Source organism: Pseudonaja textilis, chromosome Z (genome assembly GCF_049901715.1).
Source record: "Pseudonaja textilis isolate UNSWEBS1 chromosome Z, rPseTex1.2, whole genome shotgun sequence".
NCBI lineage: Eukaryota > Metazoa > Chordata > Lepidosauria > Squamata > Elapidae > Pseudonaja > Pseudonaja textilis.
Window position 1 is genome coordinate 104,881,569 of NC_142008.1, and position 133,421 is coordinate 105,014,989.

The 133,421-nt window shown below is 36.6% G+C and overlaps 10 protein-coding genes and 2 pseudogenes across 10 annotated transcripts; 5 read left to right on the forward strand and 7 right to left on the reverse strand.

Moving 5' to 3' along the window:
- Positions 1–11,199: 11,199 nt before the first annotated feature.
- LOC113452030 (olfactory receptor 6Y1-like) lies at positions 11,200–12,123 on the forward strand. The gene has a single exon (XM_026723436.1). It carries the CDS (start codon positions 11,200–11,202, stop codon positions 12,121–12,123), a length of 924 nt encoding a protein of 307 aa, XP_026579221.1.
- Positions 12,124–18,798: 6,675 nt separating this feature from the next.
- LOC113452029 (olfactory receptor OR9H1-like) lies at positions 18,799–19,770 on the forward strand. The gene has a single exon (XM_026723435.2). It carries the CDS (start codon positions 18,799–18,801, stop codon positions 19,768–19,770), a length of 972 nt encoding a protein of 323 aa, XP_026579220.2.
- Positions 19,771–26,430: 6,660 nt separating this feature from the next.
- LOC113452028 (olfactory receptor OR9H1-like) lies at positions 26,431–27,357 on the forward strand. The gene has a single exon (XM_026723434.1). The coding sequence runs from the start codon at positions 26,431–26,433 to the stop codon at positions 27,355–27,357; it is 927 nt and encodes a 308-aa protein (XP_026579219.1).
- Positions 27,358–32,571: 5,214 nt separating this feature from the next.
- Positions 32,572–33,459, forward strand: LOC113452027 (olfactory receptor OR9H1-like; annotated as a pseudogene).
- Positions 33,460–38,038: 4,579 nt separating this feature from the next.
- On the reverse strand, positions 38,039–74,318 carry LOC113452026 (olfactory receptor 5AR1-like). The gene is made up of 2 exons (XM_087915941.1): positions 73,981–74,318; positions 38,039–38,968 (listed from the first exon to the last, which is right to left on the reverse strand). The coding sequence occupies exon 2, from the start codon at positions 38,867–38,869 to the stop codon at positions 38,039–38,041; it is 831 nt and encodes a 276-aa protein (XP_087772067.1). The 5' UTR covers positions 38,870–38,968; positions 73,981–74,318.
- Positions 45,109–46,056, reverse strand: LOC113452025 (olfactory receptor 12D1-like). Its single transcript, XM_026723432.1, has one exon. It carries the CDS (start codon positions 46,054–46,056, stop codon positions 45,109–45,111), a length of 948 nt encoding a protein of 315 aa, XP_026579217.1.
- Positions 62,594–63,483, reverse strand: LOC113452024 (olfactory receptor 12D1-like; annotated as a pseudogene).
- LOC113452032 (olfactory receptor 12D1-like) lies at positions 68,350–69,279 on the reverse strand. Its single transcript, XM_026723439.2, is given in 1 exon segment — positions 68,350–69,279. A coding segment is annotated over 1 exon segment (930 nt).
- Positions 74,319–89,237: 14,919 nt separating the features above from the next.
- On the reverse strand, positions 89,238–90,179 carry LOC113452023 (olfactory receptor 11L1-like). The gene has a single exon (XM_026723429.1). It carries the CDS (start codon positions 90,177–90,179, stop codon positions 89,238–89,240), a length of 942 nt encoding a protein of 313 aa, XP_026579214.1.
- An 8,025-nt stretch (positions 90,180–98,204) lies between these two features.
- Positions 98,205–100,235, reverse strand: LOC113452022 (olfactory receptor 6C4-like). Its single transcript, XM_026723428.2, has 2 exons — positions 99,334–100,235; positions 98,205–98,235 (listed from the first exon to the last, which is right to left on the reverse strand). Exons 1-2 carry the CDS (start codon positions 100,233–100,235, stop codon positions 98,205–98,207), a joined length of 933 nt encoding a protein of 310 aa, XP_026579213.2.
- Positions 100,236–110,595: 10,360 nt separating this feature from the next.
- On the reverse strand, positions 110,596–111,603 carry LOC113452031 (olfactory receptor 6B1-like). The gene has a single exon (XM_026723437.2). The coding sequence runs from the start codon at positions 111,499–111,501 to the stop codon at positions 110,596–110,598; it is 906 nt and encodes a 301-aa protein (XP_026579222.2). The 5' UTR covers positions 111,502–111,603.
- Positions 111,604–127,528: 15,925 nt separating this feature from the next.
- LOC113454994 (olfactory receptor 2AP1-like) lies at positions 127,529–128,494 on the forward strand. Its single transcript, XM_026726301.2, has one exon. It carries the CDS (start codon positions 127,529–127,531, stop codon positions 128,492–128,494), a length of 966 nt encoding a protein of 321 aa, XP_026582086.2.
- The last annotated feature ends 4,927 nt before the right edge of the window (positions 128,495–133,421 follow it).

Consider the following 133,421-nt stretch of genomic DNA (forward strand, 5'->3'; position numbering starts at 1 on the left):
TAACATAAAAAATATTTTCTAGAAAGACCAATAGAACATCTTATTTAAAAACAAAATAAATCAAATTATCACATACAAACACAAATATATATATATATATATATATATATATATATATATATATATATATTTACATTATTTGTTCAACTTCATATCTTATCCCAGCTTCTCTTTGTTTATCCCTTTCATTCTATTATTCAAATTCTATTTCTTACTAAAAAAATAATAATATTGCTTTTCAAGGACAATACGCAAACAAGCAAAACATAAAACATAAAAAACATAAAACATCTTTTCTGAAAGTTGCTTGATCCCGGGTTAAATCTCTTCGTGCAGACACAAATTCAAAAATCATATTCATTTTATATACCATTCCATATCTTATTACCATTTTCAATTTTCTATATAGCTTCTTCCCTCTTTTAACTTTCTTAGTTTTATTTTATTTATCTCATCTCAGTTCAAATCATAATACTTGTCATTCTTTGTCTGTTCTATTTCCAGCTATCCATTCATCTTTTCTCTTTAAACAAAACTTCTCCTGTACACTGATTGGAGTATGATGCCTTTAACTCTTTCCCCTAGCTTAATAATACTTAATATAACACATAACTTGTATTGGGATTCTGTTTAGTACATTCTAAAATTACACAATGTATTTTATAAGAAAACAACAACAACAACAAGGGAACAGGTTTATAGATATATAATGTAACTAGGACCACTATCAATACCATTAAAAAATTAATCATACATATTAATGCTCATTTATATCTTAAGCATTTTATTCTAAAGACACATATAAAAACACAGTCTTATGTACCTTACAGAATCCCTTTTTCAATTAAATTTACCCATTGTCTCTAAATGAATTTTGTTTCTTTAAATCTTGCTTCCCATCATTAAGGCTTCTCATCCCTTCCTTTCTCCTTTGCTTATTCTTCTCCTTACCTTTTTTACCCCTTTGTCTCTCCACCTCCCTTTTCTTCTTCTGCTTTCCCCCTTTCTGTTGTTTTCTAACCTTGTATCCACCTTTCAACTCATTTTTGTCTTTTTTGGTTGTTTTTTCAAGTCTTAAAGTCCCCTTTTTCTTTTCCTCTTTCTCCTCCTCCCCAAATAGAATCACTTGTTCATCAAAGATGGCTTCTTCTTTATCCCAATCGTCCGGCTGTGCAGTCAATTTTACATAAGTACATACTGCCATTTCTAGAAATTGAAAAAGAGTGTCCAAAGTATCTTTCCATTCTTGTTCTTCTTTTTTATATTTTTGATATTCAATTTTTAATTCATCCACAGATAATGCCATTATAAAGGGAAAAAAAATTTTCCAAAACAACCACCCAAGCGCTTTTGATCAAGAATAATTCCCAAAGGTTCCAAAGTCACCAAACAATCCATATAAACTATTTCTTTTAACACTTTTTTCTTTCTTCCATTTCTTTTTCAGGGGTTGCTGTTTAATCACAAAGTTCCAATTAAGATATATCTTTTTGAAGTCTTATTAATGTTCAAATAGCTCTTTAAAATTCTAGGCAGTCTCCTCCTTGTTTTCAAATTCTAATCCAATTTTTTCCTCTCCCTTCCCACTTACAACAAAAAAGATTTTTCTTTAAATATTCAGAAATCCATATCCCTTTAGCATTAGCATAGCCTTTAGCATTTAGCATACCTCCAATGCGGGTATTCCAATTTCTCATAAAGTTCTATCGCTGTTACGTTTGGAAGGAGAGTGAAAAGAAAAAAAAGTTTTCCCTTTAATTTCTATTCGCCGCTTAACACAGTCTGGGAACGATGTATCTTTACTAAGTTTTAAGTTCCAGGGTACTTTCACTGTTACTTTGTCCCGGTCAGCAAAGATCACTTTCATTTCTTCACAGCTTCTCCTGCACTTTCTTTTTCCAGCTGAGTTCTTCTATGTGGCAGCCATTGCTGACCGCCGCTCAGCTGCCTTTGGAAAAGGGGGTTTAGCCGGCTAGGGAAGAGAGGTGCGATGTCTCTCGACCCTGCTAGAGCCCCCCTGTCTTCGCCACCTTCTACGGAGGTGGCTTAGCCCCGAAGCCAGATGGCTCGGGGCACTTGGGCATTGAACACAGGCAGAAACCGCGTACAGTTGCGGATTCCTGCCTGCTCCAAAGCGCTGCAGACTGGAAATGCCTGGCTGGGTCTTCTTTTGTTGTCCTGCACAGGAGAATAGAGCTGAAAAGCAGGTTAGTGGGATTTTACAGTATCCTTCCCCTGCCATGCCCAACAAGCCATGCCCAACAAGCCATGCCACCCCAACAAGCCACACCCACAGAACAGGTAGTAAAAAATTTTTAATCCCACCACTAGTGGCAACACAAAATCTAATTTTGATTTTCAAGTTTTAATCCACACTCTGGAGTTACATGTGAATAATCTATATGCAATTAAACATCTGTCATTGTCTATGTTGGAAAATACATTCCAAAAGTTCAAATAATTTGCTTTTAATAGAATACAGGTAGTCCTCAACTTACGGCCTCTGTTGAGCCCAAAATTTCTGTTGTTAAGCAAGATATTTGTTAAGCAAGCTTTGTCCCATTTTACAACTTGTCTTATCATAGTTGTTAGGTGAATCACTGCAGTTGTTAAATTAGTAACACACAGTTGTTAAGTGAATCTAGCTTCCCCATTGATTTTGCTTGACAGAAATTTACAAAAGTGATCACATGACTCTGAGGCACTGCAACCTGTTATAAAGGTGAATCAAGCAACATTGTGTAAATAATGTTCCTTAATAGGAAAAAAAGAGATCTATATTTCTCTGCCAAGATCATCTGCTAAGAATTAGGCAATGTTTCCTTAAGGAGCAGCTTTCTGATTCCACACCCCATCTGTCTTTGCAAACAGGGAGGAGATTCTAACTAATTCCATGGTTCTTTAGATTGCAACAAAGAAAGCAAAAAAGTGGCAGTGCCAAAAAAGGAGACGACGTAAACAAGTGGAAATTTTGAACAGACTAAGGAATAGGGGAAAAAAAAACTCATCTCCCTTAAATCTTTCTGACTAATTTATGCTCACTTACTAACAAGATGGATGAAATTCATCTCTTAAATAGATGGAATTCTGATTTTTACAATTCAGTTGTTCTTTGTTTTACTGAAACCTGGTTTAATCCACAAATTCATGGGGACAACACCATATACATCCCATGATTTCAGACATTTAGATCTGACAGAATTGAAGAGACATCAGGTAAACAAAGGGTGGAGGATTATGTTTATATATCAACAACAGCTGGTTTTAGGATATAACTATAATATATAAGTTCTGTGATAAAAGCTTAGAGTCTTTACATAACAACTGCAAGCCATTTAATTCTCCACATGAGTTTTCTCCTCATTTCTCCTAATAGCTGTGTATGTTCCTCCACAAGCCTGTGTAAACAAGGCATTATGAACTCTAGTGGATCAGATTATAGAGGCTGAAGCCAAACATCCAAGTTCCCTTCCCCATCACTTTAGGAGATTTCAATCAATCAAATTTAAGGAAAGAGCTCCTAAAGTATTTCCAACATGTCAATTGTCCCACCAGAGGCAAAAATATTTTAGACCACTACTACACAACAACAAAAGATACTTATAGATCTTTAGCATGAGCAGCTGTGGGACACTCTGACCACTGCATGATTCACCTTGTACCTGCCTACAGACAAAGATTAAAACCATGAAACCAACAATTAAAATAGGAAGGACTTGGTCAGATGAGGCAAAGCTGAAACTCCAGGCTTGCCTTGATTGCACTGATTGGAATGTTTTTGAAGATGTCTCTGCAGACCTAGATGAGCTCACAGATACTGTAACATCACATGTCAGCTTCTTCGAAGGCTTATGTATACCATCAAGGAACCTGCAAATATATGTTAACAATAAACCTTGGTTCACAGCTAAACTTAAGCAGCTACATCGTTCCAAAGTGGAAGCCTATAGAAAAGGTGACAGAATGCTATACAACCAGGCCAGAAACATATTAACAAGAGAGATCAGAGAAGCAAAAATAAGCTATTCTGAAAAGTTAAAGAATCAATTCTCAACAAATGAACCAACAAACATGTGGAAAACTCTTAAAAACATCACTGGCTACAGCAAACCTCCTTCTCAGGCAGAAGGAAATCAACAACTAGCAGATGACCTGAATGTGTTTTACTGCAGGTTTGAAAAGAAACTACAGCCAGCTATCTCCACAACCCACATCTCAAACACACCAACAACAGCCAAGCCTCCTACAACTGGCCCCAATCCATTGGGTTCACAACCTCTGGGGATTACAGAAAAAGATGTGCAAGATTTATTTCACAGACAAAAGCCAGGGAAAGCACCAGGGCCAGACAAGATAACTCCTTCTTGCTTAAAAGTCTGTGCTGACCAATTGGCCCCCATCTTCACCTGAATTCCTCAATAGATCACTAGAAATGTGCTATGTTCCTTCCTGCTTCAAAGAACTGAATGACTACAGACCAGTTACTCTAACATCTGTAGTTATGAAAATCTTTGAAAGGCTTGTGCTGTCCCACCTGAAAACCATCACGGATCCGCTGTTAGATCCCATGCAGTTTGCATACCAAGCAAATAGATCGATAGATGATGGCATTCCCAATCCGGATCAAGAAATAGATGATCGACACACTCTCACTAACATACTAACAGCCAATGGATTCCAAAGAAAGAACATTACCCACCTAATTCAAAAACAAACCCCAACCAAAATCCAAGACAGAGAACAAGACTACGGCAAAGCCCTCCCCCCATATATAAAAGGCACTACAGACAAAATCAGCAAGATCCTCCAAAAACACAACATTAAAACAGCATTCTGCACAAACAGAAAAATATCCACCATCCTAAGAAACCCTAAAGACAAAAATCGAGTTAGAAAACCAAGGAGTATACGAAATCCCTTGCACCGCCTGCCCCACCACATACATCAGACAAACTAACAGAAGAATAAGTGCACACATTGAAGAACACAAGAACTCAATCAAAAAAGAAGAACCGACCTCTTCCCTGGTCCAACACCTCAAAGCCACAGGACATGAGATTGACTTTAAAAATACCAGAACTATCACCAAAATCAAACACTTCAACAACAGAATAATCAGAGAAGCCATAGAGATAGAAAAACGCCCACACAGCATGAATAAATGAGATGATACCTCCCGCCTACCAGCCATTTGGAAACCCGCCCTCATGAACAGACAAGTACCTACATGAAGAATGACACCAGACCCACACCCACGAGGGCCACACACAGACTCACAAACACACAGAAGATGAGACACGACCATGGACCAGAAGTTGCACTGCAGCTGCATCACTACCCGCTCAAACCCCTCTGACCCATACATGAAGCGAACTGACACCTACCATGAAAATGCCGCATGACCACGAACATGAAGCCAAACAGCAGGATCACAGCTCACCAGCTCAAATCCCGCAGCAACTAAGACTAACCTGAGCACAACCAAGCCCCCACCTGAACAGTACACCCCCAGTCAATCAGAACACAGCCAACCCCCAACCAATCAGAACATAGACAAACCCCCAACCAATGAGAACACACCCCACCCAATCAGAACACAGCCAACCCCCACCCAATCAAGTCCCACCCCACTAGCAGTTAAAAGGAAGAAGCAGCTGCAAGCTCACATTACTCTGAGAAGCACAGAGTCAAAGACACCAGCCTGAAGATGATGAATGAAACTTCATCGAAACGTTGCCTACTTCCAATTTTACACGGGAGAAAACCCTACATACATATATATGGTATTCAGCTTTGTTCAGGTATCTTCCCACATCATTATAGTTGTGCTTTTAAAGTTGTAGCAACGTTTCAGCAGAATCTCATCTGCCATCATCAGGCTTCTGTATAGTGTTCATTTGTGAGTCAGGCTTTTATAGTGGTTTCAGATTTAAATATGGGGCAGCCTATTGCTGTGCCAGAATGGTTTTTTCTTCATCTTGATTGGTTGGGAGTCTTGGTCTGTGTTTATTGGTCTTGGAGTTTGCTGTGTTCTGCTTGATTGGTGTTTCTAATATCTCCTGTCTGTTTTTTTGGCTCTTTTTGTATCTTGATTGGCTGGCAACGTTGTGTTACTTTATTGGAGGCCTTTAGTGCAGCTTGGCTCCGGGTAAATGGACGGCTATCATTTGATAGGAAGCTAGGTTTCATCTGGGTGCCTGGTTGGGGTGTGCTTGAGCTGGAGGTATCAGGGGGGATCTGTCTGTGCCCAGGTGTTTGCCTGGCTTGTGATGTGGAGATTTGTTTGTTTGTGAGCGCAGGCTTCCAAATGATTGACAGTCTGGTGGAATCATCTCTTCTATTCATGCTTTCTGGTCTTTTTTCAATGATGATTCTGTGGCTGGGGTTTTCTATAGTGGCTAGGGTTTTGGTGCCATTGAAGTTGATGCTATGTTCTGTGGCTTCCATGTGTTGGACTAGTGAGGAAGTGTGTTCCAGCTTCTTGACTGCATTTTTGTGTTCATCCAGGCGGGTGCTTATTCTTCTATTGGTCTGTCCAATGTATGTGGCCGGGCATGATGCACAGGGGACTTTGTATATGCCTTGGTTTTTCAGGTCAATTTTATCTTTGGGGTTTCTAAGGATGGCTGCTATTTTTCTATCTGTTTTGAAGGCAGTCTTGATGTGATGTCTGTGCAGTATCTTACTAATTTTGTTTGTAGTACCTCTTATGTAGGGTAGGACAGCTGTTCCATAGGTCTGTTCATCTTCTGGGTCTCTATTATGTCTCAGTGTGTTTTTGTGGATCAAGCCGATGATTTTGCTTTTGTGGAAGCCATTGGCTGTCAGTACTTTAGTCAGGGTGCATAGTTCAGTCTTAATGTGTGTCTTGTCTGCCAGGCGTTTGGTTCTAGTAATTAGTGTTTTAGCCACGGGTTTATCTGTGCTGGGTGGTGGTGGGATTGGGCGTTGAGGTAGCGGTTAGTGTGTGTGTTTTCTTCTGGTATACGTTGTGTCCTAGTGTGCCATCTGTTTTTGTAGATTAGTACATCTAGGAATGGTAGTTGTTTGTTTGTTTCCGTTTCCATGGTGAACTTGATTTTGGGGTGTGTGCTGTTTAGGTGTGTTAGGAAATTATTTAGGTTTTCTTTTTCATGGGGCCAAATCACAAATGTGTCATCGATGTATCTTAACCATAGTTTGGGTTTCTGGATGGCATTGGCCAGGGCTTTGGATTCGAATTCTTCCATGAACAGGTTTGCAATGACAGGTGACAGTGGTGATTCCATAGGGGCTCCTTCAATTTGTTTGTATGTTTGTCCTTTGTATATGAAATATGTGTTGGTTAAGCAGTGTTTTGTTAGTTCCACGAGGTGTTTAGCTGGTTGGTATTTATTTTTGATGATTTCAAGGGTCTCTTTTATCAGGACTTGAGTGAATAGTGAAACCACATCGAAACTTACAAGCAGATCTTCTTGCTCCACATATAGATCTTTGATCAGTTCCAAGAAGTGGTATGAGTTTTGTACATGTGAAGCTGCTGTTTCAGCATGGGGCTGTAGCTGTTTTGCTAAGTATTTGGCTAGGTTTTGTAGTGGTGCTCCTCTGGAGCTGACTATGGGTCTGAGAGGTATGCCTTCTTTGTGTATTCTTGGGCAGCCGTATAGTTTGGGGCATCTGGAAGATTTTTCTCTTGGGATGATTGTCTGTTGGATCTCTTTGCTCATGTGGCTGGTTATAATTTTCTTCTTGGTTAATTTTTCCATGTATGTGTTTGGGTCTGTGTTTATGGGTTTGTATGTGGAGTCTTGGAGTAGATCTGTCAATTTTGTTTCATAGTCTTTTCTGTCCATTACTACTGAGATTCTGCCAAAACGTCGCTACAACTTTAAAAGCACAACTACAACGACGTGGGAAAATACCCAGACAAAGCTGAATGCCATACATGTAAGTACCCGCGAAAACTTAAGAAGGTTCTCGCAGAATAATCAGAGAAGCCATAGAGATAGAAAAACGCCCACACAGCATGAACAAACGAGATGACACCTCCCGCCTTCCAGCTTCCAGGTTCTCGCGGGTATTTGTATGTGGATCTTTGGTTGTTCGGGTTTTCTCCCGCGTAAGATTCGAAGTGTCTAGGCAACGTTTCAATGAAGTCTCATTCATCATCTTCAGGCTTCTGTCTCCGGCTCTGTGCTTCTCAGAGTAATGTGAGATTGCAGCTGCTTCTTTCTTTTAACTGCTAGTGGGGGTGGGACTTGATTGGGTGGGGGCTTGGCTGTGTTCTGATTGGGTGGGGTGTGTTCTCATTGGTAGGGGTTTGGCTGTGTTCTGATTGGTTGGGGGTTAGCCATGTTCTGATTGGTTGGAGGCGTGTTCTGTTCAGGTGGGGGCTTGGTTGTGCTCAGGTTAGTCTTAGTTGCTGGGGATTTGAGTTGGTGAGCTGTGATCTTGCTGTTTGGCTTCGAGTTCGTGGTTGTGCTGCATCTTCATAGTGGGTGTTGGTTTGCTTCATGTATGGCTCGGAGGGGTTTGAAGTGGGTAGTGATGCAGCTGCAGTGCAGCTTCTGGTCCATGGTCGTGTCTCATCTTCTGAGTGGGTGGGAGTCTGTTTTCTACATGGAAGTGTGGTGGTGGCATCTTGTGTGGCTCTCATGGGTGTGGGTCTGGTGTCCTTCTTCATGTTAGGTACTCGTCTGTTCATGAGGGCGGGTTTCCAAATGGCTGGAAGGCGGGAGGTGTCATCTCGTTTGTTCATGCTGTGTAGGCGTTTTTCTATCTCTATGGCTTCTCTGATTATTCTGCTGTTGAAGTGTTCGGTTTTGCGATAGTTCTGGTATTTTTAAAATCAATTTCATGTCCTGTGGCTTTTAGGTGTTGGACCAGGGGGGAAGAGGTCGTTTCTTCTTTTTGATTGAGTTCTTATGTTCTTCAATGCGTGCACTTATTCTTCTGTTAGTTTGTCCAATGTATGTGGTAGGGCAGGCAGTGCAGGGGATTTCGTATACTCCTTGGTTTTCTAATTCGATTTTGTCTTTGGGGTTTCTTAGGATGGTGGATATTTTTCTGTTTGTGCAGAATGCTGTTTTGATGTTGTGTTTTTGGAGGATCTTGCTGATTTTGTCTGTAGTGCCTTTTATATATGGGAGGAGGGCTTTGCCGTTTTCTTGTTCTCTGTCTTGGATTTTGGTTGGGGTTTCTTTTTGGATTAGGTGGGTAATCTCTTTCTTTGGAATCCATTGGCTGTAAGTACATTGGTGAGAGTGTGTAGTTCGGTTTTTTGGTGTTGTTCATCGGCTAAGCATTTTGTTCTGGAGATGAGTGTCTTGGCTATGGAATTGATCTGTGCTGGGTGGTGGTGTGAGAGTGCATGTAGATAGCGGAAACACAAGCTCTAGAAAAATACGACAACAAACCCAAACTCTGGCTCAGATACGTAGATGACACCTTCATAATCTGGCCACACTGGAAAGAAAAACTGAACAACTTCCTCACACATCTCAACAGCCTACACCCCAAAATACAATTCACCATGGAAACAGAAGCCAACAATCAACTTCCCTTCCTATATGTCTTGGTATACAAAAGATCCAATGGCTCCCTAGGACACACCATCTACCAGAAGAAAACACATACAAACCGCTATCTACATGCACTCTCACACCGCACAAAATTGAATACCATACATACATACTTACATACATGCCTGTATGTATGTATGTATGGTATTCAGCTTTGTTTGGGTATTTTCCCACATCATTATAGTTGTGCTTTTAAAGTTATAGCAACATTTCAGCAGACTCTCATCTGTCATAATCAGGCTTCTGTATTGTGTTCATCTGATGATGATGGCAAATGAGATTCTGCCGAAACATTGCTACAAATTTAAAAGCACAACTATAATGATGTGGGAAAATACCCAAACAACGCTGAATGCCATACATATAAATACTTGCAAAAAACTTAAGAAAATATATATATATATATATATATATATATATATATATATATATATATATATATATATATATATATCTGTTGAGAATGAAGTGGCAGCATAAAACAAGTACTACTGTTAGATAACCAGCTGTAAATCTTTATTTTAAAAATAATGAACATGGACTGCAGAAGAAAATGAGGAATTTAGGCAGCAGTACCTGCCAATAATTTTCTCACTTTTAATTTGCATTTTTCCCTAAAAAGCAGCTTATAGCTTGGTCTTTGTTTTCTGCTAGAAGTCTTTAAAACATACAGCTCAATGGGTGAAGGAATTAAAATATCTTCTGAGGCTACAGTCCTTGAGAGAATTGTAATAATTGTCATGGATAGTCCCAAGAAGGAGGGATGAGAACATAAAAAGCATTATTATAGAAACAAGGGAAAAAATCCACTCCATAAAAAGACTGAACAAAAAAAGAAAAGAAAATCAGCCTGGATAAAACTGAGGTGACTATCCTTATTTCTTTTCTACACAACTTTGCAAGTGGCATTCAGCTGAATAGATAATACAATATATAGGAAATTTTAATATATAGAAAAGAAACTGGTGATATAATATTTCTTAAGGAGATCTAAAGGAAGTTGATGACAATGTGTCCTAAACTTTGATTGAACAGAATTCCTTTTGCTTTCATAGGTATGCAATGGGAAAACTAAAAGCACTGAATTGTGAATTTTACTGAGCGGTCCCTTCATGTGTTTTGCAAGGAAGCCAAAAATTGGTGAATATATTTTGCCCTTTTTTGTCAAATTGGCTGACAAACTGACAGAATTATATTTTCTTTAATTAACTTTATCTAGTATTCAAGGATGAATTATAATTCCAAGGACAGTATATCTATGACAATAAATATCTGTCTCTCACGGACATAAACAGAAATGTTGCAATTAATTTAAATATCACTGCTTTAAAACGGTTTGATGCCCTTGAATCTGGTACAATTCAATATGCATATTTCAGGATTGCAACACAGGTTTGTTGATTATTCATTTTGAATATGTAGGGTTCTTTTTTAAAAAATAAAATATTTTTCACTGCCTTATTGTTCAGCCTTTATATTTTCAACCTAATGAATCATAGTAATGAAGTAGATTTCTCAGATAGATATTTTTTTTGTCCTGAACTTCAAAAATGGAAAAGCAATGTAACAAAGCATAGGTTAATTGATGTTGCATTACATATTTCTCTCTTGTTCTTGTAAATCCCAGATTCCATGCAGCATGGAAGAAGTCAACCAGACAAATGTCAGCTACTTCATCCTACTAGGATTCATTACCACTTCAGAGCTTCAGATTTTTCTCTTTGTCCTATTCCTCATTGCATACTTGATGATCCTCATGGAGAATTTGATCGTCATTTCAGTGATTTGGGTTAATAATAATCTTCATAAGCCGATGTACCTCTTCTTGTGTAACCTCTCTTTTCTTGAAGTCTGGTACATCACTGTCATTGTTCCTAAAATGTTGGGAGATTTTCTATCACAAGACAAACGCATCTCCTTCCACGGTTGTCTAACACAGCTATATTTTTTTGTTACTTTTGTGTGCAGTGAATATATTCTTCTAGCTGTGATGTCTTATGATCGGTACTTAGCTATATGTTATCCACTTCGCTACTCAGTTCTTATGAACAATAATTTCTGTATTCAACTTTCAGCAGGATGCTGGATATGTGGTTTACTCACCTCCATGATCAAACTTAGCTTTATTGGCCGGCTGAAATACTGTAGCACTTACAAGATCAATCACTATTTTTGTGATATTTCTCCTCTCTTGAATATTTCCTGCACTGATTCTTCCACAGCTGAATTGGTAGATTTCATCCTGGCTCTAATGGTTATATTGGTTCCCCTCTGTATAGTAGTTACATCATACATCTATATCATTTCAACAGTTATGAAGATTCCTTCAGCTCAGGGAAGAAAGAAGGCTTTCTCTACATGCAGTTCTCACCTCACAGTGGTTGTACTCTTTTACTCCACCACACTCTTCACCTATGCACGCCCAAAAGCTATGTATGCCTACAATTCCAACAAACTTGTATCAGTGCTCTACACTGTGATAGTTCCTCTTTTGAACCCTGTAATATATTGTCTCAGAAATAAAGAGATAAATTGTGCCTTGAGGAAGACATTTTTTGGCTAATATTTAGTCAAAGAAGTTACTTAGTGTCACAGAATAATTCTACAAACTAAACAAAATTTCAGTAAAAATAGCCTTGTAATTGCTGTAACTTAAAATCCCTTTTCATTTTATTTGTTTGCACAGAAATTCTTTCATGTGTCAATTTTCTGGGGGAAGATTCACTGATATACCATTTTTTTAAAAAAGAAATCACAATTAAAACACATGCAATGGATATTAACACTTTTAAAATTGCAAAATGTTCAATATATCACACTTCATTTTGGTCATTTTTCAATGTGATATATATGGAATTATATCCAATTAAGAATAATAATTAAAAATATAAAATAAGTTATTAATAGTGTAATTGTAGAGATTACTAACATAGAACTGTAGAACTTTTTAACTTAAGATCTATCTATAAGAATTTTTCATTCTATTCTATTATTGAAAATAAATATTATAGACTGTTGTCTTAACTTTTTAAACATGTGCTTTCACTCTTTGATAGTTTGTTACTTGCCTTTTAGTGAAAACCATAAATTGTACACATCTGAAACAAATATTCAGGTTTATAGTTTAACTTGTTTGTTTTACTAGCTCAGATGTAAAGATTCATTCAGTAATTCTTTTCAAACTGGTCACTGTGTTTTTTTTTAAACAACTGCATTCTCAAATGCTATTTAATACTTCATTTGCTGGTTAAGAAAACTTGATTAAAAAAAACCATCTGTTGTTAATTTAATTTAAAGTTCATTTTTGGGTAGGTGTTTAGTGACTGTACTTGATAGTCATGAGCAACAGTTTCCTTTGTGTTCTCTCTCTCTCTCTCTCTCTCTCCTCCACCCCCCATCTCTCTATCTTCTATCTCTATCTCCCTATCTCTCCATTTCCATCTTCATCTCTTTTTGTTTCTATTTGTATGTGTATTACAATATATGTCAGTCACTTCACCAAATTCCAGATTTCTCATAATAAGGTAAAGGTAAAGGTTCCCCTCATACATATGTGCTACTTGTTCCCAACTCTAGGGGATGGGGACTATTCATTTCAAAGCTAAAGAGCCAGTGCTGTCTGTAGATGTTTTTGTGGTCATGTGACTGGTATGACTAAATGCCAAAGGCACATGGAACACTGTTACCTTCCCACCAAAGATGGTTCCTATTTTTCTACTTGCATTTTTACATGCTTTTGAACTGCTAGGTTGGCAGAAGCTTGAACAAGTAATGGGAGCTCACTCTGTTACACAGTGCTACAGATTGGAACAAGCTTAGTGTCTTAGCTACTCAGCCACCATGTCCCTTTCTCATAATAATAAAACTTCATTAAAACTAGCTTTAAAATAATAAAAACTTCATTAATAATAAAATAATAAAAACAAAATAATTATTTTTGCTGCTGAAATATTATTGAGAAGTGCCTAGCATTTCCATAAAGTTGTATATCCTTATGAAAAGGTGGCATAAGGTATTCTGCAAGGAGTAGAGGAGTGGAGAACTCTTCTTGTAAAATATTTCTGGAATTTCTCAACTGTGTTAATATCAGATATGTAATGTGGGTTCCAGACTGATGAGCTGTATTTGAGTATTGATCTAGCAAATGTTTTGTATGCTCTAGTTATTAGTGTGATATTACCAGAGAAAAAGCTACGTAAGATTAGGTTAACAACTCTTAGTGCCTTTTTGGCTATGTAGTTACAGTGGGCTCTAGCACTTAGGTCATAAGAGATGAGTACTCCAACATCCTTGACAGAGTTTGGATCATCAACAAGGTCTTGACTATTCAGATTGTATTTTATTTTCTGATTTTTTTGCCAATATGTAAGACAGAGCATTTATTTGTTGAGATTTGAAGTTGCCATTTGTTTGACCATTCTGATACATAGTCAAGGTCTTTTTGAAAGGTAGCAATATTGTCTGTGGTGATGAATAGCTTTACATCATCAGCAAAAAGAATGCAGTTGCTCTTGATATGATCACAGAGGTCATTTATGTAGAGTATGAAGAGAGTTAGTCCTAGAATATTGCCTTGGGGGATACCACTGTTGACAGGTACAGAATTTGATAGGAGGTTCCCAATTTTGACCATTTGTTGTTTGTTTGACAGGAATGCTTCTAACCAGTTATGCAGGTGTCCAGAGATACTATAAGATTTTAGTTTTAGGAGTAGTTTGTCATGTACCACTGAATCAAAGGCTTTACAGATGTCTAAGTAAATTGCATCTATTGCTTTGCCCTGATCGAGTTATGTAGTCCATATGTTTTTGCAGTGTAAGAGTTGTAGATTACATGATAGTTTTTTTCTGAAACCAAATTGTTTATTAGAGAGTAGGTTGTTTGTTTCTAAGTGGAGGATGATGAATTGGTTAATAATTGATTCCATGACTTTACAGGAGACGAAGCATAAAGAGATTGTTCTGCAATTTTCAACTCAGCTGGGGTCTCCCTTTGAAAGATGGGGATGACCGTGGCTTGTGACCATAGTTTTGGCAAGGAACTGGTCCTGAAAGATTTTTCAAAAATTATGCTTAGAGGTTCAGCTATGGCAGTGGATATGCTTTTTTAAGAAGTAGGCACATATTCAGTCTTGTCCAATAGATAGAGATCATTTTAGATTGCATAATGCCTTTTCAACATTGTCTTCTGTAAAATTGATATGTATTAGATCATTGTAGTTGTCTGTGGTAGTTGTATGACATTATAGCTGATTGCATGAGGTAGTACTTTGAGAGTAATGTATCTTTCTGTCTAGAGAAGGGGTGGGCAAACTACGGCCCACAGGCCCGTTGGTCTTGTTAATCCAGCCCGCCGAAGATTGGTCCGTATGTAATCGCGGCCACTTTTCGGCTGCTTTCAGAGGCATCGAGAGGAGATGATTGAGGCGGAGGGCAGGTGGCGGAGAGCGAGAAGGGCGCCTGGCGGGCTTGTCAGGCGGAGCAGGAAAAGGGGGCAGGAGCCCGGTGGAGCGAAGAGAGCTGAAACCTGTTGAGGTCTCACCGCAGTCCCTTCATGGGGAGAGAAGCCGCCGTGCCGGGAGGAGCGCGGGATGCTGCCGGCTTGCCTCCCTGCCCCTCCATCGTGACTGCAGGAGAAGGATCCCCGAGCACTGCCCTTGCGGCCGCCACTGATGGAGCCCTGCTTGATTTCGCCTGAGCCGCATTTGATTTGGAAGGGGGCGCGGGAGGCGGCACCAAAGGAGCACTCTGGGGTTTGGCCAACTGCCCGCTGAGCAGCTCCGGGCTCCCCATCATGGCCGGCAGACCTTGGGGCTGCGCTCCGGAACCCAGCGCCACAGGACGGCAAAGTCGAGTGGCGGGAAGAGGCGCGTCGAAGCTGCAGCGGCTGGCTCAGATCTCTTGGTCTCGGGAATCCCCAGGGACCAAGAGATCTGAGCTCGCCGCTGCAGCTCGGCGTGGCTCTTCCCACCGCTCGGCTCAGGCGGAGCCCCGAGCACCACCGGCGGTGAGAAGCACGAGAAGCGCAACGGGCCACAGGAAGAGCTGCGCCCCAAGGAGCAACTGGCGGCCAGAGCGGCCAGGACTGGCAGTGGCAGTGAGGGCCTGACCTGCACGGGGGGGGCTGGGGCGGTTTTCTCCCGCGCCTGGCTTCAGAGCAGCCTGCCGTGCGCTCTTGGGCATCTGTCTTGCTGCACCCTGGGCATGCCTTTCCCTCGCCTCTCAGCCAGCAGCAGCAGCAGCAACAGCAGCAGCTCCGCCACCACCACCACCACCTCCTTCCTCCCCTAACGCCTGCTGATAGACCCAAGCACCAGCAGGCACTTCACATCTCCCTCCACGGCCTTCCCCTGTGGTAAGATGGGAGAGAACAGTGGCGCCCTCAGTGCGCCGGTGCCAGGACCTCGCAGCCGGACCGAGGTGCGCTTGGTGGTGGATGTCCTGGCTGGGTGGAGCAGGCAGGTCCTGGGAGAGGCGCACAGATGTTTTCTGCTGAGCGGGCTTCCCAAGCGCCCAGGAGGACTCGATAGTTTCATTTCACTGACCCTTCAACCTGTTATTGTAGATATTATAGTAACATTTTTGATTGCTCAGAGCTATCAAATGAATGAATAAATTTATAAATAAATAAGCAAGCCAAATTAACACCATAAGAAACATATATAAAGTAATGTCTCAATTGTAGTTTCATGTGGCTTAAGTATTCTATCTGCATCCAGAGATGGATGGATCTATGCATCAGACATTGTCTGGGAGTAATATTTAAGAAGAATAAGAGAAGTTTCACTGAACATATAACCAGTATATATGTTCAATATATGTATAACATATTTAGTGCATAGAATCAGGGTAACAGAATAACTTTCTAAGAACTACTTTCTAAGACCTGCCCAGAGTTGTTTGCTGAGGTGGCTGGTTATAGAAATTAATAAACTGGTCAATCAATCGATCAATCAATCAAATGAATGAATGAATGAATGGAGTAGAAGCTAAACCTTCAGTTTTAATGTTAAATTAATTGTAGCTATAAGATATTGTATCTTAAAAAACTGGAAGTAATGAACAAACAGAATCTTAAAATAAAAATATTTCATAACTAATTCTGAGTTTCTGAGACTAATCTTGAAGAACAAACCATGATGCACACATGCTATTTGCAGTTAAGAAAGTTGTCTCCCCATTAGGTGCCACAACTCTAGGGGATATAATTGAAATGAGCAATTGCTACCTTTAAAGAGAGAGAATTATTGTGGAAAGAGATAACAATGCTTATTTAATGTTTGTTGATGGAGATACAGGAGTTGTATTGCTTTGAGAAACTTTCATCCATTTCAGCAAAATTTTCTGGTTATTTTTATACAATTATGAATATAATATGTGCAGTGCTTTGAAATAGTCTTCACATAAGCTGAAATTGTGCATCCTATTCTTCAGTTACTGAATAACAAGGTGAAAAATTATTCTTTTTGATGTATCATACCAGAAAGAAAACCTGTTTCTGCAGATGTTATTTTGTATGTGTAACATTTTTTACACATTTTTGTTAATTAGTCAATATGTTTTGATATATAAAGTTCTCTTTCATTATTTTGAACTTTTGATCCTTGTACTAAGAAATAGAACATTAAAACAAGTGATTAGGGCATGCCGTTGCTGCTATTACATATCTCCTGTTCATAGTTAAAAATAGAAATAGCCTGAGAGATTTTTTGGAGATGGGAAATGATGATATGGAAATTTTTTGAGGGGGGAAAGGGTGTTCATCTGTGTAAGAATGAAACCACTTCTGAGTTAATGTAAATAAAACAATATGTGATTTGACTTGAGGGAAAGACTACCTACCTACCTACCTATCTTCCTTCCTTGTCTCCCTTTTCTTCCCTTTCTCTCTTTCTCCTCCTTTCTTTCCTCATCAGATAATTGTGGAAAAAATAGTTTTCCTAATTTCCCTTCAGATAAATGTACAATTCTAGCTGATTCCTTCTCTGTAAAATCTTTCCAAATCCTGAGTTGTATTGCACTCATTTTAATCTAAGGATGTGATATTTCACTGGATACATTGCATAATGACAGACTTTCTAAGATGACATTGATAGGCATTCCTCTCCTATCAAATTCATAAATAAGCTAAATGGAGAGCCACAGAGGAGTGTAAGTTAACATTTTAAACAATATTTATTTATTCAAAATAATCACAAATAATAATTATTCATTACCTGCTAATAATGGAAATGTTTTGATATCTCATAGACCTAAATATATTTCAGTATAAGTTTTGGTATGGGGAAGGGGAAATCTGCTAAAAATGGCAGTAGATTTCAATAGAATGCAGAAGAACACAAAAAGAAATGGTTAGTAATTTCTATAGTAGCCCCACATTTTTATAATATGGGTCTACTTTGGAAATGATAAAATTTAAGAAATTTTCATTTCTCATTTTACAGTTGTTTTCTGTATTTGTATGAATGAATGCAGATTGTTTGTGATTGGGATTAGTATTTTGGCTACAATAAATAGAAATTGGAATTTTTCAAGTTCAAAATTGAAATATAAAATATATCACAGAAATTGATCTGACTATAAATTTTAAAACATTTGGGGAATGAATCTTATGGTGAAGTAAAAATAAAGGCTTTACAGTACTTACTATATAAAGGAAAACAAATATATCAGGAAATTCTCAGATAAACACATATTTGATATTAGTTTAGTGTGGTTGTATCCAAAATATTTAAATTAAATAGTAAATTGAGTATTCAAACAGTTATTTGCTACTCAGTATATGATGCATTATGCAAATACATAAGAGAAAGCTCTAAAGTTATTTATGAACTTGTACTTTAAAAGTTTATTTGTGGTATCTGAAGAAATCCATAATGTCAATCCCAGCAATGATTATGATCAAAGCTGATTTACTTTTTCAGGGTTGAATGATTTCAATGTTTTATTGTATTCATGTATAAATAAGATACTTAAAATGGACTGGACTAGGAAATGTGTAAAACATTTAGGGAACCTTGACTTGGTAACTTATTGTCATTTGAGTCCAACTATAAAAAGGCCACTCTTGTATTATTATTCATTTTTTATTTATTTATTTTGTCAAGCGATTATAAGATAACAGGTATAAGTATAAACATAGTTATGAATACATGAAATGGATACATATAAGAAAAATAAGAAGAAACAATAGGACAGGGACGGTAGGCGCATTGGTGCGCTTAAGCACCCCCCCAATTATGCTTTTATGTCACATGTTCTATCTTTCAGAAAATAAAATGGGAAACCACTCCAAAATCACACAATTCATTTTGGAAGGATTCTCAGGTCCTGTAGAGCTACAGCTGGGTTTGTTTTTTCTTTTCATGCTGCTGTACATCATAACGTTGATGGGGAATATTGGAATGATCATTATTATTACTCTTGATCCTCAACTCCAAAGTCCTATGTATTTCTTTCTGAAGAATTTATCTTTCTTAGATATCTGCTATTCCTCAGTTATAACTCCCAGAGCCATGGTGAGCTTTGCAACAGGGGATAAAGGCATTTACTATAATGCATGTGCCATACAAATGTTCTGTTTCTCTCTTTTTGGAACAACTGAATGTTTCTTCCTAGCTGTGATGGCATATGATCGATTTGCTGCCATCTGCAATCCCCTGCTTTATAACATCACCATGTCTAGGAAAACCTGTATACTTCAAATAATTGTTTGTTATTTTTTTGGCTTCATCAACTGTTGCACACAGACAAGCCTTACTTTCAGCTTATCCTATTGTGAACCAGGGAAAATTAACCAGTTCTTCTGTGATGTTCTAGCTGTAATGGAAGCAGCTTGCTCAGACACTTTTGTAAATGAGATTGTGCTTCTAGTATTGTGTGGGTTTATCATAATGATAACATCCACCATAGTTTTGATTTCCTATGTCTATATTGTGGCCACAATTCTCCACATGGCTTCTGCAGAGGGGAGACGCAAAGCTTTTTCAACCTGTACTTCTCATATCATGGCTGTTACCTTGTTCTTTGGAACAGCTTTCTTCATGTATGGTCAGCCTGGAGCAATGGCTTCTCTGAATCAAGGCAAAATCGTTTCTATTTTTTATACTGTTGTAATTCCTATGTTGAATCCATTAATCTACAGCCTAAGGAACAAGGAGGTCAAAGATGCATTGGGCAGACAGCTAAAAAAGATGACTTTCTTCAAATGAGTACCAAGAATATAAAGATAAAAATTATTATGAATACATTTAGTTTGAAGCATTCTTAAACTGAATGTACAATAAAGTCAGAAACTTTTTTCTAGGTCTGAAGGACAAACAGATTGAAAAAAAAACCCCATGGAACTTTGTTCTTCTATAGGACAACAGCAGCAAGACTCCTCGATATGCAGAGTGGAAAGGACTTACATATATTCACAAAGGAAGGATGGAGGGTGAAATTAATGCAGTTGGTGAAGATCAGATTGACTGCTTTGATAAAATAAAATTTTCATTTAATGCTGTTTCTATTTGGAAAACACTCCACAACTTTGTGTTGAAATTAAATGAAATTTTAATCCTGAATTTCAATTATTAGAATTGTTTGTGATGATAGAAACCCTGCTTGTTATTCTAGTTCAGGGGTGTCAAACTCATGGCCCACAAGCTAGATGCATCATGTGCTGGTCCTGATATGTCACATGATGCCACCATGATGACACGCATTTGTTAATCTGCCAGCTATTACAATTTGTTGCTTTGCTCATGACACAACTGCTTATTCAAAGGGTCACTGATTTTAAGGATTGCATCTGTATCAAAGAAAGTTAGAAGTTAACTTTTTCCTTCTTCTTATTATAACTGAAGTTTTTACCTTACTTTATCATACATTATTTCATTTGCTTTTCATTTACTTCCAATTTCAGTAAAAGTTTATATATGTAATGAATCAGTCTTAGAATGTTCAAAACCATAAATTATTTTGTCTATTTAAAATATTTCCAGTAATTCTAAATGAGAGAAATGTTTGCAACTATATCTACTCTGCCACCAGTTTATTGCTTTCTTTTGCCACAATATTTTTAGTTCTATTTTCAGGTCTTTGTATTCTATTTTATTTTTTACATTTTTTCTCTTCTCTTCTGCTGTCTCCAGCTACTAAAATGTCCACTATGCAGACTTCTTTTGTGTTTCTTTTTTACAATTATTAATCTCGGGTGTTGTGTGGTAGGCACTTGCCTGTTTGAATTCTAATGTCCCAGAGCAATTTAGCTTTCTTAATTTCTATTATGTTGTCTATTTTGAGACTCACCAGTTCTTGCTTGTAGATTATTATGGTTAGATTGAAATGTATTGATGCTTAATAAAATAAAACTTGTTTTATATTTTATCCAAGGTGCTTTTGCAACATACTTGTGTGAAACATAAAAAGATCAATAATAGTAATCATAATCAGAAAAATGAAAACAATAAGCAGTTGTGTCATGAGCAAAGCAACAAATTGTAATAGCTGGCAGATTAACATAACTTCTTAGAGATAAGCAGGCTGGATCTAACAAGGGAGGAAACAACAAGAGTTAAACCTTCAACTACCAACATGACTGAAGCAAAAACAACAGAGTTAATTATAGGTGGGAGGTGGTTGGAAGGGCTTATTATGCATGCAAGGGCTAAATTGATTAATAATATATAAAGGCATAGATCTCTGTAATGGTAGCTTAATACTTGGACGATGTCAGCAAAGGCTGATGAAAGCTTAGTAAGTATAATAAAATATAATTTTAGTTCTGGAGATCACAAGATCTCCGTTTCTTCTCTTACACACATACACACACACACACACACACACACACACACACACACACTCCATCTCTTACAATTGCATTTTCAATCTCACCTTTTGTATCAATGGTTAACTGGCTGCTATAATCACCGGCTTGATCCACAAAAACACACTGAGACATAATAGAGACCCAGAAGATGAACAGACCTATGGAACAGCTGTCCTGCCCTACATAAGAGGCACTACAGACAAAATTAGTAAGATACTACACAGACATCACATCAAGACTGCCTTCAAAACAGACAGAAAAATAGCAACCATCCTTAGAAACCCCAAAGATAAAATTGACCTGGAAAACCAAGGCATATACGAAGTCCCCTGTGCATCATGCCCGGCCACATACATTGGACAGACCAATAGAAGAATAAGGATGAACACAAACATGCAGTCAAAAAGCTGGAACACACTTCCTCACTAGTCCAACACATGGAAGCCACAGGTCATAGCATCAACTTCAATGGCACCAAAACCCTAGCCACTATAGAAAACCCCAGCCACAGAATCACCAGAGAAGCCATAGAGATTGAAAAAAGACCAGAAAGCATGAATAGAAGAGATGATTCCACCAGATTGTCAATCATTTGGAAGCCTGCACTTACAAACAAAAAAATCTCCACACCACAACCCAGGCAAACACCTGGGCACAAACAGATCCCCCCGATACCTCCAGCTCAAACACATCCCAACCAGGCACCCAGATGAAACCTAGCTTCCTAACTAATGATAGCCGTCCATTTACCCAGAGCCAAGCTGCACTAAAGGCCTCCAATAAAGTAACACAATGTTGCCAGCCAATCAAGAGACAAAAAGAGCCACAAAACAGACAGAAGATATTAGAAACACCAATCAAGCAGAACACAGCAAACTCCAAGACCAATAAACACACACCAAGACTCCCAACCAATCAAGATGAAGAAAAAACCATTCTGGCACAGCAATAGGCTGCCCCAAATTTAAATCTGAAACCACTGTAAAAGTCTGACTCACAGATGAACACTGTACAGAAGCCTGATGATGGCAGATGAGATTATGCCGAAACATTGCTACAACTTTAAAAGCACAACTACAACGACGTGGGAAAATATCCAAACAAAGCTGAATGCCATACATGTAAGTACCCGCGAAAACTTAAGAAAACAAACCTCTACGGGGAGGGAATAAACAGCCAGATCAAAACCTACGAGAAACTGGAAATTAAAAGAGCAGGGATACTATGTGACCTCCAATTCCTACGCAGTTGCAGAGACAACAATACAACACCAACCTGCTTCAAATTAACATTTCATCAAAGCACAGCAGCCACTAAACGTATCCTGAAAAGAACTGAAATGGCTCTACTAAAGAACGAGCTCCACAGCAAGAGATTCCAATTAGATCAGTTAAACAAAGATTTGCTAGCACTACACCTGGAATTGAGCAGCAAAATCCACCCTCTACTTTGGGACAAGATAAAACAACTTACAATTTGGAGAGCTGAATCTGAAACCACTTACAAAAATGATAATCTCTTGAAAAAATTAAAGAAATTAGAACATGACAAGAAAACCCCCAACAACTCACAACAACACCTGAAACAATTAGTATACAACATTTCCAACAGAGAACTCACCAAAACAGAAACAGATGTCCTAACCAAAGGATTCAATTATGCTATAGCACCCAAAAAATCCCCACACAATCCATCATATGTGCAGTAGAATCCAGCCTAATCAAATTAAATTAGCAATACAAATTAGTATACAACATTTCCAACAGAGAACTCACCAAAACAGAAACAGATGTCCTAACCAAAGGATTCAATTATGCTATAGCACCCAAAAAATCCCCACACAATCCATCATATGTGCAGTAGAATCCAGCCTAATCAAATTAAATACAGATGAAGCTGATAGAATAAGACACCAAGTTACCAACATCCTATGCACAAGCAAACCATCCAAAAGCAACTTGCAGAAAGGAGAAATTAAAGCACTACAAATCCTGAAAAGAGATAGCAGCATAATCATACTTCCAGCAGACAAAGGGAATGCTACAGTAGTAATGGACAGAAAAGACTATGAAACAAAATTGACAGACCTACTCCAAGACAAGCCCATAAACACAGACCCAACCACATATCTGGAAAAATTAACCAAGAAGAAAATTATAACCAGCCACAGGAGCAAAGAGATCCAACAGACGATCATCCCAAGAGAAAAATCTTCCAGATGCCCCAAACTATACGGCCTCCCAAAAATACACAAAAAAGGCATACCTCTCAGACCCATAGTCAGCTCCAGAGGAGCACCACTACAAAACCTAGCTAAACACTTAGCAAAACAGCTACAGCCCCATGCTGAAACAGCAGCTTCACATATACAAAACTCATACCACTTCTTGGAAATGATCAAAGATCTACATGTGGAGCAAGAAGATCTGCTTATAAGTTTCGATGTGGTTTCACTATTCACACAAGTCCCAATAAGAGAGACCCTTGAAATCATCAAAAATAAATACCAACCAGCTAAACACCTCATGGAACTAACAGAACACTGCTTAACCAACACATATTTCATATACAAAGGACAAAGATACAAATTGAAGGAGCCCCTATGGGATCACCACTGTCACCCGTCATTGCAAACCTGTTCATGGAAGAATTCGAATCCAGAGCCCCGGCCAATGCCTTCCAGAAACCCAAACTATGGTTAAGATAAATCGATGACACATTTGTGATTTGGCCCCATGGAAAAGAAAACCTAAACAATTTCCTAACACACCTAAACAGCACACACCCCAAAATCAAGTTCACCATGCTTGGCTCTATGAAACCTAGCTTCCTAACTAATGATAGTCATCCATTTTCCCAGAGCCAAGCTGCACTAAAGGCCTCCAATAAAGTAACACAATGTTGCCAGCTAATCAAGATACAAAAAGAGCCACAAAACAGACAGAAGATATTAGAAACACCAATCAAGCAGAACACAGCAAACTCCAAGACCAATAAACACAGACCAAGACTCCCAACCAATCAGGATGAAGAAAAATTTAAATCTGAAACCACTGTAAAAGTCTGACTCACAGATGAACACTATACAGAAGCCTGATGATGGCAGATGAGATTCTGCCAAAACATTGCTACAACTTTAAAAGCACAGCTTTAAAAAATATACTGCTGCTTAACATGTAATTTGCTGTTTTAAGTACATAAATTCAACATGGAATAAACTGTGTATTCTTTTGGTTTGGGTCCTTTTTGAACAGATAAATTGCTGAATAAGTTTCATTGTTTGCTAGATTTGAAAAATTCTTTCATGCAAATGCTAGTTTATGAATCAGAAACCTCACTTCTGATTGGGATAACTAAAAAAAAATATTCACAGTAGATTCTTTTCCAAGAATATGTTCTTTTTCTTGGAATCCAAAATATGCCAAAAATAATCTCTATTTAGATTTGTATAAATAGATTATACCCAAGAGATCATATGTCTAACATTGGGCCTCAGGTGTAAAATGATTGTTTATAAATGTGTTAAATCTGAACACAGAAAAGAAAAAAAAAGATTGGCAGAGTGCATTTGCTTCATAGACTGGTGTGGAAATAATGTTAGATAGAAAAACAACATTGCAAGTTTCTTCCATTTCCAGTTCTAATGAGAGGTGAGTAAAAATGCTGAAGCTGAAAATTGCTCTTAAGTTCTAGATGAGTTAATTTAGCTCAGTATCCAAAATGTGTGCAAAAACTAGAAACTTAGCAAAAATTTGACCAGATAAATGGTTTAAGATGCCCAGCATAAAACATACTATAACAAATCACAAGAAGATTTTGGGGTTTATTCCATTAGGTTTGTGTAATATAATTTGCATATATTCACATGAGATTTCTCTTTGACATTGCTTACACATATCAGTGACCTGGAATACCAATAGCTAATACTAATTTCATTTTTTGCACATTTCTTACTGTCAGCTGTGTTGATATTAGGAGTGAGTGAGTGAGTGAGTGAGTGAGTGAGTGAGTGAAGCAGGAAGGAAGGAAGGAAGGAAGGAGTCCATAAGTAATTGCATCACTCCCTACATTCTGACAAACAATATTTCTTGCTTTCACTAGAAACTGACATTTATCTTCTGTAGCTAGAGAGAAGGAAGTGTACCAGTTTATGCAAATATGTGAGATATGAATGTTTATAAAACACTGCATAACTCTTATATATGCTGTTATTATTATTACATTTACAACAATTTGAAATTACAGCTTCCGGTTCTTTAGCTAGGGTTGGATTTCATTCATATAAAATTCTTCCAAAAAGAATAGGATATTATAATATATCTATGTGGATTCAAGCAATATGGTTTTTGCAGTTTAGCAACATAGCTTTTTGAAATTGAATCATAGTTGGTCAAACAATCAGCCAAATGTTTAGCATTTTTATCCACTTACCAAATATTTCCTAAGGACCTGGGATTGATAGAAGTTGCTGTTTGATTGTGTTAAAGGCATCAGTTCAGGAGGTAAGCTGTTCCAAACAAAAGACAAGTTTATCTGAAATGGTTTACAACCTGTGATGATACCTTTAATATTTTTAAAGTTTTGTACTTTATCACAGTACAAAATAAGTTTCTTTACTTTTAAATATTATATCTCTCTTCTAACTCTCTGGTCTAGTTATTTGTAATATACATTCTAGTAATACAGCTCCGATCACTTTGTTATATTTTTCCATTTTTTATTTAGAATGTCTAACATTGTCACAGTTATATTTTTATCTTCTAAGAAATTCTAAAAAAAAGTTTAATTCTTTTTTGCTTCCCCATACTGGAAGCATTTTTTTTAGTATTTGACAAGGAAATCCATTTATCTGTATAGCACTTTTAATTTCAAGTTTAATTTCAGATTTGTATCCATTCTTGTTCTGTATCTTTATCAGGTTTCTTTACTTTCAGCTCCAGAAACTTTGAATGGCTTGAATGCCACCAAAACATTAATGGGATATTATCAAGATAGATGTATCTTTTCTACATGATGGGCTTTCAGATTCTTATGTATTATGCTCTAGTATAAATAAGCAATGGAAAATCATACTGAAGTGATAGAATTTATATTAAGTGGCTTTAAGGATCAACCAAATGTGCGCATATCACTCTTCTTTCTCTTTTTGGTAATATACATCGTCACCCTAGGGGGGAACATGGGCCTGATCATAATTACAACTGCTGATGCACAACTTCGTAGCCCAATGTATTTCTTCCTGAAAAACCTGTCTTTTTTGGATATTTGCTACTCTTCAGTCATCACTCCAAAAGCTATGTTGAGTTTTATAACTGGAAATAAGACCATTTCCTACAGAGGTTGTGCAACTCAGATGTTTTTCTTTTCTCTATTTGGAACCACAGAGGCTTTTTTCTTGGCTGTAATGGCATATGACCGATTCATTGCCATCTGTAGTCCATTGCTGTATCATATCATCATGTCAAAGAAAAGGTGTGCTTGTCTCCTATCCATTTCTTACTTTTTTGGCTGTATCAACTGCTGCATCCAGACTGGTTTTACATTCAGTCTGTCATTTTGTGACTCACTTGTAATTGACCACTTCTTTTGTGATGTTCCAGCTGTCATGAAGATCTCCTGTTCTGTCACCTTTGTGAATGAACTTATGCTCCTTTCAGTGTGTGGCTTTATCATTGTGACGACAGCTATAGTAGTCCTAGTATCCTATGTTTATATTATTAGTACTATAATAAATATACCATCTGTCAAAGGAAAACAAAAAGCTTTCTCAACTTGTACTTCCCATTTGATGGCAGTGAGCTTATTTTTTGGGACAGTTTTTTTTATGTATGCACAACCTGGGGCTTTGTCTTCTCCCGATCAAGGAAAAATTGTATCAATGTTTTATACAGTTGTGATCCCAATGTTGAACCCCATAATCTACAGCTTAAGAAACAGAGAGGTTAAAGAAGCTCTGAGCCGACAATTAAGAAAAATTGATACCTAGTTTCTAAAGTATCTTTTATTAACTACTGACATTTGAATTGCTGTTGAAGTTTATGTCTACATATATGACACTGTTTCATTTCATTTATCAGATGCTGATTTTTCTGAAATAGTTATTACACAGGCATACACACCTTAAACATGTATTTTAATCAAATTTAATTCTGAGTTTCATTTAAAAGAAGTAAGTCTGGTAGACTTCCAAGGTTGTTTTCAGTTGGTAGGGATTGGGAGTGAGAAGTCTGAGCTGCAACCCCTGCTTTTCATACTTCTTCAGGGTTCAATGTTTTCTACACCTGTGTTTAGCATGAAGCTACTGTGTAAGATCATTTGTCAATACTGAATGAAATATTGTCAGTTTGCTAATGATACTTGGTTGTGCTTCTCTAATCATGGTGAGTTAAGTGATACTATATCTGCCCTTTCTTTGTACCTGGAAGTTGCTGAGGTCAAAAGGAGGAGTAATATGATGAAACTGAACCTTGGCAACATGGAATAGTTCTGGATTAGGGACTCTTTGGTTCTTAAATAATTGTTATCTTTGGTCTTGGATGGGATAACATTGCCCCAGAACTGCGTGGAGTCTGATCTGGCTATTCTTCTGGATTCATAACTCCTGCTCAAGGAACAACTGGCAGTCATGGCCAGGAGAGCCTTTGCACAAATTTGAGTTGTGGACTAGTTACACTCATTCCAGGTTGCTGCAGAGTTGATCAAGTGATTAGCTTAAAAGCACATTTTGCCACCATGGGAGTGGGGGATTTATGGGCTTCTGTATTATGAAGTTTTAATTTTCTAAACTTCTCCAAGTCATTGTATATGAGTTGGGAAGCCATATAAATTAGTTTAATAAATAAATAAAACAAATGCCTCCTGAATATTCATGGAAAGGTATAGAAAGCATTGAAATATAAGAGAGACATATTCTGGAAGGGGAAGAAAAAAAACCAAGCAATTAGCCTGACTAATTGTCTGGAAAAGAAGATTAAAAGAAAAAAAATGAAAGGATTGAACTAAAGAAACAAAGAAATAAAAAGACCATTATAAATAAGAATGAAGTAAAAGTGAGAAAGGAAAAAGCTTTAAGTTCTTCCTAGCTAAGATTTCATTTGCTGACAGAAAAAATTGAATGTTTTGGGAAGGACCAAAGAAACCACAGTTTTATCACAGAGATAAAAGCTAAAATAACAATAGCAATAGCACTTGGACTTAGACTATACCACTTCACAGTGCTGTATATCCCTTTTCAGTGATGGGATTCAACCAGTTTGCACCTGTTCAGGAGAACCGGCTGTTAACTTTCTGAGCAGTTTGGTGAATCATTTGTTGGAAGACCTCATTAGGGCACAGAACTGGTTGTTAAATTATTTGAATCCCACCACTGGACCTCTCAAAGCAGTTTACAGAGTCAGCATATTGCCCCTAACAGTCTGGATTCTCATTTTATTGACCTCAGAATGATGGAAGGCTGAATCAACCTTGACCTGGTGCTGGCAGTTGGAAGTCAACCGGATTAGCCTGCAATACTGCATTCTAATCACTGCACACTATTGTTCTAAAAGCTTCACCATTAAGAAAATCACCCACTGAATCAGCAGCTTTGCTACAGCAGAATTAATAATAATTATATTAAGGCATGGTGTATATTTTTTAAAATATAATCTAAAAGGACCAGAAAATAATCATGCTGCTGTGACTATTTTTGATATTGCTGTAAAAGTTGAGTGAAATAAGCCCAACATGTTTTAAGGTGAAAATTCTGAAACTTAGCAAGACATTGATTGAATGATTGATTGATTGATTGATTTGTGTCATCATCAAGTCAGTGCTGACTTTCTGCAGCTCCAATAAACCTTCTCCAGGATTATCTATTTCCAACTTTTATCTTTGGTAATTGAAACCACTTGTGTTGAATGTTCTGTTCTCTTTCCACTTCCAGCATTATAAACTTTTCAAGAGAGATAGATTTTCATAGAATTGGTCTAAAATATGAGAACTTGATTTGTAGCTTTTATTTTCAATGGATTATTGTTCCTCTGAGGATAAAACTTTTACATTTCTTCCCAAAGGGTTTTGCTGCGTTTTTGGCTGTTTTGGGACATATAACATAGAATAATAGAGTTGGAAGAGACCTTGGAAGTCTTATAGTCCAATCCCTTGCTCAAGCAGGAAAGCCATTTTGAACAAATGGTTGTCCAGTCCCTTTTTGAAAGCTTCCTGTGATGCATCAAGATTAACTGATCAACTGACCCATTGCTTTCCAGTCAGTGCTGACTTTTTACATCCATATAAACTTTTTCGAAGATTATCAATTCCCAGTTTATTCTCCCAGTGATATACTCATATCCACTGTAATATTTACTTTCTAATACCATTTTTCTTCAATTTAGCAGAAAAGAGACAAAAATTTACTTTTTCTTCAATGCTTATGACAATATATTGGGTATATTTTCAAAATTATGGTAGCGGTTAGAAATACCTATCTGAAGTTCCTAGTATACCTATCATGCACTATATATTTTTTTTTAATAGTTAGTAGACAATGAATGTAATAATGGAGAATAAACTATTCCCCTGCCTTAGAATATTTCTATCATAAATCCTTGCTAAATGTATGATAGGGCTGGACTTATCCACACGTTGTCGTAAGTTAATTTCATTTTTATAGCTCTACCTAAGCATATCTTTCTCTGTAGTGTTACAGTTGTAACATATGTGCTGCCAAAAAGAACACCATATAAATATCTGGCCTGCTAATTTACATATTGCACTGGAATCTGATTCATTTCCAACCACAAACAAACTTTTTTATACTAGAAAAAAGCAAAATAGCTCCTAAATATTATTACAAAATAGGAAAAATGATCTTTAAAAAATAACAGCATTAAAGTTGATTTAGGGTGACTTAAGAATAGTGATATTTTAAGTACTTCTTTCAACCATTTATAGTACATATGTGTCTAAATGAACCTTTATAATTTAATATCTTTTTTTGAACTTCAAAATATCTAACAATGATAAAAACAACAATAATAACAGTGGCTGTACCAATAGTAATAAGAGCCCTTGGAGCAATACCCAAAGGGTTACCTAGATATTTGGAAATTTTGAATTTATTAGATCTGAATATTCTGACTTTGCAAAAAAACCATCTTACTTGGAACTGCCTATGTACTCAGACATTACGTTAACAGCAATTAGTTCCCTGTTTAGAACTTGAAATGTTAAGTTTTTACTAGTCTCAGACTATGAATGAAATTGAAGATTAAATATTAAATAATAATAGCAGTTGTAGTAAACTGGAAGTTGTGACTTCATACTGTTTTATATATATATATATATAAAATCATAATAATGATAATAATACAATAATAAATGTAATAGTTTCCATTATGATGAGTGACAAAGTTCATCAAATTTCCATGACAAAACAAATTGGCAGTTAAATTAAATATTTTAAGTGTTTCTACACAAATTGCCCAGAATAAAAAAAAGTAGGCTTACTAGGTGGAAATATTAGACTAAAGGAGAAGATGAATTGAAAAGGCTACAAATTTGACATGATTAAATAATTAAATGAAGACAGCCCTTTAATGTTCAATGGTAAAATTCTAGGATACTAAATTTCATAACTGTTAAAGTATTCATATATTTGACAAAGAACTCTATCCTATACTATTGTGATGCACTGAACTCATTCAAAATATCTCCTAAAACTCACTGGAGGATCGGAATGATTTAATTTCAGGTTGCCCCTTGATTTGGAATATGGAATAGCTCTATCCTAATATCACAAATCAGAACATTGAAGCAGTCTGACCAGATTTTACCTATTAATTTTCTTTGATAAAAAGGTTTATGTTCATTTATATAATGCATAGACTATTGAACCAATGGTGAGATTCAATTTTTTTTACTACTGGTTCTGTGGGCTTGTTGGGTGTGGCAGGGGAAGGATACTGTAAATCTCCAGTTAGAGGTGGTATTTGCCGGTTCTCCAAACTACTCAAAATTTCTGCTCCTGGTTCTCCAGAACTGGTCAGGATCCACTGAATACTACTTCTTTATTGAACCTTCAGTGGGAGGAATAAGGTCACTGATGTATTTTTTATCATAGTCCTATTATATAAAAGACCATCAGTTTTGAATTTAAGATGAGTGTGATGATGCAATCTGGCAGCCATATGAAAAAAAAAAAAAACTTTTGTTGTCTTCTTAATAGTCAAATTTCTGTCAAAGCTGCATTTATTTCCAGCCTATTGAATGTTTTGACTTTTAGAAACAGTATTAAAACCCTTAATTTTATTTTGCTTTGTTAGACATTATAGTTTGTTTCTGTGTGGACAGGTAGCTGAATTACTTTTTTTTATCAATATTTAATGGGACTGTCTTTACACCTGTGCAGAAAGGTAATTTAAAAATAATAAAAAGTAAATTGAAATAAAATAGAATAGAATAGAATAGAATAGAATAGAATAGAATAGAATAGAATAGAATAGAATAGAATAGAATAGAATAGAATAGAATAGAAATTGGCCAAGTGTGATTGGACACACAAGGAATTAATATCTGGTGCATGAGCTTTCAATGTACATATAAACAACAAATAATGTAATCATGTAATGTAGTCAATAGGAGAAGTAGTAGAAAAGATGAGAAGGGTAATGAAATACAGCTATTATAAACAATATTTTAAAATACGCAATTTTTTTTTAAAAAGGAAACATGTTAAAATTTGGAGAAAATACAATATTTTAAAAGTTTTGGGCTTTTTTTGTTTTAAACAAACTAGTATTAAATTAATGAAACAGGGAAAGGATACTAAGTTTCTACAATTGCATTTAAAGAGAATTTGCATAACAGACATTCCAAAGAAATAATAAAAAAAATAAGGTGACTTAACCAGCCAAATGAGAACTTGATAATTTATATTTAAAAAGTGAGTCAGCCTCAAAGAATAAATCTTGGGGAAAGGATAGCTATATGTTTGTGTTTAAGTAAACAACATAAGAGCAATTAACTTAATGTGCAATCTCATTGAATGCCCCATGCCAAAATGATATATAGAAACTCAAGTTAATTCTGAATTTAACTCTTTTTTAAGGTGCTTTTATGTATCAATTTAAAGATTGAGTCCACGCATTTTTGTTAATACCTCTAGGAAATTGTAAGCATGGCATGCTTATTATGTGTCTTTTTATTTTATAAACGTATCATGGAGAATTGTAGCACAGTTATTGAGTTCATTCTGGTGGGTTTCAGAGACCAACCAAAGTTGGAAATTACATTTTTTTTTACTGTTTTTCTGGTATTATACATCACCATTCTGGTTGGAAATGGTGGTATGATCACAATCATAAATAGCTTCATACACCTATGTACTGCTTCATCGGGAACCTATCCTTCTTGGACCTCTGTTATTCTTCTGCCATTGCTCCGAAAGCTCTAGCAAATTTCCTTGAGAAGAAAAATATCATTTCATATTAGGGCTGTGTGGCCTAGTTGATGCTCTTCACCATCTTTGTTACCACAGAATGTTTTCTTTTAGCTGCCATTTGCTATCCACTCGTTTATCATTAAAGATGTCAAAGACTTCTTGTCATCATTTGGTGGCACCTTCTTATATGTGTGGTTGTTCCAATGGTGTGATACAGACTACTGATTCTTTTCATCTCAAGTTTTGCAATCACAACAAGGTCAACAATTTCTTCTGTGATGTCCCTGCTGTCATGAATGCCACTATGACAAATAAGCACATCAATTAAGTTGTGATGTTCTCTCTCTGCGGTGTTATCATTTCCATTACTACAGGTGTGATATTCACCTCCTATGCTTATATCATTTCCACCATCCTCAAGATGCATTCAGCAGGTGGCAGGCAGAAAGCTTTTTCTCCCTGTGCATCTCACATAACACCTGTAGCCATCTTTTACGGACTGTTTTCTTCATTTATGCTCAGCCAGCATCCATATCTTCCCCTTTTCAGAGTAAAATTGTGTCAATGCTCTAAACTTTAGTTATCCCAATGTTGAAGTCCTTCATCTATAGACTTAGAAACAAAGATGTCAAAAAAAGTTCTGAGAAGGACTTTAGACAAAAGTAGTTTTGTTTTCATGAGTTGATGTGTAAACTGACCAAGCTCTGTTGCTTTGAAACTGGTCTCCACATTGTATGTGACTTTTGAGAGGAGAAATTAAGAACATTGCCTGTTTTGATGGAATCTAGAAAAGTATCTTCTCAACAATTATTCAAGTGTTATCTGCATATCAGTGAGATAGTAAAAGTTGTATTAGTTATTTGGACATTGAAATTTGTCTTTGGTTTCTCCAGATATGTATTATCTGTGTTTCTTTTTTCTCATATTTTAATAAAAAGGAAGTATTGTTTTCAATCTTTTCCCCTGTAAATTGCTTTAGAAAATAACATTATTTTGTACATATTTTTCTTGTACATTGTGTTTGCAAAGACATATTTATTTTATAATCAAATAAGAATTTCCCTCGAGAATTGTAATGAAATACAACATGGTTCAGAATGCCAAATTCAAGACCATATTTTGCATTCAGGTAATAGTGAATTAGAGTGTGCTTCTTTGTAATCAACTCTGTGTCAGCTGCCACGTATTTTTTTTAGAGAGTTAGAGGAGTTGAAAAGTTCAAGATTTTGCATAACGCACGAAAAAGCTGTCACTTGGGAAATTGCTTTTCAACGTGCCAGATCTGTTCCTAATAAATCTATTGGAGAGATAACATCTTGGAGTGATTGATATCATGGATAGTGTCTGGATGCTTGACACTCTTCTTTAAAGGAAGGTTCTAGACCATATAGAATCACATCTTTATGATATAATGATGCAATTCTCCCCCCCCCCCGCTTAATTTAGTGATCCAACATTGTCATGCAGATAATGAATAATTGTGATTTCAATGAACTTCTCTACACATGTTCTACATAGAATGTTTTATATATAATCATCAGAATGGGTTGGACAATTCCACATGACAGTCTTTAGCTGTTTGTCTCTCAGGCTCTGTCACCTGGAATTATCCCATTTAACAGACCCCACTCCTTCTTTGAATCCCTGACATACTTGGCACATTATCATTTCATCTATTAAAGCGACACTGTGAAAGAAAATGTGTAGTGAAAATGTGTGTTACTTTCATATATATTATTTTTGATTTTATATTAAACACTGGTTCTATACTTACCTTTCTTTTTGTGTTTTGGGGAATGGAATTTCTATTTATGTTATTTGCCCTTTTTTGTGCTAATTTTTTTTTTTTTAATATTCTAGGCTAATTGACAACCTGGACCAGGGAGTTGCCATTCAATGATGCTGTTTTATCATATTTAGTATTTTAACAGGAAGGAATGATACTGATAGTGCAATTATCTTGCTCAGTAATAAGTATGTGATAGATGATAAATAGATAGATAGATAGATAGATAGATAGATAGATAGATAGATAGATAGATAGATAGATAGATAGAATATGTGCCATTTAATGTGTGTTAACTTTTAGTGACTACATAGAGTTTCTGTGATCCTTAAAGTCCTCCAATTATGCACTTTTTGTCATTGTAACAAACTCCACCAACCTTCTTCTCATTATCCTCTTCTTTTTTTTCCTTCTTATGATAGATAATATTTCTATTTGAATTTCAAAATTATACATATATAATTATTATTACTAATAACTAATTATAATAGAGTATATGTTAGCCTTTAAAATAATCTCAAACAGTGTATCTCAGCATAACAAAATGTCCTCAAAAATCTATATACAGGTAAATTCCAAAATCCATCTACTGGTATATTTAGTTATTGGCTAGAAGAGATGTGATATATCATTTCTTTTCAAAATGTCATTGGCTGAACTCATGGACTTTTTACTAGCTTTGCTCATTCTCCTTGTTCCATTCTCTCTAACAATTGTTTCCCATTTTTATATCATCTCAACAGTTCTTCATATTCCTTCAGCCAAAGGAAAGTAGAAAATGTTTTTTCATATGTCATAAAGATGCTTTTTCAAAAGGCAACTGTACTGTTTTTCTCCTTGAGGAAGAAAAAGAAGATGTTTCACTTCTCATCCAAAACCTTCATCAGTTGTGACTCATCAGTCACAACTGATAAAGCTTCTTGGATGAGAAGTGAAATGTCTCTTCTTCTTCCCCAAGGGAAAAAAAAAACAGTATGGTTGCCTTTTGAAAAAAGCATCTTCGAGACAACTATGACCCGGATGACAGAAAATCTCCACAGATATTTTCCATATTTGTGAGATTCCTTTTGATAGTCACTATTTTCTACTGTGCTTCCCTTTTTATCTATGCACATCCAAGGACCCTCACATCTGTTGATTCTGTTGATCCCAACAAACATTTATACTGTTCTAACACCACTTGTTAATTGAGTCAATTACTGTCTAAGAAACTCAGAATTCAAAGATACCCTCATCAAAATCATTCCTGGGATTTCACTTATGGGATCTCAATCAAATGGATTACTACACATCTTTCTTGTCCTGACATGAAAACATCCCAAAACAATTTGCGGAAAACATGTACCCACAATGTCATCCTCAAACCATTTGTCAGTCACAGCTTTCATATGTATTTTCTTGCTCTGGGTCAAAAGTGCTATATCCTTCCTCTGAAATGCTTCATTTTGTTATAGGCAATTTCTCTAATTTTATACCAAGCACTCACTGAGGTTATCAATGAAGATTCTCAGTTATACAAGTAGAGTTGTCTGGAATTTAAATCTTGGCAACTGGACTTTATTTTTGGTGGTTCTATACTTTAATAAGTTCTGTAGTTTTCTTTACAGCAGTGCTAAAATATAATAATGTCTGTGATGTTGTCTAAACTCAAATCTATTGCTATTTTTTAACCACAAAAGAAATACAAAATTATATTATCTTACATGTAAAGGACTCTCATTCATACAATATTTTGAGAGCTCTATCATCACTGAGCCCATTAGTGAATGAGCTCTATATTTTACTAATATTGTATTGTTTTAGAAACTATTTTTATTAATAGCTCTTAAAGTTTATAAATACTAATACTAATGCTACTACCACTAATAATAATGTTACAAATACATCAGACAATTGAAGAAGAATAAGAGAAAGCATTGGAAGATTATCTGAAGGACACTGAAGAAGATGCACTGAAATCAGTATACCAGGAAGGCTTCCTGAATACTGGAAAGATCAAAGTGGCCTACAAGAAAGACCAACTGAAGAAGAGAGAACAGACATGGGAAGATGAAGCATTACATGGCATACACATTTTTAAAAAATAGCAGAGAAAATGGATAGCAACAAGATCTGGCAATGGCTAAGAGCAGAAAAATTGAAGAAAGAGACAGAGGAAGTAATTCTGGCTGCACAAGAAGACCAAAACTTAAGAAAGAAATGCATACAAAACCAGAACTGAGAAGACATTGACATATAGCAAGTGTCACATCTGCAAATAAAAAAATTGAAAAAAAGACACCTGGAAAAGGTTATATACTATATCACTCACTTTATTTTAAAAATCTAAAGGATAAAATTAATTGAGAAAGGGTAATCTCAGTTACAAAAGTCATCATCATCATCAACAACAGTAATAGTACCAATAAGCTTTTAAATATTCAAGAAGAGCAGATTAATGGAATATAGATAAAATGTAAAGGTCTTGACATATAAAACAAATATATATATATATATATATGCAATCTCCATTACTCTGAGAAGCACAGAGCCGGAGACAGAAGCCTGAAGATGATGAATGAGACTTCATCGAAACGTTGCCTAGATACTTCGAATCTTACGTGGGAGAAAACCCGAACAACCAAAGATCCACATACAAATACCCATGAGAACCTCAGAAAACATATATATATATATATATATATATATATATATATATATATATATATATATATATATATATATATTCTTAAGTTTTTGTGGGTACCATGTAGCATTCAGCTTTGTTGGAGTATTTTCCCACATCATTGTAGTTGTGCTTTTAAAGTCTGAACACTTTTTAAAGTCATCTGAACACTATACAGAAGCCTGATGATGGCAGATGAGATTCTGCCGAAACGTTGCTACAACTTTAAAGCACAACTACAATGACATGGGAAAATACCTGAACAAAGCCAAATGCCATATATATATATATATATATATATATATATATATATATATATATATATATATGTATATATATGTATATGTATATGTATATATATATGTATGTATATTGTCAAACTATAAATTCATCTAACTGTAGTTGAATAAAATCATAAGTATCATTTGCATCCAAAACATTTCTTTTTAATAATTTTAAATTTTCTGCAAAACAGACTTTTATATTTGAAATACAATATATATAAATACTTAGAATTTAGATACTTCATATAAAAGGATCTAATCTAAGAATCATATATCTGGGTGCAGCTCCTTTATGGTAATATTCTTAAGCCAATCATTGTCCACTGAGATATATTTTTTAAGATTCAAATGTGAAACGCTCTCTGAAATGTTCTGTTGAATAAATTAGCCTGTCACTTTTGTCAGTCTTCCTGAATTTTTCTCCTAAAGTCACATAATCTCTCCCTATTGGACAAGATATTACCATTAATAGCAGACACATTCAGAGACACTCAGCTTGAGAAACTGTAGTCATAAGTCTAGCAGTAATATCTGTGGTAGTCTTTTCAAAGCCTCTTTCACTTCCTTGTTCCTCAGACTGTATATGAGGGGATTGACCATAGGAATGAGAATGGTATAGAATAGAGAGAAAAGTTTGGTTGAACCTCTTATTAGTGAGTCATCTGGCAGGAGGTAAACAATCATTAATGATCCATAGAAAATGGTGACAACAATTAGATGAGAAGAACAAGTGGAAAATGCCTTTTGCCTCCCAAATGTTGAAGGGATCCTCCAAATGGCCAAGATAATGAAAATATAAGATGCAATTGTCAACATAAATAAAGGAAATGTAAATACAGTACATAACAGAAAGGCTATTTCGATAAACAGTGAAGTATCACCACAAATTAACTTACTCAGAGGGACAAAATCACAATAAAAATGGTCAATATAATTGAAGCCACAATATGTTAACTGTGCCATCCATGTGACCACTATTGAGACAGAAAAACCACCACCTAACCAAGAGCCAATTGCTAAAGAGATACACACCTTCTTATTCATACAGAAATGATAGTGTAGTGGTTGGCAAATTGCTAAATACCTATCATAAGACATTACAGACAGAAGACATGTTTCTGTAGTCACCAGGAACCCAAATACATACAATTGAGTAAAACAACCAGAAAATGTTATATTTCTGTTCCCTGTTATGAAGCTGAACAGCATTCTGGGCATGATGGTTGAGGTATAGCAGATCTCCAGACAGGATAGGTTTCCCAGGAAAAAATACATGGGGTTATGAAGATGCCTATCAGTCACTACCAAAATAACAAGGAGAAGATTCCCAGTCATGGTCATAAAATAAATGATAAGAAACAGTAAAAAAAATAGAATCTGTAGTTCAGACTGATCTCCAAATCCCAACAATATGAAGCCTGTGATGATGGTTTTGTTTTCCTAAAGGAAAAAGTTTTTATATAAATATTAAAAAGTATATCAAAATGCAAAATTGCAATGCATGCATGAGGAAAATTATTTACATAATTTACATAATCTTATATATACAGTATGTACATTTCATCAGTTGGAGTTGAATAAGAAAATATCAATCTAGATGGATGTCTTTTTGACTCCTTTGACTCTCACTGTAGACATATAGAACGATATTACCTGTATCTAAATTGTACAGCAGTATGAAATATAGGAATATCTGTAAACATAATGCTAATATTACCATATCTAATCTTCCAGAAGCTATGGGTAATTTTATAATATTGTGGTCATATTGTTGACCTAAGTTTCTGAATTCTTACCAAATTCATTGATAAGGTAGTTCAGTATGTATCTGAACAACAAAGTTACCTGCTTCCTCAGAAATATGCAATATATCTAATTTGTTCATAACTGATTGTTTTTTTCTCTAAAGAGAATTTTAGGCTCCTGAGCCAATATTCTTATGGGTATTCTTTTAATATGTCATAGGGATTTCTTGGCACATTTACTTATTCAATATTTCCATTTTCTTGGAAATATTTGGTAGGAAATGAATAATGAAATAAAGATAACTTCTTCCATTTGAGTTGATCTATTATTTTCTTGAGAAGTAAAGAAATGTCACTACCTTTTCACATAAACATTGGAACAGCACATTAAACAAAGTGACATATTGGAAAGAATTTTAGAACCTTGTCTCTCTCTATGCCTAATTCCCTGACTCTTTCTTCTTCAAATATAAGTTCTTATCTATGTGTGATAACAGATATGTGACAAATTAATGATTGTTCTATTCATTAAAACAAAGGACACATATGGAGAGGGACACAAAGCACACATAAAGATTCATCCTAGTGATTTGGAGATCATATACAATTAAGAAAATAAACAATTATTAAATGAAACCATAATAGAAAGTGGATATAATCAACGGCAATCATACTAAATTTTCATAAAGCTTGTATTAGGAGATTTGCATATATCTTCATATTCATATTATTTTTCTACTTTCTACTTACTATCTTTGAAATGGATTGATGCAATGGGGTCTAGAACACATGAATAATAATTTCAAAGGCATATCCAAAATTTCCAGATTAGTAATAAGATATGTAATGAAATTTGATCTGTTTTTTATATCAGTATTATATTAATTGCTATTTTCTTCATATAAGAAATAAAACTACCATAACCTTACTAGGTAAAAATTACAATGCATAATGCATTTATTGGGAACTAACCATTTAAAATCTATATCATTAACTTCCAAGTAGACATATACAGAATTGCATTCAGAAATAAAGTTACATAGTAGCAAAGTATTTCTTGCAATTTGTTCCTGCAATTTGTTTCTGACACATGAGATTGTCATGTTTGCATTTCTTTTATTAATCATTTTCTTTATTTGAAAATAGTGGGATATAGATACATTGTTTTAATCTTGTTTTTATATATTTCTCTTTTTTGTATTTCAATTAAACTATCATAATTAAAATTGAAAAAAAATTATAATAAAAAGAAAGCAAATATTGATTAAATAAGATTGATTAAACATTGATTAAATAAGACTAAGATTATTTCTCTTTTCACTTTAATTAAAGCCACTATTTGTCTGGCTTGTTCTTTGCCATGTTGCCATTCTAACTAAATATCTCAAGGACTAGAGGAGGAGGGAAGATAGGAAATAATTTAGATCATATTTATCCAGAAATGTTAAAAAAATTAAAAGGGTTAATACATTTTTAAGCATCATCAAAATTGCAAATCTTTTTGCATCCCTGGTATGAAATTTCCCAATTTCATTAAGGGTAGAAAAACTCATTTTAGTGATATCAGTAGAAGAGGAAGACTAATACATTCACTATTTTCCTCTTTCATTTCTAACCATAAAATTGTTAGATTGATCAAACAACCAGAACATATGTTTTATTTCTAATATAGACATTTGCTACTGAATTTCAAAAGGTATTGAAAGCTAAGAAAAATATGCAAGGGATATGAATATGCTTTATTGGCTGCACAAAGCTCACCCTTGAACAAAACAGGCAAACAATGCTTTTCTTGCCAAGTAGCTCATAAAAGCAAACCTAATGTTTTAAGCAAAACAATCATAGGCCTTTTGCAATGATTAACTCTATTTGCACAACTCACAAGTATCCAGAGTTGTATAGGCATCTTGACTTCCATTGACAGGGCCAGGAGTGGGATTCTATCGTTTTGGACTGGTTCTATTGGAACCGGTTGTTATGATTCTGTGCAGTTCAGAGAACTGGTAAATCATGTCCCTGGCTGACCCCTCTCCTCCCCATCCAGTCAATCCTTATCATGCATGTGTGACATTGTGCAAATGCCCGACATCGTTGACTGCATTCTCCCCCACTCAGTCACTCCTTAAGGTATTTTTTTTTTCCTTTTGACAATCAGCTGTTCCGATGATCAGCTGTGCTGGGACCCCCCTTGATGTCTTACTGCTTCACCCAGGAAACTTTCCTGAGGCCCAGGAGGCAAATAGGGGTGCACGGGGAGGTGCTGCAAAAAGAAGAAGAAGAAGAAGAAGAAGAAGAAGAAGAAGAAGAAGAAGAAGAAGAAGAAGAAGAAGAAGAAGAAGAAGAAGAAGAAGAAGAAGAAGAAGAAGAAGAAGAAGAAGAAGAAGAAGAAGAAGAAGAAGAAGAAGAAGAAGAAGAGAGGAGGAGGCAGCCATGCCTACTCAGTCACATGGCCACTCCCACCTAGCCAACCCCACAGAACCGATAGTAAAAATATTTGCATCCCATCCCTGGACAGGACATGGACTTTATGCAAAAATATATTTTGTACTTGCCCTCCATGGGAAGGAGTAGCATACATCCTGGTGAAAGGAAAATTAATTAATTGATAGGTTGATTGATAGGTTTATATATGACATATATTTGTTTACAATAGGATCGAGTAGCTGGGTATACCTGGTCTTTTTTCAAACACCATGAACTACTCTAAAAACTCATTATTTACATGTACGATTGGAGGGAATCTAGGCAAGAAATTGTACCAAATCATGTGGGATAGATGTGGAACTCTGTCAAACTCTTCCATTTACATCAATATTACTTAAAAGTTTGAAATTCTGCTGGATCATATACTTCTTAAAACATCTCAAAAATTCATGTAGATTATCAAAATATTACAAATAAGCCCTCCTATGTTATGCTGCAATATTGATCCTGCCCCCCAAGATATGGCTGTTGAAGTTGTATACTTTACATGATCTTTTTTATCCGACATAAGTATATGGATTTTTCACTTAGGAAGGAATTATTTAATGTTATAAAGCATATGTTGGTCTCAAGAGTCAGGTGATTTTTAAACCAATAATTAATGGTAAGAGGTCAACCCTAAACATAATTTATATATAAATCTGAGAGAATAAAAAAAATGGCATAATACTAAGCATGGGCCTACCTGTTCTATTTCTAGCTTGATTAGGAAACTTATCTCATTATTTAATTAATAATGATTGGGATATCTTAACTAATAAGATACAAGTCTGTAACAAATAATAGACAAAATTAATAGAAAGATGAGGCATGTTATAGGGTATTATTGTTCATCTCCTTTGAGGTGGATGTTTTTCTGAATGTACCTCTATATTTAAATGTGGAATCTCTGAATATATATAAAAAATTCACAACTATTATAAATTATTGGTGCTATGACCATTTTGGGAAACTATTGTTGCTGGTGTTGAACAAGTACACCTTCACTTAGTAATAAAGGAGAAACAAATTTGAACCTGAATGTCACATCAATCCCACTTAGCCTCTTCATTTTATCCATGCACTTATTTATTCCTTGTGGTGGTATATATCTTACCTGGTTACTTATATATTTTTTTAAAAAGTCTTTTTCTAGGAAGAAGAAAAACTCAGCAATGGCTTCTGCTTTCAGTGTTTGTCTGAATGATTTTGATTCTACCTGAAGTAAAGATGAGAGCTAATCTGAGAACAAGAGAGAAAGGTGCAGTTTTCCTGATTAAACTCTGTTTTATACTTCCTATTCACGTGCACTACTTTTTGATGAACTTTTCTCTGTTGGATATTTGTTCCATCACAGCAGTTGTTCCCCAAATGCTGAGAAATTTAATGGAAGAAAAAAAGTCTGTATCCTTTCAAGTTTTCTTAACACAGCCATACTCATCTTCTTGGGCACTGATTTACTACTACTGGCTATAATGGTTATGGATCTCTCTGTGGCCATATGTCATCCTTTGCACTCTCAAATTCCTTGTGTTCATCTAGCAAAAATAGGCATGTGGGCGAAATGCATATTTAGATATCTGAAAATAATTCAAAGGGAGAAAAATATTACTTCAGGTTTAAAGTTTGAATATTTCTATTAGCAATTAATATTTTGAAACGGGGGAGTAGAAAATCATAACAGATGCCCTACTTCCACTTTATATATGAAGTTCCATAGCATGTTGCAAGAGAGGAGGGGAGAGATATAGTAGCCCAGAGTCACCTCCTTAACTAAAGTCTGGTCTAAATATTTTGAATCCTAGTCTAAATTTGTAAAACTGGAACAACTGTTTACATCAGTGGTCGCCAACCAGTGGGCCAGGGACCACTAGTAGTCTGTGAGAAAATTTTGGTGGTCTGCAGAGAAATATCACCCACAAAACACTCCCAAAGAAATTAATTCAGGCTGCATGGGAACACAAGGCTGTGCCACCCACATGGCCTGCAGGAATACAAGGCTTGCATTGCTTACATTGTAAACATGAGGTAGTGTGGGGAGCAGTGGTGGAATTCAAAAATGATACTTGCAGCATCCATGGGGAATCCTTGGAGAAGTTTTTAAAAGACCTGCTTCCAAAATGCATTTCTTTTACATTGCAAAAGTGCTCCAAGGCTCGATTCACCCCCTTTGTCAGACCAAACTCTTTCTCACTCCAGACACTTTACTCACACAGGGAAAGTGATACTTGCAGCATCCATGCCTTTCTTCCTTTTCCCTGGGGAGAAAGAGGATGTGGGCAACGGAAAGCTAAGAGAGCAATCGCAAGTGAACGACCAGGCGACTGGGTTGGGGCATGGCCAGACAGAAATTGCCACCGGTTCGGTGACCCATGCCAAATAACCGCTACCGGTTTGCCTGAATAGGTGCGAACCAGTTGAATAGCACCTCTAGAGGGGAGTGAGGAAAGGACAGAGGCAGGGAACTTGCCGCACTCAACCCACGCACCTGACCTGGCCACTGGGCTGCTTCTTTCTTCTTCTGCTTTTGGCTGCACACAAGCACAGCAGTAGACTAGCCCCAAATTTAAAACTGAAACAACTATAAAAGTCTGACTCATAGACAAACACAATACAGAAGCCTGATGATGGCAGATGAGATTCTGCCGAAATGTTGCTACAACTTTAAAAGCACAAGTATAATGACGTGGGAAAATACCGAAACAAAGCTGAATACCATACATGTAAGTACCCGCAAAAACTTAAGAATATATAAATGTTGCTACAACTTTAAAAGCACAACTATTATGATGTGGGAAAATACCGAGCAAAGCCGAATGGCATTGGCTTTGTTGGGTATTTTCCTCAACGCTCATTATACTTGTGCTTTTAAAGTTGTAGCAACATTGTAGCAACGTTGTAAAGTTGTAGCAATATATATATACACATATAACAAAATGTATGGAAACTGAAATGTATACTGATATTGAAGCATTGAAAAAAAATGAAAATTGTATTATAAAATGAGCAAAATTGTTCAATAAAATATAAAAAATCTTATTAGTCTCATTCAATATGGAAATTGAGAAAGCAAATATTCAAAAACAATCAAGAATGTTCTAGTAATGAATAAGGTAAGGTAAGACTGGGGAGGCTGATGATCCAATCCACACCAAAATATAAAAAAATATGTTGGTGGCTTTGTATTTTCAGTGTATTCCTTTCAGCATAAATAACCTTTCAAGGTTATTCTGTTAGGAATAAATTGAAATGTTATCCACCTGTGGTATAAAAAGTGGTATATAAATATAGGGAAAGAAATGAAAAAGGCAATATATTTGAGAATGAAAAGGTTCCATTAGTGACAATGAATCATAACGGGTGAATATATTTTCAACATTTATACTTCAAAATATGTGTCATTTTAATCCAAATCTTTTTCAGTGCTCTTTTAACTTCTTGATTTCTCAGTGTATAAATAAGTGGGTTCAAAACAGGGGTGATTGCACTGTACATAAGAGTCAGTATCATGTCTCGCTGAGATGAGGTACCCACTGTAGGAATAATGTAATTAAGCAGCACAGGGACATAAAGTAAAGCCACCACAGACAGGTGAGATCCACAAGTGGAGAAAGCTTTCTGCCACCCACTTTGGGATTGCATTTTGAAGAAGAGGAAAATAATAATGTAGAAATAGGAGAAGACTGTTATAAGAAAAGGGCCAATTGCAATGCAGCTGGTCACAGTATTGAGAAGCATAAGGCTGAGTTCTGCGCTACCACAAGCCAGTTTTAACAATGGTTTTGTATCACATACAAAATGTTCAATGTGATTTGGTCCACAAAAAGGTAGATGAGCAGTCAGTACTGCATGCATCAAAGCATGAAAAAAACCAGTGGACAGGGAAGCTGTTGCCATCAGGATGCAAATCTCTTTCCTCATGATGATGGTATAATGCAAAGGCTTGCATATAGCGACATAGCGGTCATAGGCCATGACACCAAGAAGAATAGCTTCACTGCTGCCTAAGAAGTAGAAGAAGAACAGTTGGATCATGCAGTTATTGAATGAAATGATCTGCAGTTCTGACAGAAAGCCAGAGAGCATATTTGGTACTGTTGTTGAGGCATGGAAGATATCAAGGCAGGAAAGATTTCCAAGGAAAAAGTACATGGGGCTATGAAGGCTTTGTTCAGTTAATACTACAATAAAAATAGCTCCATTCCCAAGTAAAGTTGCCAAATACAACATCAAAAAGATTACAAAGAGTATATTCTTAAATTCCATGACTTTGTTCAAGCCTAATAAGATGAATTCACTAACTTCTGTTTCGTTTTCCATCACTAAAAAGAAAGCAGAAGGTGATACTAGTAGGTAGAAATAATTGTTCACTTTTACAAAAAATACCTTTGCAAGTCAAACATAATAAATGTAACTAATAAGATACAAGTTTGTAACAAATAACAGATAAAATGAAAAATAATGAAGCATGGAATTTTTTTTATACATTAGGACCATTAGGACATTTACACTAGAGAAAGGACACTATTTGTGTTTCTTAATCAGAATAAACCTATCCAATGCAGCATGTAGTTATAGTGTAATATTCTTTGTCATCTCTGAAAAGGATGGTTTTCTGAATGTACCTTTATATTGTAACTATCTCTAACTATACATCCCAAAATTGGATAAAACTTTTTTTTTGTTTTTAAATTCACAACAACTACTATAACTTATTGTTGCCATTGTCCTTTCTGAGAAAATATTGTTCATGGTGTTGAACAGGTACACCTTTAGTTAGTAATAAAGGAGAAACAAATTTGTACCTGAATTTCAAATCAATCCTCTTTAGCCTCTTTATTTGATCCATGCACTTATTCATTCCTTTCTGGGTAATCAATATGTATCTTCTCTAGTTACTTGTATGTTTTAAAGATTTTTTCTGGGTTAGTTTATTGCCATTGGATGTAAGGATTACATTTATTTATATTTATTTATTTATATTAAATGTTTAAATTTGTATGCCACCTATCTTGCCTACAGACCACTCTAGGTAGTTTACAGCATTTATAATTTCAGACAATTATAAAAACATTCAAAGCTAATAGAAAGGTAAAGTGCATTTTAAAAGATACCACTCAGGTCATATATCATACAATACTTTTATACTTACTCTTTTGCCAAGAAATTATATATATCAAGTGTGAAGTAATATTAAGTTCATAAAACATGCTGGAGTAAGGTAAAACGGGATTGTATAATTTTAGAATTGATCCATGTTGGGTATATTGATATAAAATGATTATCTTGTGTGAATTTGATCATTTGTCTTTTTTCTTTTCGGGTTTGTATTATTAGTAATTGTATTCTGTTTTTGTGCAGAGTTCTGGTTCTCAAAAGTCAGAGTTAACTGAGATGGTGAAATTAGGAGAAGATATTTAAATAATAGCATTACTAATTTTCTTTGGGTAGGTTTGCCCATTGTATTTCTTGACTTCCTGAAACTGTGGAATTGGGGACTTAGACAAATACAAAATATAAATATTATTATATTGGCTCTTTATCTGATTTTAGATTTAGCTAATCAGATGAAAACAGCTGGCTTTTCCAAGCAAAAACCAAAACAAAATAAAATAGTTGTTCTTTGTACTTCTTCTGAATGGTTTCAATTCTAGCTAGATAAAAGATGAGAGCTAACATCAGAACAAGAGAGAAAGGTGGAGTTTTCCTTCTTATTTTATAAAAAAATCATTGAAATAATTTGCCTATTGATCTGATAATAAAGAGAATGGACTAAGATGAATTCATAGGTTCTGGCAATATTTATTTCTATATAATTATTAGCATCATTGCCCATTGTTTTTCTAAGATCAGCAATCAATGTGGCAGATATGAAGGTTAAAGGAGATGTTTGAATAATCTTAATCTGTAAAAATGATTGAATTAGTTTTAATATTTTTATTTGCTGTAGTTACTAGAAATACCATATACAAAAGACTGTAGGAGGGACAATTGATGACACCAAAGCTTTTTTTTTTCCAAACTGGACTCCTTTTCCCAACTAAATATGCTCACCAAATACATTTTAATGCATGTGACTATATTTTTGAGTATTGTTTCCTGCAATTAGTTGTTCCACTCCATTCTATCTATCTTGATTTTGGTATAGTATTATGTTTGAGCAAACATTGAGCCAAATTGAAATACAATATTGAAAGCAAATCACATACACTTTATTTTGTACCACAGATATTCCAAGATCCTACGGCTTTCATTAAATGGTGACAGCATTGCACATCATGCCACAAGTTCTGGGAGATTTTTTTGTATGTGTGTGAAATATCATGAACCAAGAAATACATTTTATGTCAAGATGACTCAGTGCTACTCAGTCAGATTGATACTCCCATATCCTTTAAACAATGCTAATATGAACCCCAAGTGAGTAAAGAATATGTTTCAGCATATTTAAAAAAGAATACAGAAAGTAAAAATGGAAAGTCTACATAGGTTTATCATCTAGGCATATGACATAACCAAATCTCTTTTAGAGTCAATAATGATCATTATTGACTCTAAAAGAGATTTGGTTATGTCATATGCCTAGATGATAAACCTATGTAGACTACTATGAACTTTCCAAGGAATGATGGATTACTACTAACTAGTTATATTTAGATGATTTAGATTTAATTGTATTCCAAATTTTTTTATTAGGTCAGCAACTAAACAACAGTTGAATGTATTGTTATATTTATAATCTTCAATTATTCTAAGATTTGTCATGACATTTTTGAACCACAAAGGGTTGTTGTTGTTGTTGTTGTTATTATTATTATTATTATTATTATTATTATTATTATTATTTAATAATGCAAAACCCTTCAGAAAAGGCACCAAATTTAGAGTACTTCACAGATTATCAAGCAATGTCCTACAATTTTGACAACAGCTGAAATATTGATAATATATACAGCTTCACAGAAAACTATAAAGCGCATGAAGAGTTGGCATTAATATATTTAAATAAAGAAACCCACAGAGAAAGAGCTTGATAATATTAATCTATTTAAATACATAAAGCCAATAACAAACCTTGTAAGAATTGGGCAAAAGTGTTATTTGACATATAGAAAGACATATACATAGATATGTGAGTAGCCAACAACATTATATGATTTTAGAGTTCTGTTTTGATATTTTTGTTTGTTATTTTTAACCTGATATTACCATATAGAGTCACATTTGAAAGTCAGGTGGTCATATATGGGGAGAGGCAGGGTTTATTCTGCCTAGAATAAAGCATCCAAAAGACAGTCCAATTAGATTTATTGATAGTATTAGTTTGAATCAAGCTATTAGTATACTCCATAGATATAGTTCGTGATTTTGTTTCTCCTTCCTGCCCTTCCTTCTCTATTTGATCTATTTTGTTATACAACTAGATTGATCTGATATTCACATACCTGTAAACTGTACAGAATACCTATAAACTATAAAGGTGATTGAAGGAAAAAAATATTTAGAATGGAAATCCCTGGAATAAAAGACACACATATATGTTTTTACTAAATATTCAGACAAGTCATACCTTCATGAAATTTCTTGCTCAATTATGTAAAGTTGATAATTAGAGATGAGAATGCCTTAAGAGGAAATAAATGCATTTTCATGAAATATAAAAAATAAATCATCAGAGCAGAATATATCTTCAACAATTTTTAACTTTGCTTCTGTATTTGGTTTAAATATAGTATTTATTGTACCTGGAAGAAATACAACCTATGCACAAAGCAGTAGGCTCCTATGGGGATAAATCTACAGAATTTAAGAACATAAACAACTAATTCAATCAATTAATGCTACTTAATAGTTTTAATGGGCAACTCCATTTTTCTAAGTTACTTGAAAAAAAATCACTTTCCTACCTTTAATACTGTCTAAAGTTAAGGGGTAAGCAAACAAACAAACAAAGTACTAATTGAGGTTGATGCCTCATATCTTCTGGAAAAAAAATATGGAAATTATACAGCTCAGAATGGAAAGCACTGGTATCGTGTTATAATATAATCTCCAGGGATAGTGGGGCTAGTGCTTGCAAGAACCAGTGTCTAGCAGACGTTGGAAAAATAGTTTAGACTTACATGCTTTTTCTATTTGGTCTTTCTCCAAATTATTTCTCCAATCTCTTCTTAAAAACTTCCAGTGTTGGAGAATTCATAACTTCTAGAGGCATCTGATTAATTATTATGTCAGTAAATTCCTCCTTAGTTCTAGGTGCTTCTCTCCTTGATTAGTTTCCATCCTTTGCTTCTTATACTGACCTCAGGTGCTTGGGAGAATAGATTGACCCTCTCTTCTTTGTGGCAACCCCTATTGGAACATGGCTATTATGTCATCCCTAGTCCTTCTTTTCATTAAATTAGATATATCAAATTCAGCAACTGTTCTTTATATGTTTTATCCCCCAATCCTCTAATTATCTTTGTTACTCTCTCTGCACTCTTTCTAGAGTCTCAAACATCTTTTTTTACATTGTGGTGACCAAAACTGGGTGCAGTACTCCAAGTGTGGCCTTATCAAGGCATTATAAAGTGTTATTAACAATTCACATGATTTTGATTCTATCCTTCTGTTAATGTAACCTAGAACTGTCCAATAGGACTCCAAGAATCATTTCACAGTTATTGACTGAGGTACCACCTATATTGTACCTGTGTATTTTGTTTTTCTTGCCAAAATGTAGCACCTTACTTTTTTACCATTGAACTTCATTTTGTTAGGTAGCACCCAATGTTCAAGTCTGTCAAGATAATTCTGTATCTTAAGCCTATCTTCTGAAGAATTGGCTATTCCTGCCAGTTTAGTGTCATAAGCAAATTTATCATCCCCTTAATCACTCAAAGAGCCATTTGGGTCCATTTTCCACAGAAAATAAAACACTGGGAGCCAAGAATTTAACAACCAGCATGACTAGGTGGATGTAGCCAACCCAATGTCACTCACTCCCATCTAGTCACCTCCTGCTCTGGAATATGGAGCGAGTCTCCATTCCCCCACCATCACCCTTATATTCTCAGGCCAGGAGAGGAGTGATGGGAAGGTGAGGAGCCAGCCAGTAGTGAGATCAGCTGACAGGGAGCCACAGCAGAGGGCCAAAAGAGCTGTATGTGGCTCCAGAGTTGCAGGGTGCAGACCCTTGCCATTGTCCAAATCATTGATGAAGATGTTGAAGAAGATGGGCCTAAAATAGAGCCTTCGGTATTCACTGAATACTTCTCTCCATGTAGATGCAGTTCCATTGAGGAATCCATAGCTAAAAAGGGAGCAGACATTTGTAAATGTAGATAGAAATAATAAATAAGTGTTGATTAATACTTTGTCAGTTTCTTATGGTCAAAAACAGAGAGGCATACACAAGCTTGGCAACATAATAATAATGAAATATGAAGAATATAATATGACTAAGAAAGAAAAAATATAGAACAAGCTACTTATCTAAAGCAAAACCCACTTCTCTCTATGGTAGAAATTAAGAGATGAGGCATTACGTATTTAGATAAATGATGCAATAGAAATACTTAAAGCTCCACAATGGCAAAACCCATGCAGGCATTACCAAACCTTATTAGTAAGACTTAACCTATCAGTCCACTAAAAAATTGGTCATAGAACATTGTTTGTTCTATATGAGAAAGAAGGATGCTAGTCTAAATTATGTGCCCTGGGTCTGAAAGATGAATTTATACAATATTTCACATGGAAAACTCAATCCCATAATCCCATAATTCTTCCAATCTAGTTTGTGGAATTTTATTTAATCTAAAACATGTTTCAATCTGCTCATTATAGAACTATCACATAAACATTTCAACAAACACTTTCTGCTTGCACATTGGATATGATATAACTTTTATTATTTTCATTTGCTAGAAATTATGGAGGTAAATGATTAGAAATCACTATTGTCCATTTCAAAGAAATAAACTTGCTCACACAAAGCTAAAAAATGTTTCTTTCTTCAGACCTGGGGATCCCAAAGCAACAAGGAGCCTGCACATGTGTAATATTCTAATCTTGACCCTTTTACAATATTGTTTTATTCATGTTTAATTAGTTTTTTTTAAGTAAAGTTTAAATATATTTTTAGTGTATACTGCTAAATCATTGTGTGATATCAGCAGCCATACGAACATGATAGATACATACAAACATACAGACATACATACACATTATAAGAGAAAATAATCCAACAATAGAGGATAATTAACATCCATCTTGCTTTATTAAAGCAGAGTGGTTATTGATAAACTATGTTTATTTAGTGTGTCTTAGAGCTTATTCTTGATCATTTCTTGTTTCCTAGGTAGTACTACCAGCAATTACATATGCAGACAATTTCAGAACCATTCCATAGTAGCACAAGGAAAATCATGATTGCATCTATGTGCTCCCTATTTCTTCGATGCTGGTCCATGAAGTTGTAATATATCACAGATCTGACATTATTTACCAAGTGTGAAATAATATTTGTTCATACAGATTAAGTTCATGCAAGTAGGTAATACTAGTGTAGAATGAATATAGTTCTGACTGACCTTTCCCTAGACTCATGCTTCTTGCCAAAATTTTATTTTGGGTCTGGGTACAGTCTGGGTACTGTTAACAGTCTGGGTACTGTTATCAGTGCCTTGGGCATGGGTAATGAGGGTGGTTGCCAGAGGTGGTACTCAGCAGGTTCTGGAGAACTGGTAGCAGAAATTTTGAATAGTTCGGAGAACCTGTAAATACTACCTCTGACTGGAGATTTTACAGTATTCTTCCCCTGCCATGCTTACCAAGCCACTCCCACAGAACCAATAGTAAAAAAATTTGAATCCCATCACTGGGGTTGCCTATTTATATGAAGCTGCTTCTCCAAATATCATTTTATGGATTTGGGTAGGATTTCTTGATTTCTTCCTTGATTGCCATACTATTATCTGTGCTTATTGTGATGATTAGAATCTCCCACTTACCTCAAAGCGGGGAATACCCACATAATTTTACAAAAAGATAGCTATTCATTTACCTAACCAAAGCACAATTCATACAATTCACACATAGTAACAAGAGAGAAGTACTTTGGTAAGATGGTTAAAATACCAGGCTAAAAATTGAGAGACTACTTTAGACATAAAACCAACTGTGTGATTTTGGGTCAGTTACTCTCTCTCAGACCTAACAATGGCAAACATTTTTGAAAAACCTTGCCAAGAAAACAGTAGGGGCTTGTTGAGATAGTCATCAGAAATTTTAAAAAAACTGACTAGAAGACACCAAATTTCAGCCTACATTAACACATCTCAGAAGCCACCAATAGGACACTAATTTCAGCAGTTTTGATATGAGGAAGTGAATTTTTTTGTTTTTTATATGTAGTTGTCCTATCAGGCTTTTGACCTGTTTTTGGAGTTTTGACAGCCATGCACTCAAACTCTCTCTAAAACTTTTCTTCCTTCCCTTCACAGCGGAGCTACTTGGGATGCAGCTCCTGTGGCCTGGCTGTCCCTTTATGGTCCCCCCTCACACACACCCACATCAAAGTACCTTAAAGGTACAGGCTGCGGTGGCTGCCTTTGTGCTGCGAAGGGAGGAAGAAAAGTTCAGCAACTCTTCTCCTCATTCTCGGGCATACACACACAGAGAGCATGCACACATGGCACTGGAGGGACTCACCCACATGTCGATTCCTAGCAGAAGATGCTCCCAGTGCCGTGTATGTATGCTCTACAGAAGAAGGAGAAGAGTTGCTAAACTTTTGTTCCTCCCTTCCCTTCACAGCAGATACAGGTACAGGCTGCGGCGACTGCCTTCATGCTGTGAAGTGAGAAAGAAAGTTTGCCAACTCTTCTCCTCCTTCTCAGGCATACACACAGAATGTGCCATGCACATATTGTGTGTGCACAGTGCCAGAGGGACTCACCCATGCACAGAAGGTCTCAGCCTCACATATCCATGCTCTATGTGAATGCCCAAGAAGGAGGAGAAATTTGCCAAGTTTTTCTTCCTCCCTCTATTCTGATACACACTGGCCAGGCAGGTGAGTAGTGTCATGTGGGGCAAGTGTCCTCCCAACCAGCACAGCCATGGGCTCCAACCTCATACAAATGCAAGTTTTCAGATACTCCAGGATTCCAGGCTTTGGCTGCAAGAACTGCAGGCAGCCTTTCCCACCACACACTTCCTCCCCCCACCACCCCATGTGAGGCAGGAGGCCTGACAGAAAGCACCTGGTCTAAAGACACAACCCTCCATGATGAAACCCTTCCCAGGGAACAAAGCAAGAACTTACTGATCTATCCTGAAGGGGAGCTTCAGAGTGGCGGTGGCAGCGTTTCAGGAGGATGGCCCTCGGGGCCCTAGGAAACCGTCTTGTGCAGCCCAGCAAAATTTACTTTAGCAACCATGAGTTGCTGCTTTGGGTTCTGCAAGTCCCCCTTCCTTCGGGAAATGGCTCTGAGTGGTAAAGAGGAACAGGATTCAGCCTGTCTGCTTCTCTGCTGCCCAGAGCCATTTCCTGATGGGCACCTACAGGATCCAAAGCTAAATTTTGCTGTGCTGGGAAAGAGAATCTTGCTCTCCCAGTTAGACCAGCAGGGAGAGAAGCAGCTGCTGACCCCACCAGAGGCAACATGAGTCTCTCCACATGTTCTCCTGCTGCTTTTGCTGGGAGAGTGACATAGTCCTTCTTGTGCAGTGATAAGCTAAATTTTGCTATGCCAAGAAAGACTTTTTTGCTCTCCCAGCTAGACCAGCAAGGGAGAGAAGCAGATGGTCATTCCTGTTTCCACCTCAAAATGGCTGAAGAATTGATTTAGCTGCCCAGCCAAAGAATCACTACTGCTAAATAAATTATTTTTGTTACTCTGCCCCCAGTGGTGGGATTCAAATTTCTTAACAACTGGTTTTTTGGGAGTGGCCTAATTTGTGGGTGTGGCTTGGTGGTCATGTGACTGGGGTGGGCATGGCTAAGTGGTCATGTGACTGGGGTGGGTATGGCCATGTGGCCATGTGATTGGCAAACCAAATATAAGTGGTCCTGGCTTAATGGCCAGTTGCTTAGCAAGTGTTCTAATTTATGACTGACCTCCACAGAGCTACTTCACCTGTTTTTGGTGTTTTGACAGCGATGCATGCACACACACACACACACACACACACACACACACATGCACACACACTTATGACCAGTTACAACATCCCACACCGTCTTGTGACTGAGGTTTTCTGTTTTTTGCCAGTTTCCAAGGCCTGGGGAGTTAGGGTTGCCCCATAATTTGTCGCAGACCTTTCCATACTCAATGAAAGTCTGAGCTCTTAAAATAATGTTCAATCCTCCATCTGTACATAGCTTTAGCATCCCTGATGCCCTTTTTAAATTTAGCTCTTGCCTCACTGTACTATAGCATATCACCAGAATGGAAAGCAGCATTTCTAGCTCTTAATAAAAGGCACACTTCTCTATTTATCCAGGGCTTGTTATTAGAAAACACTGATATTTGTCTGGTGGTAATGACAACATCAATCTAGCTTTTGATATAAAACAGTACTGTTGAGGTGTAAGTATCAATATTGTCCTCCTCAAGCAGTCCCATTCAGTACTCTTAAAGTAATCTTGAAGTTGCTCAGATGCACCCACTGGCCACTTGTATTTCTCTAATTGATGATCTGATTCTGTTGACAATAGGTCTGTATGATGGACTCAAGAACAGAGATATATGATCTGATTGTCCCAGATGAGGTAAAGGCATAGACCTGTATCCAAGAAGTTTTTCCCTCCAGTGGGACAGTCTATGTACTGATAGAACTTAGGGAGGAACTTAGACAGTCTTTAAATTGGCTTGATTGACATCACCTACAGCCACCAGCACTCCTTCTGGGTAGGCCTGTTGCTGTTTGCTAATAGCAGTTAACAGGTGACTCATAACTAGTCGTATTAGCATCAGGAGGTATATATTACTAGAATTCCCATTAATTTTCTGGAATCCTGAACAGCAATCAGACTACACCATGCTGTGATGCATGTTAAATCTTTATTTTCTTTATATTCCTTTTATAGTTAAGTCATATCCAACAACTTGTAATAATTATTGCAGTGCACAAAATGTGTGTGTGTGTGTGTGTGTGCAACCTCCTGCTCAGTAAAGAGATCCTATACCATTTCAGATAAAAGGCTGTCCAGTTTCTTCTTTAAAGCCCCAATGATGGAGCACAACTTCTGAATGGAAATAAGTCCAGTGGATACTGTACTTTAACTGGTTAGACTTTGAACATCCCGAAGAAGAAACTATTTAGCTGACATCCTGTCCTACATGCTGCAATACAATAATAGCAGGGAGAAAGTGGTAAACTCGATCATTCCCCCAACCCAGAAAGTGGCACAGGTGACCACGAGGCAGAAGGCTAGGAGGTAGCCATCGGACCACGGCAGCGAGCTGATGCAAGAACTAAAAAGGGAGTTGCCATCTGATCCATGGTTCAGAGACCATGGAGGAAAGCTGACATTGAGAAAGGGAGTAGCATGGAAATTGTATGTCCCTCGCATGCTATGAGTCACAACACCAAGCAAGCTTTCATGTTCTTAAAGATTCTACACTTAGTGAAGAAACATTTTTGGTAGCCAGGAATGAAAAAGGACATTGAAAGCTATGTGAAGAATTGTACCATGTGTGCGGCAATGAAAAACAGACCAGGGAAGAGCCCAGGGCTGCTGCAGCAAGTGGCAGAGCTAACCCAGCCCTGGGAGGAAATAGTGATGGATTTTATAATTTAACTCCCAGAAAGTAGGGGGAACACTATGATCTGGACAGTGATAGTCCCCTTTTCCAAACAAGCCCACTTAATAGCCTGCCCAAGCCTCTCATCTGCCCAGAGACTAGACAAGGTTCCTGCAGCATATCTATCAACTGCACAGGGTGCCAAAGCGAATATCCTGGATCTTGGGATCCAATTCACTGCCATATTTTGGGGGAGTTTCTAAAATTGATAGGATCCTTCCAAGGGCTTAATTCTGCATTTCATCTGAGTACAAATGGAGTAATGGAATTTTGAGATGCTATGCTAATGGAATACTTGAGATGCTATGTCAACTTCCTGCAGTCTAACTGGGCAGATCTCCTGCTGTTTGCTGAGGTTGCATACAATGATGTTGATAGCAGCATGGGATGTACCCCATTCAAAGTAGCCATGGGGTGGAATTTGTCCCCATGCCAGAATTCCCTCAGGAACCCTGCTCCTCAGCGAGATTGACAGAATGGGTGGGTTCTTTGCAGATTGCTTAGAGAAATGTAAAACAAGTGCTAGTCAAAGCTACAGAGACTTAGAAAGTATCTGAAGCTGAAACTGCCCTGCTGAAAGCTGGGTTGAAATTTATAGGGCCTTTCCCCCTAATGAAAATCATAAACCCAGTGACTGTGGAATTAAAACTGCCATGCCTAATAAGAAAAGTGCATCCTGTGTTCCATTGCAATTTGCTTAAGCTGCTGGTGAGGTCAAAACTGAGGCCAATAGCCAGGATAGCTCCAGGTCCAATCATAGTGGAATGTGAGACACATTACAAGATTAAAAGGATCCTGTATTCCAGGTTATATAAAGACAAACTTCAATACCTAGTCCAGTGGAAGGGATATCCAATGTCAAAAGCTAGATGGGTGAAAGTGCAGAATATAAGGGCAGATCAATGGATCAGGAAGTTTCATGAGAAATACCCACAGAAACTGGATCTCCCAGGGGAGATAGGGGAGCCTAGCTTTTATTAATTTATGTGTATACTTGATGTTTTTCCAGGTGCTTCTCACTTCTTGGGGGATCCGACTGTCAAGTTTGAAATTGATCAGGCCTGCTGCAGCCATCTTTCCATTTCTCAACTTGCCACACAGAATGGGGTGGGGAGATGCAATAACAATAGATCATCCCATGGGAAACAAGATCATCCCAACAGGTGCTATCCAGGGACTAGAAGAAGTTGCCAAGGAGACACAAGAACATCTAATTAGACAATGTGACTTGTGATAATGAGGGAGGAAATTTTCTATTATTTAATTATACTAAACCATGTGGAATACTTAGACATGGTTTTGTTTTCATTGGTGCCAAATGATGCACTCAATAAAATAGTTCTTTGAGAAAGTTGCAAGTCTTGGAGTGCTGAATTGATTGAGTTCATTAGTCGGAATCTTGACAGTTAATTGCTCTCACTTTCAAGAAATTTCTCCTTAGTTCTAGCTTGATTCTCTCCTTGCTTACCCATTGCATCTTGCATTGCCTTTTGGTGCTTTGGAAAATAGATTGTCTCCCTCTTCTTCGTTGTCACCCCTTAAATATTGGAACACTGCTATCACATAACACCTAGTCCTTCTTTTCACTAGACTAGACATACCCAATTCCTGCAGCTGTTCTTCATATGTTTTTGCCTCCAGTCCCCTAATCATCTTTGTTGCTCTTCCCTGCACTCCTTCCAGATTCTCAATATCTTTATATATTGTGAAGACCAAATATGGATGTAGTATTCCAAGTGTGGTTCTACCAAGGCATTATAAAGTAATACTAATTTCATGTGATCTATCCCTCTGTTAATGTAGTCTAGGATTGCACTGGCTTTTTTGGTGGCTGCAGCATACTGCTGGCTCATATTTAAATAATTGTCCAGTAGGACTCCAAGATTTAATTTATTTGTATCATGCCTTTATTATTTTTTACTAATAACTCAAAGTAGTGAACATTCTAACATACCTTCCTCTTCCTATTTTCTCAACAACCTTGTGAAGTGAGTTAGGCTGAGAGTAAATGACTCGCTCAAGGTCACCCAGTTGGTTTTTATGGCTAAGGCAGGACTAGAATTCTTTTTTTTTTTTCAAATTAAAATATAGTTTATATAAGAATCATACATTTAAAACATTTAAAAAACAAATGAACATATAAACAGATATATATATATATATATATACATATATACATTTTGCAGCGAAAGTTGAGCAATGATTACACATTACACACTTTTTAAAAACATTTTTTAACAATGACGTGATTTGCCTTGTTACAATACCTTCTTTGTTCTTTCAATGTTTTAGTTTCACAAAATGCTTTATGATTAAATGCACGTCTTCAATAACTTTATAACTTATCCAGTTGTCAAATATTGCCTTTTTATAACCATTCATACCAGCAATTCCATGTTTTATAGTAATAATTATCTTGGTTATTTTTTAGTAGTTTTATTAGGCTATCCATCTCTGCGCACTCATTAATTTTTTTGATGACCATCTCCTCTGAAGGGGTGGTAGACAATTTCCAATTTTGTGCATAGCTTATTCTAGCTGCCATTATAATGTGTAAAATTAAACATTGGTATTTTGTTTCCATTTTTGAATCTATCATACCCAGTAAGAAAGTTTTGGGTTCAAGTTTTACTTCTTGTTTAGTTATATTTAAAATCCAATTTTTGATATTTTTCCAAAATATTTTCCCAAATGGACAGGTCCACCACATATGAAAATATGTTCCCTGGATTCAGTTACACTTCCAGCAGTTGAGGGGGAGGTTTGGGAACATTTTAGCCAGTCTTGCGGGTGGCAAGTGCCAACAATACACCATTTTATAGATGTTCTTTTTATATGAGGCTGAAATAGTTAATTTGTAGTTTGTTTCACAAATATGTTCCCACTTGTCTAATTCAATACTGGCCCACATTTTTTGCTCAAATTATCATACACTCCTTGACTTCTTCTTTTAGTTTATAATCCAATAGATATTTGTATATTTTACTAATCATCTTCCTTTCCTCTCCTTGCCAAATTTTATCTAATTCTTGGTAGGTCATGTTCAAGCCAAATTTTTCTTTATGTTTTTTGTAATGTGATTGTATCTGCACATAGGGCCACCATGGTATCTCTTTTCCTAAAATTTGTATTTGATTCCTAGCCTTTAACTCTCCATTTTGATGTAATAAATCTTTATATCTTACAATATTGTCAAAATCTAAAACATTTGGATGTGTAACTGCCTCCATTGTGGATAACCACAGTGGGACCTTGCAATAATGTACTTTTTTATCTTTTCCCAAATATTTAGTAGCACATTCCTTATATAATGCCTTTGAAAGTGGTGTTTACTCTTTCCATCCCACATAAATGCGTGCCATCCAAGTTGGAGATCAAAACCCTCTAGTATTAAAATTCTTTTGTTTATCAAATTTATCAAATCTATCTCATATTGACTGGACCCTAAACAAATGTACAACTGAATCCATACACACAACCTTTTACAATGCTGTTACAAATCTGGGACTGGAACAACTAGTAACCAACAATACTAGACTAAACAACTGCCTCGATCTGATCTTCTGCAATAGTTTGAATTTAATTTATGGAATACAAACTAAAGAACCCTTTTCCAACAGTGACCACAATATGATTGACTTTTGTCTCAACATACGCCCACACAAAAATCATCACAATGATGTAATCCCAAATTATAACTTCAAAAAAGGCAACTCTGATCTTATAGACAATGATCTCTCATCCCTTGACTGGCAATCTCTATTCGCTGGATGCAATACTGTTGAAGACCATTACAACGTATTTTTATTTGAAGTCAAAAGAGTCATCAAACTATATGTACCAACAACTCCCAAAACAAAAACAAAAAAAAAAACAGATTACCCATAACAATAAGGAAACTTCAATCCAAACAGAGATCACTCTGGTGGAAAAACAAATCTGGTCATGTTGCCAATTTCAAAAGCCAATACAAAAATTTATGCCACAAGATAAAGACTGAATGCACCAATTATCACATTAAACAAGAGGAAAACCTACGCACAAATTCCACCCGCACTTTCTACAATTTTGTAAATAACAAACTAAAAGACTCAAGGTCCATCCCATCCCTGATAGGACCTAGTGGTAAAGATTGTAACAATGACACCATTAAAGCCAACCTCTTTAACACATTCTTTGGCTCAGTATTTGTAAACAGCAATGGATCATGCCCAGTATTTCCTAGCTGAACCACTGACAACTACAATGATCTAATACATAGTGATTTTACAGAAGACAATGTTGAAAAAGCACTACACAATCTAAAACCATCTCTATCTGTTGGACCAGATGGAATATGTGCCTACTTCTTTAAAAAGCTATCCACTGCCATAGCAGAACCTCTAAGCATAATTTTTGAAAAATCTTTCAGGACCAGCTCCTTGCCTAAACTATGGTCACAAGCCATGGTCATTCCCATCTTCAAAAAGGGAGAGCCCAGCCTAGTTGAAAATTACAGACCAATCTCCTTATGCTGCGTCACCTGTAAAGTTATGGTGTCAATTATTAACCAATCCATTATCCTCCACTTAGAGACAAACAACCTCCTCTCTAAGAAACAATTTGGTTTCAGAAAAAAAACTATTCTGTAATCTGGAACTCTTACACTGCAAAAACATATGGACTACAAAACTCGATCAAAGCAAAACAATAGACACAACCTACATAGACTTCTGTAAAGCCTTTGATTCAGTGGTACACAACAAACTACTCCTAAAACTAAAATCTTACGGTATCTCTGGACAACTGCATAACTGGATAGAAGCATTCCTGTCAAACAGACAACAAATGGTCAAAATTGGGAGTGTCCTATCAAATTCTGTACCTGTCAATAGTGATGGCCCCCAAGGCAGTGTTCTCGGACCAACTCTCTTCATACTCTACATAAATGACCTCTGTGATCATATTAAGAGCAACTGTGTTCTCTTCGCTGATGATGTAAAGCTGTTCAATACCACAGACAATACTGCTACCCTTCAAAAAGATCTTGACTATGTATCAGAATGGTCAAACAAATGGCAACTTCAAATCTCAAATAAATGGCAACTTCAAATCTCAAATAAATGCTCTGTTTTACATATTGGCAACAAAAAAAAAAAAACAGAAAATCAGAGGGGAACAATGCTGGAAACAATGTATCAGTTTCCTGGCTGTTTGTGCTCCTGTATTTGTGACTCTTGCCTTGAGATTTAGATAATGTTTCACAGACTCTGGACTTGTCTATTACTCATGGATTTGCTTTGACTTTGTAGGCTTGGCTTTGCTTCTTGGGCTCAACCTTTGTATTTGAAGTGTTGGATTTGGGGACTTGTTTTGGTTTCAAGGGCTTACCTTGACTCAGTATACTTGCCTTGCCTTGAACTCATTGCAAGTGTTTTGTTTGTTGGTGAGGGGAATTTCTGTGGAATATTAATTCAGAATATTCACTAAAGATTCCTAAACATATAGGGGCATGTGAGTGTAACAGCAAAGAAGATTTCTGATGCTACCTGTCAACTTGCCACAAAGAATTTCAGTGTGGAAACCAGTAGATAGTCAGCAGTCACTTCTGCTCCCACTGGTTTTTTGCCCACACATGATTATTCTGGTTCTCTGTTAAAATAAATAAATATTTCTGAAATAATAACCCAATGCAGCATAGAGTTGCCAAGCCTATTTTAAATTTTCTAACATTGACTACTTTTTAAGCTTTTTTGACAAATGTTTTTAAGTCTTTATTTTTTCTTTATTTCTTTTTAATTCAGAAAAAAATAATTCACCAAGTGAATTTTTTATCCTCAGAAAACCTCTTTTTAGCTGTTGATTAGTTTATCTAAAAGTGGTTAAGAAATGAGGCTTCTGAGAATCTTATATTCCTTAGAATTTCAAATAATTAAAAGAGTTTATTTGAAGAATTCTAGTTTAGGAAATGATAGAAGGTCCACTTGTGATACTGAACCATCATAGCTGCAATATCTTTCCAAAATTTCTATTAACCAAAAAAGGGTTGTTGTTTTCTCCACATTTTCTTCATTGTTAGTTTAACCTCCTGATTTCTCAGTGTATAAATAAGTGGGTTTAAAACTGGGGTAATTGCACTATATATGAGTGTTATTATCATATCCTGGTTTGATGAATTACCCACAGTGGGAATCATATAATTAAACAATACAGGAATGTAAAGTAAAGCCACCACAGTTAGATGGGATCCACAGGTAGAGAAGGTTTTTTGCCAACCACTTCGTGTCTTAACCTTTACAAGAAGGAAAATAATAATATAGAGGTAGGAGAGGAGTATGAAAATAAAAGGACCCATAACAATACAAGTGGTCACAATACTGAGGAGCATAAGATTAACGTATGTGCTACCACAGGCCAGTTTCAACAAAGGCTTGATGTCACAGAAAAAGTGTTCAATGTGATTTGATCCACAAAAGGGGAGGTGAGCAGTCACCACTGCATGCATCAAGGCATGGAAAAATCCAGTGCACCAGGCAGCTGTTGCCATTAGGAGACAAATTTCTTTTCTCATGATGACCATGTACCGCAGAGGATCACATATTGCAACATAGCGGTCATAAGCCATGATTCCAAGAAGAATGACTTCGCTACTTCCCAAGAAATGGAAAAAGTGCAGCTGGACCATACAGCCCTTGAAAGATATTGTGTGCAACTCTGAAAGAAATCCAGCTAGCATATTTGGTACAGTGACTGTTGAAAAGAAAATATCAAGGCAGGAAAGATTTCCAAGGAAAAAATACATGGGAGTGTGAAGGCGTGGTACAGATAAAAGTATAAAAATAATAGCACCATTCCACACTAATGTAGCCAAATACAAAAGCAGGAAGATTGTAAATAGAAGACACTGAAAATTGGAGTGACTGGTCAAACCCATGAAGATGAATATATTTACTTCTGTTTGGTTTTCCATCACTAAAAAAGAAAGAAAGCAGCAACAAAAATGAGATGTTAATTACAGATAAATATTCCTAGTCAAACCATAGACAACTACAATGATAGATACATATCAATTTTATAGAAGACAATGTTGAAAAAGCAGTACACAATCTAAAACCATCTCTATCTATTGGACCAGATGGAATATATGCCTACTTCCTAAAAAAGCTCTCTATTGCCATAGCCGAACCTCTAAGCATAACCTTTGAAAAATCTTTCAGGACCAGCTCCTTGCCAAACCTATGGTCACAAGCCACAGTCATCCCCATCTTCAAAAAAGGAGACCCCAGCCTATTTGAAAATTATAGACCAATCTCTTTTTGCTGCATCACCTGTAAAGTCATGGAATCAATTATTAACTAATCCATTATCCTCCACTTTGAGAGAAATAACCTACTCTCTAATAAACAATTTGGTTTCAGAAAAAAAAAACTATCCTATAATCTGCAACTCTTACACTGCAAAAACATATAGACTACACAACTTGATCAGGGCAAAGCAATAGGCACAATTTACATAGACGTCTGTAAAGCCTTTGATTCAGTGATACGCGACAAACTACTTCTAAAACTAAAATCTTATGGTATCTCTGGATACCTGCATAACTGGATAGAAGCATTCCTGTCAAACAGACAACAAATGGTCAAAATTGGGCGCGTCCTATCAAATTCTGTACCTGTCAACAGTGGTGTCCCCCAAGGCAGTGTTCTAGGACCAACTCTCTTCATACTCTACATAAATGACCTCTGTGATCATATTAAGAGCAACTGCATTCTTTTCACTGATGATGTAAAGCTGTTCAATACCACAGACAAAACTGCTACCCTTCAAAAAGATCTTGACTATGTATCAGAATGATCAAACAAATGGCAACCTCAAATCTCAACAAATAAATGCTCTGTATTACATATTGGCAAAAAAAATCAGAAAATAAAATGCAATCTGAATAATCAAGTCCTTGTTGATGATCCAAACTCTGTAAAGGACCTTGGAGTACTCATCTCTAATGATCTAAGTGCTAGAGCCCACTGTAACTACATAGCCAAAAAGCCATTAAGAGTTGTTAACCTTATCCTCGTGTAGCTTTTTCTCAGGTAATATCACACTACTAACTAGAGCATACAAAACTTTTGCTAGACCAGTACTTCTGAATACAGTTCATCAGTCTGGAACCCATACATTACATATCTGATATTAATACAGTTGAGAAAGTCTGGGAATACTTCACAAGAAGAGTCCTCTACTCATTGCAGAATATCTTATGCCACCAGACTTGAAATTCTAGACCTAGAAAATCTAGAACTATGTTGCCTTTGGTCTGATCTAAGTATAGTACATAAAATTATACATTGCAATGTCCTACCTGTCAATGAATACTTTAGCTTCAACCATAACAATACAACAACACACAATAGATACAGACTCAAGGTTAACCACACCAAACTTGATTTCAGGAAATACGACTTCAGCAACAGAGTGGTCAATGTCTGGAATACTCTACCTGACTGTGGTTTCTTCCCAAACCCAAAACTTTAACCTTAGACTGTCTACTATTGACCTGCCCTTCCTGCAGAGAAGGTCTGTAGGTGTGTATAAGTGCACCAACGTGCCTCACCATCCCTGTCCTATTGTTTCTTTTTTTATTCATATCCATTTCATTTATTCATAATCGTGCTTATGCTTATACCTGTTATCTTATAATCACTTGACAAAATAAATAAATAAATAAATTTATAGAACATTAAACTTCAGCTACTTTAAATCCATCTCACTTCTGAGCATGACAGTGACAGAATGATAGGACACAGATATGTAGATAAAGAAAAACACAATTTTGCTGATGATGCCATTGTGACAGATCTACAATGGCAAAAATGATGGTGTCATCCTAAACATATATTTTAAAAATATGTATTTTCCTCTGCCACTTTGCAGAAATAATAGAATGATTTTGTTGACTATGGAAGGAGAAAAATGACCTCCTGAACTAGTTTTAATTTTATACTAATTATTTCTGGGTTAATATTCTGGTTTTTGTTCCCTTTAGATCATAGTCGTCTAGGTTTCCAGATTATGAAATTATTTATTAATTGAGATGCACTTTTAGTGCTCATTAGTGGTTCTTTACTTTTTTTGTTCAATCATCAATGTTTTTATCCCAGCAATATGCTATTATGCTGATAAAAATAAATCAGTGAGAAATATTGTCATTGAAACAACATTGAAACAAACAGACCACCTTATTAAAGAACCAAATAAAATCATGAAAATATTGAGAATTTATTTAGACATTGTGAAAGGCTAGAGATTAATTATAAGATGCAAGATATTTTGAACCTGTTATACATGATTATGCTGTAGAATTTTGTTGGCATGTTATGAAAGCTGCCAGCTGTTAATCCCATTTCCATGTTTCTTTTTCCCTGTTATTTTCTTCCTGCGTTATTTTAAAGATCCTTCTTTAAGATGTAATATCTGACACTGTCCTTCTCCTACAATAATGGTTTCATATTACAATCAAAACTAACACACATAGCCTCAGTTCCTCGTCAACTGAGCATGCATGATGTTGTTTTGTCTGTATGAATATCTAAAAAGGTAGCAAACTACTATTGCTGAGAGAAGATTCACTGCAACAGGTATGCTGTCCTATTTGCTTTACAAGATAGATTTTTACATTGTGGGGAAAATAGGAGGAGGAAGGATATTAGGTATGTCTGCTACCTTGAATTATTTATAAAAATGCTAAAAGATAGGAAATCAATCACTCAATCAATAAGTAAATAAATAAAATGCTTGCTATACAATATTTCATTTTTTAAGCCAACAATCAAAACTGGTAAATAAAATCTCTGCAGAACTTTTCAAAATATACCCATATTTCTTCCCTGGCAATCCCTTTGTCAATCAGGAAAGTTGAGAAGGATATCAAAAATTTTGTGTTGTCAAAACAATAATTATATCACACAGCTAATACCACCTGGATTAATATATATTAGGTCTTCACATATCTTGCTTTTTTTCCCTTATTGTTTAGGCACATTTAGCATATATTTGTCTGTCTTAAAAATAAGTACCTGTATATTATTTTTAAAGGTAAAAGAATTTGTCAAACATATGCCCTGAGTAATATTTTGAGTAAGTGAAATATCCAAATAATTCATACCTTAATGAGACATCTTTCTCACTAAATAAGAGGAAATTATAACTGAAGATAAATTTGCCCAAGAGTCAAAGAAAACAACAGGGTGTAATTAGAAGAGATGCAAATAATCAACCTTCTTTATAGAAAGTATCTTGAATGATTTTCATCTTTGCAAAATATGTTTGCCTTATAACTTCATTTCTTGCCATTAGGGAAAAAAGTAACTACCAATGGTTGTGAAGAAATACATTTATTGAATTAAATTATGTATATAATTCTTGTAGCCAATTATTTAACAATAATTTAATGGATAAATTTATTATTTCCCCAGGTGTTAAAATGAATCTCTTTTTATTTTCAGCAAAAAGTTATACAGGAAATATACAAGTATAAGCTGATGATTCTTGAAAGTATCATTTGATATAGTAATAAGGACTAAGCATGCATGAAATAATCTGATTATAGTTCAAGGCAAGAAACAGATAACAGATAATCAGAGTTGGAAGGGACCTTGTAGGTCATCTAGTCCAACCTCCAGACCAAGCGGGAGACCTTATACATTTCTGACAAATGGCAGTCCAATCTCTTCTTGAAAGTCTCAAGGGATGGCACTCCCACAACTTCTGAGGGTAAGTGTTCCATTGGTTGATTGTTCTCACTGTCAGAGAGTTTCTCCTTATATCCAGGTTAAATCACTCTTTGTTCAGTTTCCATCCATTATTTCTTATCTGGCCTACAGGGACTTTAGAAAATAGCTTGACCCCTTCCTCTCTGTGGAAGCCCCTCAAATATTGGAAGACCTCTATCATATCTGCCCGGTCCTTTTCTTTACTAGACTAGCCAAGCCCAGTTCCTGTAATCATTCTTCGTATGTTTTAGTCTCCAATCCCCTAATCATCCTGGTTGCTCTTCTCTGTACTTTTTCTAGGGTCTCAACATCTTTTTTATAATGTGGTGACCAAAACTGGATGCAGTACTCTAGGTGTGGTCTTACTAAGGCTTATAGAATGGTATTAGTACCTTCCTTGATCTTGATTGTATCCCTCTGTTAATACTATTTAGGTTTGCATTAGCACCCCCCATGCAACCCACATCTTTGTGCATGTGCATGCATCTTCCATGCATGCCCCACCCCCCGCGCATGCATGACATGAGCTGGCTGGCAGGAGGCATGCATGCATGCACAGTGAATCTGATCCACAGCGATGGCTCGTGTGTCGGCAGAGATGGCTCAGTGTGCCACTTCCAGCATACGTGCCATAGGTTCACCATCACGGCTATAGAATATATAAGTTACAAAGTTGATAAGAATGTGAACAATCAAGAATGAAATTTATAAGCACTATTCTGTATCTCTAAAATGTGAAAATTGTTCTGTCAAGAAACTTTGCAATGCTTTTTACAATGTATTTTTTTCTTCAGTTATTAAACATGTAGGTCTAGAATTAGGGGTAAGTGCCAAATAAATCTTTAAAACTATGTGCAAATAAATTAAAATAATCAGTTGTACAAATTTGCCAAAGAAATGGGAATAAAACATTTAGTTTCATGTAACAATGCATTTGAAAGCCCTGGAGTTGGACCCTGAGTCATTATAACATGACATTAATGAAGGAAGGGTATGGAAAGAATTTGGATGGATGGGTTCAAACTATAAGAATGCTTTGAAAATATTAATCACCACTTCCTTTATTTTCAAAGATACAGGCATTTAATCCCTTTCAAAATGAAGATTTTTGTTTATAATCTTTGATTCCTCAGTGTGTAGATCAGAGGATTTAAAACAGGTGTTATTATACTGTATAATACAGAAATGATCATATCATTTTCAGAAGAATCACTAGCAGAAGCAACCATGTAGTTGGAAAGTACTGGAATATAGAAGATGGCCACCACACTCAGATGGGATACACAGGTGGAAAAGGCTTTCCAACGGTTTCGCCATGACTGAACCTTGAAGAAGAGGAAGGAGATGATGTAAAAATACGAGAGAAGTGTGAAAAAGAAAGGACTCAGAGCAATAGAACCAGTGACAAGTTTCAGCAGGATGAGGTTGAGGGTTGTGCTACTGCAAGCTAATTTAAGTAGGGGTTTAATGTCACAGAAAAAATGTGCAATAAGATTAGGGCCACAGAACCATAGCTGGGAAGTCACCACTGTATGCATCAAGGCATGAAAGAAGCCAGCAGCCCATGTGGTCCCAGCTAGAGTAATACAAGCCCATTTACTCATGATGACAGTATAACGCAGAGGATGACAAATAGCTACGTATCGATCATATGCCATGATACCCAGCAGTACAGCCTCACTACTGCCTAGGAAGTGGAAAAAGTGCAATTGAGTGAGGCAGCCAATAAAGGAGATTGATTGATTCTTTCTAAGGAAGCCGCTTAGCATTTTGGGCACAGTCACAGTAGAGTAGCATATATCCAAGCAAGAAAGGTTCCCCAGAAAAAAATACATGGGTGTGTGGAGACGAGGCTCAACCAGGGTGACTCCCAGAATGGCCCCATTTCCTAATAAACAGGCTACATAGAACAGCAGGAAAAATGTGAAGAAGACCTGTTGTAGCCTCTGGTCCTTTGTTAGACCTAGAAAAATGAACACTTCTGTCCTGTTCTTCATCTCTGCAAATAGGGAAAACAGGTTAGTGATTTGAGAAAGCATTACTGTACCTAATATGGCAATGTTAATCATTTTCTAGAAGACGTTGCTATTCAATCATGAATCATCTATTTAAATTCATTCTGTAGAAAAATATCTCCAATATACCTACGACCATAAAATTTGTATGTGAGTCTCTGTGTTTGTTTCCATGGAGTAGACAGTTTGGAATCCCTATACTTTACTTGGCAAAGCAAAGTTCTAAACAAGTGTACAGAATTTTTTGCATGCATGTACTTTCCCATCTCTAAATCCAGTCTATCAAACCCCAAAGCACTCCTTTTCATTTGTTATTCTTATTCATAGTATAAGGTTTCTCCTTTGGGGCAACACATGCCCAAACCATAGATGCTTATACACAATGCCTGCTTTAGAGAACATTTGTTTCTAGTGAAGAGTGCTGCAAAAAATAAAGTGTAATTGTACTCACATTTGAATTAATTATCTGATGCTCTCATTAAACTTGTTTAAAATTGGGTAGGATCATTTTCAATTCAATATTTTGCAATAAAAGCATTTTCTTATCATGATAGATGAACTAGGATAGTAAACGTGATTTATTTGAGCCTCGAATGTTCTATAAACACAGTTGTTGCAAAGAATATTGCCCAAACCCCAGAAAATGAAATAGACATTTATAATCTCATATTAAATTGTTTATCAGTACTTCCATACCACTGGTCCAATTCTGGGCCATTCTATTGACTGTAAACAGGGTAAAACCTACATTGTACATTACAGATTATATTTCTAAGCCTGTTTTATGGAGAATCACATGAAACTGGCCAGCACTAGGCAGATAAGAAACACTGTTATATTTTCAATGTTACATATTGATTCCATACATATCTTCATACAGATTAAGTTCATACAATATAGTAGACAGGGTTGAAAATAATTTGGCAACATATGTTTTAATCTTAAAATTTAAATTCTCTCAATAAATGGCCTTCCTTTGAATTCTCATGGAATGCCTCTGTCTGGAAAGCCTAGGCTGAAATAATCATAAGATTTTTCTGAAATACTCTTTGAGAACAAAGAGCTCTTCAGGGATATCATATTAGAATTAGCTAAATATACAAATAGAGAGATGGATTAATAAGAGTTAGTTTTTCATTACATTACCGTTACATTTTTATATTCACTCACCTATCAATCGTATCTAAAAAATACTTGTTTTTGCATTTTCATTTCACAATGAAAGGAAAATATACAGTAGTTCAAATTAAGATCCTTTGATAAATTGCCTATAGATAAAATCTATCAGATAGACAATTCTTAGCTTTTAATAAAATGCCAATATTGAACAACTATAAGATTTTGGGATAGTCCTTACCTTAAGGAAACTTTATATCAAATTAATTAAAACTGAAAAGTTGCCTAAGCGCTAAGAAATCAACTTGTTAGAATTAGGCAAGAAATAAAAACTCATATCATTCAGAATGTGTTCGGAATGATTTGTGAATTGCCTCATTCATTTGGTTTATAATGTTTTTTTGCTGCCATTGGGAGAAAATTAGGAATTGATGAAGCGATGTGCTCATGTGGGAATAAATATGTTCTATTTGTGGCTCAATTTATTTATCTAATTAATAATGCAGAGGGGAGTCTGGTTTGACTTTGTTTCAGTTTGGTAAAAGCTGAGGATTTTCTGCCAAAGCATTATACTGTAATAGTGCTCAAACTCTTCTCTTTTAACACTCAAATCAAGACCTTCTTCAGTACTTTATTTCTGATGTGGAGTTATTAATGTCTTTGGTATTTCTAAGAAGAATTAATAGCTGAATATTACTCATTTTGGATCTGCATTTGGCCGTGGCCATTATACAATTCATAGAAAACATAACTAAAACAAAAACAAAGCAAGCAAACTTTTGTTCTTTTTGTGTATTGTATCACATACTTTCACTTTCATCCTAGGCCTGTATAGAATGCATCTTCAAGTATATTTTGTTCTATATAACAAAACAAAATTCAATATAGAGAAAAGTAAGGTTATGCAAGAAAAACCAATTGTTTAAGTACAGATGAAGTGAAACTTGGCTCAGTACCTGTAACTGTGAGAGGGATCCTGAAGTCCTAATGGACAGTTAAATATTATCTAGAAGTATATGGAAGCAGCCAAAAAAGTCAATGCAATTCTAGGTTTCATTTATAGAGGGATAAAATCAAAATAACATGAAGTATTAGTATCACTTCATAAACCCTTTGTAATACTACACTTGAAATACTGCATCCAGTTTTGGTGACCACATTATAAAAAATATTTGAGATTCTTGAAAGAGTTCAGGAAAAAAATGATTAGGGGACTGGAGACTAAAACAATGTTATTTTATTTATTTATTTATTTATTTTATTTGTTTAGCTTACAATATAACAGAAACAAGAATAAACATAAGTTTAAATACAAGAAATGGGAACTAATAATTGGGGACAATAGGACAGGGACGGTAGGCATGATTGTGAGCTTATGCACGCCCCTTAAGACCTCTTTGGAATGGGGTGAGGTCAACAGAAGTTAGTTTGAGAGTAAAGGAGTGGGGGTTTGAGTGGGTGACAACAGAATCAGGAAGTGAATTCCAGACATTAACCACTCAGTTGCTGAAATCATACTTCCTGCAATCGAGTTTGGAGTGGTTTACATTTAGTTTATATCTGTTGTGTACTCTAGTGTTGTTGTGATTAAAGCTGAAATATTCAGTAACTGGTAAGATGTTGTAATGTATGATTTTATGTACTATGCTTAAGTCTAATCTTAGACGGCGTAGTTCAAGGTTGTCTAAGCCAAGAATCTCAAGTCTGGTGTTGTAGGATATTCTGTTATGAACAGAGGAATGTAGTACTCTTCTGGTAAAATATTTCTGGACTCGCTCAATTGTATTTATGTCAGATATACAGTGCGGATTCCAGACAGTGGACCTGTATTTAAGTATTGGACTAGCAAAGGTTTTGAATGCCCTAGTTAGCAAAACAGTATTACCAGAGGAGAAGCTTCATAAAATTAAATTTACAACTCTGAAAGCCTTTTTGGCAATACTGTTGCAGTGAGCTTTGGTGCTTAGATCATTTGATATGAGAACTCCAAGGTCCTTGACAAAGTGAGGGTCATCAACAAGGTCATATCCACCTAGATTGTATTTGGTATATAGATTTTTTTTACCAGTGTGTAGGACAAAGCATTTGTTGGTAGATATTTGGAGTTGCCAATTGTTAGACCATTCAGACACACAATCAAGGTCTTTTTGAAGGACGGTAGCATTGACAGTGGTGTTGAATAGTTTTACATTATTAGCTCTCCTCAGGAAATTTGAGAAGATGAAATTATTCCAAAGGCCTCCCTGTTTCAGGACTTATATTCTATTAGAAACAAGAACAAACTACAAACTAATGACAGCAAAATATTTTAATCTTTGATATTAAAGGCATCAGGGATTCCACTTTTACTTTTTCTTTGATTTCTGAAAGCAACTTAGGGTTTTGTTCATTGCCCAGAAACTCATTTCTTATATCAGGTAAACTTGTGATTATAACAAATAAGCAAGCAAGCAACAGAGCCACTTTAAAGTAATGATCAGGCTAATAACTGGCAGATTGTGAGTTCTAGTCCTACTCTAGCATAAAAAGCCAGTTGTGATCTTGGTCCAGTCACTCTCTCTTAACCCCAGAAAGTAGGGCAGTAGGGCAGTAGGAAACCACTTCTGAAATCTTGTCAAAACAACTGCAGAGATTTAGCAATCCCATCACCACCCTGCACAGATCACTCCATAGCCAAGACCCTCATCTCCAGAACCAAATGCGGAGCTGACAAAGACCACCTGAGAACAGAATTACACACCCTCACTAACATATTAATTTCCAACAGATTCCAAAGAAACACAATTGCCAACCTAATCCTAAAGGACACCCCCCCCCCCAGAAACCAAGATACAGAACAGGACAACAGTATCACTCTCCTCCCCACATCAAAGGCACCACAGATAAAATCAGCAAAATTCTCTACAAACACAATATCAGGACAGCCTTTGGCACTGACCAAAAAAACACCCAACATCCTAAGAAACACCAAAGACAAGATCCCTCTAGAAAAGCAAGGAGTTTATGAAATACAATGCAACAATTGCCCAATACATTGGACAAACCAACAGAAGAATAAATGCACGCATCGCAGAACACAAGAACACAGTCAGCAAAAAAGAAAATACTTTCTCCCTTTTCCAGCACCTTAAAGCCACAGGACATGAAATTAATTTTGAGGGAACCAAATTAATCTCCAATACTGAACACTTCAACAAGAGAATAATCAGTGAAGCCATCGAAATAGGGAAACACCCCCATAACATGAATGAACGGGATGATACCTCCCACCTACCAGACATCTGGAAACTACCCCTTATCAATAAATGAGTCCCAGCCACGAAAACCAACACTGGACCCAAAACAACACATGTTGCCACCACCAATCTCCCTCACCAGACTCAAAACCAAACCCACCCCATAGACGTAAGGCAACCACAGTCCAGAAACCAAACCATGACTACATCACCAGCTGCCCCACACCCCGACCCCCAAACCATGCAAATGGACACACGCCATGAACACATAAGCTAGGCCTCAAACTCAGAGCCAAACCCAAACCCAGAACGTCACATCACAGCCACCCACTCAGGATATCACATCATGGAACTCAGGAGGTTACACCACAAAACCTCAGGATGTTACAACACAGTCAACGTCCCAGGAGATTACAGCACAAGACCCAGGATGTCACAACAATAGAACTCAGAAGGTCATCACACAACCCATGACCCAGGTCATTACAATACAGGAGGCTGATAGACACACAACCAATACCTCAGCCACACAGGTTCTTACAAAAAAGCCAGCCAATCTGCAAACATCAACTCCATCAACCAATCAAGAAATGACAACACAGCCAACCTCCCCACCAATATTTATAGAGAGGTGACAGCTCAGATCATGCTTTGCTTGCACAAGCAAGAAGCCAAAAGCACCAGCCTGAAGATGGCGAGTGGGATCTTGTCAAAATGTCACCAAGATACTCTCAATCTTACATGGGAAAAGACTCAAGCATGCCAAGACCTGCATACCCGTACCCATGAAAATCTACGAATATAGATTGGCAGCCATTTTTTGTTTTGCTGCCAAGCCTGATCTACTCTTTGGCACAAATGCAGGGAGAAAATAAGACACTCTTCGCTTCAGCATTTCATAACACAAAAGCTTATTGTTTATTCCTTCCTCCACAAGGAGTCCGAGATAATAGCTAAGCAAACAAAATAAAGTTGGATCTAACCCGAGTTTCCTGGGACTCGATATTTATAATTATTTCCCCTCATTACCCTTCATTACCCCTGATTACCCTTATTCCCCCTGATTACCATTTTTAAAGATAATTATTCATATGAACTCATGAGCTTCATAGCATTTTACATAGACAGTGCATATTATTATGATACAAAGTTTATTCTGATGAAGAGGAATGCCATCCTTCAGGTCACTGTGGCTTTGATGCAAACACATGTGTTGTGGAGTCGCAACACCTGACACACAAGATTAAAAAGAAGCCAATACACAAGCCTGAGGATGGCAGATGAGATTCTGCTGAAATGTCTCTATAAATAAAAGCACAAATATTAACACATGGGAAAATACCTGAAGATACCTAAATACCATACATATAAATAACATAAGAAAACACACACACACACGCACGCACGCACACACACACATATGGATAACTGCCATTTATATCTTTGGAACTGAATAGAAGTTAATTAAAACAAATGGAGACAGATATTCCACAGAAATATAGAAGAACAGAAGATTCAACCACGATCACTAAAACCTGACATCAAAGGAGAGAGAACATAGAAAGATTATTCTTCATAAATTCAACCCCAAAGATATTCATAATATTTTTCTTTTTCATACATAAATATATTTAAGTCCTTTCCAAAGGAAGATTTTGTTTAAAATCTTTCTTATAGCAAATTTGACTTCCTGGTTCCTCAATATGTAGATCAGGGGATTTAAAGCTGGATATTCTGCCTTAGTTGTATGTCCTTCTTTCCATTTTTTGTACTTGTCCTTTTTTTCTTTCAATTTGCCAGAGAGATCTTTCTGTAGCCATGCTGCTTTCTTCTTGGATTTCTTGTTTTTCTTTCTCAGTGGTATTGTGCTGGTCTGGGCTTCTATGATCATACTTTTTCAACTATCCCAAGATTCTTGAGTTGTTTTCCCCTTTAAGATTTTCATCCATGGAATCTTTCCCAAGTTGTCTCTGAGTTTATTGAAATCAGCTCATTTGAAATCCAAGACCCTGGTGTCATTATGTTCTGTTGCTTGTGTTTGTGTTATGTTGAATTCTAGTTTGACATGGTCACTCTCACCCAAGGTTCCTGCAGTTTCAACTCCCTCTTTCACTTCTTCTCTGTTTGTAAGAATTAAGTCCAGTATGGCTGTCCCTCTAGTTTCACCCTCTACCTTTTGGACAACAGAGTTTCCAGCTAGGTTGGTTAGGAACTTATTTGATTTCTCACTTGGTGCAGAATTAGTTTTCCAATTGATATCAGGATAATTGAAGTCTCCCATTACTATTGTTGTGTGTTTCCTGCATATGTTTGTTAGTTGGCTGGCAAAAAGGACATCTATATTTTTTGCTTAATTGGGTGACCTATAATATACACCTATGGCCATGTCATTCTTTTTTTTTATATTGACCCATATGCATTCTAGGAGGTTTTCATCTTTGGTTTCATGCATTTCTGTAGCAATATAGTAGTCCTTTATATACAGTGCAACTCCACCTCCTCTTTTATGGGGTCTTTTTTTAAAAATAGTTTGTATCCTTCTACCAATATGTTCCAGTCATGGGTTTCATCCCACAAAGTTTCTGTTATTCCAACTATATCATATTTACCTTCATGTATTTGTAGTTTGAGTTCACCCTGTTTGTTCCCCAGACTTTGTGCATTTGTATATAGGCACTTGAGATCTTTATGTCTGATCCTGTGTTTACTGTCTACATAACCTGTGTTGTGCCTGCCTGCCCCTACTTTCTTGCCACCTGTTTGATTAGTGCACATGGTATGGCACTCACTATTAAACACTTGGTTTTGGTTGGCATCAAGGTTGATAATTTTATCTGCACAAACATCTATTTTGCATGCGCTGGTATCCTTATTAGTTTTAGGTTGCTGGGGAGAGAAATGTTCTGAATCCTATCCTAAAGATGATATTTTCATTCAGGAATTCTGTTACTCTGCCTTTAAACAGGGATACTATAATCATGATATGAATTCTGTCAAATATGAAATAAACTGCAGAGGAAAAGAAAAAATGAAGTCTCTGACAGGCACTGTTTTTAAAAGGGTCATGTCAGGACAAAGTTAGAGTAGCTATAATTCTGTACATATACTAGCCCAAGCTTCCCATGCAATATATTCCTACAGTTTCAGACATCTGAAAAAATGGGATAGATCAAGTTTTCTGAACATGCAACACTGGCAGGTACTTTCTCTAATATTGAAATTGTTGTTTTGAAACTAAAGAACCAATGAAATTATGTACCTCCAACAAAAATATTGTGTATGCTAAGGAAGAACATATGAAATATGCATTTTTGGAAAAGATGGACAGAATAGGTAAGTTGTTCTTTAATCATTTTTTATTTTTCAAAATACTGAAATTTTATAGTTGTTACAAAAGTTGATGAAATTATCATCTCCAAGCAAAAAAAAGCGCATTTTAAACCAGTGTATTTGTGTGTTTCAAGAAAGAACATATGAAATAAGGGCAATTTGGAGATCATGTGCAGAGGAGGCAAGATATTTTTTTCTAAAATCATATTTAACTTTAAAAATGCTTGTATTTTAATTATTTTATATTGGCTTCCTACTCAGACTTGATGAGTTGGATAGTTATACAATTTAAATAAAAATAATTAAAGGAATTCAGCATTATCTTTAGACATTCCTTTCCAAATATTCTAGGCTCCTTTTTCCAATTCTTAGATTTTTAAAGGTGAGCATTAATAATAATAGCATATACAAAATTGATTTAATATGCAAGGAATTATTTTCAGAAGCTTGTCTCCTTCTGACAAGCTCCCTACCATTGTTTCTTGTCCTTCCTTTAATTCTATGGAGAATAAATCAACATTCTCTTTCCTATGATAACTTTTCAAGTATTTCAAGACTGCAATTGTCAGGCACAAAAGACCAGTACCATGTGTTCAAAGCTATACTCAAAATCTAGTCAACCAAGTTGGTGCCAGATAAGGATCAACAGGCACCCCAACATGAGTGATGTTGAGCTGGCCACACCTACCCTGTCCATGCCCATCCTGGCCCCCCAAGGTCAAACAAAACTCTGATGCGGCCCTTAATCAAATAGAATTTGACACCGCTGCTCTAAGCTGATAAAATGCTTAGCTCTGCCTGCTCCTCCTACATAACCATTTCATCTTTAAACCTTTTCTTAAACTTAACTGTTCATTACATAATTTAGCCTCCAGTCAGATTTTTGTGGCTCTTCTTTGCACTCTTTCTAAGTTCTCAGCATCTTTTTTGTATCATGATGCTACTTGTATTGTGACTCTCTTACAGGTCTGCATTCCTGAATATCTTATTTGTGGTAATTAATCTTTTTTCCCCAGCTAATCATTGTTCAGTGATATTTGAGTCTGGATAAAATATTTTTCAATGTTCTAATATTAACTTTAAGTATTCCCATTTTGTTGGTTCTGATTTATAAGCTATAATGGCTGAATGATTCAATGATTGAGTAGTTCAATGATTTTGAAACACTACAGTTTAGTCATTTGTGTTTTTCTAGTAATCCTAGAGAGTCCACAGTTCTTGTTACCCAGCCATAGTTCTGAATCCATTGTCCACTTGTTGACAGATGCCCAGGAAGTCTAATATCTGACTCAGTCCTCATTATCCTAAAAGATGTCTGATCCAATGTAGGACTCCTTTTTTGTTTTGTCATCATATTAAATGGGTTAATGAATATGTCTTTTTTCTAAGACCTATCTGGCCTAGCTGAGCTTTTTGGTAGGATAAACTACTATTAGTATAGCTCTCAAATTCATTAGAGATTTCCAAGTCCCTCCTCCACAACAAGAGAGCATTGATGGAATGGATGTTGGTTGTTATTTTTCAGAGTATTAATTTGCAGATCATTCTAAGAATATTTTTCATAGTTTAAATATATCTAACCAAATCTGTATTCATCTAGCTTCATCATGTTTTGAAAACTATTGGATTTAAAAACAGTTCTGGGGATGAAATTTATTTTAATGAGGACCAAGAATCTACAGATGGCTATGACATTGTGAATTGCATTGTCTTCCCAAATGAGTCTTTTTCTCAGGTAAAAGTTGAAAGGATGGAGCAGCAGAATCTGAAAAATGTGGTATTCACTTGTAATGATTATACAATTGTATGGGCTAACTAGTTCAATCAGGTGAGATGTTTTAGATCTCCCTTTAGTTTAAACACTAAATTTTAAGCCTTTCTCTATTTTACACAGCATAACAATAAGAAGTATTTCCTGCACAAATGCTGCAAATTACTATGCTTTTGGTTTTTTTGCCAGAAATAAGAATTAAAAGCTGGAATGCCAAGCACTGTTGTTATGATGCTGTAAATGATTATAAATGCAGGCAGGTTACAGTAGATTGTGCAATCATAGGGAGAGGGCAGTATCCATAGGAATTTATGAAAGAGATCATAAGTAATTCTTGGAAGAATTATTTATTTATTTATTTTGGCAAGCAATTTTAAGATAACAGGCATAACTATAAACATAGTTATAAATACATGACATGGATACATATAAGAAAAATAAAAAGAAACAATAGGACAGAGACAGTAGGCACATTGGTGCGCTTATGCATACCCTTGACAGACGTCTTAGGAAAGGGGGGAGGTCAATAGTAGTCAGTCTAAAGTTAAAGTTTTTGGGGTTTGGAGAAGAAACCGCAGAGTCAGGTAGAGTATTCCAAGCATTGACCACTCTGTTGCTGAAGTCATATTTCCTGCAATCAAGTTTGGTGCAGTTTACCTTGAGTTTGTATCTTTTGTTTGATCTTGTGTTGTTATGGTTGACAGGTAGGACATTGCAATGTATAATTTTATATACTATATTTAGATCAGACCGAAGGCATCTAAATATAGTACATAATTTTATGTACTATATTTAGACCAAACCTAGTTCTAGGTTTTCTAGGTCTAGAATTTCAAGTCTGGTGGCATAAGGTATTCTGCAATGAGTAGAGGAGTGGGAAACTCTTCTTGTGAAATATTTCTGGACTTTCTCAAGTGTGTTAATATCAGATACATATTGCAGGTTCCAGACTGATGAGCTGTATTCAAGTATTGGTCTAGCAAATGTTTTGTTTGCTCTGGTTAATAGTGTGATATTACCAGAGAAGAAGCTACGTAGGATTAGGTTAACAACTCTTAATTCCTTTTTGGCTATGTAGTTACAGTGGGCTCTAGCATTTAGATCATTAGAGATGAGTACTCCGAGGTCCTTTACAGAGTTTGGATCATCAACAAGGACTTGATTATTCAGATTGTATTTTATTTTTGTGATTTTTTTTGCCAATATGTAATACAGAGCATTTCTTTGTTGAGATTTGAAGTTGCCATTTGTTTGACCATTTTGAGGTCTTTTTGAAGGGTAGCAGTATTGTCTTGGTGTTGAATAGTTTTACATCATTAGCGAAGAGAACCCAGTTGCTCTTAATATGATCACAGAGGTCATTTATGTAGAGTATGAAGAAAGTTGGTCCTAGAACACTGCCTTGGGGGACATCACTGTTGACAGGCACAGAATTTTATAGGACGCTCCCAAATTTGACCATTTGTTGTTTGTTTGACAAGAATGCTTCTATCCAGTTATGCAAGTGTCCAGAGGTACCATAAGATTTTAGTTTTAGGAACAAGGTCTTGACTATTCAACCTGTATTTTATATTCAGATTTTTTTTTGCCAATATGTAGGACAGAGCATTTATTTGTTGAGATTTGAAGTTGCCATTTGTTTGACCATTCTGATACATAGTCAAGGTCTTTTTGAAGGGTAGCAGTATTGTCTGTGGTGTTGAATAGCTTTACATCATCAGCAAAGATAACGCAGTTGCTCTTAATATGATCGCAGAGGTCATTTATGTAGAGTATGAAGAGAGTTGGTCCTAGAACACTGCCTTGGGGGACATCACTGTTGACAGGCACAGAATTTTATAGGACGCTCCCAATTTTGACATTTGTTGTCTGTTTGACAGGAATGCTTCTATCCAGTTATGCAGATGTCCAGAGATACCGTAAGATTTTAATTTTAGGAGAAGTTTGTCGTGTACCACTGAATCAAAGGCTTTACAGAAGTCTATGTAGATTGCGTCTATTGCTTTGCCCTGATTGAGTTGTGCAGTCCATATGTTTTTGCAGTGTAAGAGTTGCAGATTACGTGATAGTTTTTCCTGAAATCAAATTGTTTATTAGAAAGTAAGTTGTTTTTTTCTAAGTGGAGGATGATGGATTGGTTAATAATTGATTTATGACTTTACAGGTGATGCAGAATAAAGAGATTGGTCTGTAATTTTCAACTAGGCTGGGCTCTTCCTTTTTGAAGATGGGGATGACCAGGGGTTATAGTTTTGCCATAGTTTTGGCAAGGAGCTGATCCTGAAAGAGTTTTTAAAGATTATGCTTAGACGTTCTGCTATGGCAATGGATAGCTTTTTTAAGAAGTAGGCACATATTCTGTCCAGTCCAATAGATAGAGATGGTTTTAGATTGCGTAGTGCTTTTTCAACATTGTCTTCTGTAAAATTGATATGTATTAGATCATTGTAGTTCTTTGCGGTTCAACTAGGAAATACTGGGCATGATCCATTGCTGTTTACAAATACTGAGCCAAAGAATGTGTTAAAGAGGTTGGCTTAAATAATGTCATCGTTGCAGTCTTTACCATTAGATCCTTCCACTGGTGAATCTTTTAATTTGTTGTTTATAAAATTGTAGAAAGCGCAGGTGGAAATGGTACATAGAAGGTTTTCTTCTTGTTTAATGTGATAATTGGTGCATTCAGTTTTTATCTGGTGGCATAGATTTTTATATCAGCTTTTGAAGTTGGCAACATGACCAAATTTGTTTTTCCACCAAAGTGATTTCTTTATGGATTGAAGCTCCCTTATTGTTTTGGGTAATTTGTTTTTTCTGGTTTTGGGAGTTGTTAATGGTACATATAGTTTGATGACTCTTTTGACTTCAAGTAAAAATATGTTGTAGTGGTCTTCTACAGTATTGCATCCAGAGAATAGAAATTGCCAGTCAAGGGATGAGAGATCGTTGTTTATAAAATCATAGTTGCCTTTTTGAAAGTTATAATTGGGGATTCCATCATTGTGATGATTTTTGTGCGGACGTATGTTGAGACAAAAATCAATCATGTTTTGGTCATTGTTGGAAAATGGTTTTTTAATTTGTATTCCATAAATTGAATTCAAACTATTGCAGAAGATGAGATCGAGGCAGTTGCTAAGTCTAGTGTTGTTAGTTACTAGTTGTTCCAGTCCCAGATTTGTTACTGCATTGTAGAAGGTTGCATGTGTGGGTTCAGTTGTACATTCATTAAGGATCCAGTTAATATGAGGTAGATTGAAGTCACCAAGAAAGGTAAAAGCATGTGGGCAGGATGCTACCCATGTTAGTAGCGTATTTAGCTTGTTTGCATGTTCGATGTCATAATCAGCGGCTCTGTAACATAGTAAGAACCAAAATGTGATATTTAAGGACTGTTCACAGACAATGGTCTCAGGAATAGCAAGCTCCTAACTTGGATGTTTTTTAGATGTAGGGACTTTTTATAGAAGTAGCAATACCACCACCTCTACAGATTTCATGATCTGATCAGTAAACATGATAGTCTCTTTCTGTGGTAATGGAGTCAGGGAGAGATGCGTTGAGCTATGTTTCACAGACAAATATAATGTTGAATTTAGCTGTATTTAGTAAGAGGAGAAATTCAGGTATTTTATTTTTAAGGCTTCTTCCATTGAGTAGCTTGCATTTAAGGCCAGTTGTGGTTGGTAGTTAGGTAGAGGTAGTTAGAGGTAGAGATAGTTAGGGGTGTGCATGCCTAGTTTTGAGTGATGTTGGATTGGGTGGGGTGTGATGCGGAGTTGTGGGTTGTGTGACTTTCTTTTAATGTAATCAGCTCTGTAGTCAATGTATAAGTCCTTTTCTCCATTTTCTAGATGGTTTTTGAGTTCTGCATGGAGTTCATGGGAGCGGATTCTTTGCGGTATGGATAAGTCTGGTCTTGAGTGAAGTTTTTTGTGGTTGAGATTGGTTTTTGCAATGGCATTTATTGTATGAAGAAATATGCATTTGCTAGACTCATTTCTGCATACAACTCTACAAAATATTGGGGCCATAGAGCCATCATTGTATTTGCACCCAGGGCCATCTCTGGTTATTTCAATGATATCTTCAGGAGAGATGTTTATTCTATTAGAGTTGCGTATGATATCACAAACTTTGGTGATTTCATCTGATTCGTTGGTTTCTTTGAGACCAAATAAGATGGCATTTGCATGTTTCTGTTCATGTTCCGTGGTGTCTCTGATAAGTAAGGATATGTTATTTGTGAACTTATTGGAAGGGATCGTAATTGTTTGTGGCTATGGTTTGGTGGTTATTTTTGGTTGTAGTTGTGATTGTAGTTGAGGTAGTGGTTGTGGCTGTTGTGGGATTTGATTTTGAGCTGATAGGTACTCACTTATCTGTGCTGTATTTTTTTTCAAGAGAGATTAGGCTTGGTTGTATAGTTGTTTCAAAAAGTGTTGCTAAGCATTCTTCTATTGAGTGATTGAGTGATTCTGTGCTTTCAACTCTGTCAGGTGGGGTACTCAGTTTATTTAGCTTAGGAGAACATGATGGACATAGATAAAAGAATGATTTTTTTATCCATACCAGCTAGGCTTTTGTTTGTGTTTAAGCAGGCAGGGTGGACTAGATTATTGCATAGGTGGCGTTTGATGTAAATTTTGCTTTCATTGATGGTTTCAAGACATCTGAAACATGTGCAGGAGTCTGGGAGGTCATTGGTAGAGATATTTTTCTTTTGTTTTGGTTTGGAGTTTTTGGCTGGCATGGTCAATGCAATAGTACAGTAATCAATTACAATAGCTAGTTAAGGTGATAAGTAGACAGTTACTTAATGAATGTTGGTAATTAATAAATGTTAATTGATATGTTAGAGAACAAATCAAAAGTAAGGTTACTTATTACTAAAAATCAATCAATCAATTGATTATTCAAATCACTCTAATCAAATAATTTTGCTAAGCAACAAACAGTAATTATTACAGTAATTATTAAACACACTGGCCAATTAAATTCACTAAATCACTGATTTTACTAATCAGATATTCAGTAATTACACTATATGCACTAAACACCCAATCATACTAATCAATAAAAACAATAAATCAATTAATCATTTGATAAAAATTAATTATTTTAAAGAAATTGATTTTTTGAGATAATGAAAGTAATGAAGTAGTATTGAGAGTTACTAAGTAAAGGGTTATTGCTTTGCTTTGCTTTGCTTAGCTGTTGCTGATATTTGAGAATAGGTTTATATCCCCTAATAAACTGGCAGGAGGTCTCTTTTTCTGGACTGTTTGAAAACAATCAGTGACCAAGGGTTTACACTCTCTTTCTTCCTCTTCCCTCATTTTGTCTTTCATCACAGTTCTGATACTCATCTTTATTAAACATAGGAAGACTCCCCTTGTCAAAGCAAACAACCAAGACATCACCTATGGTCTTCTTTTTTTGCACCTACTTTGTTTCCTTTCCTCCTTGCTCTTTATTGGCATGCCCAGGAGAGTAACCTGTCTTTTCCAACAAATAATGTTTGGCCTCATCTTCCCTGCTGCCATTTCCTCTGTACTGGCCAAAACCATCGCAATCATTTTAGTTTTCAAAGTTATAGTCAGGAAGCAAGATGAGAAGCTGGCTGAAGAAAAGAGTGGTTAACTCTATTATGCTTCTCTGCTTCCTCGGTTTATAATCTGTGTTGCCTGGCTAGCAATTAGTCCACCCTTTCCAGATTTGGACTTCATGTCCCAGGGAACGAAGATCACAGTTAAGTGTAACGACGGAGCAGTTGCCATGTTTTATTGTGTCCTTTGCCTTTGTTACTTTTATTGTAGCTTCCTTTGAAAGGAACCTGCCTGATAGCTTTAATGAGGCCAAATTCATTACACTTTTGTAGTGTTTGGGTCTCTTTTGTTCCCACTTAATTAAGCGCCAAAGGGAAATATGTGGTTGCTGTAGAAATCTTTTGCATCTTGGCCTCTGGTATAGGATTACTCAGTTGCATCTTTTCCCCAAAGTGTTACATTATAATTGTGAAACCTAGACCTAATTGCAAAGATCACTTGATAAGAAAAAAAATCATTAAACTAGATCTTATCATATTTTTGTTTGCTTCTCTTTTTCATTTGTAATTATTTTTTCAGTATTATTTTATCTTATATTTCATAAATATCTGTAAAGTTTCTTCATTAGTTTACTATTGAAAAAAGCCCATATCCATGTTTTAAATAAAGCAATATATTATAAAATCACAACATTGTATAGTCAACTTTCAATATGTTATTTGCTGAAATGTATGAAGATCCCTCTGGTAAGGATTCAAATTCAACCATGATAACTCACATTCATATGATGCAGAGTGATAATGTAAATTTGATTACATGTAGTTCTCATTTACCAACTGCAATTACGACTAGCAACTATGTCACTAAGTGGAGAATCATAAAGTGAAAAAAATAAATAAAGTGTCCATGTCTGATTTACAACTTCAGTTCTGGCTATGGACACTAGCAAATGACCGATAGTCAATAAGCACAATGTCACATGACCATGACTAGAAAAGTACTGTTGGGTTTCCAATTTATTTTGCTTATTCAAAGTCAACTTTTGAAGTCGCAAATGGTGATCTTGTGACTACAGGACATTGTAGCCATTATAAATGCATAATGCACAATGATTGTCCAGTTTCTAAAACTTGATCACTAACAGCAGAGACACCACAATGGCTGCAACTTCAAAGACCAGTCATAAGTCTCCTTTTCCATCACTATTGTAATTTTGGATTGTAGTTACAAGGACTATCTTCATTAATGATAGATTTTTTTTAACCTCAAACTAGCAGAGAAGATTAGATTAAAAATTTAGTATGAAATTTGATAAATATATTACAGAAGGAAAACAGAATAGCAACTCCACTACTTTACATAGTAGAGAGCAGTTAGTCTGGACATAGATTCAGGTGAACATTTGCAGATGCAATAAAGACAGAGAAATGAGGCTACCCTGCTGCCTTTACTGCAAAAATGTAATGCCTAAATATGAAGTCATATATTTGGTCATATTCATTTTTTGTTTATGGTATTACTCCTCTACAATCATGAAGATCTGTGATTAGTGGGAAGGCAACTGTGTACAATTCATCCAAAGTCCTGATCATCTTATTTTAAAAGGCAATAAAATCCATGCATGACATATAGAATGTCAGAAAAGTGGCCAAGAATCTCTTAAAAATCTTTTAGATCCAATACAATCCATTTATATCATATTGGTTTCTGACTAAATATCAATGTTTCACATTCATATAGCACAAGAGCACCAAAATGTATGATGAATTCAGGATTAGTTCAAGTATTATAGCCCCTTGTTTCTAATAAGCTTTCATGGGAAGAAGAAAAAGGTGGAGTCCCTGCTCCACAATTTAAGAACTGGTAACTATTCACGAGATAGACAGAACTGAAATTAGAGAATCTGATTTGATGACAGTGCCACTCTTTAATAAAGTATGTGTAGAGCAATATAAATCTGGTTTTACTTTCTTCATTAATAGAACACTATTTTCTTTCAAGTTAATTTATAGGTTTTTTTAAAAAATATATAGAAATACTTATTAGATTTTATGATATATCTTATTGTGCATATTGCTATTATTTTTGTGAGTTGGGGAGTTGAGCACTGAATATGGATTTGCATTTTTTTTAAAGTTTTATTGATTTTTGAAAACAAACATAAACAAACAAAACATAAAACATAAAAACATAAAACATCTTTTTGAAAACAGCATAGTCCCGGGTTACATCTCTTTATACAGACACAAATTCAAGTTAATGCTCATTTTTATATTCCATTCCATATCTTATTACTATTCTACATTTTCAATATAGCTTTTCCCCTCTTTTAACTTTCTTAATTTTGTTTTATTTATTTCATATCAATTTAAATCGTTGTATTTATATTCTTTGTCTGTCCTGTTTCAACTGTCTACTATCTTTTCTCATTAAACAAAATTTCTCCTGTAATCACTGATTGGAGTATGATGCCTTTATATCTTTCCCCTAAAATTATAACACTTAATATAATATATAACTTCCATTCGGATTCTGCTTGGTACTTTCTAAAACTACACACTGTATTTTTAAAAAAGAAAAAATTATAAATGTATAATATAATCAGAACAATCCATACCAATTCAATTCTATCATTAATATTAATATTCATTTAAATCTTAACATTTTACACATTACTTTTCAGATAAATATCATACTTCTATGGGAACACTTATAAACTTTCCATAGTTAATCCCCCCCACTTCACTTATATTTTATAAAACATTGAGTAATTAAAATGTTTCCATTCCTTCCTAATTCAATTCTCTCATTTATTTTATTTCATTTATTTTGTTCACAAAAGTTTCACTAAATTACACTGACTATTATATCCCTCTTTTTAATCATATGTTGTTTGCAATTTTCTAACATTATTTCTATTACAAATATAACAAAAGAACCTTATGTACCTTCACAGAATCCTTTTTTCAATTAGATTTTCACCCATTATCTCTGAATAAGTCCTGTTTCTTTACATCTTGCTCCAAACCTTTGTAACTTCTCTTCCTTTCCTTCTTCCCTTTCTTCTTTTCTCTCCCCCTTTTACCCCCCTCTCTCTCCACCTCCATTTCCCTCTTCTGTATTCCCCTTTTCTGTTGCTTTCCAACATTATATCCACTGTTCAAATTATTTTTCCTTTTTTGGGGTTGTTTGTTTAAGTCTTAAATTCTCCATTCTCTTTCCCCCCGCTTTCCCCTTTCTTCCCCAGATAGAGTTACTTGTTCATTAAAGATGGCTTCTTCTTTGTCCCAATGTTCTTGTTGCACAGTCTTTTCTTGTTGTTTCTCGTAGTTACAAATCACCATTTCTAAGAATTGAAAAACGGAGCCAAAGGAGCCCTTCCCTTCTTGTGTCTCTTCTTTATATTTTTTTAATTCCATTTTCAGTTCATCCAAAGATAAAGCCATTGTAAAAGTTTTTTAAACAACCACCAAATTATTTTTAGTCATTCAAATATAATATCCAAAAATCCCAAAGTCACCAAGCAATCCAAATACACACAAGCTGTTTCTTTTTACACTTTCTCTTCCTGGGGTTATTATTTAGTTACAAAGTTCCAGTTAAAATGTATCTTTTAGAAGTCTTATTGAGATTTTACATTAAATTCTTTTGAAATCCAGGCAGTCTCCTCCTTCCAGATCCTGCCCTTATTCTTTTCCTCTCCCTTCCTACTTATAGACAAAAATGATTTTTTAGTGTCCAGAAATCCTTATTTTCCCTCTGACATTTAATTTTATTTTCAGCTTAATTATTGATGCCAAAGCGGATTTTTCTGATTTCTTATTCAGCTCTCTTCGTTTTCAATGTGAGGAAGGAGTTGCTTCTGACTCTTCTTTGAGAGCGATGTTATCTTTTATAAAATTTAAATTCCAGGGTACCTTAGTTGTTGCTTTTTATCCCGGTCAGCCAAAACTTTCACTTCTTATCTTCCTCCTGCACTTTCTTTTCTGGTTGAGTGCTTCTTTGAGGTGGCCATTTCTGACCACCACTCCTACTGCCTTCGGGAAAGGGAGTTTAACCAGCTGAGGAAGAGAGATGCGGCTCTCCTCAACCCTGCTGGCGATCTCCCCCCTCTTCACCACCTCTACAGGGTGGCTTAGCCCCGAAGCCAGCTAGCTCGGGGCGCTCCAGCGGAGAGCCCAGGCAGAAACCGTGCACAATCACAGATTCCTGCCTGCCGCCCTGCAAACCAGAACTGGATTTGCATTTTTGTATGTTCTACATTCAGTGTTCAAGAGAAGTGAAGGTGTTCATAGATAGGATTCAAACTGCTTTCCAAGAGTCTGAGCTGGTAGAAATGCTTGTGAAGTGGAAATGATCAGTGAATCATCATTCAGAATAATGTACACAAAATATTCTAAATATTAGTGCAGAATTAATATTTTTATTATGATAATTGTTTACAAAAATAAGCAAATCCTTAGTACTATGAATCAATAGGACTTAAGTTAAAGAGGACTTAAGTTAAGTTATATTATTTTCTTCATAACTAACTGTAAGCTCATCAATATCTGACTGATCTCTTAAGATGATTATCAGCAACCAAACTCATGTATTTTGAGAATATAACCTGAGTAGATGGTATATTGGCAAAAAAAAAAATGAATTTGAAAAAAAAATGAATAAAATGAAAAATGGGCTCAGAAATAAGACTGTAAAATGCCGAGATAAGATTGTCCACATAAGCATCAGCATTAAACCAGATTCACTAGGATCTAATTAACTATACCAATTAAGTATAGCAATATTTGTTAAAAAGCTCTTTGCTTGTAGATACATTCACCAAGTTGGAATTTGTATTATTGATGACATTCACATTAAAATACATTACTTTGTTATATCATTAAAAAACAAGGGATAGTATGATGACCAGCAGGTAGGATGGACAATTGCTTACAGTCAAACAGAAAAATGATTGATAGCTTTTCTCAAAACTTGCTTTATATCTTTATTCCTCAGACTGTACACAAAAGGATTTATCAGGGGAGTCAAAATGGTATAGAACACAGAGCAGATCTTATTAAGATCTCTAAGGGTTTTGGTTTTTGGCAACACATATACTATCACTATAGTTCCATAAAAGAGTGTAACCACAGTGAGGTGGGATGAGCAAGTAGAAAATGTTTTCTTCCTTCCTATAGTGGATGGAATCCTTAAAATGGTTTTTACAATATAGCCATAGGAGATAAGGGTTAAAAGAAAAGGAAGTAATCCAAAGACAGCTGACAAAATAAATATTAGGAGCTGGATATTCATGGTGTTGCTACAGGATGCTTGAAGTAGTGGTGTAAAATCGCAGAAAAAGTGATCAATTACATGAGGTCCACAAAATACTAACTGTTTTATTAAATAGGTAGGCACAGAGTTCACAAGGAACCCAATAATCCAAGAGCAACCTGCTAACTTCAAACAGGTTTTCATACTCATAATGGTAACATAATGCAGTGGTTTGCATACTGCTAAATACCGATCATAAGACATGGCAGCTAGTAAATAGCATTCTGCTGTAGCCAATCCCCCAAAGAAATATAATTGTGTGAAACAGGAATTTAATGCCATCAACTGATTTCCAGTTAAGAAGCTGTCAAGCATTCTGGGGAAAATAGTTGAAATATAGCAAGTTTCTAAGCAAGACAAATTTATCAGGAATAAGTACATTGGAGTGTGAAGGTGATAATCAACTACAATTAAGACAATAATAAGAAAATTCCCTAGCATTGTCACAAGATAGATAATTAGAAACACCAGAAAAAGAATGATTTGAAACTCAGGAATATTTCCAAATCCCAGGAGGATGAATTCTTTTATTACTGTTTGATTATTCTCTTCTCCGTCTTCCATGGGTTATTCTCTAGATATCATCAAGGAGCTGCAGAGTCTATAGAGAACAAGGATTTCTCATAAAGAACTGAAACAAGACCTAAAAGTATTCAGTCAATGTCTGGAATACTCTGCCTGGTTCTGTGGTTTCTTTCCCAAACCCAAAAACTTTAACCTTAGACTGTCTACTATTGACATCACCCCTTTCCTAAGAGGTCTGTAAGGGGCATGCATAAGCACACCAATGTGTCTACTGTCTCTGTCCTATTGTTTCTTTTTATTTTTCTTATATGTATCCATGTCATGTATTTATAACTATGTTTATAGTTATGCCTGTTATCTTGTAAATGATTGACAAATAAAATAAATAAGTAAAAAAGTAAAATAAATATAATTGTAAACATAGAGTAGGACTGTGCAAATATATATATATGTGTGTTTTCTTATGTTTTCACGGGTATTTATATGTATGGTATTTAGGTTTCTTCAGGTATTTTCCCATGTCTTAATTTTTTTGCTGTGAAATTTCGGCAGAATCTCATCTGCCATCCTCAGGCTTGTGTATTGGGTTCTTCTTGTGTATTGGAACCCAATACACAAGCCTGAGGATGGCAGATGAGATTCTGTCAAAACTTCACTATAATAAAAGCACAAATATTAAGACCTGGGAAAATACCCAAAGAAACCTAAATAACATACATACGTACGTACATACATACATACATACATACATACATACATATTTGTTTTCTGAGGTTTTCATGGGTATTTGTATGAGGATCTTTGGTTATTCGGGTTTTCTCCCGCATAAAATTGGAAGTATCTAGGTGACATTTCGATGAAGTCTCATTCATCATCTTCAGGCTTGTGTCTTCGGTTTTGTGTTTCTTGGAGTAATGTGAGCTTGCAGCTGCTTCTTCCTTTTAACTGCTAGTGGGGGTGTGACTTGATTGGTTGGGGGTTTGGCTGTGTTCTGATTGGTTGGAGGGTTGGCTGTGTTCTGATTGGCTGGGGGTGTGTTCTGTTCAGGTGGGGGCTTGGTTGTGTTCAGGTTAGTCTTAGTTGCTGGGGGATTTGAGCTGGTGAGAATAGAATAATCAGAGAAGCCATAGAGATAGAAAAATGCCCACACAGCATGAATAAATGAGATGATACCTCCCGCCTACCAGCCATTTGGAAACCCACCCTCATGAACAAATGAGTACCTAACATGAAGAATGACACCAGACCCACACGCATGAGGGCCACACAAGATGCTACCACCACACTTCCACGTAGAAAGCAGACTCACACCCACACAGAAGATGAGACATGACCACGGACCAGAAGCCGTACCGCAGCTGCATCACTACCCGCTTCAAACCCCTCTGATCCATACATGTAGTGAACTGACACCCACCATGAAGATGTGGCATGACCACGAACGTGAAGCCAAACAGCAGGATTGCAGCTCACCAGCTCAAATCCCCCAGCAACTAAGACTAACCTGAGCACAACCAAGCCCCCACCTGAACAGAACACACCCCCAGCCAATCAGAATACAGCCAACCCCCAACCAATCAGAACACAGCCAAACCCCCAACCAATCAGAACACACCCCCACCCAATCAGAACACAGCCAAGCCCCCACCCAATCAAGTCACACCCTCACTTGCAGTTAAAAGGAAGAAGCAGCTGCAAGCTCACATTACTCCAAGAAGCACAAAACCGAAGACACAAGCCTGAAGATGATGAATGAGACTTCATCAAAACGTAGCAATGTTTCGGCAGAATCTCATCTGCCATCATCAGGCTTCTGTATTGTGTTCGTCTATGAGTCAGACTTTCACAGCCATTTCTGTTTTAAATTTGGTGCTATATATATAAAAAGCATAAAAAGCAAGGTCTCTGCAGTTGAGTTGTAATCTCCATTGCAGTCATCTGATATACCCAGGATAGTTCATCCTAGAATTAAAGATTTACTCATCTTAATTATGTCACCGTTCTTCAGATTCTAGCTATGTCTTCTCATATATGCACATTTTTAACAATGGTTGTAAGAAACATTGTCTCTCGTGGCAGAAAACTGATTTAATGATATGGCAGTTCCTTTAAGTTAAAATGCAATTCTAGTTGAAAACGTATTGTTGTCATCATTCTCATCCTTTAAAAAATCCTAAGCAGGCTTGCAATAATATTCTGGTGGGAAGAGGTATAAACACCCATTGACTTTTCAGCTGCTCCCACAAGGAGCTGCAGTCTTCAAGATTCCTCCTCTCTGATGGTTCCACAGTCATCCAAAAGTTGTTTTAGGTCATTCCTAAGTGCCCCCCTTTCAAATCCAGGGGGCAAAACTGTCAAAGAACCAGCTGTGGCAGCAAACACAGCAGATCATGAGTAAGAGAGAAAAAATCCTTTATTCCTCAGCAGCCATCTTCATCCTCATTCTTATCATCTGCTTTATGCAGGCATACTTACCAAATAATGTGTATTAAAGATGTAAAAAAAAATAAAGACTACATAGATATAACTATATAGTTTTATTGGCAACAATTCACAAATAAGTTGTCATTGCTTTCTATTGAATATTTTCTAACTTGCAATTCTAACTCACAGCTCTGTAATTGACTTGTGCTTTCTCATCAAAAAACAAAACAAAAACAAAACCAGAATTTATTAACTAGATTCTGCTACTTGCATGAAACCATGATAAGGGTTATCTGTTTTCTTATTACATGAAGGGTGTTTGTTTCATATCCTAATATTATACAAACAGTCTAGAGATATTAAAAATAAATACCTGAGATCCAGCTCCATGTGTGTTTAATAAAGTCAACTGAAAGAGTAGAGCTGTTAAAAATATCTGTCAGATTAGAAATGTTTATCCAAGTATGGTCAGTCCAACATGTTTAAATCCTTATATTCAAATGTGCTGAATGCAGACTTTTTCCATGAAATCATAACTGAAAGTAATTTCCCTTTTCTTTTTCCCTCCTTGAATCTATAATATATAACATATTACATCTGAAGAAAAACATTATTTACAACTTGAACTACACTTCTTTCAGTCTCAGATTCAAAATCTATATTTAAAGATATAAAATAAACTTTTCAAGTAGGCAAAATGTTCACAAGTAGTGAGTGTTGATCCACACACAGGTTCAAATTGTCCCTATGATAAATACTAGGTTTTCAACACTAGGGAATTAATTAAAAATATTTAAACAAACAAACGAATGAAGAAAGGCTAATGGGAAAATTTGGAAATCTCCAAAGTAATATCCAAATAAGTGAAATTTTTCACATTGTAAAACATTGTAATAACCAATTCATGAAACAGTATTATTAAAGCTCTAGACATTAGTATTTGTATTGTTTTATACAGTATATCATTCTACCCTAAAATTTAATATTTTTTTAAAAAAATTGGTCATTCTCTTGATTTAACTGCTAAAAGAATAATAATGTTTAGTGTCACAGAATGCCCAATTAAGTCATTATGCCAGATCAAAAATAAGGACAATGGAGGACAAAAGCAACTGGTTTATAGTCCTCAAATGGACAAGAATACATACGTTTAGTTTTATATTTAACATGTTTTCTTATAATAATAAAGCTATCGTGGAGTTCATTTTTCCAGTAGTTTTATATTTAATCTGCCTTTTAATATTAATAATAAAACTAATGCTGGAGTTCATTTGCTACAGCTTCTTTCAGAAGAGTTTATGCATGCTTGTATTGAAATGTAGCTCATTTTTTGGAGAATGTAAATGACAAAGTTAAGTGGATGGAATAGAGTAAAGAGGCTCCAGTCAATGAAATAACAATCATTTTTTTCAAACCATATTCCTAGAAACTGGATCAAATACTGTCTTCATATCTATGAATACAACATAACATTTTCCTTGAGGTTGAGTGCTATATATTTCAGCTAAATGGCAAAGGACTAAACAATAGCGTAAAGCTGACCAATCTTTACACTGTTTATTCTTCCACCAAAATGTTATTATTTGCTACATTCAACCTACAAATTTCTGTTACAAGTATCTTTATGAAACATGTTATGAAATTTGGCAGATTGAGTATTAATTTGCTGAAGTTCTTTCATACACTTTTATATAATGTTTGTTGTTTGTCCATAACACTTCTGATGTCTATGTGTGCTATGCAGTTATGCAATATTAGCTTATACCCTCATTCATTTTCAATAATTATTTTGGAATTAAATCTTCCCCAGTGATATTGCCATTAAAAAAATTCTGGAAAATAATTTAGTAATGTCAAAAGGAGATATAGAAGGCTAGTTTGTAGTATTTTAAGATATAAATTAAAAATGTAGACTAGTATTATCACTAAATAAAATGCAGAAGGTGTTTAAATGCAAACATCTGGAAAAAAGGCATGAAAATACAAAGGGAATATACACCAAAATTTAATCACTAAATCAGAATAGAACTGAAAGGGACCATGGAGGTCTTCTAGTCCCACCTCCCCTGCTCAATCAGGAGACCCTTTACCACTTCAGACAAATGACTCTCCAGTCACTTCTTAAAAACCTCCAGTGATGATGAACCCCCAGAATTTTTGAAAGCAAGCTGTTCCACTGGTTAATTGTCCTCACTGTTAGGAAGTTTCTCCTTAGTTCTATGTTGCTTCTCTCCTTGATCCATTGTTTCTTCTCCTATGTACGGATCTTTTGGTAAATATGTTGATCCCCTCCTCTTTGTGGCAACCTCTCAAATACTGGAATACTGCTTTCATGTCACTCTTTTTCTCTGAACAGCCAAACCCAAATCCAGAAACTGTTCTTCATATTTTTTAGTCTCCAGTTCTTTAATCATCTAAGTTGCTCTTCTTTGCCCTTTTTCCAATTTCTCAACATATTTTTTGTAATGTGGTGACCAATTCTTCATGTGATTTTGATACTATACCTCTGTTTATACAACCAAGAATTGTATTAGCTCTTTTGGCTGCTAGCATGCACTACTCGCTATATTTAAGTGATCGTCTACTAGGACTCCAAGGTCCCTCTCACAGTTACTGTTTTTGAGTTAGGTTTTATCTAATTTGTACTTATACTTTGGTTTTCCTGCCTAAGAGAAAAAACCTTGCCTTTTCCCACCTTAAATTTCATGTTGTTGGATAAGACCCATTGTTCAAGTCTGTCAAGACTTTTTTGGATCCCGAGCTTATCTTCTGGGATGTTGGCTATTCCTGTCATCTGCAAATTTGATGAGTTTCTCTTCTATTCCCTCATTTATGAAGTTGTTGAAGAGTATTGGGCTTAAGACAGAACTCTGTGGAATCCTACGGCTTATTTATCAATATATTGATATAATGCCATTAAAGACAACTTGATCATGGTTTGTCAACCAATTACAAATCCATCTGATGATGATGCTGTCTATCCTGTATTTTTCTAGCTTTACCAAGCAGTAGGTTGTGTGAATGCCTTGCTGAAGTCTAAATATATTATTTCCACAGCATTTCACTGGTCCACCAATTTAGTCACTTTGTCAATAAATGAAATAAGATTGGTTTGGCATTATTTGTTTTTAACATGCTGATTTTATTTGTTTCTAGATGTTTGCAGATCTGTTTTTGATTATCTTTTCCAGTATCTTCCCAGATACTAATGTTAGGCTGATTGGTCTGTAGTTTCCTGGGTCTGTTTCTTTTTTCTTTTTTAAATATGGGAACCACATCAGCTCTTATCCAATCCTCAAGTAATTACTTGGCATTCCAGGATTTTGAAAGATATAGTACAATGGTTCTGAAATGACATCTGCCAGCTCCTTCAAAACTCTGTGGTGTAAATCAATAGATCCCAGTGATTTATGTTCATCAAGATCAGATAGATGTTTTGACTTCCAGTTGTTCATTGTCAGAGTCGGAGCAGATCCACAATCGTGGCAGTTTCACTCCAAGCTCACTTGTTGGAGGGTCCCAATTGAGTCCAGAATCATCCCAGAGGAGTGGTGAAGAAAGGGGGAGTCATATGGAGGGTTGAGGGGAATCACAACTCCTCTCCCTGACAAGAGAAACCCCTTTCAAAGGCAAGTTGCAGTGGTGATAAAATAGTCACCACAAAGACAAAGAGCAGTCCCAGAAAAAAAGACTGTGCTGGAGCAGTGAAGCAGTGAATGGAGTGTGAAGCAAGCAAAATACTTAGACTCTAAGGTACTCTGGTATTAAGAAATAAAAGAACTATTTTGGAGGAAAGTGTGTAGAAATGGTGAACAGAGAGAGAAGGAAATTAGAATTTATAAAATTGGCTTGAATTATTGCAATGAATTAACTTGGAGGAGAAAATTCAGAAGAAAATATTTGAGCACAAAAGGCTTGGAAATTAAATTGGATAACTATTGGATCTTTGGCACTAAATATGCATATATAAATGCTGGAATTGAATGTGTTGGAAAAAATAATAGCTAATAATTAAAATTAGTGAACTTAATAAAAGTTAAAAATTAAAAAAAGAAAGCAAAAGTAAAAGGCAGAATGAATTATGGAAAAAAACCAAGAGTGCCACCAGATGGTACAGGAAAAATTTCAGTGACTTAAAAACTCTGGCTTTTCTAATAAATTAGACTTTGGGATTTAAAAGAAAATAAGAGAATCTCCATTAAAATAAAATAAGAACCCTGAAAAGTGATAACAGAATACTATAAGGGGAAAGATACTTGCAAACGTTTTTTTAGAACCACCTGGTGACTTTGTAAAACAGCTGGAAAAGGACCTATTAGAAGACCTGGAAACAAAAATTTATGGACATTGATTGTTCAAAATAAATATAAAAGTCACTGGTTAAAATAACATACTGGATTTTGGATTGAATATATCTATTAAAGAAGAGAAAAAAAAGAAAGGAGCAGACAGAATTGGGGAATTATTTGTTTAAATAAGATTGATAAGACAGATAAAGACAATATGGAACATGAATATAGAAAAGAGACAAGAATCTTAGATAATGTAAAATATGATATGAGAATATCCTAAGAAAAATGAAATGTCCTAATATGAACTGAGATCGGATAAAATAAGCTTAATGAATTTAATGTTAATAAGGAATAATGTGATATGAAACTGAATAAGTAAGATGAATAGGTAACATGTTTATGTTGGGATGTGAAACCTGGAACCACACTCTTGCCAAATGAGAATTTTTATTTAAAAAATAAAAAATAGGAGAGGAAATTGAATAATGAAATTACTAGGCATGTTTAAATAATATAGTGACTGGCACTAGGAGAGAGTATTGAAATGTTGAAAAATTAAGCAATGGAGGATTATAATTTAACATGAATATGTGTATCAAGAGATACGGATGGTTTTATTAATTTTCATTGTACTAAAACGTATGATGTATCAGTGCCACACTGTTTATGTATTGATGTGTATGTATAGATCAAAATAAAAAAAATGATTAAAAAAAGATCAGATAGATATTCTCTAACCATTTTCTTGCTTATTTTAATTTTTATTTCTAGTCTGTTTTTTACAGTTTTGTTTTTGATAGGTTGGTCTGTAGTTTCTTTTTGCATCAAGACTGATGCAAACAATGAGTTAAGCAGCTCTACTTTGTCTTTACTGCCTATTATTTCCTTCCATCTTCTCTCTTAGGTGGACCTACTGCTTCCTTGACTTTTTTCTTGTTATCTATTTGTTAAAATATACTTTAAAAAAATATTTGACTTTTGTTGCAAGTCTTTGTTCATTTGCTTTCCTGGCTTTCACCTTTGCTTTCCTGGCTTCATCTTTGTATATTCATGCTTTCTGCTGATACTCTGTCTTAGTTTTGTGTCTTTCTTTTTTGTACTTGGCCTTTTTGTCTTTCAGTTTATCTTTGTGCAAGCATGCTGGTTTCTTCTTGGATTGCTTGTTTTTTTCTTTTTCAGTGGTATTGTGGGATTTTATTATCATATTTTTCAGGGTTTCAAATGACTATAACTGAATGTAGTCTATAATCTGTAATATGATTTATGCAAATCTATTGTAGAGGGAAAGATGAATGGAATTCACTGGGTCATTCTGACCTATGGACAAAGAGGCTTGTTGTATGTTTTATTATATTTTATTATTTATAATTTTTTGTAGGCTAAAATCCTTTCTTAAAAACTGATTGGAAAGTCCCTCAGAGCAAGGAACAGAGCAAGGAACACTTCTGACCCCTGGATCTGATCCAGAAGAATATTGTCATGATCATGCAACACAAAAGTCCAACGGAATGCTAGTGATGGCTTGATCGAGAAGGAGGGGGATTTAAATTCAGCAGCAATGATCCTGAATAATAAACATGGAGGGTGTATTGAGAGAGCCTTTTTGTTACGGCAATGTTAATGTGGCTAATGATGGAGTAATTAGGCTACAGGAATTAACTATGATGACTGTGATTAGATAATAAGGGGTAATAATGAATAATGGTAGGTAATAAGGGGGAAATTACTATAAATACAGGGTTCTGTTGAACTCAGTTTAGAGCTGACTTTAATTTTATTTGTTTGACTGTTTTCGTGGGGTCCTTGCAGATGAATGAAGTAAAAAAAATTGTTTATCAAAACAACGAGGCTTTTGTATTTTCTTTGATCCACAGATTGACCTACAGAGCAGTTGAGAAATACATGGTTAACTATACTGAAACATTATTCCCAACCCTCAGTGTTTATGCCACAATTTCATAACTATTTTTCCATGTCATCCTCAGAATAATCTTTATTTCTTAAGTTCAGGGTTTTAAAACTTTATTCTTTTCAACACATAAACTCAACATTCACGAAGAAAGAATTTATTGTCTAATTAGCTCAGACCAAAACTATCAACAAGACAATTATAGACTAATTTTAGACTTATAGGAGGATAGCTGTATTAGTCTAGGGGAGCCAAAATATAAGAGTTTTGTAAGACTTTTTTCTAATTAACAAATATTGTTGACAAATAAACATTGAGATTTATTATGCCTTTTAATAACATTTGCTAGATTCAGTCTAAATAATATTAATAAGTTTGGAAAAATTCACATGAAACAGGTTTTTTTCTGATTAAACTGCAGAACAGATTTTGAAGACAGAATAGTTAATAAATGAAACATTATCTAAACCTTCAGAAAGTATGAAATAAAGTATTTCATTTAAGAATATAAGAGAAGAACATGCTTTGACATTTTTATGTTTTTCTAAACTTGAACAAAATATAACACAGTCTTCTCAAAGAAACCTTCACTTCTCTATTTCTTAAACTATATATAATAGGATTAAGTATGGGGGTTATTATGGTGTAGATTGCAGAGAATACTTTATGAAGCCCATACAGTTTGTTAGTGTTGGGTACTACATAGACACTCATTAGAGTCCCATAAAAAATAGTCACTACTAAGAGATGAGAAGAACAGGTGGAAAATGCCTTTTGTTTTCCTATCGTGGAAGGCATTCTCATTATAGCTACAATGATAAATGTGTAAGATGTTAGAGTTAATATAGATGGTGGAAAAGTAAATATTGAGCTTAAAACATAAAGAAAAACTTTTAAAGCATATGTATTACCACAAAATAATTCTATAATTGGGAAGGTGTCACAAAAGAAATGATCAATTCTATTATTACAGAAAACTAATTTGGACATGATAATCAGTGTAATAGTGTTTGCTAAAAAACCACTAATCCAAGAACAAGCTATCAGTCTAACACAAGTTCTGCCATTCATCATGGTGACGTAATGTAGCGGTTTGCATATAGCTAAATACCGATCATAGGACATTGCAGACAACAGATAACATTCCACGGATACAAAAGAACCAAACAAATAATGTTGCACAAAGCAAGTGGTGTAAGAAATCAGCTTACTTCCAGTAACTAAGTTAAATAACATTCGTGGTAAGATGTTTGAACTGCTACAGGCTTCCAGGCATGAAAGGTTCCCAAGGAAAAAATACATGGGAATGTGGAAGTGTTGATCGAGAGCAATGAGTAGAATAAGAAATAGGTTTGCAGCTATGGTGCCCATGTAGATGAGGAAGAAGAGCAAGTACAGAGGAATATGTAGTGTCTGATAGTTTCCAAATCCAAGCAGAATGAATTCAGAATTGAATGTCTGATTTATCATTTCTGTAGTTTCAGATAACTGTCCATAGGAAAAGTAAGATGGAAATCATATTGTGATTATCTCTGATACTACTCTGATACTCTGATACTACTCTGATTATCTCTTACCTTCCTTCCTTCTAGAAAAATCAACAGAGATCTCTGTATGATAGGAATAAAAAAATGTGATGTTTTTGGTCCCATGATGAACTAAATATTAATTATGAATATTTTATGTGCCTTAGGAATAGTATTATTAAGGCATTTATCTCATCTTTTCTTTTCTCTGATTGTAATCAGTTCAGTCAACTTATTTTAATTAAAGTCAAAACTTTGAACATTGAGATTATTGCACTGTGAACAAGTACTGAGTAATTATGAAATAAGTTACATTCTTCCTTTTTTCTTTATATCCCCATCTTGTACAAGCAAAACAGCAGCTGAATAAGCAATAGCTGTCTAGGAAAGAGGGCAGGAAAGAAGAAATTTCTACAATTAGACGATTTTCAATTTCTGTCTCTAGATCTCATTGCAAAGAGTTGTAATAGTTACAAGTCTCATATTTATCTGGAGAGTAAATAGACTAAATATTTCTTATTGAAGTGTGTGTAGTGTTTGGTCGGCAGGTTGGACTAGGTGACCTACCAGTCCCTTTCAACTCTGATTACCTGTTTTCTGTCTCTCTCATAGTTTTCAAAGTAAAAACCTGAAAATTTGATCTAAACTATACATATCCAATTCAAGGCTGGGGGGTGGGGGGGCATGATGGCCCAATATGTGTTTAGATCTGGCTTGCAAGCAGACTAGTAGGAGGACATGACTGACTGATAACCTCCTCACTTGTCAGTGGCAGCAGCGCCCTCTGTCTAAGAGCAAATGGCTGGTGAGGGAAGGAAAGGGATGGAAAGAAAGAGAAAGTATGAAAGGCAATTGGATTGTGTGTGTAATGGGGGAGTGAGATGAATTGGTGGCAGCACTGCACAGGTCTGGGGGAGAATCAGCTGGAGCTGCAGTGTTGCTGGGACTCTGCTGAGGCCCTGGAATCAGTATACATGACTCCAGCTGATTGTCATTTCCAGCAGTCTTGGCTATTGCCAGCAGCAGCACCCAGCCTTGGGGAGAGGAGTCAGCTGGAATTGTGGGGCTGCCAGGGCTCAATGGAGACCTCGGGAATCGGCACATGCAGCTCCAGCCAATGAGTGTTGTATGCAAAGGCCAGTTGGGCACTGGGTGACTGCATGGAGGTGGGGGCTGGAACAGTGATGGATGCTGAAGCTGTGAGGCCCAGAAAATGATATATTTGGAAGAGAGAAAAAGAGGAGGAAGTGGAGAGAGAGAGAGAGGAGATAAAAAGAGGGAGATTTGGCAAGATAAGGAGAGGAGTAAGAGGGACAGAAGGCAATAGGGAGGAGAGGAGAGGCTTCTATGGGGCAAGCCAAGTGAGGGAAGTGCTTGAGTGAATGGGAGGTACAAGGAATCAACAAAGGAGCAGAGGAAGAAGAACCCAGGAGGTAGTGCAAGAGAGAGAGAGAGGAAAGAGAGAAGGGCCAACCACTCACTTGAATAGCATCCCATCACATGACCTGCCTGCTGGGAGACTGACCACTACCCTTTCACATGATCCACAGCCTCCTTATACCCCAAAAGATCCAGACTTACAGCATCCTACTGAGACTTAGACATAATGCACTCTTGAACTAATATGATACATAGTCTTATATGCAACTGGCCCTTTGAGGACAACCATAATGCTGATGAGGCCCTCAATAATTTTCTTCAGTTGAGTTTTCATTGCTTTGATATTATAGTTTTCAAATTTAGAATGTGATACCATAATATGGATTTTTATCCTTCCAGATTATTTTTCAGTACCATTTAGTAATTCAGTTAATTTTCATATACTGTAAATAATCTATAATTTCTACTAACTGCATGTTCAGATAGTTCTTGCTGAAAATAATCACGCCTGCGCATGCGTGCACACACACACACACACACAAACACATCTATATCTATCTATCTATCTATCTATCTATCTATCTATCTATCTATCTATCTATCCCCAAAATAGCATTTTATAGGGAAGAGGGGGGAAAAGCTGTATACCTTCAATGGAGTAGTCATGACACACACACACACACACACACACACACACACACACACACACAAAATACACATACAGCCAGACATATATACATCATGCATGCAGTATTTCTAAAATAGTGCTTTGTAGGAAAGAGAGAAAAAATCTGTATACCTTAAATGGAGTAGTCATGATAAATATAAAAATGCAAATGCTTTATCCAGTCCAATATTTCAGGAGCTAAATTCTTCAAAACTCTTTTAATCATATAATCCATTTAAGGTTTATTATATCCATTTATAGTTATTTTATGTCACATTGTTTTTGCCTTGTCCAGACCTAATTTTCCTGGTATTTGCAATTGTGTTTTCTTCCATTCAGTACAATGTAACACCAAAGTGAATCATCCATCATGGAACTTCAAAGTTAGACATACATTTGTAGGCTGAGCAGATAATTATGGGCATCTTTATTTCCAATATCTCATTTTTTTTCTTAATGATACAATAGGTTTAATTGTAGCTGGATTTAAAAGGCCATTTCTCTTTCAAATGAATAAAAATAAATTTGTATTTAGTTTTATTTTCCTTCCAGAAAAAGCTCAAATAAATGAGATAAGAATCATCAACTATTAACTGGATATGAAGCTTTCTTTGTATATATTCAGAGTTCCTATAGAGAAATATCTAATTAGCTTCTTTCTCCAGAGGTGAATACAAGGGGGTATACTATTATTTATAATCACAAATTATTAAAAAAAAAACATTTTTTACCTTTGGGAAATAAAAGTTAAATAAATGGGGGTATGGTTTTTTTTAAAAAAACTATTAATTAAAATTTTAATTAAAATAAATTTCATGATTATATCATTCCATTTTTTTTTCACTTTTCAATAATGTGAAGGTCTATGACCAGGTGTATAACTGCTATTGGACAGCTACCTCTTTAACACTTTGATCAGATCAGTTACAAAAGTAAAGTGTATTGATATGAAATATGTTAAACTTCTCAGATATTGGAGGTATGATATCAACATATACTTCAGTTTGAAGGAATGAATTAAGGTGCTTATTTTGTTAAAGTGATAAGATTGCCTGAATTATTTATTTCTTTATTTGTTAAATTTATATACCACTCATCTTACTGTGGCACTGATTCTGAGGGATTTCTTTGAGATCACAATAGATATCATGGAGACTTCAAGCTAAGGTCCCATCTGACTCTAATATTCTGGGTTTCATATCTTTAAGTTTGGACTGCTTCTTTGACATTAGACTGTTCAATTAGAAAGTCAGTGCATTGAGCAAATGGAAGTAGCCTGCATTTGAAACTGCATGAGTTCCTTTCCATCCTTCACATATGTTAAGGAAAGGATCAAATTGTTGTTATGTAGTTATTAGTAACATTATATTTATTGACAGAATAGAGCCCCATTCCAAAGCATTATATTACATATGGTTCAGTTTGAGAGCATCTGATTCTGAGTTTTTCAACTGCGGATTGTCATCATTAAATGATGACAGTATAAATGAGGTTGTGATGATGGTTATTTTTACTAGAGAAAGTGCAGATGATATGCCGTCGGAAATTGTAATGGAATGTGGGAATGAGGGAAAGAGATGTAGCCTAGGAAATAATCAGACAAGAAAGAGAGAGAAGCACCCATTAGTTTAACAGTCAGAAAAAGAAACTTAGGAAGGACCTGCTGTAATTGATCAGATGGCTAAAAGCAGGAAGTTTGTACCTCCAGACTTGCCAAATTATCTTGCAGAAAGTCTTATTTGTATGTATCCAGAAAATTAGCGGAAAAAAAAAACCAGAGAAAGATTCAGTCATTTTTAAATGTTAAAGCAAGGATGGGATTCTACCAGTTCGAACTGGTTCTGTAGAACCAGTTGTTATGACTTTGCACAGTTTGGAGAACCAGGAAATTGCGCCCCTGCCTGCCCCTGCCTGCCTGCCCTGCCCCTCCTTACCTTGCCCATGTGCCATCGCTGCCTGCAGTCTGCCTTTGCCTGCCCACCTGCCCGCCAGTCATCACTGTCTGCCTTCCACCAAGGACCTGCCTGATGTGATCTCCCTGGGTGAGTGAGATCTGCAAGCCCTGGTCGCCTACTTGCCACTGCTGCCACAAGCCCTGGTTGAGTCCTGACTCCTGGGCCACCATCATCATGCTGTCACCACCACATTCACCACCACCGCCTTCACCACCACTGCTGCCACAAGCCCCGGTTGACTCCTGATTCCAGTCCAGGGCAGGCCTAGGCTGCCACCACCATGCCATTGCTGCTGCCCTCACCACTGCCACCACCACAAGCCCGGTTGAGTCCCAACTTCCAGCCCAGCCTAGTCCGCTACCACCATCCTCAGAGCTTGCATCCTAGCTAGCTGCCCCCACCACTATCCCCAGCTTGCTTTGTTTGCTGATGGCAGAGAGGAAGGTGAGCCAGGGCTGAACCCTTGCCACTTGGGTCCCAACCAACCTGTATCTCGTCCCACACCTGAATTCTCCACAGCTTCTGGGCCCTGACTTCTGGGGGCAGGGGCAGGGGCAGGGAGCATGACTGCCCCTTTGCCTGCCACCCCTTCCCTTTACCACCTGCCGAACCCTGTGCTTTGGGCAAGTGCGGGTAGCCACTATGAGAACAGCACAAGCAAGCTCCTAATGCTGATGGTGAAGAAGGAAGATCCACACTGGGTTTGCTGCATTCAGCCAAAGGGCTGCCTGGGAAGAACATGGCAAGGCTTGGATGCCTTTTGGGCTCATCTTCAGCTTCTGCAGGGCCTTCCATGTGGGAGGCCTGAGAGAAAATGCCTCCCCCAAGAGTCATCAGCTTGCCCATCCGTTGGCCAGGCTGACCTGGAAGTGGTGTGTCCCCTTGTTGTGGGCTGATGCAGGACCCAAGGCATGGCAGAGATCGAGCAGGCAGCAGCCCAAAGCATGGACCGAAAAGTAGTCAAACCTTGCCAAAGTGGATCTTCCTTCCCTGCCATTAGCCATACCTTCCATCCCATGGAGCTTGCACTATTTTCACAGCGGCAGCCTGCACTCTGCCAAAATGCTTGGCCCAGTGAGGGAGGGGTGGCTGGCAGAGGGGCGATGTGAGTGGCATAGCCTTGTGCTTCCTGGTTGCCTCCCGCTCTTGTACCTCCTGGCAGGTGAGCCCCAGCAGCTTCCAGATAATCTGGGCAGGGGATGAGATGCAGGCTGGTGAGGAGCCGAGTGGTGATGGATCTGGCTTGCCTTTTCCTCTGCCAACAGCCGCAGAGGAAGATAAACTTTCAGGCAGCCAGGAAAGATGAACCACTGCCTAGCCCAAGCTGCTGGTGGGGTGGACGAGGCTGCAGCGCACATCTTCCCAGTTCTTTTTTAAAAAAATCTCACCAAAAGAGGGAGAGGAAGAAGTCCCACCCAGCCCCTTTTTGGACCTGGAAGCCTTGCCTGCCAGCCTTTCCAGGCAACATGGGACCAGGCGCAAACAGGACCAGCCATGATTGCCCATTTGCACCAAGTCCTTGGGAGTGTGGCCTAGAAGAACTCTCATCACTTTTCTCTCTGCTGTGGGGTTTCCTGGGAGGCGAGTGATGCTGCTGGGTGCTTGGGAAGTAGTTAGTTGGAATTGTGTGTGTGTGTGTGTGTGTGTGTGTGTGTGTGTTTATTTCAGGTAGGTCTCTTAGCTTTAGAAGGAGAGAGGGAAGGAGGAAGGGAAGGGATAGAAAGAGAGAGAAAAAAGAAAACGAGAGAAAGAGAGAAAGAAAGAGGGAGAGGGAGAGAGAGAGAGAGAGAGAAGGAAGATACAAGAAAAAAGAAAAAGAAAAGGGAAAAAGGGAAAGAGAAAGAAAGAGAACGGAAGAAAAGGAATAGACAAAGAAAGGGGGATGGAAGGAAGGGGCAGAAAGAATGAAAAAGAGAAAGAGAAAGAAAGGGAGGGAGAAAGTGAATGAATGAATGAATGAGTGAATGATAGATAGATAGATAGATAGATAGATAGATAGATAGATAGATAGATAGATAGATAGATAGATGGAAAGAGGGAGGGAGGGAGGAAGGGGGAGAGAGGAAAAAAGAAGAGGAAGGAAGGACACAAATCCTGGCTTCAGAAGACTCTTTGAAACAGCACATCAATCTAGGGCTGGCCTGGAAGGGATCTTGGAGGTCATCGTCTAGTCCAACCCCCTGCTCCAGCAGGAGTTCCTTACAGAATCATAGAATAGCAGAATTGAAGGGTGTGTGTGTGTGTGTGTGTCTGTGTCTGTGTCTGTGTCTGTGTCTGTGTTGCATGTCTGTCAAAACTCCAAAAACAGGTCTAGTAGCTCTGGGGAGATCCATCATAAATTAGAACACTTGCTAAGCAATTGGCCATTAAGCGAGGACCACTTGTATTTAGTTTGCCAATCACATGGTCACCTGGCCACATCCACTCAGTCACATGACCACATGAAATGGTATAGGGTTCCCCCCAAGGTCCCTTCTAAGAGTTATTCTGTTATTCTGACACCTTTCCCAGGACCTCTACTCAGAGTTTGGCATCCTCCGTTTTCCTGCCTGAGCAGGGGTTTGGACTAGAAGACCTCCATAGTCCCTTTCAACTCCATTAAAAACACATGTATTTATGCTCTGGACTATAGACATGTAAACCCTGAAAAATATGTGGGCAAAAGAAAGGCAGTAAAATCACTCTAGGTGTAGGGACAGTGTAAAATATTAATATATGATAAATAATAGAACAATTAAAAATAATAGTACAGAGTTCTCTCTCTCCCCCTTCCTTCATTACTTTCTCTTTCTTTCTTCCTATTTCTTTTTCTTTCTTTCTCTTTCTTTATTTCTTGCTCTCCCTCTTTCTTTCTCGCTCTTTCTTTCTTGCTCTTCCTTCCTTCTCTCTCTCTCTCTCTCTCTCTCTCTCTCTCTCACACACACACACACACACACACACACACACACGCACTCACACACCACACTCTCTCTCATGACACACACACACCTGGTCTAGGATGAACTGATCCTGCAAACTCCAGAGCTCAGGTGGCAGGAGAACAAAGAAAGCAGCAGCCCCAGGACATCTACCCACCCTCCCTTTCAGAGCACCATGGCAGGGCAGCGGGTGGTGGTGGCGCGGAAGCAGGAAGCAGCCCCAGGAATTCCCACCTTCCATTTCAGGGCACCTCCGCTGCCCCTCTCAGCCCTAGCACAGCAGAGAAAGCAAACGGCCATGGCATGCTCCAGCTGCTGCCATCACCACATCAACCAGTGCAGTGCTCTTCTCTGAGGGCTGCCTGCTTGTCCATCTGCCAGCCAGACTGGCCTGGAAATGGCGCTCCACCTTGGCCTCCTCCCACCTGGCTGCCAGTTTCTTGATGCGAGCAAAGTCTGCTGGTTGGAGCAAGGGGAACCACAGTGCTGGGCTCCAGCGGCGGCAAGTGCCAAGGGCATAGCTAGAATTGAAATAAAAGGCTGTACAGCTGTGATGGAAAGAACCAGGACAACACCTGGCAGATTGGATGAGAAGGTGCAAGTGAGGTGGTGGCTGCTCTCACATCAGGAACCTCTGGTGCAGCCTCTTCCAATTCTAGCTATGTCCTTGGCACTCACTGCTGCAGGAGCCCAGCTCCAACCAGCAGCCTCTGCTCATGTCAAGAAGCTGGTGGCCAGGCAGGAGGAAGTCCAGGATGGGTGCAAGGTAGGAGAGGCCTGGCAATGCCCAGGCTGAGCTGAGCAAAGCCCTGGGAGGCCCAAGGATGACTGGGTGAGGCTAGCCAGCCATCCTAGCCCAGGAACAGTGGGAGGGAGCTAGCTAGACCCTGGCCGTTGCCAGTGCCAGGATGGGGCTGCACCAGTGAGAAAACCAGCCAGCCAAGCCAGGAAATGGTGGTGGGGACAGCTAGCTAGGCCCTAGCCAATGCCACTGGCTGGATGGACCTGTGCTGTTGGGGAAGCCAGCCAGCCTAGCCTGGGGATGGCATGTGGGCCTAGTAAAGTCCAGAGATTCTGGGGGTTCCAGGATGGGGCCACATCAGTGGGGAAGCCAAGCCATCTAGCTAAGCTCCAGCCAGCACCACTGCCAGGATGGAGCTATGCTATGGGGAAGCCAGCCAGCCTAGCCCAGTAATGGTGGAGGGGGCAGTACGGTCCAGAGGTGGTGGGGGCACCCGCAGGGTCTGGGAAAAGTGGGGGAGAGGCTAGCGTGACTCATAGACTTACCTGTGAGAAGGCAGATCAGGGCTGCTCAGTGGGGGTTAGGATTAGCCTAACTCAGCTGGAAGGAACAATGGAGAGGCTCATGTCGGCTCTGGCCAGGTCAGAGGCTACTTCTCTCACCTGTTCTTGCTGGGAAGCAAGAGAGCTTCTCCTGGCAGAGCAAAAAGCTTACAAGTCCCCCTCTCTTCAGGAAAGGCTCCTGGGCAACAGAGAGAAACAGGATTCAATCGGGCTGATTTTCTACTGCCCAGGAGCAGTTTCCTAAAGGGAGGGGGACTTGCAAGCCTTTTGCTGTGCCAGGAAAGACTCTCTCACTCTCACAGCTGGAGCAGCAGGAGAGAGAAGCAGCCTCTGACCTGGCCAGAGCAACAGGAGCCTTTCCATGTGTTCCCCAGTGGAAGGCAGGTGGTGGTGTGGGGTGGGGGGGAGGTGACTGGCAGAGGCAGCAAAACACAAGTTGGGGGGAAGGGGCAAAACAAAAGACAAGTGGTGGGGAAGAGCAACCAGGTGAGAGTGAGAACTTCACTCACCCAGAGAGATCATCAGATCAGGCAGGGCTGCAGCGAAAGGCAGGCAGCAATGGCTGGCCTAGCAGGTGGGCAAAGGAAGGCTGTAGGCATGTTGTGCATGCGTATGATGTTGTGCATGCACAACAGGGCCTGACCGGGCAGCGAACGGAGAAGCAACAGAGAGGGGTGGAGTTAGCCAGAGGCCCAATTTACCAGTTCTCCAAACTATGGAGAATCATAACAACCAATTCTACCAAACCAGTCCAAACTGGTAGAAACCCACCTCTGGCTCCTAGGACACAAATTGGGGTGACAAAAAGAAGGGAATCTCTTTCAATCAGTGTGTGACAACTAGAAGAAATGGAAGAAACTCACAAGAAACATGGCAAATAGGGATGAAGCACAAATTAAATGAAGATACTTCAATAATCTGAACACTACTATCCCTTGCTTGTCCTGTAGTTGTTGCTCGTATTTATCTTAAAATTACAACATAATTCACTGTAGGTTCAATAATCATTTAAATCATGAAATAATGCTTATTTTAAAATGCATATCAAAATAAATATGCTGAACAAAAACCACATTACAGTATGTATATAATATCCAGTTCTACACTTAACTTTGAATATTTTTTATTTTGTGACTTTATTTCTTTTTAAATATTTTTATTGTAATGCAAAAAAAATGAAATCAAGCCAAGATACGAATAAAGTCATATGCATATAAGAAATAAAGTAGGTAAGACAGGAGTTAATGGCTCCAGACTACAGAAAACAGGATCTCAACAGAGACAGCACTACCAAGTCTATCAAGAGAACAGCCAACACCCTGTGAACTCAGTAAAAAACACTAGAATTTAAACCTCTATCATAGGGATTTAATTCTTTTATATGGACTGATTGAAGAAACAATTTTAGGAACAAGTACCAAAAGACATAAGTGTCTAAAGAAGCAGGGTTCAATTGAGTCCAAGCATGGAGTATGACAATAAAAATAACAGAGTTCAGAACAACTTTTGCCCTATTTCTGAGAAAGTATAATTCCTGAGAAGTTAAAAAGAAGTCTTATAATTTAACAGAAACAATGAAGTTGATCAGAAACTCTAATTATTGCATAATTAATATAATTTGAATGTGTTCTAAAATTGAAATGGGCATACATTAATACTGTATTAACTAGTAGGTATCTGTGTAATTTATAAGAGATTGACATACTTTTTCAACTAATGTATCAAATCTTTTAAAAATCGCCAATAATGACAATTTGGTACAATAGTTTTGAATGTAGATTTAGGAGTGTGATATGCAAAAGTTAAATTGCTGAGTTCAGATTTTTTTTAATTCTATACCAATTGACTAATTGGTTCATTTCTGTAGTAGGAATATGCATACAGATTGGACACCACATTAATAGCTTGCCTATTCCTGCATGAGAATTTCTGAGTAACAGTGCTTACTCATATTTACTCTCTATGTTTTGTTTTATTTCAGAAAACAAATGTTCAATAGTACTATTAATATTACTATCGTTGTTATTTATATGGAGTTTAATAAGCAAATATTTAATTTTAATAAGTATCAAGAAAGATTCATTTCTTTCTTGAGACATTTTCCAATTGCCTAGTAATGTTTATTTGCAGAAATTTATTGATATGACTACTTAACTGATTTCTAACCCATCCTATGACCATAGACCTCCGAAGAGAATCCTTTACCTCTTTATTTCTTAGGCTGTATATGAGAGGGTTGATCAAAGGTGTTATGATTGTATAAAAGGCAGAGACGAGTTTGTTCCATTCACTCAAGGAATTTGAATCTGGTAAGGTATATGCAACAGTGATAGATCCATAATAAATAGTTACCACAATGAGATGAGAAGAACAGGTAGAAAAGGCCTTTTGTTTTCCAATAGTAGATGGGATTTTAAGAATAGTAGATATTATAAATGTGTATGATAATAATGTTAGTGTAAAGGGGGGAAGGGTGAACAGAGATACAAAAGCTAAAATTAGGATTCTTAAAAGAAGAGTATTGCTGCAAGACAACTGCATAATTGGGTAAGTGTTACAAAAGAAATGGTCAATTTCATTTGGACCACAGAAAACTAACCGTGACATTAATATAATTGTTATAGTACTGGCAATGAATCTAGTTACCCAAGATCCAGCTGCCAGGTGGAGACACAACTTGCCATTCATTACAGACACATAATGAAGGGGTTTACATATAGCCACATATTGATCATAGGACATTGCTGAAAGGAGATAACATTCCACAGCTGCTAGGTTTGCAAGGAAATAATGTTGTATAAAGCAGCCATTGATTGATATTGATCTGTCTCCATTGAAGTAACTAGCCAGCATTCTGGGTAAAATAGCAGAACTATAGAAAGACTCTAAGCAAGATAAATTCCCAAGGAAGAAATACATAGGAGTATGAAGATGTCGATCAGTTGTCACCAGTAGAACAATAAGGACATTTCCAGCAATGGTCATGATGTAGATTGTAAGGAATACCAGTAGCAAAATAATCTTTATGTTCTGAAGATGCTTAAATCCTAGCAGAATGAATTCTTTGATAATAGTTTGATTTTGTTGTACTAGAGTTCCAGCCACTTGCATCTGTGAAAAACAACAGAATAGCAATATTTAGTTATTTAAAACATTACAGAATATCTCTCTTATTTCCATTGCTCATTAATAGAAAACATACTTGAACAGTAGGCTGAGAAAATCACATTTCTATTTAATAAGCTTATTTAAATGTTACCATATGTCTTTTCCTTTCTTACAGGAATTATTGAACAGCCAGTTGCTGCTAATGAATTCATGGATGCAACTAAGTTTTCTGAAAAATGACCAAAACATTTATTACACTTTAAACAGAAAATACTGGATATAAGCAACTAGATAATAAGCTATGTATAAAGTAACTATCAACTCTTTATTTTATATTAATATTGAGTTATAGTGTATGTTACAAAGAATACTTCTATTTTATATATAGTTTTCAACAACAGAAGAGTTTCCTTGGGAATTCAGTATGTCCATAGAAAGACAAATTACAAAATCCAATGGGAATTTACTATTCATGGGAGAGATTATTATTCCATAAGGAATACAGCAAAAATATCTTTTCCTTTCCTTAAATTTTTAAAATGAGAACATTATATTAGTGATTAATCTAGTGGACACTTGGTATATAAAGAATATTCTACATTTTTCCTTCTTTTTGAATCAGAACATAAACCATTTCTAAGCCATGGAGAATTATGACTCACTGATAATGTAAATACAAAGATGAGGCATTTGAAATTATAAAATGGTCATAATTTAAAACACCCATAAAGTCATAGATGAGAATTCCCAAACAATGTAGAAAATGATATGTAAGAATATATTTAAAAAACACTCAGACAATCAAATATTAATTTTGGTCATAGATCAGTAGAAGTAAAAAAAAACACTCCACTTTAACAATACCACTGGAACATAAAAGAGTGAAAGAAAAATAAAAGTTAGAGTTCCTAAAATAATATGTGATGACCCAGGGCATGGCAAAAAGGCAACACAGTCAAATAAGCAAGAGGAGTCCCTTTAATACCTCCAACTTTGCCCCCAACGTCCAGGTTATCATCAGCTGGAGAAATAACTCTCCCAAGAAGAGTCTTTAAGTGGAGGAAATTCAGTCCGAAAACAAAGTACATACAAACCATAAATAAAAATCCATAGAAACCACGCTGCAGCAATTAATTTGACAGGGCAGGATAAGGAATTGCAGACTTGAAAGGCCAACAAACACACAGTTGGGAAGATGCCAGGAACCCAGATAATCCTCGACAATAACAAATAACTCACAATTTGCTTCCAACAACTTTGCTGTGCATAGCTTCCCTTTTTAAACACTGTTCCCAGCTCCAGCTAATGAAGGGAATCAGGGCCCTTTCCTCCCCCATAAGCCATGCAACTCATGTTGGTCCCTTGTCCATTCCTCCCTTCGTGCCCTAGGATAAAGAGGGAGTGCTCTGAGTCTTTCTCTGAATTCGGTCTGCCTTGATCTACCTCTCCCCTGTTCTGCCCAGCCAGACTTTACCCTTCCCCAGTTTCTTCCACAGCCAACGGAGCCACAACCCATTCCCTGTCAGCTGCTTGGCCTCCCCCTCAGAATCAGATTCCAACAGGGGCATGACATAATACTATAAAATTAAAATATATCTATAAAAATAGAATAAAAATAAATTCTCAGTAATTTACTCTATTATCTCTTTATCTATTTGAAATTTTAATTACTGCTAGTCAAAATCTAGCAACATTATATGTAATAAACATTTCCTTATCTAACAGAAGGAAATCAAGACCAAAAATGGGGTCCTCTGTCAAGATGGCTGCTGAATGGTGCAATATTTTTTTTTGCTGATATTCTGCTAATTTTTCTGTCAAAGTTCATTCTTTTGCAGCATTGCTCCATACATTTGAATGGGAGTGTTTAGGAATGACTCAGGATGACTTTTGGATGGCTGCAGAACCACCCAGTAAGATGAATCTTGAAGATTGCAGTTCCCTGTGGGAAGCAGTCAGAAAGTCATCGGTTTTCTACAGGGGTGGGACTCAAATTTCTTAACAACCTCTTCTGTGGGTGTGGCCTAATTTGTGGGTGTGGCTTGGTGGACATGTGACTGGGTGGGCATGGCTTGCCTACTGGGCATGGCTTGGTGGTCACATGGCTAGCTGGTGTGGGTGTGTATATTGTAAATATTTATATAAATATTGAATTTTTTAAATAAAAAAGAGCAACTTTTACCCAAAATCAGGCAAAGCAGGGAGGTAGATTGAGTTGCTCACAGAATCATAAATTCACTCACAGACCTAACTTTCTGCAATCTGCTGCCTGAGTCTGTCACATAAAATTTGCTTGCAAGCAAACTCATAAAATTTGCTATCAAGGAAACACAAAATTAATTCACAACACACTACGTACGTAAATATTAATGTTTTTTTATTAAAAAAGCAACATTTATCCCAAAGCAGGCAAAGCAGGCAGGCAGATTGAGTTGCTCACAGAATCACAGATTCACTCACAGATCTATCTTTCTGCAATATGCTATTGTTCTGACCAAGGCTTCCGAGACCATAATTACGTACACGCTTATTTTAAAAACAAGTCTTGTTTTATTGCAATGCTGGGAATTATTTTAATTCCCAGCCAGTAATGAATCTCAAACAGTCCCTTGAGATAAGCATCCACCTTTCTTTCCTGTGAAGTGCTGCCAATAAAGGAAGTGTCAAATAAACTAGAACAAAAACCAACTAAAGTACAAAGAGCTTCAAGAATGAGTCTGAACCGAATGAATGATTTTGCTTCCTGCAAAGGTTTCATCATCTTTGCCTGTCCTTTATACCTTATGGGAGGGGCAATCACTACCCAGCCTTACTATTGAGTCACCACTTTTGTTTCAGCTGCTTTTGCCTTCTAGCAGTTCTGCAAACACATGCACTGGGAACAGGCTCCCCTGGGTCCTCTGCCTCACTGCTTCCAGACCCCGAAGGCTCCAGAGTCGGCAACCCAATCTCAGATGATCCTGTCCCCATCTCTGCATCAGACACAGGACCCTTGTCTGAGTCCTCTCCCTGACTGATCCCGTTTATTCCCCACTGTCCAGTTCTGCTGCTGTCTGCACAGGCTGCTAGCGAACCACAACAGCTACCTGAGTCTGCACTGAAAAATAGAAGCTTCAGTCCTAAGGAAGGTTCAGTTCCACTCTCAGGCCACATCTCTCCCCTCAAACCCCCTGAATACCACCCCTGACTGGGCCTCAGGTAAGCCTCTTGGGTGAAGGTAAAGCAGTACATCAAGGATTTAGATTAGCTAGAAAGCAAGATATCCAACAATTTCCTGCTTTCTAGTTAATTTAAATCACCCAGCGCAGCTGATAGTCGGAACAGCTGATCATCAGGGGGAGGAAAAATGTCAACTTATCAAAAATTAGGCAAAGGCACAGCACAGGCAAGTTGGATGGCATGCATGCCAGATAAGGGCAGGGTGGGAAGTGGCAGGAGGGGAGGGGAGGGGACCTGGCTGCAGTGGCATGATTTGCCAGTTCTCTGAATGGCACAGAATCATAACAACCAGTTCTATAGAACTGGTCTGATCAGGTAGAATCCCACATCTGGTTTTCTATCTATCTTTTCCTCGCAATTCTCTTAACTCTTAAGGAAGCCTGGGTTTTAATTACACTGTAATTAAAAATTCTGATATGTTTTGTTTTTTATCTCTAAATGTTTACTGGTGGGTTGAATGCTGATTTATTTTAACCTGCTTCTGGATTTCATCTGTTCTTTTTTTCTTTTATCTATCTGGCTCTATATAAGGAACTGACAGCAAGTTTCTGGTTAGTAAAAGTGCTACGAGTTTATTTACAGAACTAACAAACAAGGTAAGATAATCAATCACTCAATCAATTAAAAAGATCTTGTCAGGTTTTTAAAATTGAAAAAAAAATGTTAATATTTGTTGGATGAAACTGTAGAAAGGAGTGCAGATTAAAATCAATGTGAATTCAAACAAATTTTATAACCTAATAAATGCTTTTGAGTTTTTGTAATATAATTATAATTGATAATACTGCATATAGGAATAACTTAACAATTCAGATGTTATAATTATAAATTAATCTACTGTGGTTGCTACGAGCCTGTAACCCAGACTGTATATTGGACACAACTGAGCGGGTTCAGAGGTATTTCTCAAGAAAAGTACTCCACTACTCCACCCACAATAGAATTCCCTATGCCTCCAGGCTCGAAATTTTGGGCGAGGACAATCTAGAACTGAACCACCTGTGGACTGATCTAAGCATAGTACACAAAAATGTCTGTTACAATGTCTTACCTGTCAATGACTTCTTCAGCCTCAATCACAACAATACATTGACAAACAACCGATACAAACTCAAGGTATGCTACTCTAAACTTGATTGCAAAAAATACAACTTCAGCAACAGAGTGGTCAATGCCTGAAATGCCTGGCAGACAAGACACACATAAAGACTGAACTATGCACCCTGACTAAAGTATTGACAGCCAATGGCTTCCACAAAAGCAAAATCACCGGCTTGATCCACAAAAACACACTGAGACATAATGGAGACCTAGAAGATGACCAGACCTATGGAACAGCTGTCCTGCCCTACATAAGAGGTACTACAGACAAAATCAGTAAGATACTACACAGGCATCACATCAAGACTGCCTTCAAAACAGACAGAAAAATAGTAGCCATCCTTAGAAACCCCTGGAAAACCAAGGCATATATGAAGTCCCTTGTGCATCATGCCCAGCCACATACATTGGACAGACCAATAGAAGAATAAGTACCCACCTGGATGAACACAAAAATACAGTAAAAAAGCTGGAACACACCTCCTCACTAGTCCAACACATGAAAGCCACAGGTCATAGCATCAACTTCAATGGCAGCAAAACCCTAGCCACTATAGAAAACCCCAGCTACAGAATTATCAGAGAAGCCATAGAGATTGAAAAAAGACCTGAAAGCATGAATAGAAGAGATAATTCCACCAGACTGTCAATTATTTGGAAGCCTGCACTCTCAGACAAAAAATTCTCCACACCACTAGCCAGGCAAACACCTGGGCACAAACAGATCCTCATGATACCTCCAGCTTAAACACACCCCAACCAGGCACCCAGATGAAACCTAGCTTCCTAAATAATGATAGCTGTCCATTTACTCAGAGCCAAGCTGCACTAAAAGCCTCCAATACAGGAACACAATGTTGCCAGCCAATCAAGACAAAAAAAGCCACAAAACAGACAGAAGATATTAGAAACACCAATCAAGCAGAACACAGCAAACTGCAAGACCAATAAACACAGACCAAGACTCCCAACTAATCAGGATGAAGAAAAGTAGGCTAGCCCCAAATTTAAAACTGAAACAACTGTAAAAGTCTGACTCACAGATGAACACAATACAGAAGCCTGATGATGGCAGATGAGATTCTGCCAAAATGTTGCTACAACCATAATGACGTGGGAAAATACCCGAACAAAGCTGAATACCATACATGTAAGTACCCGCGAAAACTTAAGAAAACAAATAGATAGATAGATAGATAGATAGATAGATAGATAGATAGATAGACGATAGATAGATAGATAGATAGATAGATAGATAGATAGATAGATAGATAGATAGATAGATAGATAGATAGATACAAGAAAATGCTTAAAAGTTAATATTTCTTTCCTGGAACTAGTTATGCTACAAGTTCTATTTCAGGAATGTATGTTTTAGGGTAATATAAAAATATTACTATCTTAAAAAGCAAAAGTTTTTATTTATTTAAAAGTGATGCCTTTATTTCCTTCAGCTACAGATTTTATTTTTTTTAAAAAATCAAACTATGTAATAATTTATCACTTTAAGTTTTTTTTTTTTTTTTTGAAATTCATGGATATCACCAAAGTTCCACAATTAGACAAATGAATACCTTGAAGCTGGGTTAAAAAGAAAAAAAACCAACATTTCAATGCTGAATTGGTAGATTTGAGGACATTTTCTTTATATGCACTGAACTGTTTTTTCTTCAATATTGACTGCATAGTTCTTTTTACCACTAACAGAACATATTTAAAAGGTAAACAAAAAGGTTCCCTTTGCACACACATGTTAATCATTTCTGGCTCTAGGGGGCGGTGCTCATCTCCATGACAAAGCTGAAGACCCAGTACTGTCTGAAGACATCTCCGTGGTAATGTGGCTGACATGACTAAATGCCAAAGTTGTACGGAACACTGTTACCTTTCCACCAAAGTGGTCCCTATTTTTCTAATTGCATTTTTAAATGCTTTCGAACTGCTAGGTTGGCAGAAGCTGGGACAAGTAATGGGAGCTTACTGGTGCTAGGGATTTGAATCACTGAACTGCAGATTTTTCTGATCGACAAGATCAGCGTCTTAGCCACTGAGCCACCATGTCCTTACTTACTTACTCATTCATACATAATTACTTATATACTTACTTATACATAATTGCAAAAAATTTGACAGTATGAGTATTCTTTTTTTCTCTCTCTCTTTCTATTTTGAAAGAAGTGCATATCTATTGCAAGGGTGCCTTTTTTTTCCTTACTTTTTTATCTTTGCATATTTATAAGGAGCTATAAGGATTCCATTCCTTATTAATTAAATAATCATGAATGAATTGAATACTTTTTTAAAAAATATATTGAATGATCCTGTGAAAACTGACTGAACTTTTTAAAAAGTTGTTATAGTTATAGTAAAGTTTTACAGTGAGATTGTAAAATTTTATTACCTAGATTAAAAATTCCCCAGAACTGATTTGAATACCCTAAACTGCAATTATCATTCTAACTCATTTGGTGGATCACAATAGTCAGAAACTGCCATTTTTTAAAACAATATTTTTAAATTTCTAATATTTTAAACTATTTTGTGAGGGTTTTTTGGCCCACTTTGTATTATCGTTTTATAACCCACTCACAAATATATACATACATACACACAAACACACACACACATACAAACAAACATACAAATATATAGAGATAGATAGATAGATAGATAGATAGATAGATAGATAGATAGATAGATGATAGATATATATTGCCCTCTTAATAAAGTCTACAATTCATACATGTATTGAAAATGACAGATGAAAAAATTTTTCAAAGTAAAACAAAATCTCAAATTAACTACAGGAGGCATTAAAAAAAAAGAATGTGAACTCCTTGAACTAAGAAGTAGTTCATCTTAGAGGTGGCCCAACTGAGATGTGGCCCAGCTGAGAAGCAGCCCAGTGTCCCAACCAAGAGAAAAGAAGAGACGGCTAAACTGAGAGACAGAGAGGAATCCCAGTGACCCAGGATGACACCTGAGCAGATCCAATACAGTGCAAATGGAGGCCACTGAGCAGTGGTGAAGCAGAGCTAGGTGTCGGCAGACCACAGGCTATGCCCTTGAGCAGCAGCAGGGCAGAGCTATGTGGCAGAGGAGTGAAATACCCTGAGCAGTGAATAAGACACAGAAGACCAACTGAGCAGTGCCCCCCCGACCCCACAGCAGCAGCTGCGAGCTATGCAGCAGACCAGTAGCAGCTGAGAGCAGCATGGTGGACCAGCAGTGGCTGAGAGCAGTGCAGAGGACCAACTGAGTAGCAGCAGCCATAGCAGTGGTGGAGAGTACTGTGGCAGACTAGCAGGAGCTGAGAACAACACAGTGGACCAGCTAAGCAAATGCCCACATCAGCACATCATACCTAAAACCTTGGCAGTGGCCCTAGCAACTGAAGGACAAGAAAGCAGGGAAAAACGAATAAATACTGTTGCAAGAAATGTCCATCTGGGTTCAGTTCCAAGTGGAAAGAAAGACACATGGAAAGATGGAGGCTGCTTGGAAGGGTGGTTTAATGGTAAAGCAAAACCACCAAGCACGTGTGATTCTGGGTAAATGACCACATGGAGTGGAGAGTGAGAAACATTTATACCCTCTCTTGGGCCTTGTACGAAATGTATCCTATTGGTTGTCAGACTCCCAGGGATATGCGGGGTCCAGCTAACCTTGTAGGCTATCTGTGTCCCAGTCTTGGTTGGACAATTCCTGTTACGGCTTAATGTAGTAGTGGTATTCTACCGGTTCATCCTAGTTCGACCGAACCAGTAGTTTTAAAAAATGCTCCCGGTTTGGTTGAACTGATATTTCTGATGATCAACTGTGCCATAAATTTAGATTAGCAAGAAAGTTGGATTCCTTGCTTTCTAGCTAACCTAAATCACATGACACAGATGATCTCCCCCTCGCTGTTGTACTTGCATTAAAAATGCTTCTTTTTTTAGAGCCCAGGGAGGCTTCCCTGAGGCCCAGTAGGCAAAAAATGGAGTACAGGGGGGTGCTGCAGGAAAATACTACCTAACCACATCCACTCAGTCCTATGACCACCTGGCCATGTCCACCTAGCCATGCCCAAAGAACCGGTAGTAAAAAAAAAATGAATCCCACCACTGGCTTAATGGCATTGTTTTGGTTTGGATCTTGAGTGAGGGCTAATCCTATCATCAAGGCCTTTTGTCTTGTAGATAGGATAGTCCAATCTTTCTGGGGCTATTAATAAAGGTGGGGGTTCCTTTCCAAGAGCATGCTTCTCCTTTTCTCATCCAGGGAGGTATAATATTCTGCCTTTTTAATATTTCCTAGAATATTTCTTTCTTGTAGGAGTGGGGTGGGTGCTAATTTTCTACAGTACAAGACACTTCTGAGCAGGGAGGAAAGGGATGAACTTTCAAGTCAAGGAGTAGAGGGTTAAGAGCAAAGCATCTCCTAGAAAATAGCCTGAAATTTCCAACAAAAAAAAATGCATATCACTTCATAAAGCACCCAAAACTCTTATAAATTCTTTAAAAAAATCTATGAATTCCCTTTTTTAGGAAAAATTCCTTTTCAATTTATTTTTAATTTCTTTTTTCAATTTTTCAATTGCTTGTTCCTATTTTAATCTTTTTTCAATTCTTAAATATCATTAATTTAATTTTGTTACATTTTAAATGTTTTTCAATTTTAAAATTCTTTTTTCAATTTTTCAATTTTTTTTTCAACTAAATATTTTGAAAAACAATTTACTTGTTTTAACTCTTTAGAAACCTTTAAATTCTTAATGATCTAGGAGGAAAAAGGTTTTTAAAAACCACAGAAAAAAAGACTTAGGGAAGATAGTGAAGAATTTTTCAAGACAGAAAACAAAAGATCAAGAACTCTTGCAATCTATTGTAAACTGACACTTTGCAACACTTAAAAATATTTAAATTTTTAGAAATTTTTAATTTTAATTGTTTAGCAAACAAACAAAGAAAAAAGTAATGGAGATAAGGATTGACACTATAGTTGCAAAGGGTGCCATATGTTTCAGTTTATGCCCACGGAAGAGAACACAAAAGTAAAACATAATAGGAAGCAGACAGCTTTTAGAAAAAGAACCCCATATATGAATATAAAGTAGAAAAAGAATACACCTATATCAAGCACAATAGGGAACAGACAACTTTTATTTTTAAAAATGAGCCTATATATGTACCTAAAGAATAAGAACAATGGAAGTATGTCACTCTTAGAAGAAAACAACCAAGAAAACAACCTACTATCTATTATTGTCCACTCCAATGATCCTCCGCTGGAACTGAACAATTGCTTTTATAGCCTCCCCCTGGAAGAAAATATACAGATACCTACAAAAAAAAAAAAGCATTTATTAGTAGTTTCTTAAAAAAAGAGGCACAACCCAACATTCCTGCAACAGGAAGAAAAGTATTTCAGACTTCCCTAGGGGAAAAAAGGTGAATATTGATGATAGGAGACTCAATTCTTAGGGGAACATAAACTATAATCAAGCCAGGGAATTATGTAGTCACTTTGGAGCAAAAATCAAAGATGTAACTGAGTACCTGAGTACTAAAATAATCAACCCCACAGATTACTACCCCTTTCTTTTCATACATGTGGGAACCAATGACACAACAATGAATCTGAAAATAAAAATAAGATTACAAACAACTAGGGAAGAAAGTTAAAAAAAATAGGAGCACAAGTTGTGTTTTCATCTATACAAAAGACTAATATCGAATGAGAGAGCAAAAGATTTTAGAAACAAATTACTGGCTTAAAAACTGGTTTCAACAACAGAAATTTGGCTTCCTAGGCTGCATTAATGGTCTGTATTATCTAGATGAAAGATTACTGGCAAGGGGTGGACTGCACCTCACAAGAACTGGAACAATATATTTGGACATGACTGTCTCATCTTATACAAAGGGTTTTATAGTACAATTGAGGGGGACAATGTTCACAACCTATAGAACCTAATTCCAATTAAAAAAAACTACTAAATAACCAATCACATAAGGAGGAAAAGAGGAAAGAGAAAAAAGAAATAAAAAAGAAAAACATAATGAAATAGAAAGTGATGGAAAGGATGGAAATCCCAGCTATAAAGTTGTAGATATAAGATACATATCCAAGACCAATAATGGACTCATATGCTTATACACTAACACTCAAAGTTTAGTGAAAAACAGGATGAATTTGAAGTATTAGTACATGAAGGCAGATATGATATAGTTCAGTGGTGGGATTCAATTTTTTTTACTACAAGTTCTGTGGGCATGGTTTGGTGGGTGTGGCAGGGGAAGAATACTGTAAAAAATGTGGTATTTGCCTGTTCTCCGAACTACTCAAAATTTCCACTACCTGTTCTCCAGAAATAGTCAGAATCTGATGAATACCACTTCTGATATAGTTGCCATTATTGAAACATGGTGGGATAAAATTCATGACTGAAATTTACTGATAGAAGGATATAAACTATTCAAAAGAAACAGACGTAACAAAAGAGGCAGTGGAATTACATATAAAAGATCACTATATCTCTATAGAAATACATAAAACCAATGATGAAAAAAACCTCCTAGAATTCATATGGGTCAATATAAAAGGGAACAAAAATGACATTGCTATACTACAGGCCACTCAACCAAGCAGAAGAAATAGATGCTCTTTGCTAATCTCTTTGCTAATCAATTAACAAATGTATGTAGAAAACATTCTACAATAGTAATGGTAGACTTTAACTACCCTGATATCAACTGGGAGACAAACTCTGCAGAAAATGGGAGATTGAACAGATTTCTAACAAACTAGCTGACAACTTTGTCATTCAAAAAGTAGAGGAGAGAACTAAAGGAAAAATTATACTTAATTCTTACTAATAGAGAAGATGTGATAGGGGAAGTTTAAACTGGTGGAATCTTGGGTGAGAATGATCACATCATATTGAAATTCAATATAATGCAAACACAAGAAATAGAATGTGATCAAACAAGTGTCTTAAACTTTAAAAGAGCTGATTTTAACAAACTCAGAGAGACGCTAAGCAAAATTTCATGGATAAAAATCTGTGTCCTCATTTTACCAATCTCAGAAGGGTTGAAGGCTGATTCAACCTCAAGCCCTATCAGGATTAAACTCCAGTCTGTGGGCAGAGTTAGCTTGCAATACTGCATTCTAACCAATGCACTACCAGGGTTCTTCACTGATCTCTCTGACTAGTCAACAGGGGAAAGAATATACTCACTAGTGCCTCCAACTGATACACCCTCTGGATTGCATGCAACCATTTATCTTCAAATGTGAAGCAACCATTCACCTTCAAATTGCATGCAACCATTCACCCAGGCTTCCATCCTAGAAGTAGGCTTTCCAGTCACCTTGAAACCCTGTCCTCCTCCTGCACTGGTGATCACTATTCAATCCCTCATTGAACTTCCAGCATCACCTTCTTGAGATTATTCCCAGGCCTCTTCTAAGGGCACTGGGATTCTGCTGCAGTCTTGAGCCCCTGTTACATTAGTCCTGGGCCCTTAGTTGCCATCACCATTAAGCCTCCAGGTCTGGCATCCAGACTCTCCTCTGTTCACCAGTCCTGCAGCTTTACCGTTGCTATTGCTGATACTATGTACTAGTTTCGGATTTCCAGCTCTTCCCTAGTTTCCTCTGTTGACTCTGCCACAGCCATTGCCATTACCACCCATGGTCTGAATGTGGAACCCATTAGGCTCTGCACAATGGCAGCTCCAGCTCCAACTCCAGCTTTGACTTCAGTTTCAGCTCCACCTCCATTTCTAGCTGGCTTGAACCCAGGTTATTATCATGGGTATGAATCTACCCTTGCATCCATAAGTGCCAGACCCTTGCCCTTTCTGCTGCTGAGCCAAACTTTGTTGCTATGACATTGCTGCTATTTGATTGGCCCTATGCATTATCAGGCAGGGACACATGTAGGCATTTGACAAGTACAGTACAACAAGAGTGACCCCATATGCTATTCTTCAATATTGAGGGGAGATTATTAGGAGCCTCACACTAGGCATCCACTCCTGTCCAGCATCTTGGTTTTGGATCTACAAAAGTGCCTGTGAATCCTTTAAAGTGAAATAAAAAAGAACTGAAAAGAAATCAAATCCTACAATAATAAATAAGTTAATTATTAAGTTTGTTAAAAGTAAAATAAATAAATATAAAAATGGTTCATTTGACCAGCATTGAAGAAATTTACCTGCAAAATTCTGACAACACTTCACAGACCTTTTGCTGACAAAAAAAATCTTTTATGATTTTCTTATTACACTTTCACTTACTGTAAATATTTTCTCTGAATAGAATTAATGGACTAGATTATTTATAAATTGCATATGTGTTGTGCAATTAAAAATCAAAGTTGAAAATTATGTCTTTCATTGAAAATATTACTTTTTAAAAACTTTCTTAACGTTTCCAGGTTATGCTGAAAATATTAAGAAAAAAGGTATTTTTTTTAATTTCAAAATTTAAGCTCAGAAAGTGGAAAAATGGATCCACTACAGATCTATCAGCCTCATATAATACCTAGGAAGATTCTGGAAAAGATAATCAAGCAATGTGTGGACACCTAAAGGCAAACAAGTTATAACCAGAAGCAAACAAGTTATAACCCAGAAGCCTACATGTGTTTGTCAGAAACAGATCGTACGAGACAAATTTTAGAGTATTCTTTGATAAATTGACCAAATTAGAGGCCCAGCAAAATGCTATGGACATAATATACTTGGATTTGAGCAAGGTGTTTAATAAAGTATACCACAATCTACTAGTTGATGAGAATGAAAAAAATGAGTTAGAAACCAATAACAGCAGGTGGTTTAGTAACTGGTTGACCAACAGTATTCAATGTGTAATCCTTAATGAAACTTCATCTAAATGGAAGGACGTATGCAGCATGGATCCCAAGGCTCTGTCTTAGGACCAGTACTCTTCAACATCTCTATAAATGATTTAGGGAAAGTCATCAAATTTGCAGACAATACTAAGCTGGCAGGAATAGGCAACACTCCAGAAGATAGGGTCAAGGTTCAGAAAGATTTTGATATATTTGAACACCGGGGCCCTATTTAACAAGATGAAATGCAATGGTGAGAAAAATAAGATTTTACACTTAGGCAAAAATGACCAAATATACAAGTATAGAACAGATGGTGCCTTGCTCAATAGCCATAACTGTTTTAATGATCTTGGAGTCCTAGTTTACAATCACTTGAAAATGAGCCAGCATAGTGCTCATATTCATATTCCTTTGGCGTGCAGCTACCCAAAAAGCCAATACTGCATTAACAGAGGGATCAAGATCATGTGAAGTGTTACTACCACTTTATAATGCCTTGATAAGATCACACTTGGAATACTGCATCCACGACATAAAAAGATATTGAAGCTAGAAAGCCTATGAATAATTTCTAGAAATGGATATGTCTTATTTAATGAAAAGAAAGATCACTGAGAATTGCCACCTTTGGTCTTTGATGGAATGGTACCACCCCAAACCTACCTATGCCTAATTTGGGTTTTATCCTAGACCCATGACTCTGGATCAATGATCAGGTGGCAGTCATGGCCAGGAGGATCTTTGCACAACAGGTTATGCACCCTTTCCTGGATCAGCAATCCCTACTCATGGTCATTCTTTCCATGGTCACTTTCCATCATGACTATTGCAATGTGTTCTACATGGGGCTGCCCTTGAAAAGCATCTGGAAGCTCCAGTTAGTTCAAAAATGCAGCAGCCCATATAGTTTTCGGCAAACGACAGTGTGCACATGTATCATCTCTCCTGTGAGAGCTGCATTGGATGCCAATTTGCTTCTGGGTACAATTCAAAGTGATGGTTGTCATCTTTAAAACACTTTGTGGTTTGGGACCAGATCATCTGAAGTACCATCTCTTGCTGGTCACATCTACCTGACCCACTAGATCATGGAAGCAAGGAATGTTGCAGGTCCTGTCTTCCAAGGAGATACATCTGGTGGGACCCCAAAACAGGGGTAGCTCCTTCTCTCTGGAAATCATCCTTCCAGAGAGTAGACTGGCCCCCACTATAACACTGTTCTGGAAGGCCTTGAAGACATGGTTTTGCCAATGGGGCTGGGGAACCCTGAGTGGGATGGAGCCCATTACTATAACCATGGCTGTTGTGTTGTCTCAGGGTGAGGGGGACAGGACAGAGCAGAAAGGGTTATTATTTTATTATTTTTCTTTATTGATTTTATTTTTATTTCTTTCATATAGTGCTTTATGTTCTTGTAAGCTGTCTTGAGTCACCATGTGTGAGTAGGCAGCAATATAAATTTTCTAAAAAAATAAAAAAAATAGGGGTGACATGATAGCTCTGTTCTGATTTTTGAGGCGTTGCTACAAGAAAAAGAGGTCAACCTATTCTCCAAAGCACATGAAGGAATAACAAGAAGCAATGCATGAAAACTAATTAAGGAACCAAGCCACTTAGAACTAAGGAGAAAACTATAGTTAATTTAATCACTAAAAATGGGAAGGACCTATCTCTTGAGTCAATTTCTGCACTGCCAACCTAAATATTTCCTTCCTGTGGCCTGCTTTTTGTTTGAATTTTATGTGCTGAGGAAGATCAGATTCTAAAACTTAGAACTAAATTAGCAGAGAATTCTGCATACTATCAGCAGTTGGTGAAGTCTCCTGGAAAATTATACCATCAGAACTCTTTCCTCTCTCTCTATTGACATTCTTTCTACAAACCTTCATTTCCATGAGGCCAATTATCTTCTAGAAACATTTTTTTCCCTCTTGGGACTATTTTGTTTGTTTTGCACTTAGTATAGCTTCATATCATAGAGAGCAAAAGAAGGATGCAATAGAGGTGAACTGAAAGGTAGTCTACCAAGGTATAATAAAACATTGTTTGATTCTTTTAAAATGTGGCATCCTTGAATACTAACTTTAGACGTAATTGGGACATTGATTTCATTTGAGAACAAGAACCTTAGGTATTCTGCTTATGTGTTGTTCATTTCATTATTAGTATTTGCTATAAACAGAAAAAATTCTTGAAAAGCATTCCTTGTTATTTAAATATTTATTTTTAAACAGCAATATTTACAATGAAATTAATTGTTTTCATGTCTGTTAATTTTTATTATGTCATTAGCATATATTTTGTATATTATATACTGTTAATTTTTAATATATTACTAGCACATATTGCAATAAGAATACTTTTTTTCCTTTAAATCCAACACATCTGCAATTTGCAAATAATCTAGTCCATTAATTGAGGAAAATATTTCCAAACAAAGAAAACAATCTAGTCCTGACTATAATTTTAGTTGGTCTCATCTGAAAGTTCTACATTGTTTTGTAGAATCCATGCAAATTTTGTCATAATTCATGAAAAGTGAATATATGTGCAAAAAATTAGCAATATATGCTAGTAATATATTAAAAATTAACAATATATGATATACAAAATATATGCTAGTAATCTAATAAAAATTATACAAGTTCTGACTTTATAAAAACCTGATATATATTTCAGTATGTTTATATGTTCCATATACTTCCAGATAATGAATGGTTGATGTTTTATGAATAGATGCTGCTTGAAAAGTCTTCAGAATGGCAGAACACATCAAGAATAAAAGAATTCATCCTTCTTGGATTTGGGAATACTAAAAACATTAATCCTCTCCTGTTCATATTATTTCTAACAATTTATACTGTCACATTATCTGGAAACCTTCTCATAATTACATTGGTCATGATGGAAAAGCATCTCCACACTCCTATGTATTTCTTCCTTTCGAATCTCTCCTACTTGGAGATCTGCTACACCACAGTTATAATACCTAAAATGCTGGGCACTTTCCTTTCTGGAAAGAGGTCAATTTCTTTTTGGGGTTGCATTTTACAAATGCATTTCTTTTGCACACTGGGAGCTACAGAGTGTTACCTTTTGGCAGCAATGTCATACGACCGTTATCTAGCTATATGTAGACCCTTCCATTATGTCCTTATTATGAACAACAAAACATGCATCTTGCTAGTTACTATATCTTGGATAAATGGTTCATTTCTTATCACAATTTTAACATCCTTGTTGACACAACTCACATTCTGTAATCGATACAAAATTGACCATTTCTTTTGTGATTTCACACCCCTGGTAAGACTTTCTTGCAGTGACACTTGGATGATTGAAAGTGTGGCTTTAATGACATCATCTGTAGGACTTCTACCTACATTTTTCATAACTGTTTCATCCTATGCACTTATTATTAGAGCAATTCTAAAAATCCCATCTCTGGATGGGAAGAAGAAGGCATTTTCCACTTGTTCTTCCCATCTTACAGTAGTTTCTATTTTTTATGGATCCTTAATGTTTGTTTACATTTTGCCAACCACTGGAAAATTTGAAGATATGAAAAAGGGCTTTTCTTTTGTATATACGGTTCTTACCCCCATTGTCAATCCCTTCATTTACAGTTTACGAAATAAAGACATAAAAGAAATCCTTAGAAAAGAATTCTTCAAATTTGGAACATTTTCTGACTATCATTAACATTAAGTGATACAGTTTGAAAATGTTTCCATTGTAGGCATTCAATCATTTTATTTCAAATGATTTCTAGAAAGTTTTCCCCTTAGACATGAATATCTTAATTTATTTACTGCCAGAAAAAGAAATATTCTGTAAATATCTATTCAATCCTTTTGTGCCTCTTTTGGTTCCTTTCGTTTATGGGATGTCACTTTTTAACAGTAAAGGTTCTACCTTCATTGATTTTATATCACAGAAAATTGCATCTATTGTACTTGATACCATAGTAATACTAGCATCCTTCTTACATTATTGGGTATCCAAAGCCATTGTTTATTTCTTTTGTGTGGGTTTCTTTTTTTTTTTGGTTCTTAAAGCTTTAGAAATATTCTAAAATGGTTTAAGAAAATTCTGCTGGATTGAGATATTACAAGAGTGATTTGCCAGTTTGTAGTCCAAGATGCTGACTATCAAAAACCTACATTGAACAATTTACCTCCTGCTGGTCTTTTTTAATTTTCAACTGACAACTTTCAATATAATAGACATCCTGAGTGGAACAACTGACAGAAGGGGGAAATGGCAATCCATATTCAATAAAGACATGATTAGAGTTTATTTGTTTTCCATGTATTATTTTATTTTTATTATTGTTGAACTAGACAAGTGATATTCAAGAGCTGCTGAGAAGTCTGTGGAGATCAACCTGGAGTACATGAACCTGCAGTCACAGAGTCTTAATTTTGATCTGAAAAACCCTGCAATTAGAGGCAAGAATATGGTACTGCAAGAACAGTGGACAAAAAGTTGGAGGTAGCAAGCACTTTAGATATCAACAAGGGAACTCTGACAAGCTATAATAATAGGCAAAAACCAAAAATATTAATTTCAACAGCGACAAGTGCAAAGTTTTATGCACAGGCAAGGAAATAATCAAAGGCAAGATTAAAGATTGGTGATAATGAATCACACTACACAGCATTGCGTGTGAAAAGATCTTGGGTACTTTAGTGCTTTGTAAACTGAATATGAGTCAATGATGTATCACAGCTAAATAAATAAGACATAAGACATAGACATAAGACATAAGAATTTATTTGTCATTACACTCACAAGCGGGTGCAACAAAATGAGGTGCTCTTCCACAAGTAAAACTGGACAACACTATTGAAAGAAAAATAAAATTAAACACAACAGACCATACAATAATCTCTATACAATTTAAAAATGTAAATACCCCATTACTCTCAGCCATTAAATTCCACAAAATCTTATGACCCTGCATTCAAACTCAAAACTGCACTTGGATAAAAACTGTTCTTAAATCTAGTCGTCCTTGTTCTTAATACCCTGAATCTCCTTCTCGATGGTAATAGTTCAAAGAGCTGATGTCCCGGATGAGAGGAGTCATTCAATATATTAAATATCTTCCTCTTACATCTATTCCTATACCGTTCTTCCAAAGAGGGGAGTGAGCAGCCAATGATGTTTTGGGCCATCTTAATCACCCTCTGAATTGCCTTTTTTTCTGCCACTGTGCAGCTCGAGAACCATACACAGAGACAGTAGGATAATATACTCTCAATTGAACTCCGATAGAAGGTAGTCAGTAGACTCTCAGCCAGTTGTTGTTTCCTAAGAATCCTTAGTAAATACAACCGTTGTTGTGCCTCCTTAATTAAAGCAGCGGTGTTTGCACTCCAGGTCAGGTCATTTGTAATGATGGTCCCGAGATACTTACATTCAACCACCTGTTCCACACGAACTCCTCTATATACAGTGGCTGAATGTCTGCTCTTTTTTCCTATAGTCCACTATAACCTCCTTGGTCTTCTTAATGTTAAATAGAAGATTATTATTTTTGCACCAGTGGGATAGCTGTAATACCTTATCCCGATATGCAGACTCATCATCCCCAGAAATAAGTCCTACAAGCGTAGTATCGTCTGCAAATTTTATTATCTTATTGTTGGGATGTTTATTTGTGCAATCTGATGAATAAATGGAGAACAGTAGTGGACTAAGGACACAACTTCATGGAGTGCCAATGCTAAGTGTCTTGACAGTAGAAATATAATCATTCAGTTTAACTCTTTGTGGATGATTTGTTAAAAATCCAATATCCATAAACAAATAGAATCTGGAAAATCTAGATCTTTGAGCTTGGCTATTAATCTGTGCGGTATGATGGTATTGAAAGCAGAACTAAAATCTGCGAACAACATTCTTACATAATTCCCGGTGTTTCCAAATGGGATAAGGCCATGTGAAGCACAGTAATAATTGCATCCTCGGTTGATCTATTTTCTTTGTAAGCAAACTGAAGCCCATCAAAGGAATCAGGAAGGCAGGAGATAATATAATTTCGAACTAGCTTCTCAAAGCACTTCATTAAGATAGAAGTTAGTGCCACCGCCCATAGTCGCTAGGACCATTTGTGGGCAACTTTTTAGGCAGTGGAACGATGGTGGAAGCCTTGAGACACACAGGAACCACACTTTGTGTCAAGGATCGATTAAAAATTTCAGTCCACACCCCAGCTAGCTGATCAGCACAATCTTTTACCACACGACCAGGAATTGAGTCGGGCCCAGCTGACTTTCTGAATTAACCCCTTCATTGTCTGCCTCACATCCTGCTCATTCACAATGAAGGGGAGGCTCTGCTGAGTAAATGATGGCAAAGGGACAGTTTCAGTTTGATGGATCTCAAATCGAGCAAAAAATTGTTCAACTCCTCAACCACCACCGCACTACCATCCAAAGAGACCTTTTTGCTTTATAGTTCGTTAGTTGTTGAACCCCTGCCAAACCTGCCTCATGTTATTACTGAGAAAGCAGTCTTCAATTCTCCTCTTATATTCGGCCTTAGCTTGCTTAATACCTCTCTTCAAGTTTGTTCTTGCAGCACTATAATCTAGATCATTCCCAGACTTAAAAGCCTTATTTCTTGCGTACAACAAGCGTCTAACCTTCCCGGTCATCCAAGGTTTTTCATTAGGATACACCCGGATTCGTTTATCCACCGTGACAGTATCAATACAGTGTGCCATATACCCTAGCACTGCAGCCGTGTGTTCGTTGAGATCAGGATGATCAAAACTTCCCAGTTTGTGCGTTCAAGCAGTCCTTTAGCTGCTCCATTGCTCCCTCTGGCCAGCTTTTCACCGTCTTGACTACCGACCCCACCTGTTTTCTCAGAGGAATATACTCCGGGCTAAAAGCAGGACAAGTGATCTGACTGGCCCAGATGTGGTAGTTGTAATACCCTGTATCCATTTACAATATTCGTGTAGACCTTATCCAAGGTGTTCGATCCCCTAGTTGCACACCTTATATGTTGATAGAATTTAGGGAGGACCACACGAAGATCTACATGATTAAAATCTCCTGCAATAATGAATACAGCATCTGGAAATTTGCTTTGCAAGTTGCCAATTTCATCACCCAGGTAGTCCAGAGCCAAATCTGCATTTGCGTCTGGCGGAATGTAAACAGCAAGAATAATAACAATGCTGAATTCCCGTGGAAGGTAGAAGGGTCTGCATCTAACAGACAGATATTCCAGCTCCAAAGAGCAGTGACGTGTTATAACCTCTGAGTTTTTACACCAAGTCTCTTTAACAAACATACACACTCCACCTCCTCTACACTTCCCCACATTTCTGTCTCTGTCCAGACGATGTAATAAAAACCGTCCATCTCAATAACAATGTCTGGAATAGTGGGGTCCAACCAGGTTTCGGTGATTAGCAACACACAACAGCTTTTCACGAACTTACTTGAAGAGACCTGTAGCCTTAAATCATCCATCTTATTTACCACCGATCTAGCATTAGTCAGAAAGAGGCTTGGGAGCGGTAGCCGCTTCATTTGTTTTTGCAGCCTGTACAAAACACCAGCCCTGCAGCCTCTTTTCTTGCCCCTTTCTCTTCGTCTTCTTTTCCTTTTCACTGGAGCCACAATCCACAGAGAGCCAGGGAGCCTTGCAATCTCTGATGGTATGTTATGTTTCCAAACAAACTTAGCTGTTATCTCTTGTTTACACTGCAGTCCAATCTTCATAAGCTCACAATTGCTGTAGAGTATGTTCACCCCGCAGGAGGTATTCACAATACAAGATAATCCACACAAAAACATCCATAAAAAACGCCAAGTCGAAGAGCACTGAGCTGCAGCATGTGAATGCATGGCCATCTTACAAGATTGGCCATCTTACAAGATAAATAAATAAATAAATAAATAAATAGGCAATTGGAGTTTGCATTGACCAAAATAGACTATTATGGTCAAGGGCTGTCAAAAATTTTCTCTGTGTGAGTTGTTTTACCACAACTCAGCGGAGAGGGCGGAGCTGGCGTCCTGGTGGTTGGATGGGAGATCTTGATTGTCCAAGATCACCGTCGATATCTCAGCTGTGGGTTGGTCTCCATGGACCTAAACCATCCCGTAGAGATGGTGATTGACAAGGGCACGTCCTGTTGATCACAGAGACATTGCAAAGTCCCTGGTTGATCCAGGGAAAGCCCTTTTTGCTGGTGGCAGAGAGGCAGCCTCCTAAGCTGCTGAAGCTGGGACAGCTCCGGAATGAAAGAGACTGGAAGAAAGTGTGTCAGTTTGGTGAGATGAACTTTTACTTATTATTTCTTGGAGAGAACACCCTGAAAAAATGAAAGTGGACTAAAAGTGAAGAGGAAAGAGTTTAAGCGGCAGTATTAATTATCAAAGTGAAAGTTTTGTCCTCCCCCCCCCCCCTTTTTATTGGAATTGTGAACTTGGCAAATCTGTTATACTTTTTAGGCTGGGCTGGTATTTTTTAATCTTTTTATTTCTGTTTGTATTTCCTTCTCCTTTTTTTAACAATACTTTTGAAAATTCTTTTGTGATGAAGATTCTTCTGCTTGATTTAAGATTTATTTCTCCCCCTTTAAAAAAGGGGTGGGTGGGGA

Coding starts and splice junctions, on each gene's coding strand:
- LOC113452023 (XM_026723429.1), bottom strand. CDS start 90,179: ATGGAAGACGGAGAAGAGAATAATCAAACAGTAATAAAAGAATTCATC.
- LOC113452029 (XM_026723435.2), top strand. CDS start 18,799: ATGCTTTTATGTCACATGTTCTATCTTTCAGAAAATAAAATGGGAAAC.
- LOC113452028 (XM_026723434.1), top strand. CDS start 26,431: ATGGAAAATCATACTGAAGTGATAGAATTTATATTAAGTGGCTTTAAG.
- LOC113454994 (XM_026726301.2), top strand. CDS start 127,529: ATGCTGCTTGAAAAGTCTTCAGAATGGCAGAACACATCAAGAATAAAA.
- LOC113452026 (XM_087915941.1), bottom strand. CDS start 38,869: ATGACCATGACTGGGAATCTTCTCCTTGTTATTTTGGTAGTGACTGAT.
- LOC113452025 (XM_026723432.1), bottom strand. CDS start 46,056: ATGGAAAACGAAACAGAAGTTAGTGAATTCATCTTATTAGGCTTGAAC.
- LOC113452030 (XM_026723436.1), top strand. CDS start 11,200: ATGGAAGAAGTCAACCAGACAAATGTCAGCTACTTCATCCTACTAGGA.
- LOC113452022 (XM_026723428.2), bottom strand. CDS start 100,235: ATGATAAATCAGACATTCAATTCTGAATTCATTCTGCTTGGATTTGGA. Junction 98,236..99,333: donor AAGGTTTCTTTGAGAAGACT/GTGTTATATTTT, acceptor AAAGGATTTTAG/CCTACAAAAAATTATAAATA.
- LOC113452031 (XM_026723437.2), bottom strand. CDS start 111,501: ATGACCATTGCTGGAAATGTCCTTATTGTTCTACTGGTGACAACTGAT.